We start from the raw sequence: 144,179 nt of genomic DNA, 5'->3' as shown, positions 1-144,179 counted from the left end.
GTAGAAACCCCATAGGGCTCTTTGAGTTTTCAGATACCGTGGCACGGCTTCCTTTGTTCGATTGATAACCTTTTACGAACAAATGATGAATCGGAAGTCGATACGGACTCTGGCAGGAAAGAAAGGGTGCTGAGTAACAGACGTAAGAAAGTGGTCCTCATGTTGGAAGCTGCCCAGGACAAGGGACATGAGTCTGGTCTACCTATTCAAACTTAAGCCGTAGGTTTTATACGTGTATTTGGCAAATTCAATGAGGAAACTGAAAAACAATACCGTAAGGTAAACAGAATTTCTAAGAGATGTGTCATGTGCTCCCTAGCTCCAGAGTGCGCCCTCTCCTCTCGCCCTCCGTCGGTGGTGCCCTCCCTGATACCAGTGGGCGGGGCGCCGCCGCGTGACATTATTCGGGCGGATTGTGCCTGCAGTCACACGACTTAATTTTTGAAAAAGATATGCGCTAGGATGAAATTGATGCTTTTGTTTATCAAAAAATTGTCACCCATTAATTAAACTATTAAATTTAAGTATATTCACGGGTATACGAAAAATATTTCCAACTTTCACATCAAGGTCAAGCTGTTTTTTTCTAGTTTTTCAAAGAAGTTATTGAAGGCGTTGGGATAAAGTGAAATTTTTTATAAAATTGCGAGGTTCTCATAAATGAATTTTGAGTGTGATGAGGATGTCCGCAACTAAATGCTGGCTCTTAAAGTTTAGAAGTAACGATAGTCGACCAAGCTTATATTTTTTACTTAAGTATCTCCCATCTTAGTTTACTCCGCAACATGGTGATATTTACGTCCATTTTACAATCAATGTATTTCAGATGCCAGTTGTTCCATTTTCAAGATTAATATTTTATATAAGTTGTGTTTTTATCAAATGCAGTAATATTTTGGGTAATTACAGTTTAATCTTAACGAGAATGAGTTAATATCCTGAATTTCTCTTACTTCTATCAATTGTAATCTATTTGGTAAAGTCAAGACTCTTTCAATCGAAGCGGTCATTCTTTCTAAACACGTTTGCTCCGTAAATTGGATATGGATTAAGAATGACTTAAAGGTACTATCTTCAGTTCCTAAATTACATCAATAATTTGTACCGTATTTATTGGTATTTTATTTGAACCAAAAAATCATTACCCTAGGAATTCTAATCCCTGTTCTTCGCACCAGTTTTATTTTCACAAGAAATTAGTCCGTCCGTCAGCCAGGATCTTTGATTTTCTGTTCAAACCGTGTATTTGTCAATTAATTAGATATGTTTCCTCATGATAAGCAGGCATTAAGAATAGTAGGGGCTCTTCCATAGGTCCTCAATAGTGGCATTTTCCCAGTTTCGGTGATGAAAAGCTATTTCTAGTTTTTGGTGAAATAATAATTCATAAATAATAGTAATCAGGTTTGGAGTTCAATATTTATATCACGTATTGTTAGAGACATTATTACCCGTTCTTTTAAATTATCAAAGACCTGCTTTTGCATGAGAATTTCCTCCTTTGCTATAAAAACTCAGAGTTAAAGAGAAAACTACGTTTTCTTTGGCTCAATCTAAATCTTAGTGGAGTTCACATAACTATATTTCTACTTCCCCTAAAAGGTATAATCATGGTGGACAGTATATGACTTATATTTAGGAAGGCATTGTAATTATTGCAGAGGAAATATATTGCAATTTTCATAATTTCATCATCTTTCATTTTGATTCAAAAATTCCAAAGAAACTGCGAGAGATGCCGCAACAGTAACTTTGAACGGAGTTATCCACTAATATGCATTTCAAATCAACAGTTTCAAAGTGTAAAACTCATTCGCCATGACTGGGATTCGAACCCAGATCCCTCGAAATCCGGTCAAGTGCCTTAACCAGTTAGGCTATCGAGGCCTATGACATTGTGTGTACGGTATTTCGTCATAATATCTTGTTCCTTTAAAAGCCCCATAATTTCAGAGTTTAAGAGTGAGCCTCGATAGCAGGCCGTGCCTGTGTTCACCGAGTGTGTAAAATTCGTCGGCGCCCGAGGCTTCGGCCGCCGGCATTTGGAGAGCGGCACTGCCGGATTCTCTCAGAAATCGAGGTTCCGATCGTGTTTTGTTTCGAGCGGCGGTTGACAACCTAGTTCATCAAGAAGCGTGCGGTTTGACTGTCGACTTCTTCTGCCGGGAAGGCCGTGCTTTCGTTCTGTTTACTGGATCAAGATTGACCTTGACTCCTGGTGTAGAGCTTAGGCTCCTTTTTATTTGCTGCCGCCGGGTGCGTGTAGTGGGGAGGGAGTGCACACGAGTGTTTTTTGTTCTTTCTTGGAGTGCTTTCAGTGCGCATTCCCTTTTTTTCGCGCTGGCGTGCTCAATTTGATTTGTTTCAAAATGGTCGTACGTCGCGTGACCAAACTCGCCTTGCAAGTTGATGAGAAGGCAAAGCCCCCTACTCCGTTGGAGGTCCACCTCTTAACACTAGAGTCGCTGGGCATCGCACCCAAAGAGATTGTGGCGATCTAAATTGGATATAACCGCCATTTGGCATTCCTAAAGTTGGCAACTGAACCTACTATGAAGAGGATTCTAGATAATATCCCATGAAAACTACCATTTCCATCCCTAAAGGATCCGAGGACAACGATTACGATTGACGAGACCTCCGGTAGCCCTTGTAATGTCAGGGTTCTTTGTATCCCCATTGAGACCCCATTGGAAGATTTAACAGGCGAAATTCAACGTTTTCGAAAAATCCATCGCTCGTGGGAGAACAGGTGGGAGGGTGACAAAATTGCGCGCGTGCTGACAGGTACGAGAGTGGTGCGGATGACGGTCGAAAGAAATATTCCCTAGTACCTCCACATCGGCGGCAACCGGGCGATCATCATCTACGAGGGTCAGCGACGCACCTGCCCCCTTTGCAACCAAGAAGGCCACGATCGCAAGACCTACCCTCGGAACCAGGGAGGGAAGAGCTATGCGGAGGCAATGTTTTTGGCCTCCTACCCGAAAACCGCTGAGGAGGTGGATGGGCCCGAGACGGCTGTAGAGGAGAGGGCGCGGTCGCTAATACTCATCGAGGGTGCGCCCCCAGCTGTTCCCACCGAACCTCCGCATCTCCCTCCACTTGGAGGGAAATTTCAGAGGGAGCGAAAGTCGACAAAGGAAGAAAGGGATCCGAAAAACAAGACGACACTGCACTGCTGAATTCGGAAATCGATCAACCTGCGGTCCTTACCAGCACGGATATACTCTCACGACCACCGGCCCCTATCTCCGTGACCCCGTCAAAAGAGGACGGATCATCCTGCGTCCTTCCTTTCTCTGGCCACGCCACCGACGCGCTCTCCCCGCAATCCTTGCAACACGGCCTTCCAACTCACCGAGAATCACGGGTGACAGCGGGGGAGGATGCATCCGATTGCGATTGTCCCCTTCCCAAACGGTGGGCCCCTCGATTCCGTGATCACGGAAACTCAAGAAAGTATCAACGGCCGCGGAAGTTGACAAATGTACGAGTAAAACTTTGTTGACGTCAACAATCCCAGACATGCTATCGTCCTTCTCCATTGAGGACAGCAAAGCTTTCGAAGATCTTCCCAGGGCTCCTCTAGAGGCGGACCAATTCGACCGATCTCGTCTGATTTCTCCCGACGGGGCCCCTTCGGCAGATGACCTCCAGTCCGCCACCCCGGCCCCCCCTGAGGCCACCTCCTGGGCTGGGACGGTCCCCAGCTGTGTTCGCTCGAAGAATTCCCCTCGTGGAACGCTGCCGAGTAACCCACTCTTCGTAGATACCACCGCTGGGTCTTCCTCTTCGGACGAGGTCGAGTGGGAGGTATGCGGTGACAACTCGAGAACTCAATCGTCAACCCGTCGGACGAAGCGTCCCGGGAAGCGGCGAAGCACTCGTCACCCGGGTTCGAGCCGCGACCGAAGCGACGTAAGCCACCACCAGGATTCTGGTAAGTGATTTCCGGTGCCCTAACTGTCCTCTCATTCCACCAATGAATATAATTTCGCTTAATATTGCTGGCTTTTATAGCGCTTTAAAAATTGCAGTCCTCAAACGTTTTCTCCGCGATCTTAGGGCTGATGTAATCCTCCTTCAAGAAGTAAAGGAGGGCATACTACCTTGATCAAAAAGTTCCCGGAATAACCACCGTGTGGCGCTCCCATCGTTCCGATTTGAGTTCTGTTTTTTTTTGTTAAATTGGTACATCTGTTGTTGATATTCCCTTTAAATCTTAGTGTCATAACTTGACATTTGCAAAAGTTACGGTCGGTTTTCGGTATGTCCATCAGTGCTTCCTGCGATTTTTCCATTACTTCCTCTCGGCTGCTAAAACGCGTTCCCCGTAATGGTTTTTTAACTCGATTGAACAGAAAGAAGTCACAGGGAGCCAAATCAGGTGAATTCGGTGGCTGTTGGATGGTATTTGTTGCATTTTTCGTCAAAAAATTACGAATAATGATAGCACTGTGCGACGGTGCGTTATCATGGTGCAAAATCCACGAGTTTTCTGCCCACATTTCTGGTCTCTTTCGGCGAATTGCTTCACGCAAACGTCTCATAACGCCCAAATAATACTCTTTGTTTACTGTCTGGCCTTCTGGCAAAAATTCATGATGCACTACACCGTTGTAATCCATGAAAACCGTCAGCATTGCCTTCTTTTTTGACTGAAAACGACGTGGTTTTTTTGGTCTCGGCTCATTTGGTGAACGCCATTCACTTGCCTGATGTCTGGATTGCGTGTCGTACTCATAAACCCACGTCTCGTCTCCAGTAATGATCCTTTTGATGAATGTGGGATCGGATTCAGCCTCGCAAATCATGTCTTTTGCGACGTCAACACGGTCTCTTTTTTGCATGAAATTGAGGTCTTTTGGCATGCTACACGACGGAAACCCAAATCATTAACCACAATGTCTTGGGCGGATCCATAGGCAATGTTCAAGTCCTCCGCTATTTCTCTGATGGTTAATTTGCGGTTATTGACCAACATTTCTTTTACTTTATCAATTTTTTCACCGACTTTCGATGTCGATGGTCTGCCACTGCGTTCATCATCTTCGATTGACTCACGACCACTTCTGAACCGCTCGTGCCACTGGTAAACGACCGTTTTTTTTAGAGAATCGTTGCCGAAACACTTTTCCAACATTTCCAACGTCCGTGCGCCACTAAATCCGTTTTTTACGCAAAATTTAATACAAGTTCGTTGTTGCAAATTTAAATCCATTTCTGCAATTGTAAAAAATCGCCAACACACACAGAGATAGATGTACTCTTGGCTACGTAACTTTTGCAAATGTCAAGTTATGACACTAAGATTTAAAGGGAATATCAACAACAGATGCACCAATCCAATGCAACAGTTTCAGAGTGTAAAAATCATTCGCCTTGACTGGGATCCCAGTCAAGGCGAATGATTTTTACACTCTGAAACTGTTGCATTGAAATGCACATTAGCGGATGACTCCGTTAAAAGTTACTGTTGCGGCATCTCCCGCAGTTTCTTTGGAATTTAACAGATGTACCAATTTAACAAAAAAAACAGAACTCAAATCGGAACGATGGGAGCGCCACACGGTGGTTATTCCGGGAACTTTTTGTTCAAGGTAGTAGTCTGGAATGCAAACATTTTTCAGGCTATCAGCAATTTTGCCGAAAGTCATTCTGGCACCACCACCCTAGTCCGAAATGGCATTCCGTTTTTTCATGTTCGCCGCCACCCTTCGGGGCGTATAACGTCCGCTATCGTGTATGGTATCCGTATCACAAACCTTTACGCTACCTCCGGTGAGCGCGCGAGGGCAGAGCGCGAAACATATCTTAATGAACTTCTCCTCCCCTACCTGTATTCCTTCTCGGGGAAGGCCATATTGGGCGGAGATTTTAACTCCATCTACCGCCGAGAGGATAGTGCCTCGAACAGGGAAAGGGTGTCATACTATCCAAGCCGGGCACTCTTACTGATGCGCGACTCCATTGGAGCGATTGACGCAGTGCGTTCTTATTGCGCCGGTCCCGCCCCCTTCACGCGATCAGGGCCTAACTCTCGGACGCGGATGCACTATCTCTTCCTATCGTCATCCCTAAAGAATGACGTCCAGACAGTGAACACCCTCCCGGTGTCCCTCTCTGATCACTGCGCAGTGATCATGAGAGATACGTGCCCGGACACAACCCCGGGCGCGCACGCTCACCCCTGCGGCTCCGTGTGGCGCATGGACCTCCGCGTGCTGGAGGACGCGACACGTCTCGATTCTATCCGCACCCGGATGTGTGAACTGATCGCGGCTCTCCATCCCGGTGCAGAGCTCGCTGTATGGTGGGACGAGCTTTTCAAACCCCGTATTGTCACCCACATCAAAAGGCAAACTTTTGAGTGGCGTAGGGAAAAAAAATTACACCATCTCCTTGGGAACATCTCATCTGCACTCAGGAGCTCTACCGCTGAGCGCTAGATGAGCTCCTGAGTAAGGATGTGGTGCCGGAGGGTTTCCACGCCCAAGTGTCGTCCCTAAAAAAAATTATACTAGGCCACTAGCTCCAAAAATACGCTCCCCAAAAGTGGCAAAAAGAGCTGGACACGGATATAGGGGCCACCCTGACGCTATCTGAGCTTCGACGCTGGATTAAATCCTACTCCGGCTCCGAAATAGACAGAATCCCTTTCAGAGAATCTGCCGCCGGTGACACCGACCTCCCAAGGGAAGCGGCCCGGCACTTTCAAAATGCCTTTAACAGGAATCCTCCATGGAAGGAGGGAGACACACCCTCTCTCCCCCTCTCCCTACGCTATCAACAGATCAAAAATACGAAATTTGTCGAGACATAAGTTCAGACGAACTGGACTCCGTCTCATCTATGTTCCCAAAGGGCAATGCACCCGGCCTGGACGGCCTACCCTTTGAATTTTATTTAGCGTACTGGGATGTTTTAAAACCTATTTTAACGCACCTTTTTAACTGCATTTTAACTAGCAGCTCTCGGACTGCAAGTCAGGGGACCGCCGTGATAACCCATATACCAAAGAAGACGCGGCACAAGTCGTTTACGACTTCCGGCCAATCGCCCCTTTGAACGCAGATTATAAAATATTGGCGCACGTCCTACGATATAGAATGACGGCTGTTGCCGACATCGTCCTCTTTCCATTCCAGTATGCCGTGTCGAAAACGCGAAACATCTTAGATGCAGCACTTTTAATTCGCGGCATTATTTTTCCCGCGCCCTTGTATGGCGATCGTTTTTTATGACTGCTAGCTATCGATCTTGAGAAAGCATTTCATCTGGTCCGGATCGAATGGATTCTAATCGTGCTCAAGACGATGGCCTTCCCCGATTACTTCATTTGTGCCCCTCAACGATGTACATCGGAACATACTCTATAATTAGGATAAAGAATGCCACCTCGCCGCCCATTCCCGTCAGTAACTCCGTTCGGCTGGGCTGCCCGCTGTCAATGCTGCTGTTCGCCCTTGCCTTAGACCCCACACTCAGATGACTGCAGAGCAGTGGAATCGGGTTACGCCGTCACGGCGCCGTCTGCCTGGGCGTCGCATACGCTGACGACATAACCCTCTTCGTAGACGACCCGTCCCACATGGCTCTAGCCCACGACATATTAACGTCATATGAGCAGGGTGGTATCTTCCTCAACAACCGGAAATCCAGGCTTTTGCTGCTGAAGGGCGACCGGCCCTCGACCTCCATCGGTTGGTCAGAAGCGCCCTCGCTCAAAATCTTGGGATTCTGGTGGGAGAAGGAGTTGGCTCCCACGATTGAGCGAAACTGGGGAATTATTGACCATCACGTAAAATGGAGTGTTGGAAAGCTTTCACTCCCTTCCCAACCAATCGTGACCTGCGTCTGCCTCCTCAAACAGATTGTCTTCCCAAGGCTATGGTATGTGGCCGATCTGTGGCCATTACCCGCCAAATACAATGCATACTTTATTAGAGCGACCAATTAAATGATCCGGAATTGCTACGTAAAGAAAGTGTCCCGAAACCAGCTCTATGGCCCGTTTGAGCAGGGTGGTCTCATTTTAACCGATACAGCTCTAAAGGCGAAGGTGGTCTACGCGAAGCTCAGCCTGCGCATCCTCGGCGGTGACGTCGCGTGGCGCAAGGCACTCTTCAAGGACGCGTGGCAGGAACTCGCGCGCGACGAATGCCACCGGAGGGCATTTGAAGAAACGAAAAGGTCGCTTCTCTCCTGGGAGATGGAGAAGCAATTAGGGTGAAGACCCTGTATGTCAGAGCGCTTACCGAGCAGCGACAATATACATCTTAAAGAACGGTTTCTTGGAAAAACTGGGCGACCAAACGGGCGAACGATGAGGCAAGTAGTGGAATCTTTAACCTAATCGCGAACACAGCCATGACGAGGGAAGTGAGGCATCACCTACAGCTAGCCGATTCGCCCATTTGTCCGGCATGCGGTCGAATAGACAACGTCGCGCATCTGATCCTTGGATGCAACGATAATCAGAGAATGGGAAGCTCTAAAAAGATCTATAAAACCTGGGACGTGTTCGGTGGTGGTGCCATTACCGACATGATTCTGATCACCTTGAACTTTCGGCCCTTTCCGAGCTTCAAATCCTTCATAATGACCACCCTAATCGTGGAATTCACACAGTTTGAGAACCGCGAATAAACACTCCGCTAAAGGCATGGAAGCATTGGTGGAACAGATGTGGCTGCCCCCGGTACCGGACACACGTCGTCCGTGGTTAAAAAGTTGTTTTTCTGAATAATTGTACTTCAAAGCTGTCACTAATTCCAACCAAATATAATGTCCAAATGCTAATCCAAATATTTTCTTCTATATCTTGTGAACCCTGCCTTCATTATTTCCTTCCACAGTATTGTTCATGGTCTCAATTTTTTTATGCAATGTATATGAATGTATGTCTATGTAATTGTGTATATGCATATTTATGTCTATGAATATATATATATGCATACATATATTTATAAAGAAAAATATATGCTGTAACCATAATCTGTAAGCTGACAATGTGTACAATGTAAACACTAGAAGTGTAACACACTAGACCGAATAAAACTAAATTGAACCATAGCTTAACTGGCTAAAGCACTCTATCGGATATTGAGGGATCGGGGTTCGAATCCCAGTCAAGGTGAATGATTTTTACACTCTGAAACTGTTGCTTTAAATTAACAACGTTATATTTAACTAGAACACCTTGGAAATCTAAGTATTCTTGTCGTTAATTTTGTTATGCACTTTCAAAGTAAGATTCAAAGTCTTAAAAACTCTCCTATTGCAATATGGTCCTAGCACCTTCCGAACCTTAGGACATGGATGCTTTTGATGTACTGAAGGCCTACTGTTTCTCCTTTATGCAACACCCCTATTACTTTGTCGTTCATTCACTCATTAGTTTCTTTACGGACTTCATTTTATGCTTTACCGGTTTTAATGCACTGTCAAGGAAAACCTGATTGGAATAATTTCCACTAGTAGGCAACAGAATCACCGCTTTTCTCCCTTCATAGGTTCTCTGGTGGGTTATTTTCTTTTGAGTCACTATGACGCCCAACTGTAATGTTCAAGGGGTTTCTGCATATGATGCTCACACCAAAGCGCTTTTGAGGATATGTATGCATATACTCTCCTGTTCTCTTTTAACATCCTGTTTCCCCTTTGAAGTTTTTTTTCGAGACGCACATCCGTTGAACTATTTAAAACAGTAGAGTTTAGTTTTCATTGCCACCTCAACGTAGATCTAGCTTCCTCAGTCCACTAATCACAGCTCATTAATATTCCTTGGGTCTGCGCACAAAAGAAAAACCCCTCAATTATAAAGCAAAGGACATTCAAAAATATATTCCACCTTTATACTTTTGCAATGAATTTTCATTGAAATAACGAAAATAAAGTTTCAAAAGTTGCTGCCTGATTCAAGCAGGGACAATCCCTGAGGCAACCCTTTATGTTTATTATGGAATCAAATCAATTCTAATTAATATAATAAATATATTTTAATTAAAAATTATGCATACATGGCTCATTTTCTGAGATAGGTCGGCAGAATGCGTTTCATGATCTAAATAAAGGAACGAGAGATACGATAAAGCCGAGTTATTCTCTATCCCTGCTATTAAGTACAGATCTTTTGCTAAGTGATTTCGAATTATTAAAAATTATAGAGGCTGTTGGATGTGCTTCCTCAGGCAAATAACATTGAATTTTTGGACGCTATCTCTTTTTTATACGAGTTTCTTTTTTTAATTATGTAACAAACTCGGGTGATTTATTGCGGTTAATGATTTCAGGCACAGATTTCCGCGTTTAGCTTAATTACATAAAGAGCAACATCACTGGTTTGATATGAACAGGCACGATTTTAAAAATATTTTGCTCTCAAATAGTGAGATCACTTTGAGGGAATCTTATTTTCATGGGCTATGTAGGTAGTTTCAATATTGCAACGTACTTCATATGAATACTATTAAAACGTTCACCTCCAATTAGGTTTTGAATATCATAGATACTACCTTGATCAAAAAGTTCCCGGAATAACCACCGTGTGGCGCTCCCATCGTTCCGATTTGAGTTCTGTTTTTTTTGTTAAATTGGTACATCTGTTGTTGATATTCCCTTTAAATCTTAGTGTCATAACTTGACATTTGCAAAAGTTACGGTCGGTTTTCGGTATGTCCATCAGTGCTTCCTGCGATTTTTCCATTACTTCCTCTCGGCTGCTAAAACGCGTTCCCCGTAATGGTTTTTTAACTCGATTGAACAGAAAGAAGTCACAGGGAGCCAAATCAGGTGAATTCGGTGGCTGTTGGATGGTATTTGTTGCATTTTTCGTCAAAAAATTACGAATAATGATAGCACTGTGCGACGGTGCGTTATCATGGTGCAAAATCCACGAGTTTTCTGCCCACATTTCTGGTCTCTTTCGGCGAATTGCTTCACGCAAACGTCTCATTTTTTTTTTTTTTAAGTAATCTACCGGTTAAGGTAGGTTTTTGGACTGACACAACTACCAAACAAACACCTTATCACTCCCAACAAAACACAAAATCAATCATCCTACTCTATATCAGGTCCCTCTTCATCTCTGAGAACTTCCTTCCTCCCTTCATCCCGTCCAACAACCCTATCCTGTTCCTTCCCTTTCCTCTTTTGCCCAACATTCTACCCTCTATCACAGTCTTCAACATCCCACTGCCGGTCAACACCCCCTTCATCCACTTTTCCTGCCTCCATAGGATTGCTCCCAACAAACCCCTCTCTTCGCCCACCATACCAAGTACTTCCTCATTTGTTTTCTTCTCTGTCCATTTCACCTTCTCCATTCTTCTCCACACCCACATTTCAAAAGCCTCCAATCTACGTCTATCCTCCTGCTTCAATGACCACGTTTCCGCTCCGTACATAGCTACGCTCCATATCAAAGTTTTTACGAGTCTTTTCTTAACATCCTTACTCAAAGTCCCTGTCATCAACTCCCTCCTCCTTGTGAAAGCCTCTTTGCCTAGCGCAATTCTTCTCCTTACGTCCCTACTACTTTGACCGTGTTGGTCCAAAACACTACCGAGATACGTAAACTGTTCTACCTGCTCTAGTTTTTGCCCTCCTATTTTAATGTTAAGCTTGGCCTTTTTCTTTCTGGAAAATCGCATAACCTTTGTTTTATTAATATTGATTCTCATCCCATACCTGTCGCACTGAATTTCCAATTCACTCAGCAATGCCTGCAGCCCCTTGGCTGACTGACAAACTAAAGCTTGGTCATCAGCAAACCTAACTGATTTTACGAATTCCCCGCCCACTTTCATTCCTACCTCGAGTTCTTCCCATGCCTCTTTGATCATTTCTTCTGCGTACAGGTTGAACAGCAACGGTGATAATGGGCAACCCTGCCTTACACCCCTTCCTAACACTGCCCATCCTGACTCCCCGTTTCCCACCCTCACCTGAGCAGTCTGAGACATGTACAGGTTGCGGATTAGCCTCCTATCCCTCCAATCTATTCCTATTTTCTGCAATATACGCATTAGTTTTTCCCAATTTACTCTATCAAACGCTTTTTCGAAATCTACGAAACAGGCAAATACCTCCTGGTTGTGTTCTATATTCCTCTCGATTAATAATCTCATTACTGCAATGGCATCACGCGTACCTCTCCCCTTCCTAAACCCAAACTGATCATCCCCTAAGTAATCATTTGCCCTACTCTCTATCCTTTTGTTTATGATCCTGAGAACAACCTTAGCTGCGTGGGATATCAAACTAATTGTCCTATAGTCCTCACATGACGTGGCCTTTACCTTTTTCGGAATAGGAACTAAAACTGATCTCACAAAGTCTTCCGGCCAGATTCCCTCCTCATAAATACTACGGATCAGCCCATATAGCCTCTTCTTCCCACATTTTCCCAAGCATTTCAAAAGTTCCACGGGAATGTTATCTACCCCCACGGCCTTATTTAGTTTCATCTCCCTTAATGCCCTTTCTATCTCATTGTCTAGTATGCCTGGACCTAAGCTATCTTCCTCTACGTCATGTTCCTTTTCAATGTCTAACTTTGTTGGTCTAAGCTCTTTACTATACAGTTCTTCTACATATTCCTTCCATCTCTCTTGGATCTTTCCTGCGTCAACTATTACCTTACCGGCCTTATCTCTAACTGCTATCGTTGATCTCCCTTTCTTACTTCCCGATAAAGATTTAACTATGCTGTAAAGCGCACCGATTTCCCCCTTCCTCTGCAGACTTTCCATATTCTCGCACTGCGTCTTCCACCATGCTTCCTTTGCTTTATTTGTTGCCCGCCTCAATTTATTGTTCAATTCTTTGTAATTCATTTTGCCTAATTCTGTATTTATATTCTTCCATTTTCGCCGCTCATCCATTTTTGTAATCATCTCATCCGTGATCCATGGTTTACGAGTCCTTTTAGCGTTAACGGTTCCAATAGTGTCTTTTGCGGCTTTAGACAACCCTTTTTTGATACATTCCCATTTTTCTTCAATAGTACTTAGCTCTTTACCGTCCTCCATGATTTTCTCTACCGCCTGTTTGTATTCCTTTCTTTTCAACCCATTTAATGCTTCTACATTCCATTTTCTAACTCGCCGCCCCTGCCTTATCTTTTTAAAACGTACGCTACATTTCATAACAACTAAATTGTGGTCTGAGTCCGCATCCGCTCCCGGGAAGCTGTGGGAATTTATCACACTGTTCCTAAACCTGTGTCTAACCAGGATATAATCTAGCTGATATCTTCCTGAGTCACCTGGCATTTTCCATGTATACCTGCGTCTTTTGTGGTGTCTGAACCAAGTGTTGGTGATAACTAACCCCTGTCTCCTGCAGAACTCAACTGCTTTCTCCCCGCGGTCATTCCTCGTGCCTAAACCGTAGTCCCCCACCTCATCACCATCTCTTCCTTCGCCTACTGTCGCATTCCAATCCCCCATCACTATCAAATGTTTCCCTGCAGGAACACATGCAATCATGTCCTCTAACTGATCGTATATCCTATCGACCTCTTCTTCCTTATGGTTGCTCGGTGGCATGTATACCTGGATAATAACTAAGTTCGTCGGTTCTGCTTTTATCTCCACTAGTAGTATTCTATCATTTACCTGCTCTATGTTGACTACGCTTCTTCCTACCTCTTCATTTAATATTATGGCAACCCCTCGTTGGCTCTCGTCCCCACCGCTGTATATTATTCTATACTTATCACTCCAGTAATCCCCGCTATCTTTCCATCTCACCTCGCATAGACCTAAAATATCTATATTTCCCCTTTCCATCTCTCGCTTAACATTCTCCAATTTCCCCGTCCTCATCATTGTCCTAACATTCCACGTTCCTATTCTAACTAATTTGGTCTTCTTCTCCTGCGTCTTCTGTCCTGCTGCTGCTGGTTTTCCCTTGCAAGGGTTTCGTGGGATGACGACCGCGGAAGCCTTGCCTCCCCCGCTGCCGGGCACGACACACGGCCGATTGGGCCGAGCCCCGTGGTTGCCAGGACTCAAAATATCTCTATTGTCCATCACATTGTTCTTGGGAATGATAATTGAGGTGGTTTCCCGTTGCCTTCCTCAATAGTGTTTTTAACGTGACACCATCACTTACTGGCCGCCCCACTGGGGTCAGACGCCATTGCAGCCGCCTCACTGAGGAACAGACGCTGCGTGGACTACCTTTCGTCTTGCTCCTAACCTTCGACCTATCTGGCATGGGTGACCCTACCAGGAGCAATTTTTATTACTCCCGCCAGTACAGCTCTAGGGGTCATCGGAACGCACAAGCCCTTCCACCACGTCAAGGTTGTAGTCCGGGGAGGGGCAAACGTCTCATAACGCCCAAATAATACTCTTTGTTTACTGTCTGGCCTTCTGGCAAAAATTCATGATGCACTACACCGTTGTAATCCATGAAAACTTTTGACTGAAAACGACGTGGTTTTTTTGGTCTCGGCTCATTTGGTGAACGCCATTCACTTGCCTGATGTCTGGATTGCGTGTCGTACTCATAAACCCACGTCTCGTCTCCAGTAATGATCCTTTTGATGAATGTGGGATCGGATTCAGCCTCGCAAATCATGTCTTTTGCGACGTCAACACGGTCTCTTTTTTGCATGAAATTGAGGTCTTTTGGAACCAACTTTGCTGCTACACGACGGAAACCCAAATCATTAACCACAATGTCTTGGGCGGATCCATAGGCAATGTTCAAGTCCTCCGCTATTTCTCTGATGGTTAATTTGCGGTTATTGACCAACATTTCTTTTACTTTATCAATTTTTTCACCGACTTTCGATGTCGATGGTCTGCCACTGCGTTCATCATCTTCGATTGACTCACGACCACTTCTGAACCGCTCGTGCCACTGGTAAACGACCGTTTTTTTTAGAGAATCGTTGCCGAAACACTTTTCCAACATTTCCAACGTCCGTGCGCCACTAAATCCGTTTTTTACGCAAAATTTAATACAAGTTCGTTGTTGAAAATTTAAATCCATTTCTGAAATTGTAAAAAATCGCCAACACACACAGAGATAGATGTACTCTTGGCTACGTAACTTTTGCAAATGTCAAGTTATGACACTAAGATTTAAAGGGAATATCAAAAACAGATGTACCAATTTAACAAAAAAAACAGAACTCAAATCGGAACGATGGGAGCGCCACACGGTGGTTATTCCGGGAACTTTTTGATCAAGGTAGTATACAATTTTTATTATTGAGTAACTTAAGTGAGTGCGTCATTATAAAAGCATCGTTGTAAATCGAATAATATTTCGAAATAATTTTATAACGATAATTTGCTTTAAATATGAAAAACACGATAATCCATCCAAAAAAATCTGAGATTGAAATGTTCATTATTTTGCTCGCTAAGCAATGATTTTTCCTGTGACGGCCACCATTATGTGATGCCAGCAGTTAAGACCATTGTAAATAATTGGTTGATACGTGCGATTTGAGCGGGTCAGGTGGCCGTTGATTGGCCGGTCGTCATGGAACACCTTTGGTGTCTCCTTCTCAATAGTGTGCAGTACTTCTCTTGTCTTCAGGAGACGCCCCCACGATCTGCTTATTCTGAAGCCTGCGTCTCTGTCCAAGTAGGCTAACTCATTGTGTTTGGCGAATGAGTAGCACAGTAAAAGAAAGTAAAAATAGGTAAAATAATTGCATGTGATAGATACTTATGAGTTATTATTTAAATACCAGGCTGGCCTGCAGAGATTCCGACCTCAGAAAATTTCGGAAAAAATGGCTTGTATCTTTGTTAGGTAGGAAACTTTTCAGACCACTCTCGTTGATAGGGAAAAATACTATGCACTAAAGATTTATATCTAATGTTTGCACAAAGTACTAAATATGAAAAACTATAGATGGAACAATCCAAGGCACTCAGACAAGAGAAATAGAATGCGGAGAATATTTTTTCCAGATGTAGCAAAATGTAGGCAAAACATCTAATTAGAAGCGCAGGCAAGTATAGTTCATTTCGAGATATGCAAATATCATGCATGAATGCTTGCAAAACATAAATTGCTCGTAGAAAATAAAAAAATGTAAAACAAGTATTTTTGAGCAGTAAGTACTTCTGGGGCTTTCAAAAGCGTCTGCAGAAAGTGAAAGAGCTACCTGACAGTAATTATGAATGGGAATGGCCTGAAATCTTTCTAGTTTTCATTTATTTTCTGACCAATACGAAGAAGAGCCGTAGAAAATGAGGACTATGGAGCATAAATTTTACTTCGCGTCTCGCAAAGGTAGCAAGCACTATGTAGTATCATAAATAAAATATGGGAATGTTTTTATTTTGACTGATGTTCCCTATATCTAATCACTTGCGTTGGCTTGTGTAATGTCTTCCTACCACGTGGGCCCGGTTGATATCCATGCGATTCAGAATTTTTCAGCGTCATCCTGATCCCTACTTGGTTGCTACGCGGGAACAGCTTCAAGTAGAGTACATATCCCGCCGGAGAGAACACTAAACTGGGGACCCTTGGGGTCTTTCGTAGAGAGTAGGCCAATACGGACGCCGGGGTTCACTCAACCTCCACTAAACTCAATCCTTGTACGATCCTTTTTCTTACGAATTACCCATCTTTCCTTAATGGTACAAATGATCATGGTAGTGGGTCATCTCCCCAAATGCGTAACTCCGTAACATACCCACCCTCGCCCCCCTAACTGACCACCCCTTGCACACACCCCTCTACCCAACTCGGCGGCGGTAGGAGGCAAGGCCCATCGGAAGGGGCGATCGGTCTCGCCCGGGCGAGGCGACCGCAGTTCCCCTCTCCTCTCTCTTCGAGGCTTCAATCCTAAGGTGATGCGGAGGTGGGGGGTAGGGGTCGGGTCGGCCCGGGAGGAGGAAGGGGGGTCGCTCCCCAATCTTAGCCCATTCCTCCTAGCACATACCCCGCGCTCGTGTTCCCCCTATCCTCCAGCGTGGTCGCTGATTGATATCAAGTTCACCCGGCCGAGGATTTCTCCTTCGCTCATTATGCAATCATCCCACCGCAACACCAACGAATGGACGACCTCAACGGCCCCCTTCCCCTGACAATCTCGCACGCCAGAGCCTCTGACGTGGCATCAGTTACCTCTTTCGTAGCCACCCCTCAACTTTTCCTCCTTAATCTACCCTCTCCCCAACTGCCGCCCGCCACCTCCCGGCACCAACGGGCAGCACTGATTGCTGCTGCCTCCCTCGCCCCCCTCTGACAACCGTCCCCAACCCACAACCCCTGCTTCCTAACGCCGCACATTCCTGTCCGTTCACTTCACCCCAGTGGTTTCTGGCCATAGTGGCTCGACCCTGCCGATTCCTACGATATCCTCTGGTAGTATCTAATTAACTTCGAATTTAGTTCATCATATTCATCAACCATTATATAGTCAACATTTTTAATAATTGGCCTAAAAAATGTTCAATTAATTACAATATTGTAAAAGCAAAATAATAAATAACTTTTATAACACGCGAGATCAGAGAAATGTTTCTCTTGGCAATCGAATTGAAAGCAGCGACAATTTCAAATTTACTTTGTGCGGTGCGACTAGTTTTGTGCAATCCATGAAAGCTTCCCGGGCTTCCAAGGCGTTAACTCCAATGCAGCTGGAGTGACTTCAGGTGTCCGCCATGGAAGCGTCATCGGAACTCCTTCATTCCTTCTTTATGTGAACGACATAAACTCCGAGGTTAATGGCAACATACGGATATTTGCTAACATGAAAGAGGTTGTATTCGATTGTTCATGGCTCAATTTTGGAAGTTAATGTTCATTAAATGAAGAACACAGTGTATTTTTCTACTCTTCTTTATTTTCATACTTCTAGTTTCAACGCTTATGCGGTTTTTACCTGATGACGACGCCTAAGCGTTGATAGTAGTGGTATGAAAATAAAGTACATTGAAAAAGTACATTGTATTCTTCATTTAATGAAATACAGAGGTTAACACAAATATCCAAACTCCTAAGGATGGATTAGCGACGGTAGATGAATTTATTGCCGCATGACTTTAGATATCTGATTAGGGCAATTAGAGTTCGGCTTAAAAGTGTGCAGTGATGAACTTTGGAATAGAATTGGTTTCCTCCCAAACACTACCGAATAAAAAATACCTAAGTAGAAAGTATTGCCTCAATAAAATACTTAGGAATAACCCTTACCCACACACCTTTCTGAAGTGTGATATATGCATCGAATATGTGTACAGGCTAACAGAAAATTAAGATTTATTAAAAAGTAATATAAATATGTGACGTTAATAAAGAAGAGAAATGTTGTTGTTCAATATTTTGGCCTCATTTAAAATATTCTGATATTAGAAAATGATTATAATACATATTAAAATGACCATAAAATTGACAAGTGCACAACAAGAATGCCAATGGTACTCGGTGGGTTAACGTATTTTTAATTTTTGAACCAAAATTTTCGAGCATTTTGTCATTATCTAGCCTCAGTTATTGTCCTTCTTGTTCTTACGAGTACGTCTCTCGCGCTTAGAGAAATATATCTCATTTACTCACTGTTATTAATGTAACTGTAGTTTTCGTCGTCAACAGTCTTTGAAATATTTCACACCAAGATTTTATGATGTATTCCTGTTGTTGAATAACCCTCTGCCACACATTTTATATTTGGCTTCCTGGGCATCATGCACAGTCTATTAATACAGCATTTGTAGAGGGCGTTCTCCGTGGGAAATGGGGGTTATAAAAACGCTGTAAAAGTCTTAGTTAGCACTTGCAGCTCTCCCTCGCGTTCCTCCCCTCTCCTTTCAATCCAAAGTCGCCTTTTTAATTTTCATGCAATCGCTCACTGACCTTACGAGCTACCCCTCCGATCGCGTTCATCTGTTCTCCCCTGATCTCCCTTTCCAGAATCCTCTGGATCAAAGATCCTCTTCTTTATTACCCGAGGAAATAAAGTGGCTTTTGCCGTGGGGTAGATATTTCCGGTGATAGGAACTTCCGTGCTAAAAGAGGGACTTAATGCTCTCATTGACCGCTAAATACTAGTCACTTCTTTATATTCCTGCGTTCGCCGCTGATGAGTTTCGGCTCCCATCTAATTCCACCGGAGAGAGATCCTTGCCTCTTTTCCCGTTAACACCGCTCACGAGAGCTCCTCCACCCGTTTCTCAAAGGCTCAACCCGGCTATTCGAATGGTTCCATTAACAGTCGGACAGGAAAAATAATATTCCATCGCCTTTAATCCACTGCGCCCTCTTCCATTCCTTTAGGCCATCCAGGGTAATTTAATGCAAACTTTTTCGGAGCAGGTACTTCAAGAGTTAACAATTCATATCATCATTAGTTTCACTCACAATTGATGGTGTTAAAAAAATTATGACTCAATTTATGGTATATACGTAACTACCAACTCATTGCCTAAGTCAAAGGCCGTAATGAAGAGTGAATTACTGATATTCCTCGTCTCTAAACTCCCGTACCGGAGCAGGTATGATGGATCGCATAATTATTTCATTAAAATATATCTTAGTTCTTTATTAGCTGAAATTATCTTTTGGCAAAAAAACTATAATTACCAGAAACATTAATGGAAACTTTTCTGGATGAAATTGGATCTTGCATTTTTGGAAAACCTGACGATATTATTAACGTGTCTCCGATTGTGGGCATCGCATTATATATACAAATATAGGTAACTTCGGTTTGTTTATTTTCCCTAATTTTACTTTTTGATGAACAGTTTTAGTTTAAATTTGCTTTAAGTATAGGAGAAGACTGTATTCAATGCTGAAGATGATTTGTTTTTTCATAATCTTTCATTGGGAAATCGACAATGAACGCCCGAACAAATATTCTTTCCAAATGAAATTATTCACAGGCATTGTTCTTCAATAAAAATACAGTTTACATGTTTAATGCTCTAATCAGTGAATTTTCCTTTTTATCTCAATCGGTTTTGGGAACATTTCATTCAAACGGTAATCATTTACGATTTTTTTACATGTCGATATTGATGCCTAATCCTTGTATCCCATTCGTATTGCAATCGGTAAAACGGATTCAGTGTTCACAAGTCATAATATATAATCAGTCGCTCGACTACAACCGATGTAGCATGCCATGCTACATCGGTTGTTGTCGAGCGGCTGTAGTAAAAACACGGAATCCGATGCTTCCATGTATGATACAAGTTTCATGGCTCCGGCATACGTGGAAGTAGTGCAAAGGAGACAAACAGCCATCTATGACGTAGGCACAGAAGTAAAATTCAATATTTTTTATTTATCACATTGAATAAAGAAAATTAGCATAGTTTTAAAATGTAATACTATATTTGCGGAAATTCCGAGGTTAAGTGATCCTGTTGATAGCTTGCAATAAATTAGCATCACGAATATCTGTCTCCTCCTTTAGGTGATCCGGAATATTTTTTTTATATTTCACCCCATGCGGGCACTGTTACATATTTATAAAATGAACATTACCTATGCAAATATCAATTTTGTATTTTATAGGCAATAGAGAAAAGAGTCAGGGGAGCTGACTTTACCATTAAAAGCACCATGAGTTAAAATATTGTTTCTTTACGGAAAAATAGAAGTAAAGGTAGTTCATGTATTAAAATGCTTGGTGTCTACCGAAGAGCCAGAGATTCGATTCCGGGCCATACTTTTGGGCATCAACATTGCCACCCTAGTTTTTTGAACTTTTTCCCTGAGAATCTAGAGGCGGCCGAGGAATAGGACCTGCAGCACCCAATCCTTGCACTGATGCGTGCATTTCAATCGCCAATAATGCCGTTGAATGAGATGAACTCAAACAACTTAGGGTTGATTCATGTGTTTCTAAAATATTGAATATTTATAATAAAATTTAATTTTCTATCATCGGATATATTTCCTTGCTTCCAGCCAGGCATTCTCTTAATACCTATGTTTTGATTTAGGTGTGATCAGGGATTATCTAGTTTTAATCTTGCCTCAAATAAGGAGTGATATTATTATTTTCTTTATTTTTGGAAAGAAATCAATTTCTTTTTTATCGGACTAATTGGGATAATATTTAATTCTTTCAGCCATCCTATATCTCTCTCCATATCCCGTCTACATTTCAACCTATGATATGAATGAGGAAAATTTTACGATATATTTTCCTATTAGTAGCGCTTATACAACTCTTCCATTCAAAATGGATTTATTTTACTTTTATCAAATCCGCATTATAATTAAGTGCATTCTGAATTGAATATCAGTTTAGGCACATTCATTCATATTTTGTTTTTTTCAAAATCGTTGCATTCGAGGTAATAATATTGCCTAACGTTGCTTTTGCACTTATATAAATTCACAGTGGGTGGATGAATTTGGAAATGCAGCGATATATCAGGAAATATTATTTTTTACACCAAGTGTGTCTTTTTATAAGTTTATATTTTTATACTCCCTAGGTTGTGTGAGGTGTTCAGTTATTTACGCCAGTATATGTATGTATGGATGTATGAATCTATGTATGTATCTACGCCAGTCTTATTTTAGGCATAATTTCTTGGAACTAACCAGATGAGTGACCCCTATTTTAATGTGTTTTTTCATAAGGATTTTCATATTATGTACTACAGTACCTTTTTAATTTATCTCAATATATATTAGTTGCATAGAACCTTCGATATAACATGAGTATTTCTCTTATTTCGTAGTTGTGTGAGCCACACAGATTCTCTACAGAGAGATGCAACAAGGATTGTGACGCAAAGGATTGCGGCGTCGATAAAAGATCCTAAAGGTACCGATAGTGAAGTTGAGGATGACATTCGAGATGATTTCTCCTTGCATTCAGAGGTAGACGTATTTTGAAGCAATATATTGCAAATAAACCCAGAACACTGTGTCAATATAAATGTTCTGACTAAAAGCAAAGAATTCTATCCGGTTTATTCAAACATTTTTATGGGATCTGGCACTCACAAACGCCAGGATTCTCGGTCCAAACTCAAGCTACCCCCGCTTTGGTGGAGTAAATTTTTATAACGAAAATAGTCATGACCGCTGTCATGTTATGCGTCAATTTCATTTTCTAGAGGGTTGAAACCATAGTCTCACTTTGATCGGCACGTCGAAAGGAACAAAGCTTGCAATCCACCCACCTTCTTGTTGAAGGCTTTAGGGGCGGCTCAATATGCTACCTCTGATCATTCAGTCAATTCACTCTATTTCCGTTGTTCCAAATAAGAAAAAACGTCACGTTTCTGCCGTCAACCAATTCTGAGGAAAGACAAATAAAGATTCTAGAAAAAAGAAAAATTACAAAGAAATGGTCATCCATGAACAATTTTGCAGTGTTCACTATGATATGGAAACCGTTGGCTTACTTTCTTTCATGGATTGCTAGACAGCGCTGTTGTTTGAACGAATTCTATATTTTCACCGGAAATAAGGCCAACTTTTAGAACATCAGGGAAAACGAACGAAATAGTTCGTAAAGGAACTGGCCTTCATTTTGGTCATTCCAAACACGCACACACATTAAAGTGATAAAAAGTGCAGCAAACGCGACAAGATGGTTGACAGACGAGACCGATTGCGGATAATTTGCATCTCAATTTGGCATTTCACTTGATTCACTTTCCCCTCGGAGTCTCCATGCATCAACTGTTCCGTTCAGGACAACGATGTTACATTTTTCCCAAATGATTAGCAAACCAAACTCACCTGTAATCCGTTTAAATGAAAAGATTAGAGCTATTTATTGTGTGAAAAATTCCTGTACTAATAGTTACGCTTACAGGGATATAAAATAATACTGAATTCACGACAGAAGAATTGCGGATAATGCAACTCTTCATCTTTATGATATTTGAAGGTTTCTAAGGTAAAATATATTTCTTTATTTGACTTTTAGAACAATTTTACGTTTTAAGGGAACATGATATTGTAAGAAAAAAATATTTTTAATTCACTTATAAAGTATGTTTTGCAACCTGGGTAAAATGGGTTCCATTGTCGCTATAGAATTGCTTTTTTATTCTTGTCGGGTTGAGTTTATTACAGCTTTATAACTTTTATTGGTGTAGCACGTGTCCTTCTGCTTATACTTATAAACATTTAACAATCAATAATTTTAACCTGCAGCATTAGGTTTCTTTTTGGCTAACTGACTCGAAATTCCCATAATTTTTATTTTGAGGATAATAACTGGTCTATTTTATTTTCGCTCATTAATTTTAAACTTAAAAATGTGCATTTTTAATGAAAATTTAACAAAGTATAACTTCTTCCAAATTTCCTATCGTAGCTAAAACTACCGTTCTATGTGCAGCATCCCAATTCCATATCTTTGAGGAGTATTTTATCGAATTATACATGAAAGCCTTTTATTTATATTTCGTTCACCTGAAAATGTGAATTTCCTAAGGAAGATTGTTAGCTTTGATATCTTCTTCGTTTAATTTCTGAGGAAGATCAGCTTTTAAAGTAATTAAAAAAAGCTTATTTTTCATTCATCACTAGTAGCAATTGCGTCTGGCAAATTTCACAATTGCAGCCGATGGCAATTGTGCCTAAATTCTGAATAAAAAGTACATATAGTAGTACATTAAATTTTCCCGCGTGATTCTGTTTGCATGGCATACATGTCTAATTATGAATTAATAGATATTTGACTGATTCGCTCATCATGTTTCATCATTGAATAAAGAGTATCCAAGGCTGAGATAATAATTAATACATTATTTTTACTAACTTAGGAGATTATCAATTATCAAGAGTAAGTAGTGAGTATTCTAGATGCAAGGTCATCCGCACGCCCAAGTACACGCATTTTATTACTATATATTTAGTTATTCTAATTCGTTCTTCAAAATTCATGATAGTATAAATTCTTGTTAAATTATTTCAGAAAATAAAGAGCTTGCAAAGGAGTATTGTCACCAATTTTTTAAAGAAATTGCCATTTCCAGGCATATATTTTTCTTTAATAATTATTTGATAGTCTACCTTTTAATCTTGGTTCGATGAATTTGCAGGCTGCATGATGAAAGACACTTTGCTTTTTCACATTGAATATTTTTATCCCGCCCTAAGTGTTACTACAGCGTAACATGTTCAGGCATCTGAAGACGTTACGCTGTGACAAATTCTAGGTCGTAATAAAAATATTCGATGTGGAAAAGCAAAGTGTCTTCTTTCGTCATGAAGGATTTCCACCATGTTACATCTGAAACTGGGTTACTTATCGTATATTACTTTTACATTCTTAGAATCTTACCTGACATAACACAATAAATTGTGTCTTTCCTCAAATCTGCAAATATTTGAATTTACTTCATTCCTTACTATATGCCTATCCTTTTCCTTCCCCGACCTAACTTATCCAATGTCCTACTTTACTCGGCAGCTTTTAAAGTCCTATCGCCTATCAAATTGTTACACAACCATCTTTACTTTCACCTTTTGATTTCTCCAAACAATCCTCTTTCCTCCCCCATCATGTCTTGTAACTTCATTGGTTTTCCTCTCGGTAGAGGTGAAAACCTCTACCGCCCTTCTCCACACCCACATTTCAAAAGTCTCTTATTTCACCTTGCTTTAAAGGCTATGCTTTCCCACCTCACCGAAACACGCCTCACATTAAGGTTTTCAAGACCACTTTCCTTTGTTTATCTAACGTTTTTCTCTAGCCCTTTCTTTAGTCAATATCCTAATTGCCGCCTACATCCTTCTGAAATATTTTTTTAACACATAGTTATTTCATTTTGCACTATTAATTTGACTATCTATAGTACTATGCTACGGTACTATAGTAAATATAACTACTAACTTACTAACTACTATTCTACTATGCTAAACTGCTCTATCTCCACGTTTTGCCCTCCAATTCCGGAGTCCAAGTTATTCTTCCTCCTTCTCAAAAACCTCACAACCTTTTATACAAATAAACAATAACAAATATTTTTGACTCATTGCAGACTTTGGTTCAATTAATCTAGTCCTTTTCCAGAATCAAATATCACTTTATCTTTAGTCATTTGCAATGTTCTATTTGTGATCTTTGTTGTGGCTATAACATCGCGTATATCTATTACCTTCCCAAATTGTCTCCTCATCGACTCGTAATTTTCTGTGGAATTATATCCCCTCTTTAAGTCAATTTATTTGTATTCATAAGTTTTTTATTCTTCATGGGAAATCATAGTTGTTGGTGTTTAGTTTTCACATACCCCACCCCACCTTTCTCTTTTTAAATATGGGGACTAACGCTGATTTGACAAAATCTTTTATTTCCATCCAAATTCATCTCTCAAAAATTCTACAAATTGCCTTATTTCTTCTTCCTTTTTTTTTAAAGATGTAGGCATTTAGTCATGGTGTTTTATTCCCCGAGAGACTTCTTTCGTTCTATTTTCAATCACAGCCTTCCTGTTATTACAGTCAGATATACCTGGTCCTTGATGCTCGACAACTTAGTTTCCTTATCCGTCTCAACTTTCTTCCCCTAATAGCTTCATATGGATCCTTTTTACAATACTTCCAACACTCTTGAATATTAAGAATATATAAAAACGTTATATTATGAAAATAACAGCCAAGGGAGTTTGAATAAGGATTGAAGAGATTTTGTTTATTAGGATTGCATAAGAATTGTAGCATTTGATTTCGAGACTGAAAAAACTCACAAGGAATTGAAATCCAAAAATACTCTGACTGAGCTTCTCTACATTTCTTAGCCTTGAATAATAAGAACCAAACCCGATACCTCACACTCTTATAAACTATATTTCTACTTCACATTAATTCTCTCTGCCTTTATTTTGTCTTCCAAATGCGTAACGTAGGATTTACCATTCCATCGCGTCCCAACCCTCTTCTTTTGCTACTCATGTCTACATTTGACCTCTTTAAGTCTCTCTCTTCCTCTACCGTACGTAAAACATTTTTGTTAGATTAAATATTTGCTCATTTTACCTATTTCATCCATCTCTAGAAAATCCAATCACGCGTCAAATATTATTCTTCAAGGCCAAGTGACCGAGGCGAGTAAAACCGCGCTTCGTGCCAAGGTTTTCATTTGCACTTTCTTAATCCCCATACCTCACTTTGCAGTCATCGATTTCCTCTTTTGAATGCATATATCTCTAACGCAATCCTTCTTACCTTAGTGAACATCTTCCTCTGAGACACTTCCGAGTTATGTAAGCTGTTCCAGCAAATATAGTTTTATTCTCTCCAATTTTAGTGTTTAACTTATCCTGTCTCCATTAGAAAAGGAAAAGAAAACATCCAAAGAATTTAAGGAAAACATCATAAAGTTTTTTAAAAAACTGTTGTGTCTGGCGTAACTTCGTGGAATTTGCACAGCATATTGAAATGAAATAAAATTATTGACTTTGTAATTCCACACACTTTATCTAAATACACGGTCCACTGTGAACCTGATGACTTTCAACGTTGAAACTTGGGTCGCGTTTTTAAATAAAGTCTGTGGAATTAATAAGTAAATAATTTCATTTCATTTCAATTTCAAAGCGTTTGTTTGTTATACATTGATTTTAATCCCACACTTATCACTTTGATTTTAATTTGCACTCAGCAATATTGTAACTGGCTAACTAAGACTCAATGAAACTTTTCTAGCATAGCTGATTTTATTAAGTCTACGCCGACATTCACTTCTTTATCCAGTTTCTTCCGTGTCATTTTCATCATTTTCTAAACTTCTAAGTAGAAAAGCACAATTTACTACAGTGCGCATCTCGATCTTACCCTCTTTCGAAGCACTGTCCATCTCCGTCCAACACTCTCACCGGAGAGGCTGAGGCACGCGCAGGGTACGGAGGTATCCTATTCCTCCAATCTAATCCTATTTTCTCTAACACATTTATCAGTTCCAGCTATTTCACTCTATCAAATGCTTCCTCAAAATTTAAAAAACAGAGAAATACATGCCGATTTTGTACTATAATCGCCTCTGCTAATGACCTCATTACTTCAATGGCATCACGAGTGCATATAATCTTCGTGAACCAAAACCAATATCCCACTGAGTAAGCATTAGCTTTCTTTTGTATTCATTCATTGATCATTCCTAGTATTACTTAAGTAGCGTATAAAATAAACTTATTTTTTTAAAGACTTTGCATACTGCTTTAACTTTTTCCGATTTTTACGGTTCAGTGCTTTTGTTTATTTCTGATCTAACGAAATTGTCTTGCCAAATGCCTCCCTCACAAATGCTTTGAATTCTCTCTGAAAAAAGTCCCCTTAAGCATTGAAATAGTTTCCAAGGCGTGCTATATATATTTAAACTTTTAACGAAATTTGCATTTTTCTGATTCGTGCAACCTTTTTATGACTATCAACAACTTTTGTGCTTCCTTTCCACAAATCCAGGTTTTAAGAAAACAAAGGCCCTAAGCATATCATTCCACACGTGTCGTATATGATGAGATATGAGCTATCAACCTTTTTTTACTTTGCATAAAATGTCTTTGAATGAGTTCAAATTCATCCATTCTATTTTTGAAATTTACTAAACCGATACTCATCAATTAAAACAGTGGTTCTATGCTCGGATCACGTGTGCATCCCTACGCACATCTTTGCATTAATTTTAAATGTGATTTATTTAATTGAAGTGGGTTGCAGCCCGGTGGGCAGAAGGATTAATGACTAATGGGAGGACCTCGGTTCGATTCTCTTCGGTGCAGAGGTACAGTCAGTTTTACGCAATCATAAGGCTTTAATGGATGCCGCCGGTGACTTCCCAGGGACACCAGATGTCCCTGGGAAATCACAGGCGGCAGCGGAATAGGAACTTTCCCTCTTGATGAGTGAATTTCGCCCTCCTTGTAAGGCTTAGTATTAGGTGATTCTATTGACAACTATTAAGCAATCCTTCGGCTGTGATGTGCTATTCTTTAACCTATTCCCATAAACTGTAGTTTTTCTACCATTCATCATAGTTAAGCTTTCAGTAGACAAGTGCTATGAAACATTGTATTTTTATCCCCAAAAACTTTTTATTCTTGCATCGGACATTGACGGGGGTAGCTTTTAATAATTGCAATGGGAATTTTCAGTTATTTTTGCTTAATGAGAAAAATACCTCAAATCATTAATTTATTCATGACCAATGAAATTTTAATTGCACTCATTAACTAGAAGAGAGTGAACATAATTATGTATGTTAAGTGATATTTAATGATAATTACCTGTGTTCCAGAAGAACCGTTTAAGTGAATACACTTTCATCGACAAAGAGGATTACATAAACTCAGCAGAATAATAATTATTCGATTGAAGTAATTTTATGAGACATTAAAAGCAATAAGCGAAAAAAATCCAGTGAATGAAGGGCAGTTTTTGAATAAATAATTTATTCACATTAGTTAATTTTTAAAAATAAAGTAATTACATTTCTAAAATTCACAACTTCATTGGATTGCGACGATTTCAGACTGCAATAATCATAACCTTGACCGGGATTCGAACCTGAATTCCTTGATATCCGGCCGAGTGCTTTAGCCAGTTAAGATACCGAGGCATTTTCAAGCACTCCGGTAATTGTGGATGAGTGAGTTAAAAGTTACTGTCGTGGCAACTCTCCAGCAATTATTTGGAATTTATCCGATGAAAAAATTTTATATAAATTTAGGTTAAATTTTTGTTATTAATGACAAATAATAAAATTTGGTATGTTCCTAAGAAATGCAAACTCACCCCGGATGAGTGCATTTTAGTAATATATTGGAACATAGGCCGAACGCTATCCTTATATCTCACCAAAAAGTATTTGCTCCACTTTTGAAAGTTTTTTCACAATTATTATCTACGGTTAGAACACGTGACTTAAAAATGAAATCATTGCAAGATCTAAAATATCCTAAAAGAAGGTATTAATTCTTAAAACATGTCAATACATAGCTCTCAGTATTCATACGATAGATGAAAACCAGAAGGGTAACTTTTTATGGATATATTTTACCACTTGTAAGATAAAGCCATAAACAATTATGAAAACTTCCAATACAAAACCGGCCAATTATTAGGGAAGTAGTAAAACAATAATGGTAATATCTCGCTCTAATTGTACATTAAAATAAAATTAAAAGCCAATCTAGCCATTAAAAATTCGAAGAAAGGGCTTTTCAGTTACGATTTACTTCAGGAATCAATTATTGATTTGCCTGTTTATGAATAATTAATTATTTCTTTCGTTCAAGGCAAGGAAATAAAACATTACGGTTACTTTTTTATCTTGAATCACAAATTGGTGAACAATGATACAGCCAATTTCAATGAATTAGGATGATTATTTGTGATACAACAAATGAAGGTGCTGAAAGAAATTAAACGTTACCAGGAGCCTAGTTTTCTGAAGATGGGATTTAGACCAAATTCTTTGGAAGCTGGGCAATCCAAGATATTTTAATCGCAAAATTTGACCCATTGCAACGTTTGCAAGCATTCTTCAGGAAATTTCACGCAATGTTGATTTTTTATTCTGTGTTAAGATCGGATTGCTTCTGGAGAATTTTTAAAATTAATTGAACGATTTTAGGACGCGGGCCTAAGGAAATTATTTCATGACGTCTCTCAGGCCATTTCAGCACGAGTTCCATTATTACTGGGCATCGCGATATTTTCAACCGCTATCTTAGGATATTCGCTGACCAACTAACACCCAAATGTAATTTACTAGTGGTATACGAGATCACACGGCATGAGTTCACGTGGATTTGGTAATATAAGGGTACGTTCATCAAATTCTTTGCGAGTTTTAAATAATGCTTGAATGGCTGCCGTCGTAAAATCGACTGGAAAAATTATAAAAGTCTAAGACTAAAGCAGACAGGGTTCGATGATGGTAGACATTTTGGATTCGGACGGGGGAAACATGAAAATCGATTGCCCGAACTTTTGAAGCATTATCTTTAACGACTTTGAAATAAGAAAAAAACGTAAAGTATTACCTCTGGGACTTTGACTTGAATCAACCAATGATGATAACGCGGTTTAATGCCTCCCATCGTTTATCGTCCATCTGCATATCCCCGAAAGGACGTAACAACGCGATTCCTCGTCCTTTCAAGCGATGTTCCAGCAAAATGTCCACTGTTTATCTTATTTGTGAGCATTTGAATCATATCAATTTTTATGATAGGTTATAAACATAAAGAAAAACGTATTGAGCGGAGCGCATAGTTTATTTCCGTGATGCTTCCATTAGGAATGATAAGCGATAAGAATATTGGTCGTTCAAACCACTCCGGGGATATCCTATTAGAAAAGATAATGTACACTCTACATGTTTTTGCTCTTAGATCCCTTAGTAGACCTGTATCCTTTTGTAACTAATCTTCCCATTTTATTACTAATATAATTTAAATTCTCTGGCTAATTTAAAGTTCTGCATTACTCCTTGTGATTTCAACGTTAGAAATATCTAACTTTTAAATTTTATCTTAGTATTCTAGGAAATAAATAATTAAATAATAAATGTAATTCTTATTTTCTCTGATAATTAACCTGAAAGTGGTTTCAGTAGTACAACATCCACTATTAGTGGATATTCATGTGGGTGTAACTTTTAATGGTATTATTCTATTGATGTTTCTTCGCATTTAATATTTCATCCAACGAGGAATACTTGGTTGATAAAGCTCACGATTTATTTATAAATATCGCTTGTGGCCCTCAATAAGTCTGTGTGATTTGGACGCTCCTAACAGAAAGGAAGTTTTCCCTCGTAGTTGTAAGATGTTGCCATAGCCCCAATGTGGGTTAGCTGATTAAATGAATAACACAATGTATTTTTTCAGTTCTATATATTTGGATACTACTAGTTTCAACGCTTAGGCATCATCATCAGGTACCTGATGTTGACGCCTACGCATTGAAACTAGTAGTAACAAAATATAGAGCAGTGAAAAAATAAATTGTGCTATTCATTTAATGAACATGAGCTACCACCAAGTTGAGCCAGAAACCATCAGATACGTGGGTTAGCCGTTTTACGAACTGTACATGTAAGATGCGGAAAAATTACCATAACAGTAATTTCTTAAAGAACTTTTTACTTCATGTATTATATTTCAATACTACTTCATAAAAAATATTGAGAATACATGCATCATAAATATAAGTGGATTTTCGATTTTTTCTTAATTAGAGTTATTTACAGATTTGGTGATGTAATGTACATGGAAATTCATAATGCCGTAACATATGCATGTATATGTCACGACGTTCTCTTTCTTTGTTGTAAAAGTAGAAAGTGCTCCACTATTTCAACTACCAAAATCTTTTGCCATCCACATAAATATAATAACTCATCGTTCATCGCTTTCACATTCAGTAAATTTCCTGGTCAAGGAAAGATTTCTATACTTGTGATCTGCTCAGTTCTGCCTTCCCCATCTTTCCTGTGTTTGTCTTCTACATGTGTTTCATCCCCTTTTCCTTTTATCTATATCCATGCGTATTAATATTAGTTCACCGTACGGCGAGTTTTTTGTGTCTTAATGTGTATTTGGCCAATATGGCTCGTCTCCTTCTCATATTCGTGCCACGAAATACATTGTTTCTATTATTTATGGCATTGTATGATTGATTTTTCTACCGTTCTTTTCCCTTTTTCGTCGCCCATTTCTACTTTGGTGGGTGAAACACCTCCATAACGCCATCTCCTGGCCAAAGAATCGGGGGACAGGGTCGCATGAATTCCACGCAGATTTTTGTGTAAATTACGTTTTCTCAACAGCTCAAGTGGCTAGAACATCGGTCCGGCAAGTCGAAAGACCCATAGTTCAAGACCTATACACACACACACCCACACATACGAGGCGGTAACTAAATATAACTGGAATAGTGCTGCAGTATGCGGAGCTTACGTAGTACGTACTTCTTCCGCTAGGTGAGCATAGCGCCAATTGTTCCGAGTTCTGCGCTGGCATTGCTGTCGTCTAGGAAGGTTGTCTTCAGTCACAACAATTCGTTTTACAAAAGCAATTTTCCTTACATCTCAATTTTTGCCATGGCGGGTTTAAGTGAACAGCGTACCGCTGCTGAATTTTGCCTCCTCCTCAGGAAAAACGCTGCAGAAACTGTTGTGATGTTAAAAGCAACTTACAAGGATTGTGCTGTGGGAAAAACTTACGTGTACAAATGGTTTTCTCGTTTCAAAAAAGATGAAAAGTCATTTAATGACAAACCTCGTTCAAGACGTCCGTCAACAGCAATCAAGCCAGTGGAAAACTTTATTGCCACCTCTCCAAAAACCTTAATATAAAAGTGTATATCCACCTGCATATAGTTATGTTTTGTTTATTCATTGCATTATTTTTTACTATATTTGAATTCATTTATGCATAAAGTGTTATATATTAGTGTTACAGATGTAAAAACGAAGACACTCTAACATGAATGTTCACATAATATTTCCATTAGTCCCTTTTGGTTTATGTAGGTTCACATTCGGGTTTATCCGTTTTTTAGACGGCCTTCATGTTCTCTCGACGTGTGCGCCTTTTCAGTGAGTTTTCTTCTCATACACCCCTCTCCTTCTCCACACACGCTGCTCCCCATCTGCCCCCTATCTTTGAGAAAGATGAACCACTCCAGTTGGCCTCCCTCGCACAGAGATCTCCGAAGGGGGAGAAAGCCTTGCCTCTCACTACGCTTTTGTTTCCAAGTATGCACTTGGAGTCATCCAAGGTCAGCCGGCGAAGTGGCTCCCTTGAGGGGGCACTTCTTCCCGAGGCCCAAGAGGTGTCGCCAACGCCCCTCCCTCCCTTTGCACTTGCCTCCTCTTCAAAACTTTATATTTCCTTAGCACAGGGGGACCGAAATGTTTTTCTCTTTATAGTTTCCTGCGAGCCATGGCAAAGGTGGACAGTAGGGGGTGTTCCAATCCCGGGTCAGCTATATCAAAATTTAAGTTATAATTAATCGTCATTTACCAGTGATTATGCGAAAAAATTATTCTAATACCAGAGATTGGTTAACTACAGTTGATGCATTACAGTATCAAAGTGTAAAATACTTCTCCATGCATTAAAACGAGCTGCTTGGAAAATGTAGAATAAAAATGTAAGGGAAGCGTAATAGGCTGTTTAAAATGGAAAATAATACCTCTTAGCGCGGTCGCTTGCGTATGTCCCTTATGCCACCTACTTGTACGCGATATAAATGATTTCTTTAACTTTTTGGCTCCGAACTTTACCCATTTATAATGAAAACAAAAACTCTGTAATATCATACTCTTTTATTTAGACATGATCCGGGTTTAGACGTTAAAATCAATAAGCCTAATATTGACGTTGAAATCTGGGGTCGGGTCTAAATAATGCATATACTGCGGGATAACTAAGTTTTACTGAATTATTATAAATCAGTTAGTGTCATAAAATGACGTCTTAAAAAATTATTTATTCATTTAATCTTGTTCATATGTTTCCTTCTACTTTAGTACGAGGGGACGAATGATTGACCTTCAGAATCATCGCAGTTGAAACATGTTTCCAGTTTAGGAAAGGGATGCAATTTTTAATTAGCCTTCCCTCCTGCGAGACCTAATTCTTCTATCAATCTAGATATGGTATTAACTTTATTATGATAATGTTTGACGGATGCACTTCTTCTACGCTTCACTGGTTTTTACTCCGGACCCCATTCTACTTCATGAAGATCCTATCAACTAGGAACAAATGAGGCCTAACTTGTAAAACGGAGAACCGCATTTTAAACCACTCATCACATTTATGCAATGCTATTCTATTAAATCCAAATATTTTAATAGCTAGTGCAAAAGGCCCCCTTATTTGCTTCAAACTAGAATGAGTCAGGGGTAAGGGCAACTGCTAAGTTTTTAATCGTGTCTATAATTTCCATTTTGGTGGTTTCGATGCTTAAGGCGTTTGGTAGGAAACGAATCCTATTCCTAAAGTTCATTGCTATACACTGCGTTCAGTTGTATTCTAATTGTCATATGTCAAGCCAACGATTTGATGCTTTGAGCCCATCTGCTAATTGTACTTCATCGGCGGAAGTGTGAGAATCTGTGCAAACCCATTTGACGTCTGCAAATAAGTATATTTTGCTATCAGCAACAGAGTACATGTCATGAGCATAAAGGGAGGAGTAAAAGAGGTGCGATTATATTTCCATGGGGATCAGCTGAAGAGACCGGCTGCACTAGGGTTTTTTTCGTTTCTTATACTGTTTTGAGATAAACTATCTAATTCCTATAAATATTCCATTCTCTTCCATAAATCTGAAGGAAAAAAATGATTCCATATACACTAAAATTAAGATACGAAAATAGCCTCTAGAAAAAAGCCTAACGTTATGCGATATTTGTAAGCTTAACTGAATTGAAGGCTTTTGAAATGTGGATCGGTGAATGTGTCTTGTTGCTGGGAAAATTTCAGTCTGAGATTGCGGACGGAGAACACATTGAAAGAGAGTGAAATACTGAAGGAAGTGTTATAAGTGAAAATTTTGTTAAAGCAGGGAGGCGATGGAAGGGCTAGAAATTTGGCGGGAGTCCACCTACATCTACATACAGGGTGGTGCTCCGAAAGTAATGCAATTAAATACTCCGCGCCACTCGTATTAATCCGAGTGGGATGCAACTACATGGAGTCGGTGGAGGGCCACTAAACTATGCCCCGAGACTAGTCTCAGTGCTCTCAAAGCTGTAAAAGTGGTAGGACGTCATTATTGTAAACTTCTACGTGCCGACCGTGTCAAGAAAAAAATGGAATCGACGATCGAGCAACGTTACGCGATTACTAAGTTTTGTGCTAAACTGAATAAAATTTATTGAGGAGACTAACAAAATGATTCTCGAGGCTTAATGGGGACTCTTCTTTGTCCTACTCACTAGTTTTTAGGTGGTTTAAGGCCTTTAAAGAGGGCTGGAAAAGGTTCACGATGAACGACGCTCTGGGTGGCCGTCAACCAGCAAAACTGACCACAATGTGGCTCGTGTTCGACAATTGTTGAACTCTGACCATCGGTTGGCTATCAATATGGCTGCCAAGGAACATAACCCGTCGTCTACTGTTGTGGAAAATGTACACCAAGCTCGTACCCAAGGTGTTTGCCACAATGCGCTACGAGTCCGCGAGTTTCTGGCCAAACACCAGGTGCCAACGCTGCCCCCCCCCCTTTTATAGTTCTGACGTCACCCCAGCAGACTACTATTTTTCCCCTGGATTATGGCAGCCCTGAAAGGAACCCGGTTTTCGTCCATAGAAGTAGATCCAATCAGCCGTGACGAAGACCTTGAGAGAGGTCCCCAAAGACACCTTACGCCTTCCAGGGCACGTACTGCTCATGGCAGAGTCCCTGGGGAAAATGTGTAGAAGAAGTGCTTTGAAGAATTTTAAGTGTTTATGCAAATCTGTTCAATAAATTACTTAAAAATGATAATTGCATTACTTTCAGAACCCACTCTGTAATACCTCTTGTAAGCCACCGCGGCGGTGTGAATGGAGTGCTATGTCATCACCCGTAACAGACAATAAAATTACATGCAACACCAACAAATTCTTGCAAATCTAAACCCACAGAGACGTATATATTCGTAAAAAAACATTTTAACTTACACGCGTGCAAATGCATATTCTATCAACTGACATACACATGCACCAACGAGTGAAGCAAAATCCTCTCTAATAACGTGCAGTTAACGGAGCCATCCGCTAAATCTGTATTAAAATGTAACAATATCAGATTGTAAAAATCATTCGCCCTGACCGGGATTCAAACCCGTGTCACTTGTCTGGTCGAATGCTTAAGCCAGTGAAGGAGTGTGGGAGGAAGCTGCGGTAGCTTAGCTGGCTAAAGTACACGGTCAGATATCTAGGGATCCGGGTTCGAATCCGGGTGAAGCTATTTTCTAGCATTTGATTGAGTTTGAGCACCTCGCATCAAGTCTTCAATGAGAGCGATGAATATAACCTAAGCTGAGAATTAAGCAGCATATAATACAAGCGTTGCTATTCTTTCTAAGAAGGTTAAATTAAAATCAGAGTAAGTAGTGTACAGTCGGAAATTCTATTCAAGCAAATTATTTAATGCTCGTTTTCAATGTTAGTACATATTAAATCAATCATATGAGTTATACTGGCGATGTCCAGAAAGTAACCTCCGTGTGCGTGTAGCGAGCGAAGTAATGGGGGGAGCCGAATGTTTGCTGTATTGGCACACACACACACTTTTGGTCAGTACGCCTCGATCTGCAGTGTCCGGAACGCCAAGTCGCTTGTCGTTTGTTTACAGTAGGGAGTCAAAATGAACAATACAATTGGGAATTCCGCCAAATCTAAAATCCGTTTGAGTGATAAGGTTAGCACTGGCAATAAGCTTCAAAGCTGCTGACATCCATTATAGGGAGATTTGTGCTCTGTACGGACCAAATGTGATGAGTGACAAAGAGTTGTGCATCAGTGTTCTCTTTTGTTCTGGAGTGAACACAATTCCCCATGATGATTACGAAAGTGGCCGCACGTCTTTGGCGAACAATGAACTTCACCAGAAATTTGACGAAAATTTCGTGCAAACCGGTGTTTTATGATATCTGGAATATTTAGACAGTTGTCCACAGTTTTCTATGACTCTGTTGCATGGAAAAACGACTGAAAAGTTAGGTGACTACATGCTTTGTGCTCGTCTCGACGAGAAACTTCAAGATGCCGTCATTGGTTGGCTGCGATCTCAGGCGGCAGAAAATTCAATGCTGAAGGAAGTTGAAAACTAGTTCAGAGATATGAAGAATGTCCAAATATGTCTGGAAAATATGGATAAAAACAGTAGATATATGTAGTTTTTAGATGAAAATGATAAATTTTCTGTATCTATTCCAATATATTTTTTATACTATAACGGAAGGTACTTTTTGGACAACCCTCACATCATTTGATAAATCACTGAATTAGTTAGCTTATTGCATAAAACTATCAAACCATGAGCATTTATTTTCTCTGTCATGCCTCTGAAGGTGATAATTTTCAATATTAAGAGAGTTTCAAAAGTTTTGTTTCAATTCTGAGAGTTCTGTTTTTCCGCAGGACCAAAGCAAGCTGCATTGGCCAGTATTTTATTATATACTGATAAGTGCTGAAACACGCACTTCCGTTTTTGTTTTTATGTGGGGCGAAATGAAGCTTTTATATGGCCATTCCTGATTTTAAGTCCTCTTAATGTGAAGTATCTGTTCCAGGTCTAAAGAGTATTTACTTCTCAGGGAATTATTATTCAGTGTGAAAACAAATGCATATTACCCCTTGATCCTTGTCCATACGTACAAGGTCTGTCCCGAAAGTAGCACTACTTATTATTTCCACGGATAGACGAATGGACGAGCAGTAATTTCTCTAGCTGGGATCGAGGGAAGGGAGTCGCAAAAAAGATTGAAGGCTGGTGGTAGTGTGCTCCCAGCCTATGTGGAGTGCGAATCGTTCGTTTGCAAAACCTCTGTAACATGACCTCGTTACGCTCCGTCATGAACCGGTTATTGGAACAGTGCTATGTCATCAAAGGTTGCGTAAAACTGGGCAAAAATGGAAAAGGGACTCGTGACATGCTCAAGGCAGCTTATGGTGGTAACGCTATTGGTAGATAAGGTGTTTTTGAGTGGACCAAGCTGTTGGGGTAAAGTGGGGTAAAAAAGATGCTTACTCCGAAAGTTCAGGACGCCTTATGACCCCATAAAGTAACAAAAATCTTGCAAGAGTGAAGAATTTGCTGGACTAGGATCGTTAATTAAGTGTTTGCATGGTTTCTGATGAACTTGGCATCCCTAGAAGTAATGTTCGTCGACTTTTGACCGACAATATGGGCATGAGAAAGGTGCGTGTCAAGTTGGTGCCGCGAGCGCTATCGGGTGAACAAATGTATCAATTTGGGCAATTATTTTTTTGAATCGACTCAGTCGTACTATTTTCGGTAAAGGCATGAGTAAGTGTTTCTATTGTTTCAAGTAATCAACATACTTTATTCAGTTTACCTCTGGGAACTATTAGTTAAAGATTGTCAATCCATCTTGCAACACGGACTCCACAAGAAAGAAATAGTTTCATGGAGGAAAATGTCATGCATAAATGTCCATTGCCTATAAAGCTGCTCAAGAGGTCCAAGGTTAGTAAAGATAGACGTATGCCGGAGAATCTGAGATTTCTAGATAAGCAACTAGCGTCCAATCTACTCAAACGCATTACGAAGCATTGGAATGGAAGATCCGGAAAACTTAACATCAATGTCGGGGTTCACAAGAACTTGGTGAAAATTACACAAAAAGCTTGCAAAAAATTAGGATGAGTCTGAATAATGTTTCAGTTTGGGGCGGGGCGATGGATTATTATCAATTATTCGAGCAAAACAACTTTTTTCAGCCCGATTTGAGTGCTCTTACCCTGCCTTTGGAAAACATCACTGGTATAGAAAAAAACTATTTTCGTAAGGAGATTGAAATTAAACGAAATTGAAATATATTAAAACAGAAGACTACTTTCAAGGTTTTGCAACAGGATATTTCTTCTTGTTGACAATGGCAGAAATATAAATAATTCAAAAACATAGCAACATCACATAGTTTTACGTCTACTTAGATGTTTTACGATGAGATCTGGCTAGTGAATTTTGGTATTTATTAAACGAAAATCAATTTTTACATGAATTATTTCACTTGATCATGAAGAAAAGTACATCATTTCGTTAAGTTTTCTGCTCTACAAAAGCAATATTATTTCGTTAATATCAAGAAATCATACAAATTTGACCTGATTATTGTCCAGTTTTATTATACACTGTAAAAATGGTAATTATCTAATTTAAAGAAGCTGACATGTCTCGTATTATGCATCATTTTTATTTTTAGCCCCATTATTATTAAACCACCATAAGCTTAGAGTTTCCTTGCCAGAAAATTTGTTATGAGAGAAGTTCACTGTAGGCGAAAGTCAAGTGGGTTACAAGGACTTTCACTCGTATCAACAGGGAAAGAAGTATCGGAAGAAGACACGGGGTAGTGGGGAGGGATAGGACGGATTCAATTTGGAGGCTGTAACTGAAGCAGCAGTTCAGGATGGATAAATGGTTTCTTTCTGTGGCCTCTCTCATATTGTTTGTTTATCTCAATGTTATGCTGGTGACATGTAATGTTCCATCATCGGATCGGTGGTAAATAAGTTTAAAAATGCTTCCTTCACCGTTTCATAAATATAGTAAAGTTATGCAACCCGTTCAAGTTCCAATTTGCTTGAGAAGAAGTTTAATAATATAATTCACGAAATTATTCCAATGCAAAGATTTTTTAGAACCACTAATGGTGAAATAAATAAAATAAATATAGCTGAAATTAATATTAGAATTTTATGTTTCTAAGCAATAAAATTTCTTAAATAAAATGATATGCGAACTATTTTACAATTTAAGTAGTTTGTTTACATAAACATTTTGGCATAGAAGATTTTTCCATACAAACCATCATATCTTAAAGATAAAATCCGAAATACCATTTTAATTTTTTCCCTGAAAAAGTTTGTCAGTTACAATTTTAAAAACATTTTAAATAGCTTTTCCGTATATTACACCTTTTTTTTAGTTTACCCCTGTGCAGTTCTTCATTCTTTTAAAAGTGCGAACGTTCTTTATGTGAAGGAAAACTACAGCAAAATGTTAAGTAATTTTAGTTACAATTTCATGTTTGTTCCTTACGATTGTGCCATATCGCCGCTATTAAAATTGTTAATTAAGTGAACTCATATCAATAAATCGAATAAATTCACATAAATGCTGTATTTTGCCTCTATGTTTACACTACTAAGATCTGTGTTAGTTTGAAAATGTTATCACTAAAATGGTTGGTTTGAAGCATTAAAAATACGCTCAGCTAACTAGTGTTTAGAATATCAAGTCTCAACGCGACAGTTTCAAAGTTTTAAAATGATTCGAATCGACTTTCTTTAAAAATCAATTTTCTCTCGCTGCTTTTCTCATCATAACCTATGAATCCATCGTTTGCACTTTGTTAGTTGCTTTTTGTTTCATGTGCACTTCAAATTAAATCTGAGACTCCAAGTATTCATTGCGAGTCAATCATTTCACATTTACTCATTTTTTTAAATATATTATAACAATATTAAGCAATTTGGCACTCATCAACTTTGTTAATGTGATCAAACTAATTAGAACTGGCATTATGTCTTTAATGGGAGGATTTTCTGAAACCTTTGCTGAAGCTAAAACAAACTCAAAGTTAATTGCTTAATTCACGATATAGTCAGAAGAATTTCAATTTGTACTAACACTAAGATATTATACCATCCCTTCCTGGTAACTGAAATATTGAAATTCAATTTGTTTCATATATTCTTAATGCATAATAAAATTATTGAGCATGCAATAGCACATGTCATCTGCACCCCCGCTTCAATATGCAATTAGATTATTTTTACGGGAGACAACAAGTGTCACATATTTTACAACCCCATTACTTCCAATTCCAATATTCAAAACTTCTTCTTAATATTTGAATAACATGCAACGTAATTAAATTGTTTGAAGTGTATTGCTTTTATTGCCAGGAATCTTTACCATTTTTACTCTTTATCAAGTTGATTTCATTGTTTTTTCCTACCTTTTACTTTTTCAAAATTATATAGTAGAGTATTGCTCGTCCGGACTCATTGTGAATTAGACTGAACACGCTTCCTCCCTGGCTTGCAGTTTGGCTTCCCGTCCATATCTCCTATTGCTATCTCCTCCATGCTCCAAAGTTCTCAGCACAATCTGAGATTCCCTCGTCATTCGAGCACCAACCGCTCGAAGGCTCCAGAAAATGGTCTTCAAGGGTTCTGTGCCCCTATAGTACCTTCTATTCTTCTCACGCCCAATGCTGTGCCCTCCGTGAAGAGAAGAATGGGAATGAATCCTCTTACGCTGCACTCTGCAACACTGCAGTGTAAAGAATTTCAAAAATCGAAAAAATGTCTTCAAAACAGGCATACGACGAAAAATAAGAGGGATTTTGAATAGAAAATCTTCTGGTAAGCAATCATGATAGATCATTTATACTAGATTAATATGAGAAAGAATTGGAATGAAATGTTTTTACCTGTTTGTCTGAAGTTTAACAAATAGTTTGTGGTAAATGGAAATATTTTATGGAATTGATGACGAGCAACAATATAGTAAGTATAAGTTTGTAGTTTTGCGGTTTTAATCGATACCAAATTTTCTTATATTTGTCATAATTTTAAAATCCTTCAATGGATTACATTTGCCATATGCTTAAAAACCTATATTTGAAATTAAACCTCCTGGTATTGAGGTGGAACAATATTACGTATGCCGAACAAACTGGCTCTTACAAATTCTTCGAATAAAAAAGTTTTACCGATTTTCCATTTTATGAAATAATATCGCAATGATCATGATCAAAATTATTACAATTTACTAAATACTAAATATATTTTTCCAAAAATGCTATTCAGCTATGATAATTTTTGAAAAATATAGGTTCTTTGAACACGAAAATTGACACACAACCACCCTAGTGCACTTCATCGTACATTGGAATGGACACCGAAGTGTGCGCAAGGTAATAAGATTGCCAAATTCAAAACTAGACAAAAAGTAGAGAGATTTGTGTGCATGTGCACTCAATCGAATGTAATTTCACACAATCGAATGTAATAACTTCACACAGAATAATTGAATATTATAAAACAGTTCAATTTCGTAATAGTTTTTAGGGGAGGCGACCGACAGCTAGGGGCATTTGCGCCATAGGGGATGGATAGAAAGGATGAAGGGTGGAGAGAAACCCGGCGTCAGCATTAGCCTACTCTATACGAAAGGCGCCAATGGATCCGCGGTTTAACGTCCCATCCGACGGACGGCGTACTCATTCAAAGTGCCCTCCACAAAGCACCTCAAGTAGGGATTGAGATACCTCTGAAAAATATTCAACACCGCCGGGATTTGAACCCGTGCCCTCTGGGTGGGAAGCCAGTACGTTAGCCCCCGCACAATCTCGATCCCCTTCAATTTCGTTTTTACTCGAAAGTATTATCATGAAAAAAACCAAATTAGCACTTTCCCACAGATTTATTTTTAATTATTAAATACTTATTCATAAATCTGTGAAAAGTGCAATTTTTTTATTCACATGCGAACGAACTTTCAATACATCTTGCCTGACTCTATTGAATATACTTGGAACAAATTATTACTGCTAATCTACTGATTAAGCAGGGAACGCAGAACTAAAACCCTTGCCTTTCCCTCAAAACACAACCTAAATTCAGCAACCCAATATGATTCTCTTCAATTTCACACACTTAATTTCCCCTTTCATTCCGTCTAATATATCAAACCTATACCTGCCCCTTCCTCGTTTTCCTAATATTCTCCCCTCTATCACAGTCTTCAACACCCCATTGCTCTGCATTCATCCCCTCTCCTTCGACACCATGCCTAGCACTTCCTCATTTGCTCTTCTTACAAACCACCTCTTTCACTTTATGGTACATGCCACCTTTTTCATCCTTCTTCACCCCAGTATTTCAAAAGCCTATACCTATCGCCTTGCCTATATGACCATGTTTCCGTGATGTACTAAGCCAGGCCCCATATCAAGGATTAGACGAGTCCATTCTAAAGAGAAAGACATGTACTTTCCCACAGATTAAATCTGTGGAAAAGTACAAGTCTTTCTTTTTGGTATGGATATTAAATACTTCCACGAAGTGAAGCCTGAAACAATAGAATATCTATTAGATGATTCGTTTTTTAATATCCTTTTTCAATATCCTTTTCATCAATTGCCTTAATCTTGTGACAGCTTCTTTGCTAATCGTAATTATTCCTCTTGTGTCCCTACCACTTTGACTGTATAGGCTCAAAATACTCTTAGTATTTGACTCTTTACGCTTCCTTCTACCTAATTCTGTGTTTACATTATTCAATTTTTCCCTTTCGGCTCTTTTTTTTATAATCTCCTCCGTAATTAAGATTTTTTATTGTTCGTTTGCAATTTACAGTTTTTATAGTTTCGTTTTCTTAATCCTTTTTTTACATATATTCACATTTTTTCTCAATAGTGCCCAACGCCTTTTTCTCAATTATACAGGATCACACCCTAAAGTGGTAGGACTGATTTTCTCTGGCGCGAACGGAGCGGTGGAGGGGGGTCTGTCTGGCAGGGTAAGGTGGAGGGGGCTCTTAGCAACAGACCGACACCAACCTCAGTCGCCTGCGGGCTGTCGTTGAGTGAGGACACCGTTTTTAGTGAAGCAAGTTTTTTGTCCGCGTCGAAAACAAATTGAATCTGAATTTAGAGCAACGTTATTCCGTGAAGTTTTGTGCGAAACTCGGGAAGACGGCAACTGACACCCTCGACATGATCAAGCAGGCTTATGGGGACACTGCCTTAAGCCGTTCCACGGTATTTGAGTGGCACAAGTTGTTTAAAGAGGGTAGGGAGCTCGTTGAAGACGACCATCGCTCCGGACGGCCGTCGACGGCAAGAACCGACACGAATGTGGACAGAGTGAGGACACTGCTGAACACAGACCGACGCTTAACCAGTTAAGAAATTGCAGACCAGTTGGGTCTGTCTGCATCCAACGTCCAAGGCATTATTTCAAAGGATTTGGCCATGCGCAAAGTGTGCGCCAAGATGGTGCCGAAAATTCTGAGTGTCGACCAATGGCTCCTGGTCAAATACGGCGTTGCCACGTTGCCGTACCCGCCCTATTTTCCCGAGCTGGCACCACCGGACTTCTTCTTCTCCCCCCTGATGAAAAGACAGCTTAAGGGACGACGTTTTGACTCGATAAAGGCCGTTCAAGAGGCTTCGACGAGGGTCATCAACGGCATCCCCAAAGAAAATTTCCAGCGGGCGTACGGGGAATACTAAACGCAACGTTATACTAAATGTGTAGCAGCTCAAAGAGCATACTTTGAAGATTATTAAGTCGATGTAAGTATATCGTCAATAAATGTCTTGTAAAAAAATCAGTCCTACCACTTTTGGGTGCCGCCCTGTAATTTCTCCAAATCCAATCGACTCTTCTTTTCTTTCGTTCAGGTTAATGCCTCTACATTTCATTTCTTAAGCCTTCTTCCCTGCTTTATCTTTTTGAACCGGATGCTTCACTTCATTTTTACTAAATTATAATCTGAATCCGATTCGCTACCGGGAAACTGAGGGTATTTTTCACGCTGTCCCTAAATATGTGCCTTACCATAGTGTAGACTAAATGATAACTTCTTGAATTCCCGGGCATCTTCCATGCATACCTACATATTTTGTAGAGTTTTAAACGAGTCTTCGTTATTATTAACCTCTATCTTCTCCGGAGCTCTATGGCTTTTTCCCCGCGGTCATTTCTGTTTTCCTAAACCGTAATCTTATTTACTCACTGCCACATCTTACTTCGCCCAGTATCGTAAGGTTGACACTACCAGAGAGAATATCACTGCTTCCACCAGCACACCTCTTAGGTCACAAAATACGAGCAAGACCTTCCACCGTGTAAAGTTCGTCACCCATGAAGAGTGGTGATATGCAATAATTTAAAAAAAATATTTAAACACACAGTCATGCAAAGTTGCGCTGTAACGAGGTATTTTACTCCCTATTTAACGCTATGAAATATTTTTCTTAAATGTACCGCATACATTTCCAGTTTGAGAGAACGCCTCGATATCCTTATTTGTTAAAGCACTGACCGAAAGTGAAGAGATCGAGGGAAAGGGAACGATTTAAAACCGCGCAGTTTCTGTATTTCTGTTTTGTGAGCATTTTCGGCTCCCTTCTGTGACGTGCGTGGGCACATGGGATCACGAGATTCTCTATCCAGCAGGTGAAAAACACCAACGTAATCGATTGCTTAGGGAGATTACCTTTTTAAAATAAAGATTGGAATGAAATCCATCTGGGGCCCATTCTTAAAAGACGTGATGTGGAGTTTGAAGGAAGGCGATGGCCTAGTTCAGTGCATATGGGGACTAGATCCACATTTAATAGTCAAACAGGGTTTCGAGAATCCCAAAAGCAAAGTGAGAATTTGCCCCATTTCACTGTTAGATGCCCCTATATTAGAAGCTCGCGTGGGCTCACTGCTGTTTTCAGCTCAGCTCAACAAAATACATATACGCTATGGACTTTCTGTTTAAACTACTCCGTAAGAGATCACACCCGCCAACTCTCACCTTGATCTAGACCGTGCATATGGGGTTCTATGGAGAGGCCTTTGCCTCCCACCGAGTGAGGGGAGGAGCCCTGCTGCCGAGAGGGCGCGCGGTTTCGTCAGATTAGTGGACGTAGGCGCCTCCACTATTCCCCTCGCCAAATGGCTTCCCTCTCATCTACTCCCCATTTGGAGGATCCAACAATTAAAGGCACTTCCGCTCTCATTCCCACTCTCTTACAAACTCAATTAGTTGCCTTCCATGAGAGGGATTAACGTTGAACTATTAATTACAGCAATGGAGGTAAATCGCGTTACAACACTTTTGTTCGCCAGAGGTTGTTGGAAGGCGTGTTGAACAGAGTAAGAGGGAAATCACATGATTACTACGTAGCTGCGTTTCTGTGAATTGAGTTAATCTTTTCTTAACTATGCCAGTCTCTATCGCAAAACAACAGAGAATATCCGTCCGCTGGCTACTCGTAGAAAGTTTGCCTCCATTCGCACGTCTGGGAGATGGAGTCACACGGTTTAATCTAAATTTTTGAGCCACGAGTGAATTTCTCATATTTGAGCTCCCTAGACTTTCGAAGTTCTCCCCGCCTTTGCTCCTTGCCTACACCCTTCACTGATTGCCCACCTCCTCACGTAGCAATCACCTCATCTGTAATCCGTGATTTCCTAACCTTTTCCTAATTAGTGATCCTATAGTTTCGTCAGCTGCTTTCGATTTTCTTTTTCAGTTTTGTTCTCATTTTTTCTCTATGTTGCTGAATTCTCCGTTCCTACTCACAATGCTCTCTCCAGCCTGGTGATAGCCCTTCATTTGTTCCTCTAAACACCTCGCACTTTAACTTTCATTAACCATCTTCCCTATTTTACATCTTTTTACATCGATCATATGTGTCATTTTTACTAAATTATGGTCTGAATCCACATTCCCTCCCGAGAATTACGAATGCAAGAATTAGTCGTACAGTTTCTAAATCTGTATCTTATCATAATACTCTCCGATTAATATATTCATTGCATACCGAAAGGAACTGTGGTGTTTTAAACAAGTACTTTAACTAAACCCAATTCTATGAAGAATTCAATTGCAACTCGGTCATCTATAAGAACCATAAAATTGCTGTATTTCCTCTAGCCAAATCTCGTTTTTATCAACTGGTTTAGCTGTCCTCAATACCGACCTGACATTCAAAAGCCGTAATATCACGTTAGCTTAGTCTTTTTATTTTTAGAAAATCGCATAACCTTTGTATTATTATTATTGATTCTTATCCCATTCATGTCGCACTGAATTTCCAATTCACTCAGAAAAGCTTGCAACCCCTTGGCTGACTGACAAACTAAAGCTTGGTCATGAGCAAACCTAACTGATTTTACGAATTCCCCGCCCACTTTAATCCTACCTCCAGTTCTTCCCATGCCTCTTTTACAATTTCCTCTGCATACAGGTTGAACAGCAACGGTGATAATGGGCAACCCTACCTTACATCTCTTCCTAACACTGCCCAACCGGACTCCCCGTTCCCCACTCGCACCTGAGCAGTCTGAGACACGTACAGGTTGTGGATTAGCCTCCTTTCCCTCCAATCTATTCCTATCTTCTGCAATATACTCATTAGTTTTTCCCAATTCACCCTATCAAAAGCTTTTTCGAAATCTACCACCAATAAAAATGCTTCTTTATTGTATTCTACATTCCTCTCGATTAATAATCTTATTACTGCAATGACATCACGCGCACCTCTCCCCTTCCTAAACCCAAACCGATCATCCCCTAAGTAACCAATCCTGAGAACAACTTTAGCTGCGTGGGATATCAAACTTATTGTCCTGTAGTCCTCACATGATGTAGCCTTTACCTTTTTCGGAATAGGAACTAAAACTGATCTCACAAAGTCTTTCAGACAGATTCCTTCCTCATAAATACTACGAATCAGCCCATATAGCCTCTTCCTCCCATATTTTCCTAAACATTTCAATAGTTCAGCGGGAATATTATCCACCCCCACGGCCTTATTAAGTTTCATCTCTCTTAATGCCCTTTGTATCTCATCGTCTAGTATGCCTGGACCTAAGCTATCTTCTTCTACGTCATGTTCCTTTTCTATGTCTATCTTTGTTGGTCGAAGTTCTTTATTATACAGTTCTTCTAATGTACTCCTTCCATCTCTCTTGGATCTTTCCTGAGTCAACTACTATCTTACCTGCCTTATCTCTAACTGTCAGCATAGATCTCCCTATCTTACTTCCCGATAAAGATTTAACTTTGCTATACAGTACACCAATTTCACCCTTCCTCTGCAGACTTTCTATATCCTCGCACTGCGTCTTCCACCAAGCTTCCCTTGCCCTATTTGTTGTCCGCCTCAATTTATTGTTTAATTCTTTGTACTTCATTTTGCCCAATTCTGTATTTACATTCCTCCATTTTCTCCGCTCATCCATCTTTGTAATCATCTCATCCGTGATCCATGGTTTCCTAGTCCTTTTAGCGTTAACTTCCAATAGTGTATTTTGCGGCTTTCGATAACCCTTTCCTGATACTTTCCCATTTTTTTTCGATAGTACTTAGCTCTTTACTATTCACCGTGATTTCCTCTACCGCCTGTTTGTATCCCTTCCTTTTCAAACCATTAAATGCTTCTACATGCAATTTTCTAACTCGCCGCACCTGCTTTACCTTTTTGAAACGGACGCTACATTTCATAACAACTAAACTGTAGTCAGAGTCCGCATCCACTTCCGGGAAGCTGTGCGAATGTACGACACTCTTCCTAAACCTGTTTTTAACCAGGTTATAATCTAGCTGATACTTTTCTGAGTCACCTGGGATTTTCCATGTATACCTGCGTCTTTTGTGGTGTCTAAATCAAGTGTTGGTGATGCCTAACCCCTGTCTCCTGCAGAACTCAACTGCTTTCTCCCCGCGGTCATTCCTCGTGCCTAAACCGTAGTCCCCGACCTCATCACCATCTCTTCCTTCGCCTACCGTCGCATTTCAATCCCCCATTACTATCAAATGTTTCCCTGCGGAAACACACGCAATTATGTCCTCTAACTGATCGTATATCCTATCGACCTCTTCTTCCTTATGGTTGCTCGGTGGCATGTAAACCTGAATAATAACCAATTTCGTCAATTCTTCCTTTATTTCTACTAGTAATAATCTATTCGTTACCTGCTCTATGTTGACTTCGCTTCTTCCTACCTCTTTATTTAATACTATGGCAACCCCTCGTTGGCTCTCGTCCCCGCCGCTGTATATTATTCTATAATTATCACTCCAGTAATCCCCGCTATCCTTCCATCTCACCTCGCATAGACCTAAAATATCTATATTTCCCCTTTTCATCTCTCGCACAACATTCTCCAATTTAATTATTTATTCAGTATTAGTCCGAAAACAGCACATTTTGGCCTTGACATCGAACTATTAACAACGATAACAACGGTCAAATTTACAAACACCAAAGCCCTAGGTGGAGGAAAACTCACCCAGGCGGGACTCGAACCCGCGACCCTAGGAATGGCAGACGAGGACGTTACCCCGCCGCCACTGGGGTCGGCGGGGTAACGTCATCCTTAATTTCCCTGTCCTCAAAATGTTCTAATATTCCTAATAGCTTCTATTCTTACTAATGTGGGTCTTCTTCTCCTGCGTCTTCTGTCCTGCTGCTGTCGGTTTTCCCTTGCAAGTGTTTCGTGGGATGACGACCTTGCCTCCCCCGCTACCGGGCGCGACATACGGCCGATTTGGCCGAGCCCCGTAGTTGCCAGGGCTCAAAATCTCTATATTGTCCATCATTTAAATCTTGGGAATGATAATTGAGGTGGTTTCCCGTTGTCTTCCTCAATAGTGTTTTTAACGTGACGCCATCACTGGACGCCCCACTGGGGTCAGACGACGTTGCAGCCGCCTCACTGAGGAGCAGACGCTGCGTGGACTACCTTTAGTCTGGCTCCTAACCTTCGACCTATCTAGCATGGGTGACCCTACCAGGAGCAATTGTTATTACTCCCGCCAGCACAGCCCTAGGGGTCATCGGAACGCACAAGCCCTTCCACCACGTCAAGGTTGTAGTCCGGGGAGGGATATAAAAATATGTATGTATATATATATATATATATATATATATATATATATATATATATATATATATATATATATATATATATATACATATATATATATAATTATAATTTTATTTATGTATATAATTTTATTTTTAATGTTTACGCGAGCGAGTGTAGACCATGACACCCGAGACAATCAGAAATGGCAACAGTGGGTACGGAGGGGGGTAGAGGGAGTGCGAAAGGGAGTGGTGAAAGTTTGTGACTACTCGAGGAATGGCCGGCTGTAAACGGGTGGACTCAGGCCATATCGGGGTGGGCTTGGGCAAGGGATGGGGCTAGGTTCCGGGGTCTGGCGGCTCCCTTTCCGCCGCTGGTCGAGGCCTTGGCCGTTTGGATGGCCGCACTTAAGGGTCATTCTGTTCGAATTGCACAGCGTCCTTCTCTCGGGGCCCAAATAACCCCTCTTCCCTCTATGCTCTTCTTCGGGGTGGGAGTGAGGATGGCAAGCGGAAAATGACGGCATTCCCTCGCAAGGCGTTGTTTGTTTGTTTGCCAGCGCGTCCTCCCCCTATTCGTTCTACTACGGTGCGTGGAGTCGCCAGTCGATTCCTTTCCTCCCTTCAGAAACAATTTAATTACGTGCACAGCTTGAGAGAGATGGCGAAAGGTGACGCGCACCCATGCCTTGCTTGCTGGATACAGTTTGTGCGTGGTCAAAGCAAAGTTCCTGTGCCGGCAATCGTCCCTGGACCATCGCCTGGTCCTCGTTATCGTTTTTTTCCCCGGGTGGACGCCGTCTTCTATTACGACTGACCCACTCCGCACCACCACCCTCCCCCCCCCACCCCCTCCTCCTCCTATAACGCAGGCCGCGTGCTGAATATGCCGCGCGTCGGATCTTCCTCCTGGATGGGCGTTAAGTTTTCGCACGCCTGTCGATTCCCTTTTATCGAAATCGCATTGCATATTTCTGGCACACATCTCTGCATTTTTCGATCTCGGGATAAAAGAAACACATCCTGATACAATGTCCAATACGGCTCAAGTCTCGTGCAGAAAATGCTTACCTTTCGTGGTTTTTCTTTTTGAATGTGAAATCGATAGTTCGCCCGGATTGATGATGAATCATTTAGTTTTCGCAGCGGTGCGCCATACCTTATTGCAGAAACGATTTTTTCTTTGGTGTTATTTTCAGACTCACTATCCTAAGAATTTAACTTGTGCTAAGAACTCTGATACTTTAATGTCCGGCCAACTTCTTTAGACGGGTAAACCACCAAACGTTAAATTACTCACATTTCAGCAAATGGTATTCATGTGTAAATATTTGAGAAGGTCTTGCGTAAAATTGAGCGGTACCGCTGTCGCCCGCTCTAGTTGGAACGCTTCAACTCTTGCTTAGTCTGAGTATTCTATGAGAATGGGGAATCGTAAGGTCATTCATTCTTCGCATCATATCAAAGTAATAAAATATTTTTAAAAATATGTATCCTGATATGTTTGGTAGTAGCAGTTTGTGGCAAATATATTTTAATTTTTCAAATGCGAAAACTATTTTTACTCGAATAATGTCAGTTCAAGCCGAGTATCCTGGATGGTTTTTTTTTAATTCATCCATTAACTTTAACTTGATAAAATTTCACAGTGCAAAATATTAATATTTTAGCTGAACTGTTTTGATGGAAATTACTGCAGCTTTTTAATATATTTCCTTCCTTACCTTCTCTATTCTTGTGTGAACGTGGGAACTCATTTATACAATCTTCCGTTTTCACGGAGATATCTTTTGCTCTTACTTTCTTAATGTGTTGCTTTAAACCACAATCTCATCCAATCAAATAATTATAGCGTGTAAGATGGAATATTAAGGATATGCTAATTGCAGCTCAAGTGAAAAGGGAGGGAGGCCTTTTTACAATGGAATAAACCTTTTTTCAAGGATCGAATGAGAGGGACCACGCAAAAAGCACAGCGTGAAACTGGTTAAAAGGGCTTCATTGAAGAGGTAAGGCTCTCGAAGCCAAATGGAGAGTCGAAGGGCCGCGGGGCATAAGAATAGAGAAAGATGTTGTATTGAGGCAAACAGAGCCCCCCTGAACAAACTGTGGTCAAACACGGATGGCTGAAAATCTCAAATTCAATTTTTGAATTTAAAATGCCGCTATTACATTGATAGGCCCAGGTTACTTGAAGAATGACACATTTTTACCAGTTAACTAATAAAGCCTCTGTCATAGACTCACGGAGAAATACTGGAAGAGATTTTGCTGAATATTTCATCAAAGAATTTTGGGAAGTCATATTTTCTCTTTGGCTGATTGGAAATTTGTTGACCAAGAGGTGTTCAAATATCAGATTTCAATTTTATTACGTATTTTGCAAATATTCAGCTATCTATAACATGTTTTCATCTAATATGATATCCTGTGTTCCTTTAAAGCAAAACTCAAGCATACGAGGTGTCAGTGTCGTTTCACATTTTTATACTCGTATTGGGGGTTTATAATTTAGGAACAAGTAGTGACCACGGGGTAAAAGCAATAGATTCCGCTGGAGAGGGGCCGTAATTACACAAAAAAATTGGATGTGACACCGCAGTCGGCGCATTCATAAATAAAAATAAGCTAGGGTATAGAACAATAGCAGTTCACCTATACTATGGCTTGCCATAGATAAGGAACAGGAGAATCAATACGCAGTTTCTCGCGAGAGGATGCGGGCTCAGATCATGATTTAATAGTAATTGCGGGTCAGATTCAAGAGGGAAAAACATTGAAAGCAGTTGAGTTGATACCATGTAGAGACATTAAACGGAACGAGAAGAGAGGAATGTTGATAGGCCGCAGAGAAACTCATGAGTGAGGGAAGGTAACTGGGTACAATCTGAGTAAAATGAGAGCATTTCAAAAATTGACATTCCTGATTCGAAAACGTAATGGAGTAATGGGCACATATGCAGGAGAGATTATTAGTTTGAGTTCAGGTAGGGAAGATGCATGCGTAGTGCTTCGGCTGCAATAAGATCACGTGCAGAATTCCTGAAACTATGCGATCCTCATTAACGTTGTATTCTATTTCTATACCTGACATTGCTGGGCTAATGCCTTTGCCATATAGTTCCTCTTTATCTCCCTTCCATCTCTCTTGGATCTTCCCTGGATCAAAAATTAATTTTTCTCCTTTATCTTAGATTATTTGGTCATATTTTCCCATCTTAATTTCTGACGGCACTTACATTTTCCCGGAAAGCGCAGCACTTACACCTTTCCTTTGTAGATACCCATACTCTTTATGCTTGCATTTCGTTTCCCACCATGTTCCTTTCACTCTATCATTTCCCCGATTCAGTTTATTGTTCAATTCTTTATAAGTATTACACCTTCAAACTGTGTTTACATTATTACGTTTCCTTTTCCTTCTATCTGTCCGAAAATGTCGCAAGTAATCCATACATTTATTGCTCTTTTGTCATGAAATTTTCATCTTGTTTCATTTACGATTTTGGATTTTTTTGTATTTGATCTGTTCCCCTTTTTTTCGATTGTATTCTGCTCCTTTCCCTCGCTCATGACATTCTCTGTTACTTCCTACTAGTAATCTTTCCCCATCTTTCTTTTGATGCTACTCTATTCGATTTCCTTATTGTCACTTTCATATTGTGTCTTTTAATTTGGCGTTAAACTTAATCAGTGGTAAAATATATATCTGCATATAAGTGAAAATAAATAAATATATAAATTTTATATATATACATACATATATATGTACAAATATATAAAATCAAATAAGTAGATTTTTAAACCGCCCGGGCTGAACGAAGCCCACTGAATGCATCATATGGCTGCCTACATATCCCCTCCTCCCCTACTTCATTCCCTATTGGTCCCTTACCTCTCCTTGCCCCACCCCTACCCCGCATATGTCCTCTCCGCTCTTCCCCGAGAACGCCATTTTAGAGACAACGGAACATCAAAACAAAATATGTGAGTGTCCTTTCATTGTGTTTCTATGGTTTAAAAATCAACAGCTGTGTATTTATATATTTGTGCGTCGCCGAAGATATATTTATATATATATATATATATATATATATATATATATATATATATATATATATATATACACATATATGTATATGTGGGTCGCGGGTCCAGGAGGTAGAGCGTTGGACTGCTGACCGGAGGGTCCCGGGTTCGATTCCCGTGCAAGGCACCCTGGGCACCTACAGCTCCACCCAAGCTTAAGTGATTTTTCGAGTACCAGATCATCCTGGGAAACCATACCCGGCCCAGGGAAAGGAACTGGCCCCCCTACCCGGATGTGTGAATTTCACACGCCGTATAGGGCTTAGTACTGGGTGAACTCTACCATCATCTACTAAACCGACCTTCGGGTTGATTACTGTGTTTATGGTTTATATATATAAATAAATAAATATATATACACATATATATGCACGTATATATATATAATTATATATATATATATATATATATATATATATATATATATATATATATATATATATATATATATATATATAAACTCATACATATATGCAAAATATTCTTCTAAAAAAGGTGCATAATTCTTTTATATATTATATTTAATAAATAATATTTTATATATTTGATGCTTATATATGTTTTCAACAACCACTCGAAGATACCTCCAACCTTCTCATATACTTTTATAACTACAAACAATTTTGAAAGTCATACTTTTTTACTCTCAATATAAACGTTATACTTAATATTGTCTTCACGTCTTCATTTCATGCCATACTGCGGCCTCTCTTATTCATAAAGCGTGATAAATCTTTCAACTTCTCTCCCTACCTGGAAATAAAGGAGAAAAATAATAAATGGGGAAGTAGCAGGGGATGGCTGGTGCAATGTAGGACGTCCGTCTGGGGTGAGTGTTTGCCATCAACCGAATCCGATCGCCTTTGGCTCGGCTTGTCTTGGTCGCGTCGGTCGTTTCCCCGCTACCGTTTTGTTTTATGCCGCAGAAATTCAGTAGGGTGAAAGTCGAGGATGGTAAGGCCACGCACTGATAAAATATTATTGCGCATGAGTCATTCTTAGGGCAAGGAGGAGTGGAGTGCGTGGGTGGAGGTAAGGCATTGAGGTCGTGGATGGCGAGGACGCGAGCGGTATCGAGCGTCGGGTGTGGAGGACCAGTGGCTGCCGGGGGAAGGGGTTAGTGGTCGCCGAAACCATACAGTCCAACGGGGAAAGCTGTAAAAGATGGTTCCTATAAAAAGAAGCAAAAGGCAAGGCGGGATTCCCTCCTTCGGCGTCGAAAGGAGAGCATAGGATTTTGACGGTGTCCCGAGGGTGGGCGTCGGATGATAAACGTGGAGAACCAGTGAAACTCTCAGTGTGGCGTTATGTGAATCCGAAATGTGCTTCTTAAGGAAGACGGACGGTAGTGTGTGGCCTTTGGGTTTGCGGCGGAAAAGGGAGGTGAACGGTAATGGGGCGGGAGGGATGGGATAGGGTGGTTCCGGGAGAAAATGCAATGTAGATAGAAAAAGCTTTGTGGCTGGAGTGGTGTGGATGGATGGAAGAGAGAACGCCGGGAAAAAATCAGGTCAATGTAAGAAAACATGATATAACAAAGAATTATTTGAATAGTTGCGGAAACAACGGAAAGGGATACTTTGCGTCGCCATAAATAGTTTTAACATACAGCCATAAATCGTAATGATCTAGTATTACTACTGATGAAGGGATTTATATAATATCTAGTTTTTATCAGTGGTATTTCTCAGGCACGATAAGGACTGGTATTCCATAATCCGAGTTGAGGATGGATCTCGATAGTTAACTTAGGGAGGAGTGATTATCTGTTTTGGAAAGGTTTGCTACCTAAGAAACTGTGAACATTTGGCTGTATTTAAGAATTTTTCACGGAACTGATACCGTGCATCACCATCTACATTTTATAAAATACCTCTCGTAAAACTTGTAAAATCTCTCCAACTAAATCAATGGTGTTACTCAGCGAAGAATTTTACATTTACCGTTAAAAATGCATTTATTCTTCAAAATACCACTAATAAGTTATTGTATTTGTTTTCTAAATCTGACAACTCACTAGCGTGTCATCGTAAGATAATTACTCCTGAGAGGTTAATGCATACTAGATATGCCGAAGGGTAGGAGGAAGATGATAGGTAGTCCGCCCAGCGTAGGCTTAGGCGTATGCAAAGGTGTCTTATCAGTGTGTGGCAGGCATATTTTTGATCATGCCACAATAAAAACGATATTGATGATGGCAACAGGATATCAACTCAATGATGCATCCCATGCTAATATAATGGACGGAGAAGGGATTTTGTGTCCCGGGGACTAGAGCATTCGATCCGCCGGGCAGAGTCTGGCAGTGGAAGAGGCAAGGCTTGCGCGTTCGAAACCTCAAGAATTCCATGCAAGAGCCAAAGGGCGCCAAAGATAGGACCAAACTAGTTACGGTAGGGACTTGAAATGTGAAGTAGATGTTTAGGCTAGGAAAATGAGACACTATATAGTGATTGATTGTGAGAGGAAATATAAATGACTGCAAGGTGAAATGGAAGAATAGCGGGGATCACTGGAGTGATAGTTATCGAGTAATATGTAGCGGAGGGGAATAAAGTCAGCGAGGCGTGGCAAGGATATTCAACAAAAGGGCGGGAAGAAGTTCAGTAAACATAGGAAAAGCGACTGATAGAATAAAATCCCTAGAAATATGAAGGTGAACCAACGAACTTTGTGTATGTTCAGGTACACATGCCGCCAAGTAATCATTTCATTTACCATTCAAAATGTATCCAATGGAGAAAGAAGTTGACTGGGTATGATATCAGTTATTATTAGGTAATCTACCGGTTAAGGTAGGTTTTTGGATGGACATAATTACTAATTAATTAATTTGTGACCCCTAGCATAACACAACATCCTACTTTACATCAGGTCCCTCTTCAGCTCTGAGTACTTTCTTCCTCCCTTCATTCCATCCAACATCCCTATCCTGTTCCTTCCCTTTCGTCGTTTGCCTAACATCCTCCCCTCAATTCAGTCTTCAACATCCCGCTGCCATTCAATACCCCCTTCAGCCACTTTTCCTGCCTCCATAGGATTGCTCCTAGTAAACCCCTCTCTTCGCCCACCATACCAAGTACTTCCCTCGTTTGTTTTCTTCTCTGTCCATTTTACCTTTTCCATTCTTCTCCACACCCACATTTCAAAAGCCTCCAATCTACGTCTATCATCCTGCTTCAATGACCAAGTTTCCGCGCCGTACATAGCTACGCTCCACATCAAAGTTTTTACGAGTATTTTCTTAAAATCCTTACTCAAAGTCCCTGCCATCAACTCCCTCCTCCTTTTGAAAGCCTCTTTGCCTGGCGCAATTCTTCTCCTTACGTCCCTACTACTTTGACCGTGTTCGTCCAACACACTACCGAGCTACGTAAACTGTTCTACCTGCTCTAGTTCTACCTCCTATTTTAATGTTAAGCTTAGCCTTTTTCTTTCTAGAAAATCGCATAACCTTTGTTTTATTAATATTGATTCTCATCCCATACCTGTCGCACTGAATTTCCAATTCACTCAGCAACGCTTGGCTAACTGACAAACTAAAGCTTGGTCATTAACAAACCTAACTGATTTTACAAATTCCCCGCCCTCTTTCATTCCTACCTCCAGTTCTTCCCATGCCTCTTTAATCATTTCCTCTGCATACAGGTTTAACAGAAACGGTGATAATGGGCAACCCTGCCTTACACCCCTTCCTAACACTGCCCATCCGGACTCCCCGTTTCCCACCCGCACCTCAGCAGTCTGAGACATGTACAGGTTGCGGATTAGCCTCCTTTCCCTCCAATCTATTTCTTTTTTCTGCAATACACTCATTAGTTTTTCCCAATTCACTCTATCAAACGCTTTTTCGAAATCTACGAAACAGGCAATTACCTCCTGGTTGTGTTCTATATTCCTCTCGATTAATAATCTCATTACTGCAAAGGCATCACGCGTACCTCTCCCCTTCCTGAACCCAAACTGATCATCCCCTAAGTAATCATTGGCCTTACTCTCGATCCTTTTGTTTATGATCCTGAGAACAACTTTAGCTGCGTGGGATATCATATGAGATCAGTAAGAGAGCATAATTATGGGCGTCCCTGGAAGGAAACAATTGTTAGCAATAGGGGATTAGAATTCGGCGGTAGGCGAAGGAAATCTAGCATTGAGGTAGAGGAGGTTTAATCAAACTTTAATTAGCAAGTTGCGATAGTTGCTGAGAGCATTAGAAAATCAGAGGAATAGGCACTGGATGGGAATCTATATTATTCAAACACGTTGTGTGTATCTCATAGTTTCAGGCTTAACTTTGTAGAAACTTTCCCATATTGGAGAGAAATGATAATGTAAAATTGTTATCTCTATACTATAGTGGAAATTTTAATTGTCAATTACGATTTATCTTTAAAATGTTACGTGGTTTTGTAGAAAAAGGATGGCTGACCTTACAGCTGATGTGGAAGTCAATGAAAATGTAGACATCGTTTCGCACCATAAAGGTCAAAGTAGATGGGCCCTAGAATTTGAATTTCGAGTGTAAAGAAGCTTTCAAAAGGAATTACGCACGCGTTGGTCATAGGGACGGTCAGTACGGGTGTTCAGCAAAGATTAGTGAAAAGTTCGGTACGAGCGATTGTATGTGCGGAATGACGTACGTTTTAGAGATTTGGTCTTTTTGGCAACACAATGGGCGCAGATTTTAAGTCTTTTGAGATTATAGTGGGTACAAGCATCGATATGGCACAATGAACAAAAAATATCACGTATAAGTACTATCCATGATTGAGAATGAATGAAGACTGCTGGAAGTTATCCGAAAGAGGCAGGAAAAGCGGGTGCATAGGATTTTAATTGGAGATGGCAGGTTGAATACCGTGATGCTAGAATGAGTGAGATGATAGGGATATCGGGTGGAATGAAGAGCAGGATCGAGCAAGTATACGGAATTGAAGGGTTCATTGCAGCTTAGAGTATCAGCAAGTGGTTGAAGGCGAGAAGTATGGAAGTGTGCGTTAGTTTCTATCCGTCCAAAACCTTTCTATATTAACGCATCACCCCGAGCGCACTGCGTTGTCGACTTAGGCCTGGGACAGGGTAATAGAGAATATAAAGACTAGGGAATGATAGTGTTGTAAACATGGTTTTATGTATCCATATTTTTTAATTTTTTACCTTTTCGCTGGAATCGTGATTTTCGGCGGAGTGGAAAAGAAAATTTCTATTGACAAATATGTATCTAGGGATAATGCTCCTCTTGTCATCTACACTTTGGTGTGGGCTAGGAAATACGTTTTATCTGTAACAAGGGAAACTCATTCCTTATTACCTTTGAGTTTAATTCAGTCAGAATATTAGTATTCAAAACGTTCTCATCAAAGGCAAACTTGCATGTTACTAAAAATATTTTTTAATCCTTTCATTGTGATTTCACAAACCGGGGATGTTTTGTGAAAACTTGTATTTTGTTAAATCAGAGAATCAATTCTTATTAAATCGATGAAATATATTTGGGTGTAACACGATATGCTATTCACCGAGCGAAAAATACAATTTTACCTTATTTTTTATATTTACCTATTATTTTATTTTTATCTTTCGAATAATGCTTTTCAGGGGGAAAACCAGATATATTTCAATATTCGATTCGGTGCGCGGCAATCTGAATTAGTATTCTTGTAATTCAAACGCAGTGTCACTGTTAAGCAGGAACAAGTTGACGTTATCTTGTCCAACTTAGTATCTAAGACTTAATCATTCGCAAACCTAACTGCTTTTATGAATTCTTCACTGACTTATATTCCTATATCCAGTACTCCACATCGCCTTTTCAAACATTTTCTCCACACACGCCCTGAAAGGAAATGTGGCAATGAACTCCCCTCTTCCTAACATTGCCCATTCAAACGGTCCATTCCTCACTGGAACTAGATCAGTCTGATACATACACAGATTGCGCGCGAGTCACCTATATCGCCAATATACTCCTGTCTTCTGTAATACATTCATCAAATCTACCAAATCGGCTGAAAATTCATCAAACAGCTTCCCCAAATCTACGAACCAAAGATTTAACACATAGTAAAATAGTGGATCACACATAGTAAAAAAAATAAATGCTTACTGTGAAAGACGTCAATTTATTTGCAAATCAGTAATGATAAATATGATTAGATTAAATAGGCAAATGCCTATACCTTGATCAAAAAGTTCCCGGAATAACCACCGTGTGGCGCTCCCATCGTTCCGATTTGAGTTCTGTCTTTATTGTTAAATTGCTACATCTGTTGTTGATATTCCCTTTAAATCTTAGTGTCATAACTTGACATTTGCAAAAGTTACGTAGCCAAGAGTACATCTATCTCTGTGTGTGTTGGCGATTTTTTACAATTTCAGAAATGGATTTAAATTTGCAACAACGAACTTGTATTAAATTTTGCGTAAAAAACGGATTTAGTGGCGCACGGACGTTGGAAATGTTGGAAAAGTGTTTCGGCAACGATTCTCTAAAAAAAACGGTCGTTTACCAGTGGCACGAGCGGTTCAGAAGTGGTCGTGAGTCAATCGAAGATGATGAACGCAGTGGCAGACCATCGACATCGAAAGTCGGTGAAAAAATTGATAAAGTAAAAGAAATGTTGGTCAATAACCGCAAATTAACCATCAGAGAAATAGCGGAGGACTTGAACATTGCCTATGGATCCGCCCAAGACATTGTGGTTAATGATTTGGGTTTCCGTCGTGTAGCAGCAAAGTTGGTTCCAAAAGACCTCAATTCCATGCAAAAAAGAGACCGTGTTGACGTCGCAAAAGACATGATTTGCGAGGCTGAATCCGATCCCACGTTCATCAAAAGGATCATTACTGGAGACGAGACGTGGGTTTATGAGTACGACACGCAATCCAGACATCAGGCAAGTGAATGGCGTTCACCAAATGAGCCGAGACCAAAAAAACCACGTCGTTTTCAGTCAAAAAAGAAGGCAATGCTGACGGTTTTCATGGATTACAACGGTGTAGTGCATCATGAATTTTTGCCAGAAGGCCAGACAGTAAACAAAGAGTGTTATTTGGGCGTTATGAGACGTTTGCGTGAAGCAATTCGCCGAAAGAGACCAGAAATGTGGGCAGAAAACTCGTGGATTTTGCACCATGATAACGCACCGTCGCACAGTGCTATCATTATTCGTAATTTTTTGACGAAAAATGCAACAAATACCATCCAACAGCCACCGAATTCACCTGATTTGGCTCCCTGTGACTTCTTTCTGTTCAATCGAGTTAAAAAACCATTACGGGGAACGCGTTTTAGCAGCCGAGAGGAAGTAATGGAAAAATCGCAGGAAGCACTGATGGACATACCGAAAACCGAATATAAAAAATGTTTCGAGGATTGAATCAAGCGCTGGCATAAGTGTGTTGCAGTCGATGGGGATTACTTTGAAGGGGACAATATAGATTTAGATGAATAAACTTGTATTTTTAATTTTCTGAATAAATTCCGGGAAATTTTTGATCAAGGTAGTAGTTTGAATTTATGAGGAAAAGTACGTTGCTTCCGGCATTTTTTCATTTAATTCTTGTTTTAGCTCTATATCTCGAGCCAAAAAGCGAATTCAGGTTGTACTTAATGTTCACTTGCATGAACGTTCTCTTTACTGCGAGAATACTACACATACGCTTATTTCTTTCCTGCCTAAACCCAAACTAATAATCCTTTATTTTATCAGTTCTATCCCTCTCCATCCTCTTATAAAGGCATTTGAATTACATAAATGATCTTGCAATGAGAATTGAAATTTAGTTGTTGGAATTTAGGATATAATAGAACAAATATTAATGAGACAGAAAATGCAATTTTTGCTTTGAAATATTTTTATTTATATGGCACCTGTTTTATATCAACAGCTAATTGACATCGTGGTTCTGAAAGGAAATTTTATTTTGTATTTACTTCATATTTTCTTCCTTTCAACAACTAAATCTAACCATAGCTAATGGATGGATTATTTTTTGTGAATCGTACTTAATATGATACTATTTGGGATGGCAGTTTTGGACATTTTTTACACGTACCTGATGTAACAAATGCATGTTAAATATAATAGAGCAATAAACAAATTACTGGAGAAAAAAAGTTTAAATTTGAATACAATTATATGCATTTAAGTGCGTACAGGTATAAGTACCTGTATACGTATTTAAGAGGTGTTTTTCTTGAAATCATTCATATTCTCATGCAAATTAAAACCCATAAACATTGCTTTCTTTCTCAGATTTTAAAACCTTTTAATAGAAGAAAATCAAGTTTTTTATTTCGTAGTTTTAGAATATCTACTGAAAACTTCGCTATATCATTATTATATCAATAATTCTTTATTTTCACTGGTAATGTTCTGCGATATCCTCTCAAACTACAGGGTGCGATTTTCTTACTAGTTAAACCTGGTTAGAGATCTGGTGAAAAATTATTTAGATCATAATCTTTTAATAAAAAATAGGTGGAAATCTGTAACATACATTATTGTGTATTGCTGAGACGACAGATGAATCCGCCTACTCTTGGAGGTAATTTTGGAAAATTCCAACTCACATAAAAGCCGTATATCCTACTTAAAAATTCTTCAAACGGAGTTGGCTTAATGTACAAAGTTGTGCGTTTTAAAGAAAAGGGTATAATTTATGAAGTATACTTTTCTCATTATTTTATTCCCAAGTTTCGGCAAAGAAGCGTTCTTATTAGTGAGAGGTTAGTCAGAGGAGCGCATTGGAGTCGCGAGGCAGATGCAAATCGAGGAAATCAGACAGGCGGTGGATTCCACTTCTAAGATCTCTCGAGGCAAATGCGCCACCTTGGATATAATTTCTTTCAATACATTAAAATATACAAGGTGTTGATGAAGCTTTTTTTGTTGTTTGACAATGGTACACCACTATAATCATTATAGCAAAAGCTAGATAGTTAAAGTATCGATGATAGCTTTGTAATAGATATTGAAATGCTTGCCTATAATGTTTACATAACCAAATAGTTTTTAAATTTATAAGACAAATCGATTTCTCAATGTTCTTGTGCCCTTCATAAGAGTAGTGAAAATGTTGAATTGCTGCGTATATTTGTTTTATTGCCAATTTCCGCCATGCGATTGGATTAACGATTTTGCTAAATACGTTTTATCACCCAGGAGATATAATTAACAATTTTGGCCAGTTCATTTTTAATGCAAATTTAAGAATTTAATTTTAGAGGTTTTATTTAATGGATGACGTTTTCTTTCAGCACATTCCATCGCTTTTCCCAAAACACTCAGGTTTAGATTTTTAACCGCCATCAAATTAATTATTGCATAATTATTTATTCGCTCCTCAGTTGCATCTTCGCGATTCGCAGAACTGTTTTCCCACATTAACGTTAATCACTTTTCATCAAAACATTTGTATCCAATACCAATTTTCATTTTTCTGTAACTACAAATGAAGGTTTGTTTATGAATGGGAATAGAACTAAAAATTGCGATTATTTGAAAACGATATCATGCCGAAAGTTTTGGAAGCAGAATTTATCGGTAAAAAATATGACAGGGTCAAAAAAATATTCTGCTGAGTCTTACATTGAGTATGTTCAACTTCATTTTCATTGTAATCTCCCAAAGTCTCGGCCTCAACTATCTTTTATGTGAAAATACTCCAACAATTGTAAACATCTTATATATAATCACAATTTTTAGTTAAATTATCCATTAGTTACACTTTTCAATTAAAATTTATGAATGAATTAGGCTATGTTGTTTTTAATGCGGTCAGCTAGGACAGCAATCGTAGCCATTTTTTTCGTCTCGGTCACGGCGAGGCTGTTCTAGTAGCATTAGCCATATCGTCATTAAGTATGATAATATGTAAGAATCCTGCTCAGAAAATGTTATTTTCAAGTACTCTTTTGCTTAATTCATGAGACAGACAACCTTGGGCGAATTTAAGAGCTATTTCTGTAAAGGAAGCCAACATAATAACCAAGATTTTACGGTAATTCGATCACACATAGTAAAATAAATAAATGCTTGTCGTGAAAGTTGTCAATTTATTTGCAGTTCAGTAATTATAAATATGATTACATTAATTTGGCAAATGACTACATTTTGAATTTATGTGGAAAAGTACGTTGCTTTCGAAATTTGGGATGGTGATTTTTTTATTTAATTCTTGTTTTAGCTCTATATCTCGGAAAAAATCTATGATTCTCTCGTAATTATTTCATAGGTGAGGATCTATAAGCCCTGACTCTGAAAGAAAGCAGTATTAATTGAATCATTAATTACGGACTCCCAACGGTTAGTTTTTTCGAGCTTTATACTTTCATTTTTGTTGGTGTATATTCTTTCGCTCGTAAAATTTATTGTTAATTTGGGGAAACATTTTGTGTCTCATCTTAATACCTTCGCGCATATTGGCATCTTGGCACTCTTCAAATGTAGCTATAAAATCAATTTAATATGAATGATGATGGTGATTGGTGTATTATGTTACAAAATGAATGGCAATATCTTCAGTTGAAGAATATCATAAAATCCCCGGGAGTGACCGAAATTTCAGTAGTTCTTTGATAATTGTAACGTATGCGACTAATCAAGTTTGGCGCTTGCAGCTGGAAGATCAATTTTACTTTGTAATTATCGATATTTAATCCACAATAGCAAGATCCGGTGATTCATTTGGAATTAAGTACTAAATAGTGTATTATCCTCTTCATTTATGTGCGTTGTGAATGTTTAAACCAACCGGGCCTCCTTCTGATAGTCATGACTCCTCTGTCTCTCATGACATTCATATCGCTACGCCGAACCCCTCTAAGAGCTCCCAGCGTCCATTTTAGCAACTACAATATTGTCTGCGAAACTGGTGTATCATATTTTTACAGTACTAGCCATACGATATTAATTTTTTTCAATTTTTTCTAAATCTATATTGATGTCAAAAATATTTAAGAAACATGTAACAGTATTGAAAGTCGAGACCACTTAGTAAATTCGATGCGGAGGAAACGTGACACGCATACATCAAGCAAGCGCCGAACGTTCTCTGGAAATTCGGCCCGATTACTCGCGCATATTCCGAGTCGGGAGGGTGGAGGGGGTGGTTTGAGAATGCGGAAGCGGGTGTGGAGTGAGAGGGTAGCTGGGGGGAGTGTGAGAGGGAGAAATTTACGGGGCAGCGAGAAAGCGGTGGCTTCAGGAATTGAGGCTTGCTCCCCTCCCCTCACACACATACGGGTGAACCGTAGACCGGCACGCACTCGCGCCTCGGCGCCACCCTAAGACCCACGGACGCGTCGGGTTTAGGGTGGCGTGTAAAGAATCATTGCAAAGCCTCAATTGCTTGGTTTGAATCGGCAGCCAGACACTTTTTTCATGCGCTCGTTCTTTAATGCATATCCTATTTTCACACACACATGTACATTTAAGAGAAAAGTTAAATTAGCAGATTCAGTTTCATATGAAAGTTGGATAATCATTTCAAAGGTTCAGTGGGCGCAAATACCACAATAAGGGGCTCGCGATATGCTTTGTTAAGTACGAGGGTCATCCGGAAAGTAGTACCCGTTCGTGCCGCATGAAGTGCTGACGACGCGAGTAGCCGCTGGACGAGGTCAGATAGCTTCAGTGGCTTGTCTGCCTTCTCTGAGCCAAGTTGCGTGACGCTAGCATTGCCTGTGTTGTTTCTGTGATTGTTTACAATGTTTAAAAAAATTGAGAACGCCGCCAGTTGTGAAGTGAGGGCAGTGATTAAATTCCTCAATGCAAGAAACGTTCGCCCATGTGATATTCATCGCCAATTAAAGGAGGTGTATGGAGACAATGTAATGGACGAGTCGTCTGTTCGGCGGTGGTGTCGCAACTTCAACATGGGGAGGGGGAACACACACGACGATGAGCGTTCGGAGAGACCGTCTGTCATTACAGACCAACTGGTGAGCTCAGTTGACGAATTCGTGAGGAACGATCGGCGCGTCACAATTGATGACATCTGTGAGCATTTTCCCAATGTTTCTCGAACAATTGTTCATGAAATTGTTAAACACCATCTGCATTATGCAAAAATTTGTGCAAGATGGGTCCCTCGCGTATCTCAATGAGCTGGCGGCGAAGGACTATGCAGCAGGAATACAGAAACTTGTCACACGTTATGACAAATGCCTTAATTTGCTTGGAGATTATGTTGAGAAGTAGTTTAAAGTATCCTCTTTCAAATAAAATTTTTTATGTTTGTTAATATTTACTTTTGTGTCTTTATTTCACGAACGGGTACTACTTTCCGGATGACCCTCGTACGTTCAGCATAAGCTGACTGGCTCATCGCTTTCGGAAGATCAATACACCCTCGTAAATCTGACTTTATATCCTTAAATGGGAAGATATTTAAGCTGTGTCCTTCCAATTCACGGACAGGGCACCCTTTGCCCTACTGGGACTCGTCGGGTGAATTACGACAATTCCTGATTTTCGTGTTATTTCAGGTGATGAGTGATGATGGCGCTGGCGACTGCGCAGGTGCACCAACCCTTTGGCCATTTCGTCTCGAGCCCGTCCCCACGCGGGCCCCCACACCAGCCACACAGCCCACCGTAGGCGGGGGCCACGCGATTGATTTCCTCCCACAACCACCCCACTCCTCCCGTCTCTCCGCTCGAAAACTTACCCTATATATTTTCACGCCTCCCCTCCCTCCAACTACCCACGCACCCTCGGATATCTGTGTAACTTTTTTTCAATAATGCCCGGCTGGCTGGTTGCAGGGGCTCACCTTAGGGGGGGGGGGGGCAATGTGTGCGCGATCCCCGAGGAAGACACCCCCTGTGGAGGAGGGGTCGGGGAAAGAGGGCGAGTTATTGGCGCGAAAAGTAATTTCGGCCGCTTTGAGTGGGCCCGTCACTACTCGCCCCCCCTGAGGAGGGCGACAGGGTTTAAACGGGGGGCCCGGAATTTCATTCTTCCTCCGCTCTGACCTCCTCCCTCCACACATCCGCCTTATTTCCCCCTCTCGGCACCTTCTTTCTCTTTTATTTACGATGCTCTCTTTTATCATTTCCCTATCGACAAACCATCCGTCGCGCCTTCATCCCTTGAAGAACCCTTTCCCAGCCTTACCCACCTCCAGCATCCACTCTCCGTCTCATGTATCACTCTAATGACATTGGCTCTCCTTTGTATCCCAGAGAAACACTCTCCCCCTGCCTCCCCTCTCGATCAACGGGGTGCAAACAAGGGGTCTGACCTCCCTACTTCCGCCCCGACAGCAGCCTCGGAGCATATTTTCCAAATTCGTTGACATTAACGGTTATTCATCTACCTGCTCTCTCCCGAAGAAAATCATTCAGCTACCCCTTCTGTTCCCAGCGTCTCCTTACTGGTAGAAAATAAACGAGGTAACCTGTTTTGACTTTACCGACCGGTATAAGGTGTAATGTAACTTTTAATTAATACTAAAAATAATAAAGAATGATATGTGATTTATTTATAATTCTTAAGACTTATCTACGTAGTCACCATCCAGACTATACATTTTTCCAGCATTCCTGGATATTTTGAAGGCTGTCATTTTAGAACTTTGCCCATTGAATCTAAAACTATAGCTCAAACTCCTGAACTCGTTAATGTAGTCAGATCTACGAATCGGCTTTGGCTGTTTGGGGGAGAATAAAGCGGATGCAATGAAATTTTCACACCACATCGCTTTGATTGCAGGTTTCGTCGTCGCAATTGCAGGTTGCGCCGTGTTTGCTTCTGAAAAGGAGTCAGCAGCCGTAGAGCTTAGATCTGTGCCGACACCTTTAACATGCGCAGTTCTTGAATACTTTTCTACACATTACCATGGCTAATATTAATGTTTTTCATGATAATTTGGATAGTATCTCTTCAGTCTAAAATAATAAAGTCGACTTTCTTCATGAGGCAGCATTGTGGGTGAGCAGTGGTCTTCCAGGTCTTGGATCGTTTGTGAGGAACGCGGTCAGATTGAAAATAACTTTTCCACCTGACAACTGTGCCGATCTATCATTTCCATAATCATGCATTATTTCATCCTGGATTGGCAGGTTGCTGTAAAATTTCGAATGAAGGAACTTGATCACTTCAAAAATCTATATTTCATATATACTGCTAGTTACTTAAATCTACTGTACGTCTTACTGAAAAAATAAAAATCATTGTCAACTTCTGCAATTTACAAATTTGTATGCATATGCATTAATTATTATTCATAAAAAAATTTTCCCACTTATTTCAGTTATTTCTTTGTATTAATCACTTTAAAAGATACCGTAATGTATGCATGCAGAGTGCGTTCCAAAAGTAATGCAATTATTGTTAAAAGTAATTTATTGAACAGATTTGCTGAAACACTTGTAATTCTTCAAAGTACTGTCCTTGGGTCTCTATGAATACATACTAATCAGCGACCCTACCATGACCGGTACGCACCCTGGAAGGAGTCTTCTGGGACCTCTCGCAAGGTCTTCGTCACGGCTGATTGGATCTCCTCAATGGACGAGAAACGGGTTCCTTTCGTTGCTGCTTTAATCCGAGCAAACAAAAAGAAGTCTGCTGGGGTGACATCAGGACTATAGAGGGTAGGCAGCGTTGGTGCCTGGTGCTTGACCAGGAACTTGCGGACTCGTAGCGCGTTGCGCCAAGGTGCGTCGTAGTGACGGAGTTACCAGGTAGCAGAGAAGTATTTTCTCGTCATGTTGACCCTTTTTCGCAGTCTTTCCCGCACATCCACGTAGTAGGCAGCGTTAAATGTCTGTCCTTGAGAAACAAAGTCCTTGTGGACCACTCCTTTTATGTCGGAAAAGACAATGAGCATTGTTTTCACAATTGGTTTGCTCATTCTTGCCTTTCTGGGTTTGGGAGACTGGTCGGTGTGCCACTCAGAGCTTTGGCGTTTTGTTTCTGGATCGTATTCCAAAATCCAGGTTTCATCACGAGTGGTGAAGTGGTCCAGAAAATCAGGTTCATTTTCAATACGTCGCAAAAGTTTACTTGAAATTTCCGCTCGGTTGGTCTTTCGTGACACGGTCGGCGCGCAGAGGTTAACAGTGTTGAAGGAGTAAAAGCGGTAGAACGTTATTTCTACCTCTTTCACAGCTTGAAGGACACTGAGACCGGTTTCGCGGCAAATCGTAGCGTCCCGCCCACCTAATTCAAGTAGTTTGATTCCACTTAAATAAAAAGCACCGTCGCGGAAAATTTAATTGCATTACTTTTGGAACGCACTCTGTAACTGAAACAGCACATCCTGATGGCACACCCCCATCCTTCTAACATATTTAGATTTTCGACAGCACGCCTACTATCCAATTTTAATCAGGTTTTTATAATTTAACACAAAAAGTTAATGCATACAGAGAAATGGTCGCATCGGTTTCAGTAAATCCTAAGGCTTAGAGCTAGAGCGTACCACTAGCCAAGTTCTCAGCATTTGTTTGTGCAGCAAAATGGTATTCTGAGGGAGCAGCGGGATTCGAAATTAAGACTCTAGGATGACTTTGGTAATATCGGGGTGAATATCGGACGACGCGATTGTCTGAGACACGAGTACTCCGTGGGAAAATGCAGATGGCGGGAAAGACACCCCTCTCTCCCCGCCGCGTCCGACAGAGTGAGGCACGTCGCACGAACGGGAATTATCCTCGCCTTCCCGGACCAGTGAGCCTAAACCGGGCTGGATTACCACGGCGGAGGCATGTCGCTATGTAATGCGGGCATTGATACAGAGCGTGGCGAGCGTGGAATGTCATAATCCGTGGAGTGTACGTGCATCTATTCTTCAAAAGCGTGTCATTCTGCTGATCAGCCATAAGCTTAACGAAATCCGCCTCGTCTCAAATGAGGAGAGCTCAGGGGAAGAGGGAAGGAAATATTAACGATTATACTCAGGAATAAAATGAAAATGTATTTGTGTAAGCGCATATACGCCTATACATGTGCTCATATACGTATGCGTAGATACACTTAAACTCAAGGAACTCAGTTTCTTCTTTCTCTTTCTTGAGAAAGTGGTTTGGACTACAGAAATCTCGAAAACTAGTGAGTTTTATCCTCTTTTTTGTATGTTTCTGTGTTTTTATACTTGTCCGCTAGTGCTAAATAATTTATATACATAATATATGTATATATATACATAAATACATATATATATATATATATATATATATATATATATATATATATATATATATATATATATATATATATAGAGAGAGAGAGAGAGAGAGAGAGAGAGGGTGGTCTGAAAAGTTTCCAATCTCAACAATTTCAGAGAAAATGTCTTGTATCTTTGTTATGTTGGAATCTTTTCAGACCACCCATGTAATTATATATGTGTAAATATATATCTGCACACATTCACCTTCAGAAAAATATATTTAATACCCTAGTCCATATAAAACCAACCAACATCTAACCATACCGTCATTTCAAGAGTTGCTTCTCATAACACGAAACGCTCCAACCTTTTCTCTCAGTCCGTGTCCACCATCTTGGCCAAAAAAAAACCCCTAACATGAACTCGTAGACCACTTAATTGACTCTATCAAGAAACTCGGGTGTCCTGAAAAACTACTGAACAATAAAATTCTTAAACCTTCAATCTAATACACTCCTCTCCCAAACCAAACCGCCCAAAATACCGTAACCTCATCACCAATTTCTTCCCTGGAACGCACAATATGGAAGATAAAATCCGTGAAATCTTCAAAATTAATCATACCTGTCAGTCCGCATCACTTTAATGCCCACATTGACCCTTAGTTTCTTCTTAACATCCGTCGAACTTGCGAGACATCTTAAAGTCAACAAGATCACCTGCGGGCTGCCCTGTCTCTTTTCCGCCCCTGTCCGCACCATGTAATCGCCCACGCTGCAAATGATGCCATCTTCTATGACCCTCCACCTCCCTTACCACCAATTCCTAACCTGACGTCACCTGAACCTCAAAAAACATAGATCGCCTCTCCTGTAACCTCTGCCCTGCCTTCTACGTGGACGAATGCACCACCACCCTTTCCCTCGCATGAATAACCACCGCTATTCCACCGAATCTCCCATTTCCTTAATTATCCCATCCCTATCCACACTGCTTCCCATGGCCAATCTTTTGATTCCTTCTTCTCTGTTTCGGTGATTAAAACCCTTCCCAAACCTGCAAGTAGCATAGAGGTGGAAACCTGCGAGATGACACATATCTGTTTGCTCCAGTCATTTAAATCTCCCGAGCTGAAGCAAGTCTTTAGAATCCATCCAATAGCCGTCTACAAATGCCCTCCAACCCAATTTTCTGTTTATTTCTGGTCCCTTACCTTTCCTCCCCTCACCCCCCCCCCACAAACATCTCCGCTCTCTTCCCGAGAACGGCATTCTGATAATGGCGGCCCTATCTTCAGCACATCAAAGCTGCATATGTGAGTGTCCTTTTTTGTGTTTCTGCACTTGAAAATCTTAATAAATGTTTTTATTTATTAAACTCTCCTGTGCTCGTCCTTTGTATGCACTTCTATCCCTTTCCCTTATATTTATTATTATGTGAATGAATATTTGCTCGCTAAATGGCGGGTTTTACTGTTCGAATGTGATGTGCGTGTGTGGTTATATATATACAGGGTTCGTCCGAAAAATAAGTGTACTGAGCTCAGGAAAAAAAATGTATTACACTTTTACATATCTTAAGCTAATATTCCTCAAAATAGGACCCTTGTGAGTCAATACACTTGTTCCAGCGGCGTTCCCATTCCTGGAACGCTCCCGCGAAGGCATCATCGGGAACCTCTCGAAGACACGTCGTCACGGCCTCTTTGACGGCGTCCAAAGTCCCGTATCGCGTTCCTTTCAAACTCCTCTTTATCTTCGGGAACAGAAAGAAGTCCGGTGGTGCCAAGTCCGGGCTATAGGGTGGGTGCGGCAGCGTTGCCACGCCGTGCTTGGCCAAGAAGTCCGAAACGACAAGCGCGGTGTGAGACGGCGCATTGTCGTGATGCAGCCCCCAGATGTTTTTGATCGCTGGCCGGACGCGGGCGACTGGTTTTCGAAGCCTGTCGAGCACTTGGACGTAAAATGCAGCATTTACAGTTTGTCGTTCAGGTACAAATTCGTAGTGGACGACTCCCCTTTTGTCAAAAAAGACAATGAGCATCGCCTTGATCCGAGATTTGCTCATGCGAGCTTTCTTTTGACGGGGTGATGATGGGGTGTGCCACTCCGCACTTTGTCTCTTCGACTCCGGGTCGTACTCAAAGATCCACGTCTCGTCACCCGAAACAACGTTCTCTAAAAAATGTGGATCATTTTTGCAGTGATCCGCAAGTTGTGTCGCGATTTCCAAACGATTGAGTCTTTGATCATCACTGAGCACTTTCGGCACCAACTTTGCACAAATTTTTCGCATCTGTAATTGGTGCCTAATAATCTCGTGCACTATTGTTTTTGGCACATTACACTGCTCTGCTATCATCCGAACACTAAGACGACGATCAGAGTTCAGTACATCGCGAACTTTTCGCACATTTTCGTCGGTGAGTGTCGTTGATGGGCGTCCAGGCCGTGGTTCGTCGTCGACCTCTTCTCTGCCCTCCACGAACATCTTGTGCCACCGAAAGATCATGTTTCTGGACATGGCTGACTCCCCGTAAGCCTGGTTAATCATACCGACAGTTTCGGTAGACGATTTCCCAAGCTTTACCGCAAATTTGATGGAATAACGCTGCTCCAAAAACTTCGGCATCGCGTTCCGCGACGTGGGTCGAGCGTGGAGGTTCGCGTTAACAGAGCTCCTCACTACACCACAGCTCAGAGCCGACTGCCTTTTTCAGCGTCGCTTGCCAACATACCCCCCTCCAATCGCAGCCCGTCAGAGCGGTGCTGGGCGCGCCTGGAGCGGCGGGAAAAAATCAGTATACTTATTTTCCGGACGAAACCTGTATATATATATATATATATATATATATATATATATATATATATATATATATATATATATATATATATATATATATACTTTCGTAGACGTAACACGGAAGTGCCGAATAGTACAATACACAGTAACACACAATATAGAAACACATAAAAAGAATATAGAAGAAAATGATCAAATCATTTACTTCTATATCTTCAGATGAAGACGAATTGTTTCCGTCGAAATATCAAGAAACAACGTGTGAGTGTGTCTATATTGTGTGTTGCTGTGTATTGTACTATATATATATATATATATATATATATATATATATATATATATATATATATATATATATATATATATATATACATTCAAACACGAAATCCCGCCAAACGGCGAATAAATACTCATATATACAGAAACAGATATAAGGAAAAGGGATAGGAACACATATAAAGGACGAACACAACAGAGGTGGGGAAGGCGGAATCGAACGGATCACAAGAGTAAAAATATCTCCTCAACCGGGACTCGAACACCGGATCTTTCCACTTGCCGGGCGGATGCTCTTAACCACTTGAGCTATCGAGGATAGTCAATTTACCCTGAGATCCGTGGGTCTAATATATCGCCAAGCGCCCCGATTCTTTCAGCCAAGAGATGGCGTCAGGGGGCAGTTTCACCCACCAAAGGAGAAATAGACAATACACAAGGAAAGGAAAGGACAGTGGGTTAGAATTCATACAACATCATACAGGAAAGGAACAGTGCGTTTCGTGGCACGCATAGCCAGAAGAAAGAGATGAGCCACATTGGCCAAATACACATTCAAACACGAAATCCCGCCAAACGGCGAATAAATACTCATATATACAGAAACAGATATAAGGAAAAGGGATAGGAACACATATAAAGGACGAACACAACAGAGGTGGGGAAGGCGGAATCGAACGGATCACAAGAGTAAAAATATAACCTAACTGATTCTAACCCACTGTCCTTTCCTTTCCTTGTGTATTGTCTATTTCTCCTTTGGTGGGTGAAACTGCCCCCTGACGCCATCTCTTAGCTGAAAGAATCGGGGCGCTTGGCGATATATTAGACCCACGGATCTCAGGGTAAATTGACTATCCTCGATAGCTCAAGTGGTTAAGAGCATCCGCCCGGCAAGTGGAAAGATCCGGTGTTCGAGTCCCGGTTGAGGAGATATTTTTACTCTTGTGATCCGTTCGATTCCGCCTTCCCCACCTCTGTTGTGTTCGTCCTTTATATGTGTTCCTATCCCTTTTCCTTATATCTGTTTCTGTATATATGAGTATTTATTCGCCGTTTGGCGGGATTTCGTGTTTGAATGTGTATTTGGCCAATGTGGCTCATCTCTTTCTTCTGGCTATGCGTGCCACGAAACGCACTGTTCCTTTCCTGTATGATGTTGTATGAATTCTAACCCACTGTCCTTTCCTTTCCTTGTGTATTGTCTATTTCTCCTTTGGTGGGTGAAACTGCCCCCTGACGCCATCTCTTGGCTGAAAGAATCGGGGCGCTTGGCGATATATTAGACCCACGGATCTCAGGGTAAATTGACTATCCTCGATAGCTCAAGTGGTTAAGAGCATCCGCCCGGCAAGTGGAAAGATCCGGTGTTCGAGTCCCGGTTGAGGAGATATTTTTACTCTTGTGATCCGTTCGATTCCGCCTTCCCCACCTCTGTTGTGTTCGTCCTTTATATGTGTTCCTATCCCTTTTCCTTATATCTGTTTCTGTATATATGAGTATATATATATATATATATATATATATATATATACATATATATTCGAAATGGAACGCTTTTAGGCGACGCACAAATATATAAAAACACAGATAAAATCTAAAAATCTACATCTGTGTTTATATATATATATATATTTATTTATATTAATATTTCTATATATACATATACATAATTTTGCGTGTGTTACCCATCCCATGGACTACATTTTTGACGTGGTGGAAGGGTTTGCGCCAATGACCCCTAGAGCTGTGCTGGCTGGGAGCAATGATGATGGCTCCGGGTAGGGTAACCCATGCCTGATAGGTGGAAGACTAGTAGCCTGACAAAAGGTAGTCCACGCAGCGTCTGTTCCTCAGTGAGGCGGCTGTAAGGCGTCTGACCGCAGTGGGGCGATCAGCAAGCGATAGTGTCACGTTAAAAACACTATTAAGGAGGTAACGGGAGACAACCTCAATTATTTTTTCAAAGATTTATATGATGGGCAATATAGAGAATATCAGTCCTGGCTACTATGGGACTTTGCCCAAGTGGTCGTTTGTCATGCCCGGTAGCGGAAGAGGCAAGGCTTCTGCGTTGTCATCTCACGAGACCCTTGCAAAGGAAAACCGATAGCAGTAGAAAAGAAGTCGCAGGAGAAGAAAGCAAAATTGGTGAGAATGGGAACTTGGAACATTAGACAATGTTGAGATCAGGAAAATTAGAGAATATCAAGCGAGAGATGGAAAGAGAAAATATAGAATTTTAGGTCCATGCAAGGTGAGATGGAAGGATGGTGGGCAGTACTCGTTTTTAGATTAATACACAGCAAAGTAGTCGGGAACCAGAGAGAGGTTGCCATATTATTTGATAAAAAGGTGGAAGGATATGTAGCCCACCTAGAGCAAGCAACGAATAAAGTATTACCAGTAGAGATAAAAGCAGAACCGACGAACTTGGTCATTATCATGTATGCATGCCATTTAGCAATCATAAGAAAGAAGAAGTCGACAGGATATACGATTGGTTAGTGGACATACTCGCTTGTGTTCCTACAGGAAAGCATTTGATAGCGATGGGGGATCGCAATGCGACTGCGTGCGAAGGAAGAAATGGTGATGTGGTGGGGGACTGCAGTTTAGCCACGAGGAATGACCGCGGGGAGATCGCAATTGAATTGTTTAGAGGACAGGGATTATTCATCACCAACACTTGGTTTTGGCAACACAAATGACGTAGGTTTAGATGGAAAATGTTGGTTGACTAATAAAGGTATCATTTAGATTATATTACTGTTAGGCATAGAGCCGTGCGATTAATAGAACAGTGTGATCAATTTAACCAACTTCCCGGAAGCGAATGCGGACTCTTATCACAATTTAGTAGTTAGGAAGTGTAGTTACAGTTTCAAAAAGATAAGGCAGGAGCGGCGGGTAAGGAAATGGAATGTAGAAGTATTAAAAGTAGTGACAAGGAAGGAGTATCAGCAGGCTGTAGAAAAAATCATAAATGAGGGCAATGAGCTGATTACTATTGAGGTTAAATTGAAATAAATCAAAAAGGGATAAATCCGATAAAGAAACTATAAGAATTGTCAATGGAAATAAGACGAGGAAACCCTGGATCACCGATGAGATGAATAAAAAGATAGATAAGAGGAGGAAATGGAGGAGTGTAAACGCAGAGGTAGAAGATAGTATAATGAGTTAAATAATAAATCAAGATCGGTTACAAATAAAGCAAAAGAATCATGGTAGAAGACGCAGTGTAAGTATATGGAAGGTTTGCAGAGGAAGGGTGGAGTTGGTGCGTTATACAGCAAGGTTAAAACAATATCGGGAAGAAAGAAGGGAAGGTCAGAGTTACCAGTTAGAGATCAGTGTTAGGTAAGATGATGCTTGAAACATAAAATATCCAAGAAAGGAATATATAGAGAGAATGTGTGGAAGGGATCTGTAGGAGAACCGTATGGTAAATAACTTAGGCTAACAAGCATAGACATAGAAAGACAACGTGATGTAGATGAAAATAGCTCGAGTCCAGGAATACTAGAGGATTAGATGGATAGAAGTTTTTATTTGGGCTAAATTTATACCAAAATCCCTTCTTCCATTCAAGCCATCATCATATACATATTATGATAGGCCAAAAATTTATAATTACTTAGACGCATACACTATACCTATACACGTTCATACCCTCAAATACATTTTCTTTCTAATAAAAATAAGAACGTTACAAGGATACTAATAAACATAGAGATAGACATAAAATACGTATAACTTTAACTTAAACTAGAACAACACCAGGCTAACGTTTAATTAGGACTATGAAGTGACACACTGAAACATATTAAAGAGTTTCGCTATTTGGGAAGCTAGATCAACATTTATAAAAAAGCAAGAGTGAATGATAAACTGAACAGAATATATGTTAGTAGAATGCATTTAATTTGAGAAACAAGCTTCTAACCAAAATAATACTGACAAACGCACAAAAATATTTATTAAAACCTTAACATTGAGTTAATTGTTTACGACTACACGTCAGGCCTGTAAAATAGGAGGAGCAAAGAAAAGAAAATAGATGGATAGTGGTTTTCATTCGGGCAAAATTGAGACTAAACAGTCTCTTCTTCCATTTAACTAAATACCATATGTATAAAATTGCCATAAAGGTTCATGTATGCACAATACCTACACCCCAGCGTACAGTTAAATACATATAGACAAATAGACATACATGACGCATAGAAATGCTCATTAAAAATGTGTACAAACATATGTACAAATATGGGCATATATGGTAATAAATGAAAATGCAACTATACATACATAAAGTAATGTGCAGTGAAGAAAGAAAACGATCAAATAAAAAAGTTGAAGCAATGAATGGATAAAGTTTATGGGAAAAACAAAGGAGAGCGTGGCGTTGCTCACCTATTACAAAAAATACGCAGAAAAACACCTAAGAAGGGAATTGGGGGCGTGAAAAACCTGTGAAAACACTATGGATTAGAGAAAATATACATTGCATATGCATTGTAATAATTATTTTTCAAATGGCATACATATTGCTGTTTTACTGATAATGCAATGAATAAATGAATAACATTCATCACACGAAGAGTATTGAGAATCATAATATTCAAACCACAGATAATGATGCGAAATTCTGCTACCTGAGGTGACGAAAGAAAAATTAGGAAAGGTGACCTCTGTAGCAGCCAAGTGAACGGAGGAACAGGCATACGTGTTAGGTTTTCCACCCTAGGAAAATTAACTCGAGAAGTGCTCTTTTAATGTTGTTATTGATGAAGAGTTTTTTATGTCATCTCGGAGAGAATTGCACAGACGGCATGCTGTAACGTTAAAAAATTTGTAATCGATTTCCGTGCGTTGGTGTGGGACATGAAGGTTATTGTTAGTTCTAGTGTTCCTGTTCTGGATTGAGCTGATGGGGAGGAAATGTTTGCATAAATATTTGAGTGTGTGGTTTAAATTTACCATGGAGAAAATTGAAAGAATATCTAGATGCCTTTTACCTTCTAGTTTAACCAGGATATTTTGTAAATGAGTCAGATATATAATCGTATTTTCTAAGATCACATATGAACCACAAACAGGAGTACTGGGCCCTGTAGAGTTGGGTTTGAAAGATAATTATATTTTCTAAGATCACACATGAACCACACACAGGAAATTTGGGTACTCTGATCGCCTGAAAGGTCATAATGTACACTTACGAAGTAATCAAAAAGGTATACAAAAAGGGACACTAAGGGATATTAAATCAAATAAGGCAGTGGGGGTAGACAACATTCCTACGGCACCATTAAAACGTTTAGGAAAATATGAGAGTCTATATAGACTGCTACGTAACATCTCTGAGGAAATGAATTTGGCCGGAAGACTTCGTGAGATGTGTTAGATCCTATTCCGGAAAAGGTAAAGGCTATCATTTTCGGACTAGAAAACAGTAAGTTTGATATCTCACGCAGCTGAAGTTGTTCTCAGGATCATAAACAAAAGCATAGAAAGTAGAGTAAATGATTCCTTAGGGGATGATCAGTTGGGGTTTAGGAAGGGGAGAGGTACGCGTGATGCCATTGCAGTAAAGAGAATATTAATTCGAGAGGAATATAGAATACAATCAGGACCTATTGAAATGAAATGAAATAATTTACTTTGCAATTCCACATACTTTTGCGTGGAACTGTGTGGAGTTACAAAGTAAATTATGTCATTTCATTTCAATATGTTATGCAAATTCCATAACGTTACGCCTAAAACATCAAACAATCAGGACCTGTTTGCATGTTTTGTAGATTTCATAAAAGCGTTTAAAAGCGTACATGAGGAAAATTAATGAGATAATAAGAGAAAAAAGGATAGATGGAAGGAATATGTAGAAGAACTAAATAGTAAAGAACTTAAACCAACAAAGTTAGGCATAGAAAAGGAACATGACGTAGAGGAAGATAGCTTAGGTCCAGGCATACTAGACAATGAGATAGAAAGGGCATTAAGGGAGATGAAACTAAATAAGGCTGTGGGGAAGGATAACATTCCTGCGGAACTACTGAAATGTTTAGGAAAACGTGGGAGGAAGAGGCTATATGGGCTGATTCGTAGTATCTATGAGGAAGGATTCTGGCCGGAAGACTTTGTGAGATCAGTTTTAATTCCCATTGCGAAAAAGGTAAAGGCTACGTCATGTTAGAACCACAGGACAACAAGTTTGATATCCCACGCAGCTAAAATTGTTCTCAGGATCATCAATAAAAGGATAGAGAGTAGGGCAAACGATTAATTAGGGGATGATCAGTTTGGGTTTAGGAAGGGGAGAGGTACGCGTGATGCTATTGCAGTAATGAGATCATTAATCAAGAGGAATATAGAATTCCATCAGGAGGTATTTGCCTGTTCCATAGATTTTCAAAAAGCGTTTGATAGAGTGAATTGGGAAAAACTAATGAGTGTATTGCAGAAAAAAGAAATAGATTGGAGGGAATCGAGGCTAATCCGCAACCTGCATATGTCTCAGACTGCTCAGGTGCGAGTGGGGAACGGGGAGGCCATATGGGCAGTGTTAGGAAGAGGTGTAAGGCAGGGCTGCCTATTATCACCATTGTTGTTCAACCTGTATGTAGAGGAAATGATTAAAGAGGCATAGGAAGAATTGGAGGTAAGAATTATAGTGAGCGGGGAATTCGTAAAATGAGTCAGTTTTGCTAATGACCAAGGTTTAGTTTGTCAGTAAGCCAAGGGGTTGCAAGCATTGCTGAGTGAATTGAAAATTCAGTGCGACAAATATGGGATGAGAATCAATATTAATAAAACAAAGGTCATACGATTTTCTAGAAAGAAAAAGGCCAAGCTTAACATTAAAATAGGAGGGCAAAAACTAGAGCAGGTAGAACAGTTTACGTATCTGGGTAGTGTTTTGGAACAACACGGTCAAAGTAGCAGGGACGTAAGGAGAAAAATTGCGTTAGGCAAGGAGGCTTTCACAAGGAGGAGGGAGTTGATGAGAGGGACGTTGAGTAAGGACATTAAGAAAAGACTCGTAAAAACTTTGATATAGAGCATAGCTATGTGCGGCGCGGAAACGTGATCATTGAAGCAGGAGGATAGACGTAGACTTGAGGCTTTTGAAATGTGGGCGTGGAGAAGAATGGAGAAGGTGAAATGTACAGAGAAGAAAACAAACGAGGAAGTACTTGGTATGGTTGGCGAAGAGAGGGGTTTGTTGGGAGAAATCCTATGGAGGCAGGAGAAGTGGATGAAGGGGGTATTGACGGTCAGTTGGATGCTGAAGACTGTAATAGAGGGTAGGATGTTAGGCAAACGAGGAAAGGGCAGGAACAAGATAGGGATGTTGGACGGAATGAAGGGAGGAAGGAAATACTCAGAGATGAAGAGGGACCTGATGTAGAGTAGGATACTGGATTTTTTGTTTTGTTAGGAGTAACAAAATATTTTTTTTGTAGGTTATCCAAAAATCTACCTTAACCTTTAGATTGCCTGATAATAATAATTTTATGTATTTATACATACTAATCATAATTACTTCTTCCGTAAGTTCACTTAAATTAGCTCATTTAATATTATTTAAACAAAAATTCATATATTCATTGTTATTTCTTGGAAGGTTTTAAACAGCCAAGAACACCATTGATCCTTTCTCCAACCTCTACCAACAATTTTGTTGGAAACCTCTCTTCAGCTAGCATAACATTTGATGAAATCTCTCTTTTAAACGCATTCTTCTTATTCTACTTGTAACTGATATCCTTCAAATCATTCTCTTCTTCCTCCCAACCAAACTTCTACACACCAAAATTCGTCATTTCTACCTTTCAAAGAAATAATATTCCGAATTTAACAACATTAGTAATTCTCAATGCAACAATTTCAGAGGGTAAAAATCGTTCGCATTGACTGGGATGGATCTGGACCCCAGGCAAGGCGAATGATTTTTACACTCTGAAATTGTTGCATTGAAATGCACATAATTGGATGACTCCGTTAAAAGTTACTTTTGCGGCATTTCCCGCAGTTTCTCTGGAATATTATTAATTCAATTTGACAACAATATCTTTTTGCAGTAGACAAACGTGTTTTTTCAAGCAGTTGCTGAGTATCTTTCTTCTAGAATTCTAACAGCAACTGATCTGGTAACCTCGTAAATGGCGATTGTGAAACAATACATGTAACTTACGATCGTAATAAAGATTCAATTTCAAAGAAATTGGAAATAAAGTTTTCATGGCTCTGAAAGACCTGACGCTTTGGATGACTTCTACATGGATTAATTATAGGGCAGATTGAACTAATGGCCAGGAGCATCGTAGATGGAGCCATGAGAGTTGGCTATATTGGCGTGGGGAGGAATTAGAATAGCTATTTAGTTCCCAGCTTGTTATTTCAACAACTTCTGCATAGGTACACCTGAATTAGTTTTTAATGAGAATATTTATTTAATTCTAATCGAACAGAACAACCAACCAAGGGAGATATCGTCTTATTTAAGTAGGAGCAGTGTTCTCACTCGATGGTCATAGAGAGTCCTCAGGCACAAAAATAAATGGACTCAAGAATCCTGTATAAAAGAAACCTTCGAAAGTAATCATGAAGACCATAAAGGCAGCATTGAAGAAAGGAAAATAGGTCACCGCGAATGAGGATGAGTTGAGCTGAAGACAGTGGTGATAAGAGCAGCAGCGGAATAACTCATAAAGAATGAAGTAGTATGCCATGGATAGCGACACATGCAAATAAATTTACATAAGTAAATAAGAAAATACAATATCATAGTGATTTTTTGAATGGGATAAATTCTGGAAATAGTCATAGAAAAAGTGTGGTGACTTGCTTTAAAGTATCAACAATTTTGTCACTAAGTCAAATAGGAAAGAATAACTGTCATTAAAAGTGATTTTGGATAGAAATAACCGAAATGTTATTATGCTACCATGAGATTGCGAACCTGCTAACAGAGTACCGGAAGGACTGGGTGATATGTGACTTGCATGATAATATTGAGGAAATCGGGGTTATTCGTAACATGTATTTGCTATTATTTAGTGAAAGGCAACTTTTACAGCGAACAAAGACGATCGGAGTTCAAATACACATGCCTGTATGCTTGAGGCCACTGCTAGATGAATAACAAAGAGCACGCTATTATATTTGGCTCTCCTCGAATACGGGATGTCCTTTGAAGGTGAAATTTTGGATTCGAAATGAAGTCGGGAGTTGGGATTCGTGATATCGAAAGCACATAATCTTGTCAACTCCATAGCAAGAAAAATGCCATAAAATATATGGAGGACGAAAAATGAAGAATGCTAAAAGAAATGGCTAGAAATGGATCAAACCGGTAAAAATATTTCCTCCTGACTATGGAAGAAGCTCATGTAGATGACACTGGGAAAATTAAAATGTATAAGAAAGAAATCAAAGTATCAGAATATTTTGAAAATCAATGAAAAATCTAACAGGATTTCTCGTAGACCGAGATCATTATTTAAAGGACATAAAATATAAATAAAAAAATGCATAAAATCCTTTTAAAGAAAAGAATTCAATCCAAGGCTCCAGCTAAAAAGACGTAGATTATAGTGAATGCTATCTATCCTTTACCTGCCTCAGAAGTTGTATGGGGTTGAATGAATAATGTTCGATGACAATGAATGCCAAGTGATGGCTCACGCTAAACAGGTGTTTATTTGAAGTTAATCAGTTTCTATGGCCTAAGAAGATTTGGCTGTAAATAATAAAGAAGTGAAAAAAAGCCTTCGAATAGAGTGTGAGAGAATTCTACGGTTCAGTGTCCATCGGAGTATCAGAGCAGACACTTTTAAAACCTATTTCGGGAGTGAGATCTAAGGATGAAATGGACGGTGAGAAACGGAGAGAGATAAGGAAGAGTGGTTAAAGAAATGGCCGTCTGGAGAGCTGTTCAAGAAGGAAGGGAACACCTTTAAACGCATAGGACTTTTATTAGCATAATAAAAATGGAAATAAATGAAAGTATTCCTCCGGAAGGTCCATTCTCATTGGCTCAACAACTGGGCCGAGAAATGCTGTCGGGTAAGCTTTACTTCGAACTCCTAAACCAAACTGAAAGTTTGGTTTAGGAGTTCGAAGAGTTTGATTTAGATGAAAGTTTGGTTTAGAAGTTCCTCAAATGCTTTTCAACTTTTCATAAGATGTTTAAACAAATCAAAATATGTAAAATAGACGTAATCAATTACCATTTTAATCATTTTATTACAAAATAGATGATCAGTTTTCAAGGTCTTGCAATTTAACTTGCATCATCAAGACAAGAGGGTAAGGGTGCCAGGGTGGATGATGGTGATTGAGCGGGGACGAGTGAAACACATTTGTTAACCAATATCTGTCATGTCACTCTCATGAATTATTGATTGAATTAGTTTTGAAATAAGTCCTATCACTTTTATCCAATTCGGAATAAATCATATCCGGTTCATGTAATACGCTTCGATGTCAACGATAAAATGGGCAAGAAAAGGTGTGTAATCCTTTACAAATCTTTTTAAATATGTTAGTTCATAAATTTGAAAAATTGTGTCTATTTTTTTCACTGTGGAAAACGTCGAAAAAATTGCAGAATTTAAAATTTTAAAATCCTTGCATTTGTTTCCAAAATATTCTATTATCTTACCTTGAACAATGTTTGTATGTCTCCTGCACTTTACATAAGGTCTGTCAAGGTCGCCTCTGGCTTAATAAAGTCGATAGGTATTAAGTTATTGCATTCGATACACTGGTCTAGCTAGGTCGGGTATTTTCAAAATTGTAATGATGATTTGTATTACCTTAAAAATTCCACTGGGACAAAATCTTTCGACCATTTTCGAGGTTTTTGCTACCCCTTAAATGATCTTGAGAGTTCGCTCGCTCCTCCTCTTGAAGGAAGCAGCTTGCCTGCCTGCCTGCTCGCAAAATGAGTGGGAACATACCATTCAACATCCCCTTGAACGGCTTTTTTTTTAAACTTCTCCCAATCCTTATTGAATCTGCGATACAGATCCACCTGTGTCTCCCACCCAAGGGCCGGAACACACTGCTGGGCGTCGAGGGAAAAAGTGAGAGGCCCGGTAAATCTTTGAATTCGTGTGTGTGTGCTTTAATATGGTGCCTGTGTCTCATTTTGGATGAACTGCCACACATTTCCATGGAGTTATCTCAGTTTATATCATTCTTTCAGCCGTCTCCGGCAGTTTGATAGCCGCAATCCTTGACTCCCGCCTTCCCTTCCCTACAAAAGCACTAACACCACACACACCAGTTGCACCATCTCGCCCTCCTTCCTTTCTTATTTTTTTTAAACGGCAGCGTTGAAATATTCATTCCTCCTGGGCTTTATAAATGGTTTTAATACTTTCTAAGACGCAAAGCGGACTGCTAACGAACAATTCCCGGAGTGCCCATCAAGCTTTTTGTTTTGCATTTCTACAATTTTGTCCAACTCTATTACCCTTTCTTTGCAAAGCTAAAATTAGCACGCTGAGCAATATTTTGGAAAACCAAAAATTGTGTAGTGCAAATTAAAATATTTGCACGAAAATTTAACAAAATCGTGGAAGGACAATCGATTACTACATAGATACATACGTATTATCTGCATCGTTACATTTTCCATCAATCAAACTTCATACAGCTGGCACTACATATGTACTTCATTTCCTCCTGTGTCATGTTACCTGGAGTCATCCTTCCTCCGAAATTCTTTTACACTGTCTTCACGCCAAATATCATTATTATAAAAATCTTCCCAACGCCACCTCCCACTGTGCTCCATTGCGGTATAATGTCAGGCATAATAGCCACATTTTTATCCTATTTATTCCTTTGCCATCTCCTGGTAATTTCTCAGTACTTTTTTCATTTGATATTTTTTATTTCAATTAAAATAAATCAGATTTTTTTTCGTTTCTTTCTTTTACATTTTTCGTGTTTTTATTTCAAGTCATATCATTTTTGAATTACTTTTATTTCTCTCACGCTACCTCCCACGGATCCTTTGCCTTCGCCATAAAATCATTCCCCCATATGCTTCTTTCTTCTCACTCATCGGCCCTTTCTCCGCCCTTTCTCCAGCCCACCGCTCACCACAATTCATTTCCCCGGCTGCACCCTTTCACGCCCGCTGCCAGCTCATTCAAATATCACCACTCCTTTCAAACTCTCTCAAATTTCAGAGATGCTAAACATTCGCGTAAAGTTTCCCTTCTTAGCCCCGTTTTTCATTCAACCTGGATTAATTGATATTACAAAAGCCTGGACCTCCCCCCAAGCTGAATTCTCGGGTAGCAATGTGGATAGAAGGCATTCTTTTGTTCTCTCTACACAATGAGGGCAAAAAACTGCATTTAAATACGGTTCAAACCTAGTGAACTGTATTGTTAAACATTAACATTAAGTAACTTCTATTTTCAATAAAAGAATTGGAAAATGTTTATGCTAATAGAGCTAAATTGATCTGGATTCAAATTGGCGCGCTCGGTGAAGACGACTATTCAAAAATATTATAAATTTAGCTTTACCATAATATCACAACATTAAAAAGTCTAAAATGATTAAAATTTAGGAGATATTAGCAATCGTGCATCATCATCAAAAGATAAAATATTGGAGAGCCTCAAGTACATACCAGAACGGCGCTGCCGTATTGCAAAGACGTTAACAGCCAGTATACCGCAACCCAGGGCACGGAATCGCATCGCTTGCTATTCGTCGTATTTGCTATCCTCATCTTTTATCTAGCATTAAAAAAGTGAAATTAATGCCTTTTAAAACTCTAGCTATAGCCTAACTATTCTAAATGAGTTATTCATTCCGAAGGGCATATATTAATAGGCAAATTAGCGTTTTTAGCTCCCTACTAATAAGGGCATCACATAATTATCACTAAATATGATAATTCCTAAATGTTTCACCACATGCCCCATGCTCAATGGGATTGTGTGTCCGTTACCGTTCCATTTGTGATAGAGGAGGAATGCAGGCAAACATTTACCTGGTTAGATTTCCTTAGCTATAATATATGAGTCAAAGAAATGATCTGAGCATAACAATTTTGAGCGTATGTTATCATCTAAGTATAACGGAAATCTCACCAAACAGAATCGTAAACTAAGCGGTTGAACTTAACTTATATTCCAATAAGCGGTTTCTCTTTGGCAAGACACACGAGGTGACCCACTGCTCTTAAGAGGTTCGGCAATATTGACCAAAGTTAGTGCCGAGAGTATTTTTGTGCACTTAAGACAATTATTAGACAAAAGCATTTGACAGCATATGTATTGAGTGGATTCTACTAATTTCAAGCTTTTTAGTCTTCACATGCGTCATCCCGTGGATGATTTTCATGCTCTGTTTAAATATTCATTTTTGTGTAAGGGTGTCCCGGTTGATTTTAAATACCTTTCCGTTAGTTAGGGATACTTCCTCTCTTTGGGTCCTTGGCATTGTCTCGGCAAATAAAAAGAACTGGGCTATTGCCATGCGACTCTTCAAATTGAGAACTCGGAAGTCTGCACTACCAACCACCTTGCTAAATGATAGGGCTAAATTGACGAACCAACTTATCTTACAAAAAATTGTGAGCTTTTAACTCGTGGTGATTTTCGTAGAGTGTTGAGACCTGGTTAATTCAAATTACTATCACTCAAATGTAGAGTGAACTTCTTGAAAAGGATTTGCACAAAATATCTAGTGCATCCCGGAATGGGAATGATTCTCCAATATATTGGCGTTAAAGCAATGCAATTTTGCCAAACCATATTCTCAAAACCTAAAAATTTGAGAATGTGCAGGAGTTTATCAAGGAAAGCCTGACACTAGACCTCCAAATAAGAGGACTTTCATAAGTCAATGCAAAATAAGTAAGTAAATTTCCGTTCTCATATTCCCAAATCATGTTCTCACTATCAAAAACCTAGCATTCACGTTTGAAGAGTGCAGAGGGAGGTGCAAGCTCCCTCTCCCGCCAAATGGAAGAACTGGGCGAGGGTCGCGATGAAAGAGGCCTTTGAAGTCACAGCCAATCGAGAGTCAGTCGCTCAAGCTCCACCATTTTCCTCTGTGTTCCATTTACACCGCGACTGATTGATTACATTAGTGACCACTTTAGTGAATGCACTCGCTAGGATAGGCAGCGAGCGACCAGCGATAAAGTGTTTCATGACTTTGGCTTTGTTTGGACACTGAAATCTCGAGCGGAAACCTACGAGAGAAAAGCTTACGTAAGATAGTTAGGGCAAATAAAATGGTTTCGTGACCTATTTAACAAAGGTATGGGTGGACGCAAAATCCTATGATGAGCTGGTCAATTTTTAACAAAGAATCCTGGGCAGATGAGTCAAGCCTACTCAATTAATTATTGCCTCTCGCTTCCACGAAACGGAAAAACAACTTGCGTCCATATAAAGCGTTGAAAATTTAAAATGCAGACTGTAGGTAAGAACGATGCTACCTCTTTAGTTTATGTTGAGAAATGATTAATGGTCAGGTGTGTGGAACGCAGCTTTACTAGCTAAAGCACTCACTGAAACGTCGAGGAATCCGGTTTCAGATCCTGGTAAAGGCGAATGGTTTTTACACTCTGTGAGTAGAGCTTCAGTACTTTGGTGCACATCAACGGAGGACTTCGTCGAATTAAGTGTCGCAGAATTTCGCCCATCAATTTCCAAAGCATCTATCATGCTCACCTGGAGCAGTTGATTGGATTTAATAATTATAATGAGGCTAATAGCTTATTTACTGTCACCTCATTGGATGGCAAGCAGGTAGTGGCGAGTGAATCAGTCATATAATGGAGATTGGGTCGCTGGAAATGAATGAAGTAGCCCTTTGCTATAAATAATGACCGATTTCAGTTTAAGTTCAAAACATTTTTACTTGGTACAAATGTTAGCAGGATACAGTAAAAATAACAAAGCACTAGTACTCGCCTTAAATGGTCTAGAATTATTTTCTTCGTCACTGATAACACGTGTATCGGTTATTTTCTTTGAGTAAAATGTAGGGTATGTTCCAAAGGTAATGTCATTATTTTTATAAGTATTTAAATTTATCAATGATTTATTGAACAGATTTGCACAAACACTTAAAATTCTTCAAATTACTGTTCTTGGGCCTCGACACAATTTTTCCAGCGACCCTGCCATGACCGGTACGCGCCCTTGAAGGCGTCTTCGGGGACCTCTTGCAGGTTTTCGTCACGGCTGATCGGATCTCCTCTATGGACAATAAACGGGTTCCTTTCATTGCTGCCTTAATCCGAGCGAACAAAAAGAAGTCTGCTGGGGTAACGTCAGAACTATAAGGGGGTGGGGCAGCCTTGGTACCTGGTTTTTTGCCAAGAACTCGCGGACTCGTTGTCGTGATGGAGTTTCCAGGTAGCGGAGATGTCCTTTCTCGTCCTGATGACCCTTTTTCGGAGTCTTTCGAGCTTATGCACGTAGTAGGCAGCATTAACTGTCTGTCTTTGAAGGAAAAACTCCTTATGGAGCACCCTTTACTGTCGAAAAAGACGATGAGCAATGTTTTGACTTTTCATTTGCTCATTCTTGCCTTATTGGGGAACTGGTAGGTGTGCCAGACAGAGCTTTTGCGTTTTGTTTCTGGGTCGTATTTCAAAACCCAGGTTTCATTAACAGCGATGACGTTGTCCAAATAATTATGTTCGTTTTCAATAAGTTGCAAAATTTTACTCGAAATTTACGCTCGGTTGGTCTTTCATGATTCGATGGGCGCGGGGAGGTTTACTAAAACTGACGTTCTACCGCTTTTACCGCCTGGAAAACACTGAGGTTCGTTTCGCAGCAATGCTTAGTGTCCCTACCGCCTACATCAAGGGTATTGATTTCATTCCAGCCAATAGTAGCAGCGCGGAAAATTCAACTGCATTACTTTTGGAACGCCTCCTGTGTACTGACTTCTCACAAATGTTTTCTAAAATATGCTCGAGTTTAAATATTTGATTTTAATTTGATGGAAACAGCACTCTTCGTGCTCAATTAGCGGGGCACTCTAATGAATAAATGCTGAAGTTTCATTTCAAGATTTTCCCGAGTTTCAAATAAACGAATTTTACTCTGTGAGACTGAAATCCCAAGTCCATGGATGTATTTGCTAAATAAAATGTCGCAATCACATCAATTCTATAAAGTTTCCTTGCTGCAAATACGTCTGAAACCAAAGAGATACGGTTTTAAAGTTGTGGAGTAACTTTTCACAAGTACGTTTACTTCGTTTGAAATACTCTTAAGAACAATTGTGCATGACTCAATGAATAAAATGTAGAACATTGATAAAAATTAAAAAAATAAACAGAAAACCATACGCTGGACATTTAGGAATTGAAATAGAAAACGTAATTTGTTGTCAAAGGAAGAATGAGAAAATAAATATGAATTAACTAGATTAATGATCGTTAAAGACGTAAAGAGTAGTTGAAGATGAAGTCTTTGGTAGCTGAATACATCGAAAAATAGGGTCTTTGAAGTAAGACGATTTGCAAAAGATTGGAGGCTTCTGAGATGTAGGTGTGGAGAAAAACTGAGGCATTCGGTGGGAAGGAGACAAAAGCAAAAGGAGGTGTGCTCCGAATGGTGGAGAAAGATAAGAAGCTGCTGGGGAAGATTCAAAGAAGCCAGAGAAAGTTGTAGCATGAGGTTATGGAAGGTAGGTTGGAAAGTTGAGTGCCACGGCGGAAGGGAAAGTTCTAGCTAAGCTCCGAGAACCAAGGAAGAGAAAAGTCGTTTCGGTCAACATGATGGGAGAATGAAATACAAGAGGATTCTTTCTCTCTCCCAGCACCACTCCAATCTTCAGAGTCAAAATAAATTTTCCCAAAAGAGGAAATATTTTAGAAATTTTCAAAGAGATATCATAGTTTATAGACATCCTCCAATGTAAAACTTCCACTGGTAGAGCATCTATCGATCATTATTTGAACTTGCAGAGCTAAAGAATAACATACGATGAGAAGAATTGAGTGAGGTCTTGAGGGGACCGCAGTACAATATTAAATTACGGCTGTCAGTTTCTACCTATTCCAGATGAATAACCGTTTTCATCGATCTTCAGATGTATGGCTCATGATGGTATTCTATCCGGCAGATAAACCGAATCCCCTTGAATCATCTTCCAGAAGTGATTTGAGGTAGGTTCATTCTTGGCTAAACTTCGAAAGAACAATTTTGGGACCCCATTCTATGTTAATTTGGCACGCCGCACAGAAAAAGTTGAGAGATATTACAATTATTAATGAAGCTGAGAGATATATTGATTGTGAAAGAGAACTTTAGAAGTCCAATTGACTTAAAGGGATCGGAAGTAGGAGGAATGTATAAATTAGAAGATAAATAACTTCAGTTGGCTTTTTCAAGTTTCTCAATAATACCTGTAAATGGCGCCTTGTGTTTCTCAATTATCCCAGGTTCATTCAAAGAAATGCTATAGGAACCAAATATTATACCTAATTTCAATTTCATAAGGAATATTTGCCCCTGCAGTATTTATTTATTTTTTATTTATTTATTTATTCAGTATTAGTCCGAAAACAGCACATTTTGGCCTTTACATCGAACTATTAACAATGATAACAATGGTCACATTTACAAACACCCAAGCCCTAGATGGAGGGAAACTCACCCAGGCGGGAATCGAACCCGCGACCCTTGGAATGACAGACGAGGACGTTACCTCGCCGCCACCGGGGTCGGCAAAATTAAATTTAAATATGTCCTCACCTAAAATTTTAAGATAACTGCAATACACTTTGAGTTATTGGCTTTAAGCTTGGGTTTATTACCACTGCACAACACCTTTAATTTTCTACTTTTTTTCTTCATATTATTCCGATTTTCTATTGACACGTAATTGATTGCACTTGGTGGCATGCATAGCTAATTGTAGGAATTCATTATAAGTAGCTTGCGTCAATAATATTAGTTGAGAAAGTATATTTAATCTATTTAAATTGTAATACATTAGTGCCTTCCTGACTGACGTATTCCCAGTGGATTCACTGCCGTGCTTTGAATATAGATGCTAGCTGCGCATTACAAAAGACCTTTTCCGCAAATAATTTGAAATCCCATCACAAGAAAGAAGATGTAATTATAGTGCATTAGAAACTTATGATCGCAGTAAACCAAGAATAAAAATACTCAAGGGCAAATGTTATTATTGATCAAGGCTTAGGGTGATGAAATTTCAAAAGAAAGGGAAGATAGTAAAGAGGTGGAGACTTAAGATAGACAAACTGTAGGGAGGCGTGACGAGTTCGGCCTCCCAAAGGGCTTTGCAGGGCAACTGGGGAAAGGACGGCGGGAGAGCCCCACGGGTGATAGATGAGAAAATATGGAGAGCGGGCCAATAGCGTCCACAAAGTGAGATATCGGCGGAAGGGAAGGCGTGGAGTGGTGCCCGGGGGGGAGGTTAGACGGAGAGGGAGGGGGTGAGCAGCGGCAGCAGGTGCCGTGGAGGAAGTGTGGGGAGAGTGCCTTTGCGTTGCCGGCGGGCGGGTGCAAAGGAGGGGGAATGGCCGGAGGGGGGGGGGTACGCGTCGCTCGCGCACGGATGGTAAAGATAAGACGCGGGGAGATGCGAATCGATCCCCCTCTGGATTACTACTCCGCGTTAAGGGGGCGCGTTTGACTCCGCTGCGCAGCTGACGAGTCTTTCTTAATGATTGAACGCACTTTGCAAAGCAATGAAAGCGTCGATCGGATGTGAATGATTCGATAAAAAACCATTTTCTCCAGGTTCAAGTAATGAGTGTAGTGAAGAGGCAGAACTTTAGATTTCAAGCGTCATTTTGTATAACTTCAGTCATTTAATGATGAAAAATTCCTGATGAGGTTCACTTAGACATTTATTGTCGAAAACATTATATGTCGAAAAACTCTTTGACGAAAGAGTTCTTCGACATATAGCATCAACTTGAGTTTTTAAATTTCTCCCTCAAACCTATTCGTTGGAACAAATTTACTCCGCTAAATGCGAGTGCAGGGAAAATATACGTAGGATTCATCGTAGGGAATTCGTACTCAGTTGTGAATACTTCCCATAGTCTCCACGGCGGCGCAGGAGTGCCATAGGGATAAGGAATAAAAGGATAAGTGGATAAGGAATAAAAGGAGTGGATACTGATGCTGCCCCATTCCATCTGCCCCCCTCTACTCGGGGGGGGGGGACAAGGGGGCCGGCCGGCTGAAAGGGAAAGGGAGATGGAGCCACCCCTCAATCGAGCGCACTCGCGTGGGCGCCAACCCCCACTCGCTGCCCCACCCACCCGCCCCCACCGGGAACGAGGGTGGGAGAGGCGCCCCTGCCCCTCACTCGCCCCCCCCCTCGGGGCCCTCAAAACAAACGAACCTCTCCCCCGCCCCCGAATGGAAACGGGAGTCTCTCCACCCCCACCATCCTCGGCGAGGAACAGCCAACGGTAATGAAAAAATGCGAAAATCGAACGCAAATAAAAAATACGTGGATAAGATCAGAGCTATTATTTCTCTCTCTCTCTCATTTTCTTTCGCAGGAGTGAGGTCAAAATACATTTTTTATTCGTTTCGGTTTCACTCAAGTTCGAATAATTATGGAATTTGGATGTGGAATATCTACTTGCCGCCTCCACGGGCAATTTCAAACTTCCTGGTCCATTGTTTCGCTGTCATTGACCTCTCGCCCCATCCACCAACCGCGACCCTCCCTTCCCCAGGCACATACCTTCAGCACTGGAGTTGGAAAACTACTCATTGCCACCAACTCAGGCACGCATCACTGCCACTGTTTTATAACCAGTTTGGGCAGGCGAGGCTTCCGTTTCTATGCATGCCTGAACCGTATTAAAGAAGGCATTGCTTGAGATAAATGTTATAACACCAACCAGGAAGGAATTCGATTGCAGACATAGTTTTGTGCTAATATCAACTCTCTCATTTAGTAGTTTATTCCTAGTAATGACAGTTAAATACACATACGTATCAGGAAGGCGACGGACAGCTGAGGTCATATCTCCCGTAAGGAATCTTTGGATAACGCGTTAGGGATAGAATCTTCAGGGAAAGAAGGGAACGTTGAGAGGAACCCGGCGACGGCATTAGCCAACTCTTAACAAAAGGCCCCAAGCGGTAAATTGACTTAACATTCCATTCGACGGACGGCGCACTCACCTATAATGCTCTCCACATTGAACCTCAAGTAGGGATCGAGGAAGAAAACCAACCGCCGTCGGAAATCGAACGCGGATCCTCTGGTTAAAAAGCTTGTGCATTGAACACCGCTTTCACGATGCCTATTAATTGCCATGGTGAAGGAAAAAGTTTTATTATTATATTTCTAACCAATCACCTAATATAGGTTTTGAGTGGGCAACACTACCAAATACGAGGTTGGTTCAAAAAGTATCGCGACTTTTGTGTTTTTTCAAAAATTATTTATTTATTCATGAATATCTATTTTTCCCCTTAAAAGTAATCCCCATTAGATATTATACACTTGTAGCAACGTTTTTTCCAATCCTCGAAGCACTTCAAAAAATCATTTTTTGTGATCTTGTTCAGCTCCTCCTTCGATGCAGACTTTATCTCGCCAATCGTCGCTTAGCGTCGTCCTTTCATGGACCTCTTCAGTTTCGGGAACAATAAAAATCACTCGTAAATATGTCTCTCGCAACAAAACAAAACGCAATATTCTACTCTAAAACGGTGGCCATGGTCAAGGCCCCTCCTCAACTCAATTTACTTACTTCCTTCATTCATTCCGACATCCCTTTCCTATTTATACCCCTTCCTCGTTTGCCCAACATTCTACACACTATCACAGTCTTGAGTATCCCAATGCCAATCAAAACTCTCCGCGTCCATCTTTCCTGCCTCCTTATGACTTCTCCCAACGATCCCCTCTCCTCCCCCAAAAATGCTATTCCTAATTTTTTTTCTTTTCTGTCCACTTCACATTCTCCATCCTTTTCCTCATCCATATTTCAAAAGCCTCTCATCCATGCTTATCATCCTGCTTCAGTGACCATGTTTCCGCATCATACATGACAATTCTCCGTATCAAAGTTTAAACAACTCTTTGCTTAACATCCTTACTCAACGTCCCAGTCTTCAATTTTCCTATCATCCCTCTCCTCCTCGTGAAAGCTTCTTAGCCTAGCGCAATTATTCTCCTCATGCCCCCACTACATCAACCATTTCGGTCAACAACACTTCGAAGATACTTAAACTGTTCTACCTCCTCTAGTTTTTGCCCTCCAATATTAATGTTTGTTTTAGCCTTTTTCTTTCTAGAAAATCGCATAACCTTTGTTTTATTAATATTGATCCTCATCCCATGCCTGTCGCACTGAATTTTCAATTCACTCAGCAATGCTTGCAACCCCTTGGCTGACTGACAAACTAAAGCTTGGTCATCAGCGAACCTAACTGATTTTACGAATTCCCCGCCGACTTTAATTCCATCCTCCAGTTCTTCCCATGCCTCTTCAATGATTTCTTCCACATATACGTTGAACAGCAACGGTGATAATGGGCTACCCTGCGTTTCACGTCTTCCTGACACTGCCCAACCGGACTCCCCGTTCCCCTCTCGCACCTGAGAGTTTGAGAAATGTCCAGGTTACGGATGTGCCTCCAATCTATTCATATTTTCAGAAAAATATTCATTTGTTTTTCCCAATTCACTCTATGAAATACCATTTCGAAATCTACGAGACAGAAAAATTCATTCTGATGGTATTCTAGTCTGAAAATGTGTATATGGAAGCATTTTAAACCGTTGCTATTTTCCGGGTTTTAATTTAAAACTATTTATACGAAATCTATTAGTGCACATTAATTTGCGTAATAATTCCATAGCTAAAATTTGCTAAAGGAAAAATTCCACGCGGACTATAATTTCCATATTTACGAGTAAGCCGCGAACAATTTGAGTTGTTAAGTAATTCAAACGACTGATGTACCTGGAAACCTTTGAGTGCGATAGTGTGTTTTTATTTTGAACAATGATTAAATATGCAAGATGAACGGCTTTATGAGTTTATAATGACAAGAGAGCTCCCCATATTAAAGACTACTATTATGACAAAGTAAAACTACTTGTACTTTAATTAGTTTTTGCTGTGTGACTTCCATGATCGGTATAATTACTTGGGTCACTTTTCGAAAAAAGATAAGCTTGTACGTTATAACTTATCAGTTAGCCTCCTATTCCTGATAGTTGTGTTTGTGGCTTTGCCTTTGATTTGGCAATCTTGGTGAATTAAAATGTGAAGTTGTGTTTTCAAATTAATTCTCGTTTGCATATGAGCAAGACATGTTTTACACGGGGCATAAGGACCAAATTTTATGCCATGAAATGGCAGAAGCTTGGATGACAACTGTTTCTCAAAGAGATGATCACATTTAAAATCAAGCCATCGAAGAATTTGGACTAGCCCAGCATCATGTACCGAAAGGCACTAATACATATCAAATCCGCATTTATTCGCAGAGGAGGGGCCACAGGTTTGTGGATGTATGCAGATGAGCACCGTAGCGGGTGGTTGTTCATGCTGCAATTACGCGTGCGAGTATTGGCACTAATGGAAATCTCAAAAAAATTTAATTACCGACCTTAAATACCGCCGATAGTCCATCCTAAATGAGTATTGCCTACTCGTAATGGAGGATTCAAATTATCAGATTAAGCAGTTAAGTTTATTTAGATAAAATTGAATACATAATTTAAAATATGTCGCAGGTACCCTTAATGATATTTGCATTGAAAGAATACCTCACCGGAAGTATATGTATACCCTAAATGCGGAATATAACAGAATCAAAGCAAAATAATGCACTAAAAAGTAATAAAAACCATAATGAATGAATACCAAATAATATATGAAAAGCAGTGAGTATATAAATATAAATTAGTCAAAACTTTGCACAGGTTTCTCAAAACCACAACAGAGTACCTATATCCACATTCTTTGGGGATCAGATAGGAAATGAATAATTGCCGCTGTGATCAGACAAACATTACATCAGCATAAAAATCATAATGGAAGTAGTACTTTCATAGATTACATATTTCAATACATGAGATGATATTCAATCACTTCTCTGGTGAAACAATTGTCATAGTTTGAAAGTCATTCCGCAAAATAAAACCATTCTATTGCCGAAATATCATAGATATTTATTTGCAACACTAATTTTGATTTTCACGTTAATAAACGATGAATATGGGCCATCTGATTATTAAGATAGGACGAAATCATTTCAGCAAACACGAATTCCAACATGAGCGTTGACTGCTCGGACCATTTCCCGGATCACATGATTACGAGGAGCACGTGTCGAAGGGGTTTCCCAGTGCCGGTCGAACGGGCCCCGCTCTCTTCGGTGAGCAGCGGGGCCCAAGGTCGAAGACGGCAGCGGACGCCACGGTACTTAAGGCGCCATAAACAGCATTAAGTGCTCTATTATTAACCGCGATAAATCGGTGAAGGTATTGACATTTTGACCATTATTAAATGACTTCAATATGTTTTATGGTATGTCAGAGAAATGATTTTAAATGGGGAAAAAGGTACAGCGTCTACATCAATAATAATTTGGCAGAGATAGCAACGTCACACGTGGAGCACACCGTATTTTGTATAATACAGAACTCCTGAGTCCCGGGGGCCGGCCATAGCTTCGTAGGAGGAGGAATCCAGGAAGGACAGGCGCACCCTCGGCCCCCGATCCCCTCTCACCCCAGAGCGACGGCATTCGATAGTTTCCCCCCCCCCTTCCTCCTGGAATCTGCTTCATACTGTCATGGGGCGACATCACCGGCGACAGCGGAATTTAATCTCGTTTTCAAAGGCTACGGAACCGCAACCCGGAATCCACTCCGCCCCCCCCCTCATCCCTCCGACGCCTCTCTCTCTGTCTGAGGAATAAAAAATGAGGAAAGGGGAGGGGGACACTCAGGTCGTCCCTTTCGGGGGTTCGGTCGGCATTACAACGCCTCCCCCCTCCCACACCATCCCTCCTCCCCCCCCCCCGCCGGTACGCCCTTTCCGTCCCCTCAAACACCTCCTCTTCCGCAACGGAGACCCTCCGTCGAGTTGATTACTGCCCTCATTGTCCCACAATGCGTGCGAGACATCCGGATGACGGATGGGCATGTGGGGCTCGCGGGTGCTAGGCCCACCTCCAAAGAATGCCTATCCACAAACGCTGGAGTCTCTTTCCAGTCACATTCCGGGTGTTTTCGTTCTTTGGAGAGGCGAGGACACTTACCGCATTGGTTTCACTCCTAGAAATAAATGAAACATGAGAACTTACAACCTGCATCAGCTATATAACTAATACGTAAAAACTTCATCAACTATACAAGGTTTGTACCATAAGTGTTGGGAACATTTTCGGAAAAAATATTCATTTCGTATGTTACTAAAATGCCACAAAATTCTCTAAAGTACATTCCTTCTTGAGCGTCGACACACTTTTGCCCTTGCGGATTTTCCACGACTCGAAGGCTCCCTGGTTGGCGGATTCCGAAAGGCCCTTAGGGGTACAAGTGCAAGCTTCTTTGATGGAACTTAAGGTTCCATGGCGATTTCCTATGAGGAAGGATTTCACTTTTGGGAATAGGAAATAGTCTGCTGATGCCATTCGGGAATGTAATAGGCAATGTAATAAATAGTCTGCGATGCCCTTGCAGAAGGTCTTCGCATGCAGACACTAGGCTCTGCCCTTGGTCGTCCGTCCAAAGACCTTCGGGAAGACGAGTTTAGCGCAGATCTTTCGCATTGCCAAATTTTCAATGATAATAGCGCGCGCACTTCCATCTTATCAATACCAGTACGATCTACGACCATGCGACCACACTTATCCGACGGTCTGAATTTAGCACTTAACACACACATTGCACGTTGTCATTGGTTCTTGACGCCGACGGTCGCCCAGCGTGGGTATCGTCCTCCACACTCTCTCGACCATCTTTAAAAAACTTTTTCCACTAAAAAAATTCATTTTGTGACATACTTTCATCGCACAAGACAAAGAATTAAATCCTTATGTTCCGTAAACGTGTCCACATTATGCTTCCCCAATAAGGATTTTACGTAAGGGTACCATGATATTAGATATACCTTTTACTCTAATGGTAGTGTAATTTTTTGACATTTGAGGTAAAGTAAGTTTTGGTATTCGTAAATGAAATGGCTGTTTGCTTATTTGAATCATTCTAATGGTAATATTTGAAATGACATAAACGTCGTCTTATCCTGCACGCCGCCATAACGTTTGGATGCTAAGTGACCAATCATCAGAGTTATTAGTGACTGTTGTCATTCCTTACGCATTTATCTCTTGGGAGTTGGAATTATAGTGCTTGTTTTCCACTAAACGTTCTATTCTCAAGAATTTGTTAGGCCAACAGTAATCCACTTATCAGTCTCCATAATAAGTCAATTCTTTAACCTTATCGTTGTGATTTCGCATACTAATATTTCGGGACTCAAATATACCCTCTGCTATCCCACGAAAGTGTCTATATGAAGTAGTCATCCCTTTATATTCTTATTACATGAAGGATAATATTGATGTAATTTCTAAGATGTTGAAAACGTATGGCAAACAAAATGCGGGAAATGCCGCAGTAGTAACTTTAACGGTGCCATTCGCTAATAGCATTTCAATGCAAGAAATCCTGAGTGTAAAAATCATTCCAGATCCATCATCTAGGTCAAGGCGAATGATTTTTACACTGAAATATTTGTCTTCAAAACGTCTTTGACAGGTATCTGGTTTATTTTATTTATATTCCTAAGTGCATCCTTTATACCAAATGTTAATGACTAACCGCCAAGCACAGCGTGTCAAAATACACAGACTCAGAACTGTAATTTTTTGCATCATGTAATTGAGGCATCAGCTAAAAAAGTGTTGCAATATTTTTTCACGTCTTTCCACCAAAGTTGGAAACATTTTCAATCACTTGCATCGCAAACTCTCCAAGCAGTCAAGTGAGAAATTAAATTAATTCAATTTGAGACATGAAGGGATTTGTGCTGTGATCAAAACATGAAAATTGTCTCTTTCTCCTCTCTTGATATTACGGAGAGACTAGTTATCTCCTCGGCATCAACCGGCTTATTACACTAATTATTGTTGTCCAATTCGGCTCATTGGAGTTTGCTCTCTAACAACCCCTCTTATTCGTGGAAGGGTTTTGTAGCCGCCTTGTTCAAATAATGAACCAAGTTTGGAGATTCCGTAGCACTTCCTTGTGGGGACTCATTGAGAAGCATTTGTTTTGTTTGCTCCAAGGCTGAACCCTGGTTGACGAATCCCAATGTGGAGAATAGGGTTTCGAATGGTTTCCGCTGGCCTGCTCAAGCTTTTGCTAACAACGGACTTGAATACTGCGTGAATAAACTCTTCAGAGAGATCAAAGTTTAGCGGCGTATCACTCCACGTGCGGCCCACGACAGCAATTTCTCTAAGAACAAGAATTCATCTTGTAGACTACCCCAATGAATAATAACAATTGAAATATAGTGTAAAGATTTTCTTTTGTTACAATCGCGTGAAAGGTGCAAAATTAAATGACTTGGAGCAAAACCCTTATCATAAGTAACCAACAATTTAGCTGGAGGCTACTTTATTTCTGAATGTCTTTGAGAATTATTACGCGTCATTTAGCTGCCCATTCTTCTGCATTCATGAGCACATTCATCTCACACCCATTTTTAAAAATGTTATCCTCTTGTTCTCTCTCCCGACAATCAGCATAATAATTTTTATTAATAAAACATTCAAATTTTTAATAAAATATTTTTCTTATATTACTTTTAATGCACTTTGTTTTATCAAACATGGATGAAATTATCCCCCAAAGTGCCCTCTTTGCCATAATTCTCGGCTCCATCACCGCCTTATTACTTTCACCCTGCCTTCTCAAGTCTCCTTCATTCGTTTTTTACCCTTCTTAAAATTTTACAAAGTACCTTTTTCAATTTCCTTTTCACTGAAAGTCACATTTTTTAATTTTAGTTCACCGTTGCAAAATTCATTTCATCAATTTTTACCCGTGAGGGTATCTCTAAAACCCCTCTCTCCATTGTCTTTTAATGAAATGCATTTTCAGTGATTTAACAACGTATTAAACGATACGTATTTGAGAAGGCACTTATGCTAGCTTTCCTGGAAACCGAAGGAATACTCACTAATTATTAAAGGGTGTTGAAGAATGAAGAAAAAATTCGTCTTAAATATCGGATTTACTGCGACACATAATTTGGTCAATTATAGCTATTGCTTTTCTAATGATAACTCTGGTCGCATTTGCTTTCGAAGCATAGACTGAAATGGTTAACCTATTCAAGAGGTATTTTACACAGGTAAAACGTATGTTTTAATGAATCCATGCTGGTTTCCGGGAATAACCGTCGCGTAGTTTAGTTGGTTGACAACTGTTTCGCCCCCAGTCCTGGAGGCGTCTTCAGGTCGAAGTGACCTGACAAGTCGACTACGACCTGAAGACGCCTCCAGGACTGGGGGCGAAACAGTTGTCAACCAACTAAACTACGCGACGGTAATTCCCAGAAACCAGCATGGATTCATCAGATAGACGGCGCGGAAGCCTAAGGATTAATTTCAACCGCCTCTACGGGGAGGACGTATGTTTTAATGTTATTTCAAAGTTATATTTAAAATGGTATTAGTAACAAAATTTTTTTAAACATTCTTCAAACAATCTCTTCTCCTTCCTTAGTATTGAAGTTCTTCCTAATACCTATCAGAGTTACTTCCTATTTTGGATCTAAGATATCATCGCTTTTTCACAAGCTGCCAAGCATCCTTCTCCCCTAAGATATTGAAGCAAGATTGATAAAAACAATACAATGATTATGAAAAAAGTTCGCCACTAATTCTTCGTCTCTCATTCAGGCGTTTGCTTGCCATCCCAGCTCATTTGGCGAACTTATTGGTCGGACTTCACGTCGCGCATAGAGACAGAGACGAACAAGAGGAATTACTGTAAGAGGGAACGGAGGGCATGGCCGATGGGAGCGAGTATGGGGCTGAAGGAGGTGGGGGAGGGTCGTCGAGGGTGTAATGGAGTGGAGAGAGCGGGAGGGAGAGCACTCAGTTCCGGGAAACGGCGCGAAATCGACCCAGGGAGACGTGCGATAGCCCGGGAGGACGAAATTATCGTGTTCTCTGGGCCTCTACAAATTTAGTTCTTTTAGCATGCTTTTTAATCACCTGGGACATGAAAGAATACAATATTCAATCGGTAATCCCTTATGGTGAGTTTTCTCAAACCAAGTGCCTACAATCTGATGGTTTTTTGCTGTTAGAAACATATATATAAAGTAATAAAATTTCATAAAAAATTATGGAAAAGATCAAACACATGAGACGACATCATTGAGTACCTACCTTTTATATTTTAGAAGAATTAAAGATTTAATCATTCTAAAGGATTTTTTTAAAATAACAAAACGTTTATAATCGAGTAAATAATCTTCACAAAGAGCAAACTAAAAAACTTTACAAAAATTCATTAAAAATTGTAAACTTTTCTCACCAAATTTATTTGCTTTCATTTGCAGATTCATTTTCTATTCCTTTGGAAATCATTCACCTCTAAAATGCCTAAGTAAATTGTAGCGTCGAAATATTACGTACTCAAATTTTAGAGAAACTTTTCACAGGTGAAATTTTACATTTGAGAGTGGTGGAAGGGCTTCTGCGTTCCGATAACCCCAAGAGCTGTGCTGGCGGGAGTCATAATAATTACTCCTGGTAGGGTCACCCATGCCTTAAAGGTCGAAGGTTAGGAGCCGGACGAAAGGTAGTCCACGCAGCGTCTGTTTCTCAGTGAGGCGGCTGCAATGGCGTCTGACCCCAGTGGGGCGGCCAGTGTCACGTTAAAAACACTATTGAGGAAGGCAACGGGAAACCACCTCAATTATCATTCCCAAGATAAGTATGATGGTCACTACACAGATTTTGAGTCCTGGCAACTACGGGGCTCGGCCCAATCGACCGTGTGTCGTGCCCGGCAGCGGGGGAGGCAAGGCTTCCACGGTCGTCATCCCACGAAACCCTTTCAAGGGAAAACCAGCAGTAGCAGGACAGAAGACGCAGGAGAAGAAGACTATTCTAGTTAGAATAGGGACGTGGAATGTTGGGATAATGATGAGAACAGGGAAACTGGAGAATATTAAGCGAGAGATGGAAAGGGGAAAAATAGATATTTTAGGTCTATGCGAGGTGAGATGGAAGGATAGGGGGGATTATTGGAGTGAAAATTATGGAATAATACACAGCGGCGGGGACGAGAGCCAATGAGGGGTTGCCATAGTATTAAATGAAGAGGTAGGAAGAAGCGTAGTCAACATAGAGCAGGCAACGGATAAATTATTGCAATTAGAGATAAAAGCAGAACCGACGAACTTGGTTATTATTCAGGTATACATGCCACCGAGCAACCATAAGGAAGAAGTGGTGATTAGGATATACGATCGGTTAGTAGGGACTTAAGGAGAGGAATGCGCTAGGCAAAGAGGCTTTTACACGGAGGAGGTAGTTGATGAAGCGGACGTTGAGTAAGGATGTTAAGAAAAGACTCGTAAAAACTTTGATATGGAGCGTAGCTATGTACGGGGCGGAAACATGGTTATTGAAGCAGGAGGATAGACGTAGACTGGAGGCTTTTGGAATGTGGGTGTGGAGAAGAATGGAGAAGGTGAAATGGACAGAGAGGAAAACAAATGAGGAAGTACTTGGTATGGTGGGCGAGGACAGCGGTTTTTTGGGATAAATCCTACGACGGCAGGAAAAGTGGATGAAGGGGATATTGACCGGCAGTGGGATGTTAAAGACTGTGACAGAGGGTAGAATGTTGGGCAAAAGAGGAAAGGGAAGGAACAGGAAAGAGATGTTGGACGGGATGAAGGTAGGAAGAAAGTACTCAGAGGGACCTGATGTAGAGTAGGATGCTGGATTTTGTGTTTTGATAGGAGTCATTAAATATTTAGTTGGGAGCTGTGTCCATCCAAAAACCTACCTTAACCGGTAGATTACCTAATTATATATATATATATATATATATATATATATATATATATATATATATATATATATATATATATATATATATATATATATATATATATGTATCAACAAAATCGCCGTTACGGGTAACACATCTCTAAACGTTCAACAAGTTTTTTCATTCCGTCACTGAAAAACACTTTCGGCTCTTCTCGAAACCAGCGCTTGAAAGCTGCTTTCATCTCATCGACCTAGGTGTAATGAATACCCTTGATTTGAGGGAAACAATAATAATCGCAGGGTGCAAGATCGGGGGAATGTGGGGTTGTGGAATCGGTTCAAATTTCAGGTCTCGCACAGGCCTCTCCAGTTGCGAGCATGGTGTGTGGACGAGCGGTGTATTGCAAGATTATTGTAACCAGGCTGCCTTTAACCTGACAAACTCGACGTCGGGGGTATTTTAGAGTCTGTATACACGGGGAAGAATTTACCGTTGGCCCTCGTCCCAGAAAATTATTCACTTAAACTCTGTGATCATCCCAAAACACAGTCAAAAGAAGTTTTATTAGCAATTATGGCTTTTCCAGGCTCACCGTTGGAGAAGGTCCTGAGGACTTAAACTTATCGATATGCTGATGCTATTCAATATTTGCCAATTATTTGGGCATGACAAGGGTCGCCGCGAAATTCGTACCAAAATTGATTAACATCAATCAAAAACAGCAACGCATAAACATTAGGTGTTGGACTCTGCCCGCGACGTCCCAAATTTGCTCCAGAGCTAAGCGTGGAAACTTAAGCTCAATCATCGCAATGAAAGCTGCAGCAAGATCCAAGACCGAAAAAAGCGCTCCGAAATTGAAGTGCTGTTTTCGGTCTTGGCTCGTGCTAAGTTGCCATACCTAAAACATTAGTAAAATCTAATGGCACGAGCCAGTCGATATGTTTCGGTCCTCAGTAACTTCTCTAACGATGATTCGATGATTGGCTAATACTCTTTTCTTCACTTCATCAATGTTTTCGTCTGTCGTTGACGTGCTGGGGCGTTCGGCACGTTCTTGGTCGTTCACATTTTCTCGGCCCTCTGAGAACATTTTGTATCACCGATAAACGATGCTTCGGTCCAAGGTAGCTTCTCCATATGCCAAAGTCAACATTTGGAATGCGTACGCGCATTTAATTTCGTTTTTTACACAAAATGTGACAGATTCTTCGATCCATTTTTTGGAATAGGCAAAAATCGAAGACAAGGCAAAACACGTCCCAGCAAAACAGCTGTCAAAAATTAAAGTAATATGCAAAATGGCCAAGATTTTCGGCATAAGTGAGAGACATAAGTACCATACATAACTTAACAAAAAATTAAAATATGCATAACTCGTGTAAATTCAAAATTCGCGATACTTTTTGGACAGACCTCGTATGATATCGAATAACGAGATTACTTTCTGTTGAGTGTAAATCGGTAATTATGAAACCGCTGGATTATATCTGGCGTTAAATATTTTTGTATATACTAAGGAATAGCTATTTTATATGCATATATATATTTTTTACACTAAATATCCCTTAAATTTTGGAAATTTTGAATAACCTTTAAATGAAATACCTCTAAATGGGGAGACATATATAGTAAGCTACTCCCAGGAATGTGTTATAATTTCTTACCTATGTTTCAGTCTGTGGCTGTTTCCAGAAAAGGCAACAAGAAGTGTCAACATAATTTATCTAAAACGTTTTTACCAATGAAAATGTTATCTAAAACAGAAATATATTAGGTCTAAGAAAGCAAGAGGAAATAATGCATCATGCAAACATTTTAAACAGGATTTGTTTTGTAAAAAGTGCATAATACAAACAGGATAATTCTCTGCTGGCAATTTTCAATTTGAATATTATAATAAGCTTAAATTATTCAATAAAATTGTTAAAAGTAATGAAGCCAATAAAATATTACTTAGAAGCGCATCACTTCAGTGGTAGTATCCGTTTTTTGTCAATAATTATATGCCAATATGATTAATACTTGTAATTAAACTATGCCCAGTGATTTTCATGCTACCATATCAGAAATTTACTGCTTATAACTTAGAAGTGTAGAATATTGTCTGCGACTATATGGTTTATCACATTAAATGATATTTCATCTTTAGTACTTTGAATTTTCCTTCAGAAAAATTTTGAATTTGCTTCTAAATGTTGAAAGAATAATCTCAAATAAAATGCCAGTACTAATTTTAACTTTTACCTAATCCTATTATGAGCATTCTTCACGGTTGGATGCAAGTCTGACACGTCTCGGTAATAAAACGTCAAGCGAAAAATACTCTTATGTTGAAAAGGTGCATGTGGTGACCACGATTCGAAAACTCAATTGCAATTATAACTTGATATTATTATCCCGAAAATAACTTTGTGATGTATTCCCTAACACGTAATATCTTATCAAGTAGCATCACGTACGCACGACTTAAAAAAACTCAATTATATCTTACACTTTCAAAAGGGGTTATGATGACTCCAACCAATTCCACCATATCAAAGTAAAGGGAAATGAATGACTCACCTCAGCAGATAAAGTTAATCTCCTTGGCACATACATGGAAAGTTCACATTCCATTTAATATGTACTCCTTATCCATTTGATAGAAAACGGCTCGTTAGGCTTGTTTATTCTCCAGTAGAATTGGAGAAGGAGGAGGGAATAAACGAGAATTATATTTTTCTATGGACCAAGAGTTGGAACGGCTCCTTTCTTTTCTGAGAGGAGGAATCCTCTTTCGGCGTGAAGAAAGAAGATGACGGCGGTCAGGAGCGGAGTTCTTTTGGGGTCCTCTCTCTCTCTCTACCCCTTAATAAAATAATGTAGTGGGACGGCGGGGTCCTGTCCGCTCCCTCTCCCTCATGCGTTCCGGCACCACTTTCCCCCTATCCGCCCCCCCCCCTGCCCAGGAACCACCGCATTCTCCGTGGCCGACGCCTCTCCATCCATTCCTATTCCTCATCGTTAGCTCCACTCTCTCTCTCTCTCCCGCCCACCTCACTTCATCCATTCTTCCTTCCCTCCTCTTCCTCTCGCCGGCCCACTCCCTCATATCTCCCCCCCCACCCTGCCCATTTTTCTCCATAACCAGCATCTCCACTCCCCGTGTCGCCCTGTGCTCATAATACCCGCCCTATCTCCTCCCAACCCGCCCCCTTTGCCTCACCTCCTTCCGCTGCGGAGTCTCCGCCGCAGAAAGAAAGGACGGAGTGGGAAGCCTCTCCTCCCCCCTGCCCTACTCCCACACATACACCTTTGACCCTGGAAAACGGTCTCTCTCCCACCCCACCCCTTCAACATCACCCTTAAAGTCACTCCTGCTAAAACTCAATTTTTCCCGGCTCTTCACATCCAAGCATCTTTGCCCGTTTTTATTATTTGTCCTTTCAGGCTCTCTCTTATTGTTTCCAGGGTGGCTTACCTACCCTGCACGTCCTCCTAATCCCCCCTTTCCGTCTTCCTCCACAGTCCCGCACTACCCTCGCCTCTCGCACACAAACACACAAACGCACGCACATATGTGTGCCCCCGAACCCCACTTTGCGTCTAAAGGATCGCCAATTCCCCCTTCGCCTCTTTCCTCGTTGTGTTCCCTCCTGCCCCTCCCCCTCCCCCCCCCCCTCCTTCAGGACCCCCTTCCCCTTCACTGCGCACTTTTGGCGTCATCTCTTCTTTCTAGGGCCCACTCAAGCGTCATGGCACTGAATTCCTTTTTTTTACATTCACCCTCGCATGAGTGCTCAGCTTTTTCCTTTCCTTTTGTCGCATCTCTCGAATTTTGATAATTATTTCAGCTAAAGAGGAAAAATTCAAGATAAAAATCTAGCTACCTTATGTTTATCCGTATTTTGCGAAATTTCAAAGAAACTGCGGGAGATGCCGCAACAGTAACTTTTAACGGAGTCATCCGCCAATGTGCATTTCAATGCAACAATTTCAGAGTGTAAAAAATCATTTGCCTTGACCGGGATTTTTATTTTCGTGTTTTTGAGCTCAATTCCCGGAATCACTTTTATTCTAATAGCCGAAGTTGTAGCTGGTATTAGGTACTTATTGGATGAGCGATACGTATAGTCACTATGAGAAAGGATATTTAGAAAGTTTTAACGCTAACTCGGTGTGAGAACGAGATTCATTTCCCATTTGCCTGGTGTCACCAGTGTCTCCACTTGATTCCATTTGGAAAATGTTGTAGGAAGTTGGTTCTATGCATAACGTGTGTCCGTATGAAATGCTTACACAAGTCGTCAAACTACTTGCAGCAGCTTATACTGTTTGAAATTTATTCCAAGGAATCAATGGAATATTCCGGTAATCTACAGTAAATGGCATGGAGTATATGGCTTCCACAGCTCTACACTGAATACACATTCAGTTGTATCATTGATCCAGCACACGAGTAAGTGAAAGTGCTACGCAGTGTCAGGCGTAATGAGATTTAGTCCAAACGAAAATCCGCGCGTGGCTAAGGTATTCGCTCCCTCAAGTACACTGTCAGGTCTGAATATGAGCATTACTTTAAACCTAAACGGACATATGGGCACCCTGCGGCACGGAAAGTCAAGATAGACTGTGACTTTTAAAATAAGTAAACTAAAATAGCAGATGATAACTAACGAAAAATCCAGTTTCAGCGTTTTATCACTTGATTCACCAATAAATGGAAATAGCGTCAACCCTTGAAGGGCTTTCACGAGATGGAGTACACAATCGGAAATGGCCAGAGTCAAGTCTACACTTGGAAGCGAGTTTAGCAAAAATGAAAATTTTCGCTTGATTGCAAAAACATATTGAAAAGCTTCGACTCTATCCATCCGTGGATACATAAGCATTGTTTATTGATATTTCTTCTGCGCGACTAACGACAAATGAAGACTTGGATATAAATTTTAAGAATTATGGACATGTTTTTATTAGATTTTGTTCTCCTATAATATATTAGAGAGCCCAAGTAAGCGTTGAAGCTGAAGAACTGAGTTGAAGAAGATGCGCATGAGAAATCGTAAATGCGATAAAATTTATATTTCTTAAAGTAATAAAAGGATAAAATGTTGAGAGAGCACGCAAAGGCATTCAATGCTTAAGAAGGGAAGTGGTTTGAGAGAAAATAAATATTTAAGTTTACAAATTCCAAAGAAACTGCGGGAGATGCCGCAACAGTAACTTTTAACGGAGTCATCCGCTAATGTGCATTTTAATGCAACAATTTCAGAGCGTAAAAATCATTCGCCTTGACTGGGACTCGAACCCAGATCCCTCAATATCCGGTCGAGTGCTTTAGCCACTTAAGCTACCGAGGCGTTCTCTTAAACTCTGAAATTTTGGGGCTTTTAAAGGAACTAGATGTTATGACGAAATACCGTACATACAATGTCACATGCATTCGTAGTCGTGCGCGAGGCGCCACTGTCCACGAGGTTAAAAGCCAACTTTCTCGACCGGATATTGAGGGATCTGGGTTCGAGTCCCAGTCAAGGCGAATGATTTTTACGCTCTGAAATTGTTGCATTAAAATGCACATTAGCGGATGACTCCGTTAAAAGTTACTGTTGCGGCATCTCCCGCAGTTTCTTTGGAATTTGTCAAAGGGAAAACACCATACGTGTTTAAAGTTGGCTTTTAACCTCGTGGACAGTGGCGCCTCGCGCACGACTACGAATGCATGTGACATTGTATGTACGGTATTTCGTCATAACATCTAGTTCCTTTAAAAGCCCCAAAATTTCAGAGTTTAAGAGGACGCCTCGGTTGCTTAAGTGGCTAAAGCACTCGACCGGATATTGAGGGATCTGGGTTCGAGTCCCAGTCAAGGCGAATGATTTTTACGCTCTGAAATTGTTGCATTTAAGTTTACCTTTGTCAAAGATTAGTTAGAAACGATGTTCAATTCTTTATGAATGATTTGAAGGGTGAGGGGAAATTGGAATATGTATTTTGAATTATATTTCATTGATAAAACGTTAATCAATGAATTGTGTGAATATGGAGAGGCTAATTTACATAAGAACTCGAATTTATAATTAGAAATGGTTAAACAATAAGCATATACACTTAGAGTATAAGCGACCTTGGAATCAAGAGGAAAATGAGGGGGGAAGTCTGGTGGAAATGGAGGATTAAAGAGGACCTTCGAATGAAGATGGAGGGTATTAGGGTAGGCTGAAAACTAATGCACACTTGCTTGTAGACCACAAACAAAATGATCTTCAAAATCACTCCTGGTGGCATGTGGAATTACATTTTCCTTTAGCATGTGTGTGCAGGTTTGAGGTCATTTTATTCTTTGAGTGAATTTCGAAAGGCGGAAGTATGGAGACGTGTTCTAGTGCTAAGTGAACACGATTTAAACAGCGTGCTGCTATCGAATTTTTATACTCAGCTCATCGTCCGTGGTGCAATGGTTACCCTTGAGGTGTCTCTTGAATTGTGGAACAAAATAAAAATCGCAATGCACATGATCAGGGGAATAAGGAGGGTGTGTCATCGGTCCAAATTTCAGGTTTCGCAGAGCCACTCCAGTTGCGCGCGAGGTGTGTGCACGAGCGTTGTCATGTTGCTAGATTATTGGCGCCATGCCGCCTTTAACGTGGAAAAACGAAACACCGCAACCGCGAAATTTTACTAATAATTAATTTAAAGTAGATCTATCATCAGCATCGTCACCATAAAAAGCCTTTGAACGACGATGAATCTCATTAGAAGTCACATTTTCAGGTATTTTTTCACATATGTACAGGTATATGTGATATATATATATATATATATATATATATATATATATATATATATATATATATAGTTCAATACACAGTAACACACAATATAGAAACACAAAAAAAGAACACTCACACGTTATTTCTTGATATTTCGACGGAAACAATCCGTCTTCCTCTGAAGATATTATCTTCAGAGGAAGACGGATTGTTTCCGTCGAAATATCAAGAAATAACGTGTGAGTGTTCTTTTTTTGTGTTTCTATATTGTGTGTTACTGTGTATTGTACTATTCGGCACTTCTGTGTTACGTCTACGAAAGCATATATATATATATATATATATATATATATATATATATATATATATATATATATATATATATACATATATATACAAACATTTTTAACCGGATAAGGTAGGTTTTTCGATGGGCACAGCTACTAAATAAATATTTTGTGACTCCTAACAAAACACAAAATCCAGTATCCTACCTTACATCAGGTCCCTCTTCATCTCTGAATACCTTCCTCCCTTCATCCCGTCCAACATCCCTATCCTGTTCCTTACCTTACCTCGTTTGCCTAATATTCTCCCCTCAATTACAGTCTTCAACATCCCGCTGCCGATCAATACACCCTTCATCCACTTTTCCTGCCTCCATAGGATTTCTCCCAACAAACCCCTCTCTTCGCCCACCATACCTAGTACTTCCTCATTTCTTTTCTTCTCTATCCTCCTGCTTCAATGACCAAGTTTCCGTGCCGTACATAGCTACGCTCCATATCAAAGTTTTTACGCGTCTTTCCTTAATATCCTTGCTCATCGTCCCTGTCATCAACTACCTCCTTCTTGTGAAAGCCTCTTTGCCTAGCGCAATTCTTCTCCTTACGTCCTTACTACTTTGACCGTGTTGGTCCACAACATTACCGAGATCTGTAAACTGTTCTACCTGCTCTAGTTTTTGCCCTCCTATTTTAATGTTTAGCTTAGACTTTTTCTTTCTAGAAAATCGCATGACCTTTGTTTTATTAATATTTATTCTTATCCCATACCAGTTCTTCCTATGCCTCTTTAATTATTTTCTCTACATACTGGTTGAAAAACAACGGTGATAATGGGCAACCCTGCCGTACACCTCTTCCTAACAATGCCCATCCGGAATCCCCGTTCCCCACTCGCACCTGAGCAGTCTGAGACATGTACAGGTTGCGGATTAGCCTCCTTTCCCTCCATTATATATATGTATATATATATATATATATATATATATATATATATATATATATATATATATATATATACATATATACATATATACAAATGTGTGTGAGATCGATTTACAGTAGTCTTACCTGCAGCCAAGTCATCATAAACAGCCTTTAAACGACGATGAATCTCAGTAGGAGTCACTTTATCAGCAGGTTAAAAATTCGATAACAGCATGCTGTTTAACAAGCGTTGACTTAGCACTAGAACACAACTCCATTCTCCCGCTGCACGAAATACACGAATGATCGATATGACCTCAAACCTGCGCATGCATCTTGAGAGGGAGTGTTACTTCCACATGCCACCAGGGGTGCTTCTTAAAGTCATTTTGTTTGTCGTCTACAAGCAAGTGCGCATTAGTTTTCAGCCTACCCACTTTTTTGGAGGGCACGCATGAATCTTTTGAGTTCAACGAAAGATTTATAATTAACTTTCACACATGGAAATCAAATAATAGTGTGCGTGAAACTTGTTTCCCTTGTCGAAATTTACCACTCGCCGTTTTGGTGGTAATCCGTCACACATATTATGATGCAGATACGCATTTACAGCAACCTTGCGAGAGAAAATAGAAAATGATTTGGGAATCAGAAGATAAATCCTTGACAACAAATCTCTAAGTGTCTGTGAAACAAGGTGTCCATGTTTGCCACAGGAGCCCTTCAATGTCACGGAAACCTTTATGAAGGAAGAGGGGCAAAATATTCCACTGATGGCTTTCTGGGGTTTTCTGAAATACCCCAGAGCTAGGGATTCCAAGGAAAATGTATTTAAAAATTGGAAAAAGAACTTTTAAGTAACATGATTACTATAGTACCTTAATTATATGAAACCAGAAATGTGGTCAAATGCATGGCGGTGACGTTCCTTTTTCGAGTGAGTCACCCCGACAAAGATTCCTGACCGGTGACTTTCTGGCGTCTCAGATGTGCTGGCTAACTGTTAAATTCAATAGACACCCGAAGGGAACGTGAAGGACGACGTTGACATTGACAGAATGAAAGACCCTATTGCCGGAGTATGACTCTGTCCTTTGAGCAGCAGTGCATTTTCAAATTAAAATTGCGATTCTTTTGAAATATTCTGAGAGAAATAATCCGTAGATACTCGTGAGTACTTATGTGCTAATTTCACAGGATTAACGATAGATTCATGATGGCGTTGCTCATTTTCTATAAATAAATACTTGTTATATGTACGTGTATTCAATAGATCTACCGTTTTCGCTCCTTTCTTTCTGCAGATTTATCGCGCCGATGAAATGGCGACATACGTATTCCCTGTCGCCAGGGGAATGCGTATGCCCCTGAAGGGATGCTGGCTAGGTAGGAACTGAGCACTCTCACTCTTCGCGCCTGACCCTCGCGTTTCATCGCCGACCATCCCCTCCTCCTTGTATCCTTCCGGGCAATCGGCAAAACTCCTGCGCCTGTGAAAACCATTCAACCGATGAAGAATTAGCGGCACAATCCCGCTGCTGATACTACTTATTCTTCTGCTGCTCTAGGAGAAGAGGATTTTTATTTTTTCTTTAAATATAGGGAATTATTTCCTCAGTAGCATCAATATTTAATTATTAAGGGAAACTCGAATGATGCTAAAAAAATTAAAACCGTTTCCTCTTACTATTCTTAAGTATTTTTTTTACTCAATGGGCGTAATTCTAGATAATTTGCATCAAATCCATTAAGATGGTGTGCCTTTAGCACGCCTCGCTGCATTTTAATGCAAAATGGCGAGCTTAATTTTTCAACTTATGTCCTTTGTTGTTAATTATCCACTTTCTAACTTTTTGACTTCTATCTATCACATATATGACACTGATAGGGTAACTAGTTTTATGATTACTTGTTAAAGTTTAACAAATGCGGACCCATATTTGAGCTTTGTAGTCCAGTCACAATCTATTATGGTTTGGCATGCATTGTTATTGCTAGGTCAATGTTACCCTCTAAGGAAGCTAACCTGCCTTAATGCTGTCATTGACATTCAAATTCAGACGGCTATGTCAGCATATACAAACAGCAGCCATTCATTTTTTAAAGGCTGTTTAGAGAATTTTTAGTTTAGTTAGAATTAGAAAGTTTAGGTCAGTCAGCATTAATCTATCGTAGAGAGAGGACGTTTTCACCGTGGCGTCTGGCTGTGGATATAGATGGCATCACGGAATAACTACTTAAGTTCTCCGAAAACGCGGAAGAAATAGTCCGGAAAATTGCGCTACATTGGTGTTAATTCCAAACCAAAAAAAGGAAAAGACTGCGGTATGTTAGGACTATGGAAAAATAAGTAGGAACATAAATTAAAAGGAATGGAGAGAAGAGTAAATAATTACTTAGGAGATATTTTTTCTCGGAAGATGATGCGAATTCAGAAAATAGTTTAGTACATATGAATTGTAACGTAAGAACCAAAAAGATAAAACAGAAAAAAATGGCTTGGGAAAAAAGGAATTGGAAGACAGAAATGCTGACCGAGAAAAAATGAAGTGTAAGGAGAGATTTGAAAAAAAAATGAACTGAGTAGAAGGAGAGACGGGCAGATTAGAAGAAAAATGGGAACATATCAAGAACCAGACATTGAAGGCAGAATGGGATAGTAATAGTTAATATGAAATAGATACTGAAACCATGTATTGCCGAAGATCTAATTATATAAAATAGATAATATAAAACTTAAGCCAATGAATACAAAATTAGGTTGAAGGAAGTACGTGAAGAGAAATAGTGAACCGAAGTAAGAGAAAAACCGGGCGAAAGACGCGACTCAGTGAAAACTTTCGTGTGAAGCTTGATTTTTGACGGTTCGGAAACTTGGTGGTTTATATAGGATGACGGATACATATGGGAGAAATGTGAGATGTGGGAGTGCAAAAGGACATAAAAAGAAGAAAAATGGATGGGAAAAGAAAAGAAGATGTGCTGGACAGGGTTGCAAGAGAGAGAGAGGGAGAGGAAGGTACCATTGCGACCATTTCAAAGGAGGCAGGGAAGTTGGATGCTGAGCATTTTGCTAAGCGATGGAGATGTGAAGATGAAGGGGATAAAGTAAGGCAAGCAAGAAAGAGAAGGAAATAAGGAAGAACGTCTTAATATTGTGAATGTGTGTCTGTTCACTGTCGAGGGATTAAATTTCCCCATAAATCACCACGCCAATCTCAACATTCCCCTTCTTTTACCCTTTGCAGTGGTGTACAAACCTTTTACGGCCCAAGGAAATATTATTTTACATTTGGTGTTATTTACATGTTCGAATGGATGGAATGGACGGATGGATGTTGTACTATTGGGTATTTTCCGAGTGTATCATAAATATCCTCATCTTGGGCTTATTTGGTTGGTGATTACGATAACTTGTTAAAAATGACTTTGAGTTGATATTTCCCTCAGCATTTCAACGGCTAACTATTACATAATTACTTACTTGCTCTCATAGTTTACTCAAAAATAGGTGATTGATTAATAGGAAAATTAAGTCGTACGTGACTATCGGTAAAAGTTCTCGGAAGTAGTGAAAGTCCATCATCATAGATGACTGTGAAAGCCAATCCCTGCCTTTGAGGCTCACCACGAGAGCTTCTGAATTTTCAACGATATAAAAGTTCATAGCGAATATAATACGTGATTTGATGGACGATCCTCGAATTAATTGATTAAATCTTGGGAAAAAATTATATCCTGCCCCTCCAACATTTACCTAAAATGTTTCCGAACTGCTTTAATTTTCCAGGCCGAAAAAGTTTTCCTTCCTTTTTTAGGCAAAGTTTTTTATAACGACATGTACATGGGACACTCAAGTCTACCTCTTATACTAAGGGAATCACTGCGACGTTACACTCAACTCAATCAGATTAATGCAGTAAAAGTAATAAAATCTCCAGAAGTGATGGTTTTATAAAATTTACCTTCCCTTATAAATCTCGCGATCACAAAAAACCAAGATTTTATACCCGAAAAACGGTATAGCGATAGTCTTAGAATTTATAACACGAAGACATTACCTTGAGTCGATAACATGCAGCTAAAAAACATTATCTTAAGACTTCACGTTGGTTGCTATCTTGTCAACAGGGAGAGTAAAAAATTAGTTTAGACGTTGAGAAACTTGTTTCCAAATTTTAAGAACTAAATTGACACCATAAACACATCGTTCTAAGAGGAGTGATGTACAAATACTATGGATGAATGAAGACCTGCGATAAGCTGCATAAGTGAGCGAAGGGATTATTTTTGGAAGTGCCATTTGAGACATTGGCAAAAACGAAGCATTTTATCAATTTTGCTGCAAGCATTGAACAGAGGTGGACAGACAGAAGACCGCGAAAAGACAAGAGATATTCGCGATTCCGCCATACGGGCCCTTAAGGACGCAGTTACCCACTGGTTGGGAGCACGTCAGAACGATAATGATATCGACATTATGTAGGACGCTATGGGGCTCAAATTCATGCGCTCATTTTTCCTTTCAATCGTTTATAAATGGTTTGTAAAATGGACCACAAAACACACCCTCCTCTGTAGGCAGAGTGTATGGAGGCCAACAGGAGCGAACTTCTGCTCCCCCGCAAATGGTAAGTGGGTGCTTGTGAATACATTTGAATGCGGTCACCCGCATGGAACCGCCAACTATTATTCCTCATTGAAGAACGCGTGTGGGCGACCGCGTCGATTTTTCTCACGCTGTGCCTCTTCATGGGGCTCGTCTTTTGCCTTTCCAAGAATACTGCTTCGAGAGACGTGGTTGATGGTGTTAGTTAACTGCTCACCAAATTTCGCCGATTTGAGCGCTGTCACAGACAAGCATTTGTTATTATTTCCAGATATCAGATTTTGCAAACTCTGTTGATAAGGATATGTGAAATAAAATAATAACTTTTCAAGGAGCTCATTTTACATCCTCTATGCGTACCATTCCTTCATTCTGATGCACCTTTGCTGGCATATTTTTTCCGATAGTGATGTTATCACTTCTTCGTCAGTGCTTCAATTAAAGAAAGTCTTATTTGCCAAAATTCGACTTGCAGCATATCAACCTTATCACCTCGTGATTATTGACTGGAAGGTTTGGTTAATAGCGACGGGTTAAGGGTAAAGTTCCACGGGGAACTTTTTCGTCGCATATTTTGCGGGTTACATCCAAGATGGCGACGCGCACCAAGAAATATTTTACGACTTCAATTCATCGCGACCCTACAGTTGCAGTTCATACGAGAGTAAAATATTGTTTTGTTTTTTAGCAGAGGGAATTTTCTCTTAAAAATGACAAGGAAGTCATTTTCCTGAGACTAAATCTCAATTCTGTGGCTGACATGCGCAGAAATTTGAAACGGAGTAGTGAGCCCTTAGCCCTTTGAAAGATATTCGTTGCTTTTTGATCCTTCTTCCATCGGAATGAAAAGACGCCGACGGCATTTTGGCGAATGACTCGCTTTCTACAGCCGCGACAAGAAAAGACGAGAGCATTTCAATCCGACGACCAAGTTTGGTCGCAGTCCGACACACGAGTGAAACACCGAAATGTATCTACATTGCAGGATTGCGTTTATGTTGATTACATTAGCATATTTTTCAATTTACCTGATTGCTTTTGATATATACCCGTGAATTCACGGTATCATTTCGAAGTGGCGTCAACGTTAGTCAAATGTTTTATTTTGTTAAATGTTTGAGAGGAAAGAATCAACCCAGAGTCTAATAATATATAATTTTGTACCCACATCACAAAAATACTCCTGAATCCGGCTCAAAGGGTTAATGCACCCGCTTGTGGCGGTAATGTGCCAGGGCACCAGCCAACAGACAGAAAAATATGATACCATCGCACATGTATATGAATACATGCACACAATACATACATATTTACTTATGTACACAAAATAGGTACACATTACAATTTACATCATACAATATTTGGTGTTTCTGCAAAACCATTAAAATTGCCTCTTATTAATGATGTTTGGGTGTTTTGGTTGGAGAGCATTAATTATTCCCTTGGTGTCGTTGATAAATTTGGTTACTTTCTAAAAGTCACATATTCGCTCTTTAGAGAATCAAGGATTCCAAACGTAATTCCAACAACATGTCCGACCCTCTTACTCTCTTTACGTAGACATTTTCAACAAACCCAGATATTTTCTCTGAACCTCTCACCTTTTTAATGCATGCAGGACAAACATACCTGCATGTCTGCAGCTCGTGAAATGAAACCTAATTCCTTTTAGCTCGATCCGCGCGCCTTAGTAAAAGGTAAAAGTACATGTGAATACTCGTGAGTGTATTTCCAAGTATTTTATCTACACATTGCAATGAAATGAAAATATTATCTTCGTAATTCCAAGCAAAATTCGTGTGTAATTATAAAGTCAATAATTTTATTTCATTTCAATTAGTTATGCAATTTCCATAAAGTTACATCGGAGTCAACAAATATATTGTAACCTCCGATGTAACTTTATGACAGATCTTCCTGGGCAACCATACCCGGCACAGAGAAAGGAACTGGCCCCCACCTCTGATGTGTGAAATTCATACGCCGTCGGGCTAAGTACTGGGTGAACTCTAACATCGCCTACTAAGCCGACCTTCGGGTTGATTACTGTGTTTATGGTTTATATATATATATATATATATATATATATATATATATATATATATATATATATATATATATGCATATATATACGTGTGTGTGTATGCATATATATACATATATGTCCATATATAAATACCTATATAATATATATATATATATATATATAAACACAGATGTAGATTTTTAGAATATAGAGACACAAAGAAAGGACACTCACAATTTGTTATTTGACGTTTCGACAGCTCGGCTGTCGTCTTCAGAATGGCGTTCTCGGGGAAGAGCGGAGAGGACATGTGCGGGGGAGAGGTGGGGGAAGTGGAGGTAGGGGACCAATAGGAAATGAAGTTGGGGAGGAGGGGATATGTAGGCAGCCATATGATGCATTCAGTGGGCTTGGTTCAGCCCGGGCGGTTTAAATGATTGGGCCACCCAGATATGCGCCATCTCGGGGGTTCTCACCTCTATTATACTAGCAGATTTGGGATGGATTTCAATCACCGAAACGGAGAAGCCGTCGTCAAAAGATTGATTGTGGGAAGCAGTGTGAGTAGGGATGGGATAATTAAGAAAGGTGGGAGATTTGGTGGAATAAAAACTTAACATAAATCTAAAAATCTACATCTGTGGTTTTATATATTTGTGCGTCGCCGAAGAGCGTTCCATTTTAAAGATATATATATACATATATATATATATATACATATATATATATATATATATATATATATATATATATATATATAAACCAACCATAAACACAGTAAACAACCCGAAGGTCGGTTTGGTAGGTGACGGCAGAGTTCACCCAGTACTAAGCCCCATACGCCGTGTGAATATTCACACATCAGGGTAGGGGGGAAGTTCCTTTCCCTATACCGGTCATGGTTCCAAGAAAAACCTGGTACCCGAAAAATAATTTAGCTTGAGTGGAGCTGCAGGTGCCCAGAGTGCCTTGCCCGAGAAAAAACCCGGGACCCTCTGGTCAGCAGTCCAACGCTCTACCCACTGGACTACCGCAACCCACCATATATACTACCTTGAACAAAAAGTTCCCGGAATAACCACCGTGTGGCGCTCCCATCGTTCCGATTTGAGTTCTGTCTTTATTGTTAAATTGGTACATCTGTTGTTGATATTCCCTTTAAATCTTAGTGTCATAACTTGACATTTGCAAAAGTTACGTAGCCAAGAGTACATCTATCTCTGTGTGTGTTGGCGATTTTTTACAATTGCAGAAATGGATTTAAATTTGCAACAACGAACTTGTATTAAATTTTGCGTAAAAACGGATTTAGTGGCGCACGGACGTTGGAAATGTTGGAAAAGTGTTTCGGCAACGATTCTCTAAAAAAAAACGGTCGTTTACCAGTGGCACGAGCGGTTCAGAAGTGGTCGTGAGTCAATCGAAGATGATGAACGCAGTGGCAGACCATCGACATCGAAAGTCGGTGAAAAAATTGATAAAGTAAAAGAAATGTTGGTCAATAACCGCAAATTAACCATCAGAGAAATAGCGGAGGACTTGAACATTGCCTATGGATCCGCCCAAGACATTGTGGTTAATGATTTGGGTTTCCGTCGTGTAGCATGCCAAAAGACCTCAATTTCATGCAAAAAAGAGACCGTGTTGACGTCGCAAAAGACATGATTTGCGAGGCTGAATCCGATCCCACATTCATCAAAAGGATCATTACTGGAGACGAGACGTGGGTTTATGAGTACGACACGCAATCCAGACATCAGGCAAGTGAATGGCGTTCACCAAATGAGCCGAGACCAAAAAAACCACGTCGTTTTCAGTCAAAAAAGAAGGCAATGCTGACGGTTTTCATGGATTACAACGGTGTAGTGCATCATGAATTTTTGCCAGAAGGCCAGACAGTAAACAAAGAGTATTATTTGGGCGTTATGAGACGTTTGCGTGAAGCAATTCGCCGAAAGAGACCAGAAATGTGGGCAGAAAACTCGTGGATTTTGCACCATGATAACGCACCGTCGCACAGTGCTATCATTATTCGTAATTTTTTGACGAAAAATGCAACAAATACCATCCAACAGCCACCGAATTCACCTGATTTGGCTCCCTGTGACTTCTTTCTGTTCAATCGAGTTAAAAAACCATTACGGGGAACGCGTTTTAGCAGCCGAGAGGAAGTAATGGAAAAATCGCAGGAAGCACTGATGGACATACCGAAAACCGACCGTAACTTTTGCAAATGTCAAGTTATGTCACTAAGATTTAAAGGGAATATCAACAACAGATGTACCAATTTAACAATAAAGACAGAACTCAAATCGGAACGATGGGAGCGCCACACGGTGGTTATTCCGGGAACTTTTTGATCAAGGCAGTACATTATATATATATATCCCTCCCCGGGCTACAACCTTGACGTGCTGGAAAGGCTTGTGCGTTCCGATGACCCTTAGAGCTGTGATGGCGGGAGTAATAATTATTGCTCCTGGTAGGGTCACCCATGCCAGAAAGGTCGAAGGTTAGGAGCAAGACGAAAGGTAGTCCACGAGCGTCTACTCCTCAGTGAGGCAGCTGCAATGGCGTCTGACCCCAGTGGGGCGGCCAGTAAGTGATGGTGTCACGTTAAAAACACTATTGCGGAAGGCAAAGGGAAAACACCTCAATTACCATTCCCAAGATAATTATGACGGACAATACAGAGATTTTGAGTCCTGACAACTACGGGGCTCGGCCCAATCGGCCGTGTGCCGTGCCCGGCAGCGGGGGATGTAAAAGCTTCCGCGGTCGTCATCCCAAGAAACCCTTACAAGGGAAAACCGGAAGCAGCAGGCCAGAAGACGCAAGAGAACCATACGGAGGAAGAGGTCGATAGGATATACCATCAATTAGAGGACATAATCGCGTGCGTTCCTTCAGAGAAATATTTGATAGTGATGGGGGATTGGAATGCCACGGTAAGCGAAGGAAGAGATGGTGTCGAGGTCGGGAACTACTGTTTAGGCAAGAGGAATGACCGCATGGAGAAAGCAGTTGAGTTCTGCAGAAGGCAGGGGCTAGTAATCACCAGCACTTGGTTTTGACACAACAAAAGATGCAGGTATGCATGGAAAACTCCAGGTGACTCAGAAAGGTATCAGCTAGATTGTATCCTGGTTAGACACAGGTGTAGGAAGAGTGTGGTACAATCGCACAGCTTCCCGAGAGCGGATGCGGCCTCTGACCACACTTTAGTTGTTATGAAATGTAGCGTCCGTTACAAAAAGGTAAAGCAGGGGCGGCGAGTTAGTAAATAGAATGTTTAAGCAATGACTGGTTTGAAAAGGAAGAAGTACAAACAGGCCGTAGAGGAAATCATGGAGGATGGAAAAGAGCTAAGTACTATAGAAGAATAATGGGAAAATTTCAAGAAAGGGTTGTCTAAAGCCGCAAAAGACACTATTGGAACCGTTAACGCTAAAAGAACTAGGAAACCATGCATCACGGATGAGATGATTACAAAGATGGATGACCAGAGAAAATGGAAGAATGAAAATACAGAGTTAGGCCAAATGAAGTAGAAAGAATTAAACAATAAATTGAGGCGGGCAACAAATAAAGCAAAAGAACCTTGGTGGAAGATGCAGTGCGAGGATACGGAGTGAAATCGGTGCGCTGTACAGCAAAGTTAAACCTTTATCGGGAAGTAAAAAAGTGAGATCCACGATATCAGTCAGAGATAAGGCGGGTAAGGTAATAGTTGACACAGGAAAGATCCAAGGGAGATGGATATAATATATAGAAGAACCGTAAAATAAAGAGCTTAGACCAACAAAGTTAGACATTGAAAAGGAACATGACATAGAGGAAGATAACTTAGGTCCAGGCATACTAGACAATGAGATAGAAAGAGCATTGAGGGAGATGAAACTAAATAAGGCCGTGGGGGTGGATAATATTCCCGCGGAACTTTTAAAATGCTTAGGAAAATGTGGGAGGAAGAGGCTATAAGGGCTGATCCGTAGTATTTATGAGGAAGGAATCTGGCCGGAAGACTTTGTGAGATCAGTTTTAGTTCCCATTCCGAAAAAGGCAAAGGCTACATTATGTGAGGACTACAGCACAATGAGATTGATATCCCACGCAGCTAAAGTCATTCTCAGGATTATAAACAAAATGATAGAGAATAGGGCAACTGATTACTTAAGGGATGATCAGTTTGGGTTTAGGAAGGGGAGAGGTACGCGTGATTCCTTTGCAGTAATGAAATTATTAATCGAGAGGAATATAGAACACAACTAGGAGGTATTTGCCTGTTTCGTTGATTTTAAATAAGCGCTTGATAGAGTGGATTGGGAAAAACTAATGAGTAGTCTGCAGAAAAAAGGAATAGATTGGAGGGAAAAGAGGCTAATCCGCACCCTGTACATGTCTCAGACTGCTCAGGTACGAGTGAAAACGAGGAGAGTCCGGATGGGCAGTGTTAGGAAGAGGTGTAAGGCAGGGTTCCACATTATCACCGTTGCTGTTCAACCTGTATGCAGAGGAAATGATTAAAGAGGCATGGGAAGAACTGGAGGTACGAATGACAGTGGGCGGGGAATTCGTAAAATCAGTTAGGTTTGCTCATGATCAAGCTTTAGTTTGTCAGTCAGCCAAGGGGTTGCAAACATTGCTGAGTGAATTAGAAATTCAGTGCGACAGGTATGGGATAAGAATCAATATTAATAAAACAAAGGTTATGCGGTTTTCTAAAAATAAAAAGACTAAGCGAACGTTATATTACGGCTTTTGAATGTCAGGTCGGTATTGAGGACAGCTAAACTAGTTGATAAAAACGAGATATGGCTAGAGGAGATCTAGAAATTTTATGGTTCTTAAAGATGACCGAGTTGCAATTGAATTGAAAAAATGAGAATCAATATTAATAAAACAAAGGTTATGCAATTTTCTAGAAAGAAAAAGGCTAAGCTAAACATTAAAATAGGAGGGCAAAAACTAAAGCAGGTAGAACAGTTTACGTATCTCGGTAGTGTTTTGGACCAAAACAGGCAAAGTAGTCAGGAGGTTAGGAGAAGAATTGCACTAGGCACACAAGGAGGAGGGAGTTGATGACGTGGACGTTGAGTAAGGATGTTAAGAAAACACTCGTAAAAACTTTGATATGGAGCGTAGCAATGCACGGCGCGGAAACGTGGTCATTGAAGCAGGAGGATAGACGTACACTGTAGGCTTTTGAACTGTGGGTGTGTAGAAGAATGGAGAAGGTGAAATTGACAGAGAAGAAAACAAATGAGGAAGTACTAGGTATGGTGGGCGAAGAGAGGGTTTTGTTGGGAGAAATCCTATGGAGGCAGGAAAAGTGGATGAAGGGTGTATTGATCGGCAGCGGGATGTTGAAGACTGTGATTGAGGGGAGAATATTAGGCAAACGAGGGAAGGGAAGGAACAGGATTGGGATGTTGGACGGGATGAAGGGAGGAAGAAAGTACTCAGAGCTGAAGAGGGACCAGATAAAAAGTAGGATGTTGTGTTTTGATAGGGGTTATAAATTACTTAATTAGTAATTATGCCCATCCAAAAACCTACCTAAACCGGTAGATTACCTAATAGAATAGAATATATATATATATATATATATATATATATATATATATATATATATATATATATATATATATATATATATATATATATATATACATATATATATTTATCAAAGTATATATACTTATATTTGTTGAATAAGTTCATTTATTAGTTTTAGGCTATTAACTATGCCATTGAAAATACTTTCCTCATACGTTTTGCGTAATGATCTGCCCAACAATACCCCTCCCAATGGATTCCCTACGATTGAAAGAGGAAGTCCCTGCTGTAGTCGGCTCGAGTCGGAGGCTGTAGTGCGGAGGAAGGGGCTCCCCAAGGATCGGTTTTTTGGATGGATCGGTTTATGTCAAAAAGGTCATGACGAGGTGCCAGAACGAGGGTCCTGTTGCTACCTCACAGGAAGAATACCACAAATGGAGGGCGGACTGGCATTGGTTTGTCGATACATAAGGGTGCTCTTATGAAGAATTTTAGACATGTCTGTTTTAATCGTCAATAAATATTTTCACAAGATTTATTCTAAATATTTTTGGGAAAGACCTTTCATGTTCAATTTTGAACCGACGTCTGAGAGTCAGAATTCAGCAGAAGGACTGCATTATTCTGAAAACCACAGTGCATCACTTTGTTACAGAAGATTTAGTCATCAGAAATGTGGGTACCTAGATGATCCCCAAGGTGCCATCGGGTGATTAATATTGTACTTTGGATTGCAATAAATGTTTCTCGGATTTATTGTACTTTTCGAGACACAACCTATATCATTAAGTTTGAGATCCAATGTCATATGGATCCCATGGCATATTTAGTAAATTGCATTTAACGAACGGGAAGTTTTTGTCTATGGCTTGTCATGTTTAAATCCGTCTGGTGTCGTCGTTGAAAATTGTGCTTGGGAATTTCATTTTTGAGATGTTTTCTGTAAATGTAAAGCTATATGAAAGGTACCTTATATTATTTCATCCTCTTTCCATCATTCAATCCTCCTCCTTTCATTCGAATCCTCACGTATATTTTTCTTAGAGGCTTAAACTGTTTTCATTCCTTGTCCCTTTTGTGCTTCTTCATTCCCTTCCAGGCATTTACCATTCTCTGAAATACCATATCCTATACTTATTGAATCGACTCCATCCCGGGTGCTGAACTTGAAACACCTGCACAAAAAACTCAATTCATGCATGTCTATTACTATTGCAGCCAATTGTTTTGCAACTCACTCACTCACACACAAATGGAAGAAGGGATCATTTGGTCTCAATTTCGCCCAGGTAAAGACCTCTATCTCTCCATGTATCACTCCTGATCTGTTTCATCGTTTACAGCGAGTACTCTACAAGTGCCCTCATGCCAACCGCAATTATTCGATATAAATAAAGTCCGCCTAGTCGTAATCAAGTTTTGCTTCCATGCAGTAAAGTAAGAGGAATACCTTTTTATACGGAGTCGGCTTTGCCACTTTGACGAGCATTCACTTCTGAATATTCTCGGAATCGGGTAATCAACCTTTCCACACATTACACTGCGAGAAATTGCATGCTTGTACGTTGTTTTAACCCATGACGCCTCTTACTAAGTGCCTCCTTTTTGTATCACGGTATAATCCATTCGTGAATTTAGTGTACTTTCTTTTAATTTATCCCACATATTCAGTCAGCCATCGCATCAACTAGGAGCTTGGAACTTGGTCGGATGCTTTAAGATTTCGACAAGCGGAAATGCAATTGCTGCGGCCACGCGCCGCTTCTGGCTTCTAGGGAGGGCGCGGCCAGAAGGGGTTTCGCCCCCAACACCCCTTCCCTATCTCCGCCTCTCATTTCCCTCACCGCACTCCACCCTTTTCGTTCCCCCTTCCGCCGTTCCCTTTCAACTTTTTTTCTCCATTCTCTCCCTCCTAATGACTCGTCAGACCATAAAAAGCTGTTTTCATGTATCCCCATGTTATACGAGTTTTTCCAGCAAAAAATATGGGACGTGGGGGGCAACCCCGTAGCAGTTGGAAACGCGACTGAATTTCTCGTTAGTCATTGCGCAGAGAGAGTTTTCCGTGTAGTCACTCTGGCGATGACTTGACACACACGAGCGAAACGTTGGGTTCTCAAATATATCTCGTCAGTTTCCAGTTTACTCACCAGCAGAATGTTTCGCGGACAGTTTTAAAAATAAGAATGCTTTTTATTAGGTGTGTTAAGAAGTACATTCTTTAGTGAATTCATGCCTCATCGGAAAGTTACATTACGTGGAAATACTAACGTTTTTAAGAAATAAAAACAGTTAAACGTTAGGTAATGAAAACTGGTATGCCATGTATAAAGCTCAGATGCAAAGCGTGTCAAATGAATTTCCCGTAAAGTAAAGAAGAGGTAATTGTTCCCGGCGTCGCCGCTTAACATCAAACATCCGGTGAGCGGATTTCACCGCACCATCCGAACTCATAACGTGTGAGGGTCCGATGCCACGTTGTGTGCGAAGTGTGTGTACATGTGCGTGGTATGCTCGAGCAGGAAATTTAAATTTATCTAAGCAAACAGACTAAGAAACAACTGTCAGTTCCGGACAGCTTGTGTGCTTATTTATTATAACGGATAGCTCCACCCTTAAACCAACTGTCGACTTGAAAAGCGAGGTCTAATTGAACCATAATTATGGTTAACTTATGGTTTCCTCTATCGGATTCTTTGTTTTTCATCGATGCATCGAGTTTTTTTTCCAAGTAGGCAGAGTGACCATGCATCGAGAATGACAACTCACGTAGGAGAGGTGAGTGGCGGGGGATGCCCAGTTACACGTACCTTCTGACGTCATTGCCCACGCCTTGGGAGGCACTTACTAGTTTTCAAAAAATATGTTTTTTATCTAAGAAGTTCTGACGAAAAAGCAAGTGATTACATGATTCAGGAATATTCCTTTATTTCAGGCCTCGCAAACTCAGTGGGTGAACTTTTATCCCCGCGGGTCAACCGTGCGAGGGTGCACGTCAAGTAGAGGTATCTAGGTAGAATTTGAGGGAAACGTGAGGCTTGTGAAAATGGCATCATGTAGATAATTGAGCAATGTAGTATTTTGCATGCATTTTAATAGATATCCCAATAAGTACGTACCCCGCAAAGCCGTTATTTTGAACCTGAAAAAAATTCCTAATTCCGGTTTATACAGCTTTAGGGTATCTCCTAAATTCTCCCTCTAGTCTACCTATAATTGCAACATAATTCATAACAATACATTTAGATTGATATCCCATCGGAATTTCAAATTAAAATGTGTGCCCTGGGTTTTAATCTGCTTGTATTTCTCTCCCGGATCCCCATTACGGGTTGTTCTTTTTTAACATTGGTCTCGTGACGATTTCTACTCGTTGAAAAGCATTGCTTGAGTGAACTACGGAACCTCTACATGTACGCCTTATGTCCATTTGTGGTCACTCTCTCCCATTGGCCGGCCGGAGGGGCGGCGTCGCCCATCGGAGGCCAAAACTGAGATCCCGGGTTGAGTCCGTCCATGCCATACCTTAGGTGTCTCTTGGAACGGCGATGAATATTGGACCAGTGGAAATTATTTGCATGAAATCCATTTAGGCACTTCGGAATCAAATTATTGGCCGTCAAATCTTATTCTGGATTCAAAAACCACCTTTGGGCACACGTTGTGGTGCTCGGCTGAATTTTAATGCATTCATTCCGTCGGTTTCTCGCCAACGATTCGAGTTTCGTGCCTTCATAGCGAACTCCTCCCTGTTCTTTGCATAATGTATTCCATCTCGGCGTTTCCCATCCGTACCCCTTCCCTCCCACCTCCCCGCCCCCTCCTCGCCCCCAGTTTGCCCCCGAGCGCGAGGAGGAGGGGCCGCATGCGGAGGCGGCAGGGGGGGAGGAGGGGTCACCCTTAGGGCCGGGTGGCGATGCCGACGGGCGGCGCACACGACAGGCGTCCTTCCCGCACGGCCCTTGCAAAGACGTCCCTCGCCTCACCGCAACCAGCTCGCACGCTCATTGGCTGCGATCTATGTCGATTGTCGGAGCCAGGGGAGGTACGGGCGAGAGAGCGCGCCCGATTTGCAAGCACGGACCGGAGTTTTGCATTTATTCACTTCTTGCCGGCCCTGAGAGAATCGAAGGGCGGTTTTTCCATCCTGGAGTGAGACGTGCAATAGTAAAGAGTACCCTTTTGATGAATGAAAACTTACGAATTTCGTCACGGTCTGAAAATCTTTGAATATAAATTAGTGTGCAATTTCCAAAGATTACAAACATTATGAAGCTGCAAAGTGAATCGCAAATTTGGAGGTTGTCCAGAAAGTAACTCACGTTTTTTAGCCGATTGGTCGGTGTATTGGTGCCGACAGTAGGCTAGTACGCCTCGATCTGAAGTAAATGGAAGGTCACGTCACCTGACGTTTTCTTTTTAAATAGTGAGTAAAAAATATGAGAATAAGCACAGAAATCTTGCAATTAGCTTATTAGAAAACATCTACAGTACTTTTCACGCAAAGCAAGCCGAATGAAAAGCATGGAATAATGTGCCTAGCGGCCTGCTTTTTCTGGGAAACCACAGGCGACGATGGAGTCGGTCCCCTTCGATCCTGTTGCGTACATTTCACATACTCCTCGGATTTAGAGCAAGGTACGAGCTGCACCCTCACATACCAAACCAACCTTCGGTTAATAGTTGTAGTTATCAAACAGGCTAGTTATGGTATCAATTTAAAATTATTATTAAGGGAGGCAACGGAATACCATTTAAGTTATGTATTTAAGAAACTATTGTTGATAAAAACACAGAAATCAATGCAGGCAACTAAAATACATAGGCCGCATTGGGCAGTATTTCTTAGTGGCCTGGACCTTGCCTACCGATGGGCCGTGTGTTGTGCCCGGCCTAGCAGAAGTCTTTGAGACTTCCGCGGTCCTTATCAAAAGAAACTCCAGCTATGCGGAACCAGCTGCAAAAAAAGGAGAAGCCACAAAAATGGCCAAATGATTTAAAATTGGGACATGGAATGTTAGAAAAGGAAAATTAAAAAGCATAAAACGGGACATAAACAGTAGCAATATAAATGTTTTTCAGTTTTCAGAGGTGAGATTGAAAGATGGCAGGGATTATTGGAGCAATGATCCATAGTTATGGACAACGAAGGGAGAGAGACAAAAAGATAATTTCCAAAAGTATTGGGTAAAATGGTGGTAGTAACCGTAGTAAACAAAGAGCAGGTAATTGATAGAATGTTATTAGTAGAAGTAAAAGCTGGACCAACGAACATGACATCACTCAGATTTTCATGTCATTAACTAACAATCAGGAGGAAGAAATAGGCTGTGAACATAAACGATCAGTCAGGGGAAGCAATTGAGGATGTTAGTTGGAGGATGCGGATGCTCATTGTTTGTACGATCAATTAGAGGAAGTAATGCGGCTGTTTCAATTGAAAAAAATATTTTATAACGATAGGGCATCGCGACGATGAGCGAAGGGAAAGTAGGGAGGGAGATAAGAGACTACAATTTACGCACAAGTAATGACATCGGGGAGAAAGAAATAAAATTCTGCATGAATATCTCTCTAATAATAACGAATTCTTGTTTTAACGATAAAATATGCATGGAAAATACCTTAATTCAGAAAGATATCAGTAAGACTACATTATCGTTAGGCACAGATTTAGGAACTACGTGATAAATTCGCAGTTTCTCGGGAGCGGATACAGCCTCGGATCATAACTTAACTCCAATGAAGTGTGGCATCCGATTCAAGAGGATTTAACCAGGAAGACGGGTGAGGAAATGAAAGGCAGAAGCATCAACTGGGAAAAAAGGAAGTAACGTGAGGCAGTGGAAAAATTATGACGGAAGAGAGGAAAACGGGTACGGCAGAAGAAAAATGGGAAAACATCAAAGTACAGATATCGAAAGCCTAGCATGAAATGGCAGGAAGTGTAGTAAAGGAAATAATAAGGAAACCATGGATTGCCGACGAGCTGATTAAAAAAATAGCTGATGGAAATTAATCGAAGAATGTAAACACATAGTTAGTCATGAAAAAACACAACGAAATTAATAATAACCTGAGGAGGGGAAAGCATAAGCGGCACGGTGGGAGATGAAGTGCAAAGCCATGGGAAGTTTACAAGGAAAGGGCGAAACGGATAATCTTTACGAAAATACGAAAGTACAGTGTGTAAATAAGAAGAAAAAAATGCCTTCACATAATGATAGATTTTGCAGTACTATAATTAATTTACCCAAATTTGATTTAATACAAGATAAGAAGAGAAGATAGAGGATCTAAATGGTAAAGGTATAAAGGCCAGCAAGTTTACACGTAAGAAGAGAGAGATGAATTAGATGTGGAGAGCAAATTTGCTAGCTTGATAGAGAGGCTATAAAGAGAGTAAAAGTTGAATATGGCAGTATGAATAGCTTAGATGAGGAGCGTTTTCTCAACCACTCTGAACTGGGCGTTGAAATAACATGATTAGGGCGTATCATAAAACATTGAGATGTGGGTGCGAATGTAAAATATTAAATGAAAACATACGAAGAAGTACCATGCGTAGTATGAGAGGTGTGGGGATTGCTTGGAGGAACCAGAGGGAGGCAGAAAAGGCGATTGCGGAATATATAAATTGAAAATGGAAAAAGTAAAACTGCAGCTTAGGGAAATCGTAGGAAATTGTACTATGAGAAAAAACAATAGGAATTTCGGTTATAATTCATGGAGATAGAATATTTATGCGGAATCGAAGGGCGGTTTATAATAGGTATCAAGTTTTCTCTAGCTATGTGATTAATATTAATTAGATAGATTTGACTTCGTGATAAAATGTTGGAAATCATTTATAGAAATAATAAATTTATGGAGTAATAAATTTCATAGTGAATTACCTCGGAAAGAACACTAGGTAAATTAACGTAAATCTCTTTTCCTTCGTAAATATAAGAATTTCATTAGTTGTTCAACAAAAATATTAACTGGAAAAATCTGATGGTTAGTAATGGGAATAGGTAGGAACCATAAAATATTTTATAAAATATAATGGTCATTAGATATGTAGGTACCCTAACCTAATAAGCTGATATAAATAAAATTTGAAATAATTTATTGCCATTCTACTATATCATTAAACTACGAATTTTTTCGATTCCGCATACTTCCTTCCTCCCTTCATATGTTCCAAAATCCCTTCCCTTTGCCCGTCCCTTCCTCTCCTATTTAATAATCCTCCCCGCCATCACAGTCTTCAATATCCCATTTTCAATCTAAATGTCCTGCATCCATCTTTTCTGCCTCCGTATTTCTCCAAATAATCCCGTCTCCTCCCCCACCACACCCAGCACTTCCTCTTTGTTGTCCTTCCTGTCATTCTGAAGTCAAAACCTGCATTTGGTATCGAAGTAAATAGTTCTATTTTTTCCATGAAAAATATGTAATATCAGTCATCTTTCATTTGTGATTGAATGAACGATGGACCTTTAACATTTTATATGCCATTAGTTGCATTCATTTTACAAACCTAAAGCATCAATTCACTTGGGTAGGATTATGCACCACTTAGTTTAGTTTCAGTCATTTTAGTGCACCAAAAGAGATTCAAAAAGCTTGTGAAAAGATCTCTAATGAGTTGAGAGACATGCTTAGCTCTTTTGGCTTTATCTCTGTGGGATGTAGATTCGATCGAATGGACTCTGTGATATTGAGGCGTTGGCTGGCTGTAATGTGGGAACGAGTGGGGAGCAGGTACCCCAGGATGAGAGAGGGAGTGATGCGAAGAACGAGGCCCTGGGTGGAGGAATAGTTTTGAGCACCGATATGAGTGACCGAGTGTCCGTGAGTCCATTTGGAGGGGGTGGGGACAAGAGGAACGACCGCCACGCATCGATGGGGATGGAGGAGGGCGGCGGCCTCCTGGGGGCGGATGGGAACGGCGGAAACGGTGGAGGCCAACCCCCCTCCCCCCCGTCCGATCCCCTAGTCTTGACCCTGACTACGCACCGGCCCTCTAACGGGCGAGCGGGAACTACAGAAGAGAAAACTATTTTTACTTTTCGAATGGAAATTATACTGTGTACTTGCAGCATCATCGTGGCCAAACAGTATGTTCAAAATTAGATGGAATGTAAACTTTGCAGAGTAATTTTGATGTGCCACGTCTTTCAATGGCAAGTCCTCTAAAAAAGGTTTACAAAAATTTTTTTCTTTGAGTACCTCTAACTATGTGCCTCAATGTGATAAATTATGATACAGATTTTTTTGGATTTCACCACGCTCGTTTCTTCTGTGCTAACCATGGTTACAATAGTATTCCAGTCCCCGCCTTCTGGTCAAAATGCCGATCTTTCATTTTGGCCGTCCCTCATAGAGTAGCTAGGTACACTAATTAACAGAGCTTAAAAGCCACTTTGAGTTCTTATTTCTTCCCGTTTTCAAGGGAAACACTCCATCCCATTTCCATGAATCAATCCCTTTCAAAATAGGGTGATCCCCCGGCAACGAACAAGCCCATTTTCCCTCTCCTCGGCACGCACTTGCCCGTGAACCGCACCTTACACAAAGGCACCTCCTTTCGACGGCACCATGGTCTCAAGAACTCATCCGATGTAGACAGCAAAACTGGCTCCCCACACCCAAACGGCTCGTTTCCACGTCACTCGTGAAAATTTTAAAGGAAATTCATAAGGCATTACTTTCCAGACTAATTTTCACGGAAGGATAAAAACAAATAGCGACGCCATTGTGAAAAAAATGATAATATATGTAACTTAAATATCAGTTTTTGCATACGAAAGCCTCCCTCCGCTGTTAATTTTTAAATGCAGATCCTTGAGGGAAAGAATGAGAAAACCTTCCACATTATTTTCCGTTCGCCTCTGGTCTCAGTGCGCAGGTGAAGTTATTCCCTGAATGGTAAAAGGGGCGCTTGGGCCACACCTCTTTCCCCCCGCGCCTGCTCGGGAGCCCCCTACTACCGACCTCCGCCGCAGCGACCCCTTCCGCCTCGATTGGCGGCGGCCCCCTTCCTCCTATCCCAGGCCCTAATGCAATCCCTCCCCCGGTCGGGTGACGGGAATGGAGGGATATCTCCCCCAACGGCCCTCATTGAATGCCATATTTCCCGAACCGGGAACCCAATTACAAATCGCGGGATGCTGAACTCGGTCGGGTGGAGTTCGATTTCCCCATTTTGAGACAGTTATTGTCCACTGCCGACGCGCGTTGATCCTTCCGTGGGGGATAAGGGCCCGGCGCGGTCACCGAAATGGCTTTCTGGATCACTTCGCACGTTCTCCGAAAACGCGCGGCGAAAGGCCGAGGCCTTTTTGGTCGTTTCGACGATAAAGGGTGTGAGCCGGTCGGCGTGGAATCAGGGTGTAGCGGGAATTATTCGTCGCGATGCCGAGAAAAACTGCCATACAGAAAAATAACCCTTTTTTCGTGTAGGTGTATATATACACGTGTGTGTTTTGTTGAATCTTGGTGGATTGGGCAAAAATGATTGCCTTCAAGGCTCCATCCAATATGCTTCCAATTTATGTGGGCCTAAGCTTTATTAATGTTAAGCGTGATGAGCTCAACGAAGTACTTTCTGAGTGGAGGTTTTGAAATTTTTAAGTTATTTATTTCATACTTTTCGAGGTGCCATTTGTACAAAACTGGAAAATATTTCCATATTAGTTTATTTTCAAGTTATTTATGATAAATTACTTAATATGTTACACGTTAGCTAAGGAATATAAAATCAATAATATTTTTTAAGTTTTATTTGACAAAGTTTTTAGTGGGTATAGAGATTGATACGAAAGGGACGTATCCATATCGCGCCGCATAAGTTTAGGATGACTTTGGAAAAAAAGTAGCAATTGTTCAGCGTGATGCGGAACCTTCACAATTGCTAATGATATCAAAACCTCACTATGAAACCTGTATTTTCCCAGAATGATCTTACAAACAAAAAGTCACGCAAAGCTTTAGTGATGTAGAGTGTTTCCAGGGACGTGAATTATAATATAACCTGGGTCATCCGGTCACAAGCCCAGGGCTCTATACAATAGTTCCGAATTAAGGGCTGTTAGATTGATCTGAAGGCAGACTCCTAAGCCAAGCAAAGGCGGGAGAATATTTTTTGTAATGGCCTGTATATTAAAAGCTATAAATTCATCATTCATAATACGGACATATTACTACTTACTCGTATTAAATAATTAACATTCTGCCACATCACAAACAAAAGTTGATGAAAGTACCACAATGATCGTACCATATTGATTGCATAATGAATAGTATAAAGCTTCAAATTTTATGTTATATTTATATTTGCAGCTTAAAATTTAATGCAGTAAAAGTTTCGCTGTATTGACTCCAGTATTGCGTCAGCAGTACACGTTGCAATTTGCAACATATTCAGTTCTCTTTACGCCTGCTTTTGATGAATCAAGCTTTCCAAACCTCGAAGAATTTTCATTCATCCCTATATGATGGTCCATTTAAAGCTGTGTGCGTTGTAATGACATCAATATATACCGATCCCTGAATATTAATAAATTACAATGCGCATTTAGCGGATAACTCCGTCAAAAGTTACTGTCACCGCATTTTCCCCCAGTTTACTGGGTCAATTTCACAAAACATAATGTGACCATAAACTTACCAGCACAGGTCATTAATAATTTGGCTTTTTAGTGCTTCTGATTCTGGATATTTTAATACACTTAACTATACTCACTGAATAAATAAACTTAGTATGTTTCGACACACAAAGACTTTATTATAATACAATCGGTTTCAACGCATTAGCGATTTCATTACGTGTAATGATTATGCCGCCTACATGTCTGATGACAACTGTTTCACTTATTTATTCATGTAAAGCAAGTCACCGCTAGGATGTGTGGCAGGGGATGAATACACAGCATACTAATTTTTACGATAGCATGACCCTATCGCGGTCGGACAATGTTATTATGATCCCTTATCGTTCGTGGGAAAAATGACATCTTAAATCTATCTGTTCTACACTTTATCTCTCTAATTTTATTGACATGATCTCTCCTACCGTAGTATAATGGGAGTAATAATAAATTTGCAACATCACTGCTAAAGAGACTTTCTTCCAACTTATGCAAGAGTTCCAATATGTATTTTACCCTTATCTCCGCTATGATTTCCAGCATAGCTCCTCTAATATTTTAAACGCGCAAATGCATCGCTACTGTAATAATAAAATATTATGCGCTCGGTGATTTTTTTAGGTGAACTCCTCAACCTAAGGCCCGAAAAGTAGCAAAAATGGTAACACTTATTCCTCTTTTGAAAACAGTTACAGGGTATATTTAAATTGTGAAGGAATAAAATGCAATTATCAGGAGGCCAAACAAACAAATATATACTTTTCAGCAGTTTCAATTGTTTCATGCATAAATTAAAGGAAGGCATCATATGAGCATCTGTATACGGGTCCTTATCTAATTAACAGTAATGTATGTTAACGCAATGCGTAACAACAATGGTCAAAGGGCCACTCATGTTAGTCGTATCCAACGACACCGTTGTTATGGAGACATGTTTACATTGACTGTATCACTTCAAAAATGGGTGCATGTTTGTGTGAGTAGTACTTTATATCCTCTTCAGTAATATTTCATAATATATACCATAGATAAGCCTTATTTAAATTAATTAATGTTATTATAATGCCCACATAATATGGGGGAATCAGTAGGAAGTAAATAGATTTCGAGATTTTATTGCTTTCTCATGTGCCGCGATAGTTTACGCAAAAAGTCAATCAAAACAAATTGCCATTACATTCGTATATTTCCAACCTTATTTTAAATGCTAAAGTGAATAAGTGTAAACCTTTTAAACGTCAAATAACCATTTCACTGTAGTAATGCGTCAAGAAAGATTTTTGATTGCCATTTAAGAGCGTCAAAAATGAATTGTAAGCCCTGTTAAATGGAAATCGCATTCGGACGAGTGATTTTCCACGCGAGAAGCACAATGAATCCTGAAAAACAGTGGAAATTACAAAGCAAAAGTATTTAATTAATGGAATCCTGTTTCTTATTATTTGCAGGTTACTGCAAATCGAAAAAGGAGGAGGAGACTATGGTTATGGACGACAGAGGTGGTGAAGTGTTAAAGAAGGGTGTAGTGACGGTTGCGGATGAAAGTGTAAATGTTGGAGAAAAAGGTAGTATTGGCGACGGGGATTGCGGATTGAAGGGGGATGCTACCCTTGGTCATGGACAAGATATAGCCGAGAGAATTCCAGAGGATTCGAAGGATGAATCGAGTGAAGAGTTTTTCTGGTCCATGACCACAGTTTCTAGTGGTGGGGACGGTTTTGAGGACCCCGATGAGTTCTTCCGTGAGTTCTGGGAGGGCGTTTTCCAGAGGTCAAAGGACTGCGGAAGGTCCCCTCATAGAAGACGTTTTACGATTTAATGAAGGTGAGCCCTCTCAAAAAATCTTTATCCTTTCTAAAATGTACATCTGACGTGAGGTGTAAAATAGATTTATAAAATTACCTATTTCAAAACAGAAAAAATCGCAGGATGTTTAATGGTAGCCCATTGGACAGCCATTGAGCATCATTGAATCTCATCATGGAACTCCTTGATCAATAATCAGATTAAGACCTAAAGCATATCGAGGCTAAAGGAAAGGGTCATTCACTTCTCTTCTGAGTGATTCCTCCTACTTTATCTACGTCTAGCCATGTTTTCCGTTTCTAAAACCTATTTATGTGCTGATTGACATAGCGCAATTAAAGATAATCTGTCATTGATGGTATGGTTTTATTTTACTTTCACTCAAGTATATCTGTGCGTTCATGTGTCAAAATAAATTGGTTTGGGATGTTATTGTAAACATATGACTCTACAAGGAAGACCGACTCAATCAAAAGGGGTCTACGGTTTTTAAGTGACGTATTACACTCTTTTAGCTGGGAAATAAATAAAAATGAGTTCAAGAAACATGCTTCAATCTCTGTTTCCAATTTCTCTTTCAACAATGTATTTCAAAGGCACCAATACTGCCCCCTTTGATAAAAATCCCCTTTCTTAAGCCGAAAAACTTGTTGGTAACTTAATGACATTAAAAAATAAGGTAGCAGTTTTACATCAATAAATATAAATATATATATATATATATGTATATATATATATATATATATATATATATATATATATATATATATATCACACTAAAACTGGGTAATTAATTACCTATCGTCTATTTTTTTATTTTTAGGTAAATACGACATTTTCATCGTTTTTTATCATTTGTTTGTCACCCAAAGTAAACTGCAATAATTGAAAATAATCTTGGAAATGCCAGCAAACATGTCCTCTCGGGTGGAGAAGAGAAAGACGGCCACTCATTTGCCTATCTTCGTCCCTAAGTTATTTTTCCTGCCTAATATTGTGTAACATTTGCCTAATAAGTTTATGTTTGCATGAATTTGCTTTTTGGTCTTATATATTTTGGGTATGGGAATTGGCCACGCGGAAGTCGTTTTGGCACCGAGTGTTTTATCGATGCAGCTTCCAGGTTACAAAGATTTGAATGCCCACGCGTTGTACTCTTATCTGCAGCCTTTTGAGGACTTCCGCGCTTCCCGCATAACAGCTCATTTCTGCCCGAAAGAACACCTAGTGAGACTTTTATTGAGCCAAGCCGAGTTTTGGTATTGCAGAGGTCACTGACTAAAAAATAAATAACGGAATGAGTAATATTTTACCCGAAGTTTAGAGTAACGACGGTGATAGGAATGTCTTCTACCAATACTTAAACTCTCGTGAGCCTTGGTATTCGGAAGTTGTGGATCACCTAAGGATGTTAAGAAAATACTCATTAAAACTTTGATATGGTGTGTGCTCATGTACAGCACGGAGGACTGGCCCATGAAGCAGGATGACGGACGTAGATTGGAGGCTTTTGGCAGATTCCTGTGAGGGAGCATTGAAAATATGTAATATGCAGAGAGAAAAATGAATGAGGCAGTGCTGCTCATAGCAAGCGAAAGGGAATGATTGTGAGGAGAAATCCGAAGGAGAGAGGGAAGATGAATTAAGAGCGTTTTGATTTCGCATGGGAAGTTGTAGACTGTGAGGCAGGGGAGAAAGTTAGGCCAACGATGAAGGAGAAGGAATAGGCAAATTTGAGGGAATTAAAGGAGGATGTTGGTATGTGGAATTGAAGTTGGACTTATTGCAGTGCCCGACCTCATGCTGTGTTTTTGATTAAGAGAGGAACAAAAGGTAGTATTGTACAATTGCTTACGCAGGGTTCATCTAAAGCCTACCTTACCCATCAAAACACCAACAATAATACGCCTAAATACAAGTATATGTATAATTAAATATATATAGTATACGCATGTATTATTAATATTTAAACGGTTAAGGTTTTATAAGGTAAACGTTATATCAATAAAATAAATAACACTTGGACGGTACAATAAAACACAAAAAGCCAGTCTAACCAGATGAACACAGTAATAAACCCCCAAGGTCGGTTTGGTAGGTGATGGCAGAGTTCACCCAGTACTAAGCCCTATACGGCGTGTGAAATTCACACATCAGGGTAGGGGTTCCTTTCCCTGTGCCGGTTATGGTTTCCCAGGAAGATCTTGTACCCGAAAAATCACATAGCTAGGGTGGAGCTGCAGGTGCCTAGAGATTTGCTCAGGAATCAAACCCGGACCCCTCGGGTCAGTAGTCCAACGCTCTCCCCTGTATGTGTGTATGTATATAAATATAAATATTTTATTAGGTAATCTACAGGTTAAGGTAGGTTTTTGGATGGACGTAATTACTAATTAAATACTTTGTGGCCCCTAGCAAAACACCACAACCTACTCTACATCAGGTCCCTCTTCAGCTCTGAATACTTACTTCCTCCCTCCAAGGGAAGGAACAGGATAGGGATGTTGGACATCCCGTCCAACATCCCTATCCTGTTCCTTCCCTTTCCTGGTTTGCCTAACATTTTCCCCTCAATTACAGTCTTCAACATCCCGCTGCCGGTCAATACCCCCTTCAGCCACTTTTCCTGCCTCCATAGGATTTCTCCCAACAAACCCCTCTCTTCGCCCACCATACCAAGTACTTCCTCGTTTGTTTTCTTCTCTGTACATTTCACCTTTTCCATTCTTTTCCACACCCACATTTCAAAAGCCTCCAGTTTACGTCTATCCTCCGGCTTCACATGTTTCCGCGCCGTACAGTGCTACGCTCCATATCAAAGTTTTTACGAGTCTTTTCTTAACATCCTTACTCAACTTCCCTCTCATCAACTCCCTCCTCCTTGTGAAAGCCTCTTTGCCTAGCGCAATTCTTCTCCTTACGTCCTTACTGTTTTGACCGAGTTGGTCCAAAACACTTCCGAGATACGTAAACTGTTCTACCTGCTCTAGTTTTTGCCCTCCTATTTTAATGTGAAGCTTAGCCTTTTTCTTTCTAGAAAATCGCATAACCTTTGTTACACTAATATTGATTCTCATCCCATACCTGTCGCACTGAATTTCCAACCCACTCAGGAATTCTTGCAGCCCCTTGGCTGACTGACAAACTAAAGCTTGGTCATCAGCAAACCAAACTGATTTTACGAATTCCCCGCCCACCTTCATTCCTACCTCCAGTTCTTAATATTTGTATGTATATATATATATATGTATATATATACATATATATATATATATACATATATACATATATATATACATATATATACATATATATATATATATATATATATATATATATATGTATATATATACATACATACATATATATATATATATATATATATATATATATATATATATATATATGTATATATATATATATATATACATATATATATACATATATATATATACATATATATACATATATATATGTATATATATACATATATATATATATATATATATATATATATATATATATATGTGCACATAAACATATGCACACACATATAGATAAACGGGTGTATATATAAAAAAATATGTATTTTACATATATATATATATATATATATATATATATATATATATATATATATAAAAATATTCATACATACATACATATTCGCACACATTAGTATGTATTGGGCTATGTGAATGTACATAATTACAGGTATAAATGACTTATATCGCCAACATTTCTTGGCTTCAACTGACCGAATCTATGCACAACAAATAAAAGCGCTTATCATCTGCTTCCAAAGGAGCGAGTTGGGAGCGGAGGGGAACTCGGAAATGAAACGCCCCCTTCTTCGAGGTAAAGGTCGTCTATGGAATCGCCGCAAAACAGCAACATCTGAAAATCGGGGCAACCCTCAAAGATATCGAGGCTTCAACACTACTCAGTTTACGGGACCAAGAGATGAAGGATGGAGAGAGGCCAGTCAGAAAAATCCGCGATTCGAGCCTGGGGAGGAGGAGGAGGTTTACGGGGTCAAGGATAATATCTGTACGCAGTGGACAAACTCCTACCCGTGAAGACACCGTAACGGGAAATTTGGTCGTTCCCTTTAAAGTTAGCCAGGAAATGCAATTCGATCGGCTATCAAAGACCTTCGCCGGATGCATCAGGTGCAGCCGAGGTCTCGGCCTCGAACAAGTACGTCGAGACCGCGTGAATATCAGGGAGTTGGTGTTTCGTAGAGATATTGTGGAGGAATGACGGTGAAAGAGAAGAGTGACCAAACAACATTTACTTACAAGAACACTGGCGTCAAGTTAGGAAATATAGTTCCTGTCTCGATGGATTAAAATTTTTGCCTGATTTCATGAAATCATGAATTTGTTGAATCGATCCAAAGTAGGATAAGGCAAGGGGAGTCCTTGATGCTAAGTGAATTCTAAAAGGGATCTTCATGAACATTTAAAACCAGACCTGGTTAGTTATTTTTTTTTAACTGAAAGAATCTGTTTACAGCCGTCTTGTTATTAACTAAATTCGTTTTTCAAATGTACATATCCATTACTATATTATTAATTTTAATGTTCGAAAATTAAAATTAACAATGAATTGTAATAATGATTTTATTAAAAAAGCACCGATGGTAAATATATCCCGTGAAACAAGCTTGATTTAATGATTTCTCTATGGCGTTTCTCTTTATATGTATACTTTGTATAGTATTAATTTCAAAATTTTAATTCAAATATATTGAAAAAAGGCACTTTACTTTAGAAGACTAATCTAATTTTAATCTAAACCAAAAACCATCGAAAAGGTACACGTTATCGTGTTGGACGATAGGCGAGTGATGGTAAGTGAGATGGCCAAAGCCGTGGGGATATCGGAAGATTTATTATTTATATCGGCTAAACATTAATATCTGCATGCACACAATACGCTTATAATTTATTTAATTTATAGCATTTTAACGCTCATTAACCGCAGAAGGCTCCGCTATAGCCGAGTTGAGGGCCTAAATCAAATATTTTGGGCATAACAGTTTCAGGTTTACTTTTGTGGAATTCCTTCATTATGAGGGTAAAAAGAAGATAAACACTTCCGCAATAAAGATTTAGTATTCACTACCATGGTTTCGATGCTACGCATCATCATCAGGTAACATACATCAACATTTTTCAACTTATATAGTCTGGCTTGAAGAGGGGAGTAAGGGAGAGGAGAGAGGGTAAGGAAGGGGGAGTAAGGAAGAGGGGGTAAGTTGAGTTTAGGTGAAGCAGCATATTAGTGGTCTAGGGGAGGGGGGGTATGTATTAGAAGGTCACTGGCTCAAATCTGTGACAGTTTATATTAATTAAATGATCATCAAATGAAGAACACAATGTACGAGTCCACCGTTCTTGGAAATAGCGGCGGAAAAAAACAAACACTCTGTGTTCTACATTTAATTCAGCGGGGTGTTTGTCTACAATGGTTTGACCTTTATTAAGGTACGGTCGATGATCACTGCCTTCGTGGGGTTGGGTTTGGTGCGGTAAGATATTGGAGTCTTTTAAAGATTTTAGGTGATGTGAATGTGAATTTTAAGAGGGTGAATGTGATTTTTGAAAAATTTTGATGCATGTTACCTGATGGTGATGCGCAGAACCTAAACCGTGGTCGTGAAATATTAAATCTTTTTTGTGGAAGTGTTAAGTTTCTTTTTATCTCATAAAGATTTTTTGGATTTTGTCGGAAAATTGTAGCGGACTATGTTGACTTTGAAGTCTGCCCTCTCTCATCGTGTCGAGTGCCCCTTAACCACCCTGGGATTCATTATACTACCGAGGCATCGCAGTTGGTAGCACTTAGATAACACGAGCACGTGTCAAGCGCGTAGCATAGATGGTAGACAAGAGCGAACGCCATGCATTGGAAAACTAAAGAAAAATCCCGCGCTTTTTGTCACTTCAGAACATGCTATGACTCTCAGAATCAAAAATTAACAGAACAAATAAACACTTGCCTCAAAAGTGACATATAACCAGATTGGTGAACAATTCAAACCTAAAATAAACTTGGTACATGTCGAGAAACGGATCAACATAATAATATTAAACTGTCATAGTTTTTAAAACAAAAGAGCCGAAGTCGATCATACGGTATATTCCAAAATCTAGACGCGGACATAGTTTTGGGAACGGAGAGCTGTCTAACCTAGGATGTTAAGAAAGGCGAAGTTTTCCTTTAGGTTACATGGTATAAATCTGCATTCCAAGATATTCTACAAAAAATCTCTCTACTTTTGGACATGATCTTTCTTACCGAGACGAGTACGATGGGGGTAGTAGTAAATCCATTATTAAAATAGAAAGAAAGACTCGTACTTTTCCACAGATTTTATTATACGGTACAACGCGTTTCACCGACTTGCGGCATCATCAGGTACCTGGTACCTGATGATGCCACGATTCCACGAAGTGAAGCCTGAAACAATAGAATATATAGTAGTAGTAAATGTTCAACATCACTACTATAGAGACCTTCCGATGTATGTATGCTTCCACCTATGGGTCGAAACCATTATGATGAGAGTTTTTTATGGTAATAAATGCTGAGGAAAGTTCATTTATTTAGTGATCATGAATTTTCGAAAATTAGAACCATAACCCATCGAATTCATCAAAGCTTTGCTGTTAGCTGCTAGACTTAAAAGGATGTAGCCAAGTTTAGCCTGAAATGATAGCCTTCAAATGAAATTCATGACCTTCCCAGAGCATCATCTATGAAGAATTTTCCGCACACTAGATTCCTGTAGTTCACGTATGGGCAGTCTCGGAATCCAATTTCTCATGCACACATCTCGTAGGCTATTTTTCCGTTAATAATGCGTGGGTGGGTAGCAGCCAATGACATTTCCCATACTTCTGGTAGGACTATCCAACGATCTCCTCTCAGAATTGCAGTAGTGGTGTTAATGTTTATATAATTTCGTAACGATTACTGATTATAATTCTTGGTCCACCTTCTTTTGAAATGATTAACTCTCCTCTTTAAAAATTAAAAACCATCTCTTAGCTGAGTCCTGGGGAAGAAGACTCTTTAGGAAGCTTCTCTAGCTTTACATAGGCTTCCGCTAGAGATTTTTTTTGGCTAGCAACTTATTTCAATGGAGCTTATTGTTCATCACGTCTTACACGCTCTGTAGCGGCATCGTTTTTCAGATTAAGTGGACAACTGGCAACGGCTGTCAACGCGGCAATACTGAGGTCAATAATTTATGAAACTTCTACCTCGGATAAATCACGCATCAAACTAAAGGCTATACTTGAATTTAACCTTTGCACAAGCATTAATTGGATAACAAATGTGTGACCATACTCAATGAAATTCTTTCGCAGAGATAAGAAATATTTCATTTAGTTTCATTTTTGCTGTTACTCAATCTTCCTAAAGCCATTAGTAATCTTATAATTTCGTTTAAGTTTTGATAATCGATGAAAACATGAAAGTCATGGCTCATATATTCCAAAAATGTATTTTCACTCCACATTTTTTTTGGATTAGGAATGACTCGCGTGGTCTTTCTCAACATTTGACCACGTCTCCACCAGGGGAGCGAGAGCAGTGATGAACTTAAACGCGAAAAGATCACCTAAAACTCAAGAACTGCACAGTTCAATTGAGATTAGAAATCTAAGCAAATACTTCAAAAGAATGTAGCAAAATTTACCAAACAATTTAGTTTAAATAACTGTTATTATATTTTTAAAAGACTAAAATTTATTTGTGTGCGCATAAAATCAGGAAAATTAACTGGATATGAATCCTTGACAAATACATATATATTTCATACCAAGCGCTCCAAACCTTTCTGATAAATGGAGCCGAGGTTTACGTCTTTCTGTTGTCTGATCGAGCTGGAATTTTAATGGGTTATTATTTTTATGGCATTCGAAACTATATCGCTTAGATATTGTTTTATCAACGCGGTCCAGCCTCGTGCGTATGCTAGTGTGTGTGCAATCAATAGTGAATATCATCAGCTGGTCATTAAGATACCTATGTGTGCGTACCAATCATTAGTGTATATTATCAGTTGGACATAAAGATGCCATATGGAAGGTATATTCATGGCCAGAAAGCAGAACGAGTTGTTGTAGACCGTTTGGCTAAGCCAATCAAGGATTTTCACTGCCCCTCCCTTCTAAATGAACATTTGAAGTAAATATACTGACTTCTAAATATACCCGTAATAGGTTTCTAATGATGTTCGTTCCCTACTAATTATATTGATTACGAAATTTTTAATCAAAAAATGTTACCCTTAGCTTGAAAGGGTTAGAGAACGTTTCCATTCCTAGCAATATAAATACGGTATCAAGAATTTCACGAACAACATACTACATAACCTATTACAGCGTTAGCGAATGCAAATGGAAGAGCACGTAGTCTTCCCCTTGTGAGTGCAATGTAAAGGACAAGGGAATAATTAGGTTTCAACTAATTTTTTTCCATCTTTTTGATATTACTATGAATGATAACGGTAGGAAAGTTTAATATTTCACGTGTCCTTGGGTCTATGAGTAAATATAGCATGTTTAATTTGATTGGATATTCCACTTAAATTCACCGAGAAAATTGAGACCATGAGAATTACATAGCAAAGGCAGTATGCATAGATACATATGCGAATTGCTACGAGGATGAAGGTAGTTTGGTTGCAGAAATACTAGCAGTAATGAATCACTCCTGCATTCTATGATTTACTAGAAACAATTTTTTTAACCTTGTATTTCAATTTCCAAGCGGTGATGAATTTGAGTGAGGCTGAATTTTGATATTTAACAACGCAACGCTCTCATCCTGTCTGCGAATTTCAACGGAAGCTACTATCTCTTCCACTGGTGAAGTGATGACTCTCTCTATAAACATGGAACTAACAGCCT

Source organism: Hetaerina americana, unplaced genomic scaffold (assembly GCF_022747635.1).
Source record: "Hetaerina americana unplaced genomic scaffold, ioHetAmer1.1.p SCAF_1, whole genome shotgun sequence".
Taxonomy (NCBI): domain Eukaryota; kingdom Metazoa; phylum Arthropoda; class Insecta; order Odonata; family Calopterygidae; genus Hetaerina; species Hetaerina americana.
The sequence above is the reverse complement of the archived record's forward strand: the minus strand, read 5'-3'. Positions refer to the sequence as shown.